The sequence below is a fragment of the Eschrichtius robustus genome, chromosome 2, assembly GCF_028021215.1.
Source record: "Eschrichtius robustus isolate mEscRob2 chromosome 2, mEscRob2.pri, whole genome shotgun sequence".
NCBI classification, from domain to species: domain Eukaryota; kingdom Metazoa; phylum Chordata; class Mammalia; order Artiodactyla; family Eschrichtiidae; genus Eschrichtius; species Eschrichtius robustus.
This window is the reverse complement of record NC_090825.1, coordinates 164,679,826-164,824,004: the sequence shown is the minus strand read 5'-3', so window position 1 is coordinate 164,824,004 and position 144,179 is coordinate 164,679,826. Positions and strand designations below refer to the sequence as shown.

At 38.8% G+C, this 144,179-nt stretch overlaps 2 protein-coding genes across 3 annotated transcripts; one reads left to right on the top strand and one right to left on the bottom strand.

The window, feature by feature from the left end:
• The first annotated feature begins 54,314 nt into the window (after positions 1-54,314).
• On the top strand, positions 54,315-56,033 carry OR2B11 (olfactory receptor family 2 subfamily B member 11). Its single transcript, XM_068534946.1, is given in 4 exon segments — positions 54,315-54,655; positions 54,657-55,147; positions 55,150-55,257; positions 55,960-56,033. Coding segments are annotated over 4 exon segments (1,014 nt in total).
• A 13,501-nt stretch (positions 56,034-69,534) lies between these two features.
• NLRP3 (NLR family pyrin domain containing 3) lies at positions 69,535-123,391 on the bottom strand. Of its 2 annotated transcripts, XM_068534703.1 has the most exons (11): positions 123,315-123,391; positions 121,513-121,574; positions 121,023-121,343; positions 117,284-117,388; positions 114,993-116,769; positions 111,355-111,522; positions 108,174-108,344; positions 106,966-107,136; positions 73,863-74,033; positions 73,188-73,358; positions 69,535-70,050 (listed from the first exon to the last, which is right to left on the bottom strand). In XM_068534703.1, exons 3-11 carry the CDS (start codon positions 121,297-121,299, stop codon positions 69,951-69,953), a joined length of 3,111 nt encoding a protein of 1,036 aa, XP_068390804.1. In that variant the 5' UTR covers positions 121,300-121,343; positions 121,513-121,574; positions 123,315-123,391; the 3' UTR covers positions 69,535-69,950. The 2 variants fall into 2 exon arrangements, with proteins under 2 accessions (XP_068390804.1, XP_068390805.1); XM_068534704.1 differs by lacking the exons at positions 73,188-73,358; positions 73,863-74,033.
• Between the last annotated feature and the right edge of the window lie 20,788 nt (positions 123,392-144,179).

Genomic DNA, 144,179 nt, shown 5'->3' with positions numbered 1-144,179 from the left:
ATTTACTTAATAGTATATATTGTAACTCAGGCAAAATTTAATTTCAGTGTCCCCTGTCTTCTGTTCTTTTTCTGTTTCCCTAGAGTCCAGTTTTCTCATGATTTCATTTTCTTAAACTGGTCAATGAAGAAAGAATCTGCTAAAATAATTCTCCTTGAGGTTATTAACAATTCATTAATTTACGCTTCTAAGGGATGTTTGTATTTTAAAGTTTAAAAAAACAGAGGCATAAAGTTCCTAACTTAGTAGGAACTTAATTGGAATTCCATGTCATTAATATTACTCAACATAAATGGGCATTGAATTCTGTCATACATAAAGTAAAATATTTTGTTTTAATCAAGCAGAATTCAGATAACATCAGGCATTGGTGATATACAAAGATTTTTGACTGAATTAATAACTTATCAATATTCTATCATTTGAAAAGCAGATACTAAGTTAAGCTTAAAAATGTGTGTTGGCCAAAGTACTGAGATAATGGTTGATTTTTCCATATTTTCTGGGCTTTTTCCCTTTCTATTTATTTTTTTTATGTCCCAAATGTTTGACATTAACTTCTTAAGACATCATAGCTCCACAAAAGAAATCTAAATAAATACCAAAATTCAATAATTTGTACAGTATTTCTCCATCCTATTGGGATTTTTCCTTTTCCATAGATTTTTACTTCTTTTCCATTTAGAGAAGACTCTTCAAAATTTATTTTAGGGTAGGTTTGGAATTGATGAATTCTTTTAGTTTTTGCTAGTCTGAGAAGATCTTTATCTCACCTTCTATTCTGATTGATAACCTAGCTGGGTAGAGTGCTGGCCAATATCTTTGCTGAATATAGATGCAAAAATTCTCAACAAAATATTGGCAAACCAAATCCAACAATATGTAAAAAGGATCATATACTGTGATCAAGTTGGATTTATTCAAGGGACACGAGGATGCTTCAACATTTGCAAATCAATCAATGTGATATTCCACATTAACAAAAGGAAGGATAAAAACCACATGATCATCTCAATAGATGAAGAAAATGCATTTTACAAAATTTAACATCCATTCATGATAAAAAATTTTATCAAAGTGTGTATAGAGGGAACATATCTGAACATAACAAAGGCCATTTATGAGAAACCCACAGATAACATCATACTCAGTGGTGAAAAGATGAAAGCCTTTTCTCTAAATTTAGGAACAAGACAAGGATGTTCATTCTTGCCACTTCTATTTAACACAGTATTGGAAGTTCTAGCCAAAGCAATCAGATAAGAAAAAGGAATAAAATGCATCTAGATTGGAAAGGAAGAAATAAAACGGTTCCTATTTACAATATTTTATATAGAAAACCCTAATGTCTCCACCAAGAACTATTAAAATAAATAAATTCATCAAAATTGCAGGATACAAGATTAATATTCAGAAATCTATTGTATTTCTATACACTAGTATCTTTTCTCAGAAAGAGAAAGTTTTAAAAAACTGTCTTGTTTAAAATTACATCAGAAAGAATAAGATATCTTGGAATAAATTTAACCAGGAGGGTGAAAGATCTGTACTATGAAAACTATACAACATTGATGAAGGAAATTGAAGATGATACCAAGAAATGGAAAGAAATCGTGTGCTTTTGGATTGGAAGAATTAATATTGTTAAAATGACCATACTACTCAAAGCAGTCTACAGATTTAATGCAATCTCTATCAACATACCCATGACATTTTTCACAGAACTAGAACAAATAATCCTAAAGTTCATATGGAACCACAAAAGACACAGAATTTCCAAAACAATCTTGAGAAAAAAGAACAAAGCTGGAGGTATCACCCTCCCAGACTTCAGACTCTACTACTTACCTACAGTAATCAAAACCATATGGTACTGGCACAAAAGCAGGCACATAGGTCAATGGAACAGAAAAGAGAACCCAGAAATAAATTCATGCACCTTAGCCAATTGATCACTGACAACAGAGGCAAGAATATACAATGGAGAAAACACAGTCTCTTCAACAAGTTGTGCTAGGCAGCTACATGTAAACAATGAGATTAGAAAATTTTCTCACACTGTATACAAAAGTAAACTCAAAATGATTTAAAGACATAAATGTAAGACTTGTAACCATAAATTCCTAGAAGAGAATATAGGCAAAACACTCTTGGACATAAATTGTACCAATTTTTTTTTTTGGATCAGTCTCCTAAGGCAAAAGAAATAAAAGCAAAAATAAACAAATTGGACCTGATTAAACTTAAACATTTTGCACAGCAAAAGAAAGCATTGACAAAATGTAAAGAAAACATACAGAATGGGATAAAATATTCACAAATGATGTGACCAATAAAAGGTTAATATCCAAAATATATAAAAAGTTCACACAACTCAATATCAAAAAACAAATAACCCAATCCAAAAATGGGCAGAAGACCTGAATAGACATTTCTCCAAAGACATACAGATGGCTAACAGACACATGAAAAGATGCTCAACATCTCTAATTATTAGAGAAATACAAATCAAAACAACAATGAGGTATCACCTCACACCTGTTAGAATGGCTATCATCAAAAAAACTACAAATAAGAAAAGTTGGAGAGGATGCGGAGAAAAGGGAATCCTTGTACACCATTGGTGGAAATGTAAACTGGTACAGTCACTATGAAAAACAGCATGGAGTTTCCTCAAAAAACTACAAATAGAACTACATATGATTCAGCAATTCCACTCCTAGGTATACATCTGGAAAAAACAAAAATATTTATTCAAAAAGACACATGCACTGCAGTGTTCATACAGCATCCCTATTCACAATAGCCAAGATATGGAAACAACCTGCCCATTAACAGATGAATGGATATAGAAGATGTGAGATGTGTGTGTGTGTGTGTGTGTGTGTGTGTATATGTGTATATATATATATATATATATATACACATATACACACACACATATATATGTATAATAACTCAGTCATTAAAAAAGAATGAATTTCTGCCATTTGCTGCAACTTGGATGGACCTAGAGAATATTATGTTTAGTGAAATAAGTCAGACAGAGAAAGACTTATACTATTTGATATCACTTATGTGTGCAATCTAAAAAATAATGCAAATGAATATATATGCAAAATGGAATCAGATTCACAGATATAGAAAACAAACTAGCGTTTCCCAAAGGAGAGAGGAAAGGGAGAAAGGGCATATTAAGAATATGGGATTAAAGAGACAAACTAATATGTATTAAATAAATAAACAAGGAGATGTTGTATAGCACAGGGAATTATAACCATTTTCTTGTAATAACTTTGGAGTATAATCTGTAAAAATACTGAATCATTATGCTGTACACTTGAAATTAATATAATATTGGAAATCAACTATACTTTAATAAAAAAAATAATAAAGCAAAACAACATGAGGAAAAGCACATGACAGTCGAGTAGGTTTTATCCTAGAGAGGATAGGTAATCAATACAAATATCAAAGACATGGAAGCAACATAAATGGTCATCAACAGATGAATGGATAAAAAAGATACTGTAGAGCTTCAAGATGGCAGAAGAGTAAGACGCAGAGATCACCTTCCTCCCCACAAATACATCAGAAATACATCTACATGTTGAACAACTCCTACAGAACACCTACTAAACGCTGGCAGAAGAACTCAGACCTCCCAAAAGGCAAGAAACTCCCCACGTACTTGCATAGGGCAAGAGAAAAAAGAAAAAACAGAGACAAAAGAATAAGGATGGAACCTGCACCAGTGGGAGGGAGCTGTGAAGGAGGAAAGGTTTCCATACACTAGGAAGCCCCATGGCAGGCAGAGACTGAGGGTGGCAGAGGGGGGAAGCTTTGGAACCACAGAGGAGAGCGCAGCAACAGGGAGGGGTGCAGAGGACAAAGCAGAGAGGTTCCCGCACATAGGATCAGTGCCGACCAGCACTCACCAGCCCAAGAGACTTGTCTACTCACCCGCCAGGGCAGGTAGGGGCTGGGAGCTGAGGCTCTGGCTTTGGAGGTCAGATCCCAGGGAGAGGACTGGGGTTGGCGGTGTGAACACAGCCTGAAAGGGGCTAGTGCGCCACTGCTAGCTGGGAGGGAGTCCAGGAAAAAGTCTGAACCTGCCGAAGAGGCAAGAGACTTTTTCTTGCCTCTTTGTTTCCTTGTGCACGAGGAGAGGGGATTAAGAGTGTGGCCTAAACGAGCTCCAGAGACGGGAGGGAGCCACGGCTATCAGAGCGGACCCCAGAGACGAGCATGAGACACTAAGGCTGCTGCTGCTGCTGCCACTAAGAAGCCTGTGTGCAAGCAAAGGTCACTATCCACACCTCCCCTCCTGGGAGCCTGTGCAGCCCGCCACTGCCAGGGTCCCGTGATCCAGGGACAACTTCAACGGGAGAAACACGGCATGCCTCAGGCTGGTGCAAAGTCACGTCAACCTCTGCTGCCGCAGGCCTGCCCCACATTCCGTACCCCTCCCTCCCCCCAGCCTGAGTGAGCCAGAGCCCCCTAATCAGCTGCTCCTTTAACCCTGTATTGTCTGAGCAGGAACAGACACCCTCAGGCGACCTACATGCAGAGGTGGGGCCAAATCCAAAGCTGAACCACAGGAGCTGTGTGAACAAAGAAGAGAAAGGGAAATTTCTCCCAGCAGCCTCAGAAACAGCGGATTAAATCTCCACAATCAACTTGATATAACCTGCATCTGTGGAATACCTGAATAGAAAATGAATCATCCCAAATTGAGGTGGTGGACTTTGGGAGCAAGGATATATATATATTTTTCCTTTTTCTCTTTTTGTGAGTGTGTATGGGTATGCATCTGTGAGTGATTTTGTCTATAAAGCTTTGCATTTACCATTTGTCCTAGGGTTCTGTCTGTCCGTTTTTTGTTGTTGTTGTTTTTTTTTTTTAGTATAGTTTTTAACGCTTGCTATCATTGGTGGATTTGTTTCTTAGTTTGGTTGCTCTCTTCTTTCTTTCGTTCTTTCTTTTTTTTATTACTTTAAAAATTTTTTTTAATTTTTAATAACTATTTTTTATTTTAATAACTTTTTAATTTAATTTAATTTTTTCTTTCTTTCTTTCTTTTTTTCTCCCTTATATTCTGAGCTGTGTGGATGATTGGGCCTTGGCGCTCAGACTGGGCATCAGACTTGTGCCTCTGAGGTGGGAGAGCTGAGTTCAGGACATTGGTCCACCAGAGCCCTCCTAGCTCCACGTAATATCAAATGGCGAAAATCTCCCAGAGATCTCCATATCAATGCCAAGACCCAGCTCCACTCAACGACTAGCAAGCTACAGTGCTGGACATCCTATGCCAAAAAACTAGCAAGACAGGAACACAACCCCACCTATTAGCAGAGAGGCTGCCTAAAATCATAATAAGGTCACAGACACCCCAAAACACACCACAGGACGTGGTATCCCACCAGAAAGACAAGATCCAGCCTCAACCACCAGAACACAGGCACCAGTCCCCTACACCAGGAAGCCTACACAACCCATTGAACCAACCTTACCCACTGGGGGCAGGCTCCAAAAACAACGGGAACTATGAACCTGCAGCCTGTAAAAAGGAGACCCCAAATGCAGTAAGTTAAGCAAAATGAGAAGACAGAGAAACACACAGCAGATGAAGGAGCAAGGTAAAAACCCACCAGACCAAACAAATGAAGAGGAAATAGGCAGTCAACCTGAAAAAGAATTCAGAATAATGACAGTAAAGATGATCCAAAGTCTTGGAAATAGAATGGTGAAAATACAAGAAACGTTTAACAAGCACCAGAAGAATTAAAGAGCAAACAAACAATGAAGAACACACAAAAAATGATATTAAAAATTCTCTAGAAGGAATCAATAGCAGAATAACTGAGGCAGAAGAACGGATAAGTGACCTGGAAGATAAAATAGTGGAAATAACTACCAGAGAGCAGAAAAAAGAAGAAAAAATGGAAAGAATTGAGGACAGTCCCAAAGACCTCTGGGACAACATTAAGCTCACCAACATTCGAATTATAGGGGTCCCGGAAGAAGAAGAGAGAAAGAGAGGGACTGAGAAAATATTTGAAGATTATAGTTGAAAAGTTCCCTAATATGGGAAAGGAAATAGTTAATCAAGTCCAGAAGTACAGAGACTCCCATTCAGGATAAGTCCAAGGAGAAACACGCCAAGACACATGTTAATCAAACTATCAAAAATTAAATACAAAGAAAAAATATTAAAAGCAGCAAGGGAAAAAAAACAAATAACATACAAGGAAATCCCCATAAGGTTAACAACTGATCTTTCAGCAGAAACTCTGCAAGCCAGAAGGGAGTGGCAGGTCATATTTAAAGCGATGAAAGGGAAAAACCTACAACCAAGATTCCTCTACCGAGCAAGGATCTCATTCAGGTTCAAAGGAGAAATTAAAACCTTTACAGACAAGCAAAAGCTAAGAGAATTCAACACCACCAAACCAGCTTTACAACAAATTCTAAAGGAACTTCTCTAGGCAGGAAACACAGGAGAAGGAAAAGACCTACAATAACAAAACCAAAACAATTAAGAAAACGATAATAGGAACATACATATCGATAATTACCTTAAATGTAAATGGATAAAATGATCCAACCAAAAGACACAGACGGACTGAGTGGATACAAAAACAAGACCCGTACATATGCTGTCTACAAGAGACCCACTTCAAACCAAGGGACACATACAGACTGAAAGTGAAGGGTTGGAAAAAGATATTCCATGCAAATGGAAATCAAAAGAAACCTGGGGTAGCAATTCTCATATCAGAAAAAATAGACTTTAAAACAAAGACTATTACAAGAGACAAAGAAGGACACTACATAATAATCAAGGGATCAATCCAAGAAGAAGATATAACAATTGTAAATATGTATGGACCCAACATAGGAGCGCCTAAATACATAAGGCAAAGGCTAACAGCCATAAAAGGGGAAATTGACAGTAACACAAAAATAGTAGGGGACTTTATCACCCCACTTTCACCAATGGACAGACCATCCAAAATGAAAATATATAAGGAAACACAGCTTTAAATGATACATTAAAGAAGATGGACTTAATTGATATTTATAGGACATTCCATCCAAAAACAACAGAATACACTTTTTTCTCAAGTGCCCATGGAACATTCTCCAGGATAGATCATATCTTGGGTCACAAATCAAGCATAGGTAAATTTAAGAAAATTGAAATCATATCAACTATCTTTTCCGATCACAATGCTAAGAGACTAGATATCAATTACAGGAAAAAATCTGTAAAAAATACAAACACATGGAGGCTAAACAATACACTGTTAAATAACCAAGAGATCACTAAATAAATCAAAGAGGAAATCAAAAAATACCTAGAAACAAATGACAATGAAAACACGACAACCCAAAACCTATGGGATGCAGCAAAAGCAGTTCTAAGAGGGAAGTTTATAGCAATACAATCCTACCTTAAGAAACAAGAAACAACTCAAATAAACAACTTAACCTTACACCTATAGCAATTAGAGAAAGAAGAACAAAAAAACCCCAAAGTTAGCAGAAGGAAAGAAATCATAAAGATCAGATCAGAAATAAATGGAAAAGAAATGAAGGAAACAATAACAAAGATCAATAAAACTAAAAGTTGGTTCATTGAGAAGATAAACAAAATTGATAAACCATTAGGCACACTCATCAAGAAAAAAAGAGAGAAGACTCAACTCAATAGAATTAGAAATGAAAAAGGAGAAGTAACAACTGACACTGCAGAAATACAAAGGACCATGAGAGACAACTACAAGCAAATACATGCCAATAAAATGTAAAACCTGGAAGAAATGGACAAATTCTAAAAAAAACACAAACTTCCAAGACTGAACCAGGAAGAAATAGAAAATATAAACAGACCAATCACAAGCACTGAAATTGAAACTGCGATTAAAAATCTTCCAACAAACAAAAACCCCGGACCAGATGGCTTCACAGGTGAATTCTATCAAACATTGAGTGAAGAGTTAACACCTATCCTTCTCAAACTCTTCCAAAATATAGCAGAGAGAGGAACACTCCCAAACTCATTCTACGAGGCCACCATCACCCTAATACCAAAATCAGACCAAGATGTCATAAAGAAAGAAAACTACAGCCCAATATCACTGATGAACATAGATGCAAAAATCCTCAACAAAATACTAGCAAACAGAATCCAACAGCACATTAAAAGAATCATACATCATGATCAAGTTGGGTTACCCCAGGAATGCAAGGGTTCTTCAATATATGCAAATCAATCAATGTGATACACCATATTAACAAACTGAAGGATAAAAACCATATGATCATCTCAATAGATGCAGAAAAAGCTTTCAACAAAATTCAACACCGATCTATGATAAAAACCCTCTAGAAAGTAGGCATAGAGGGAACTCACCTTAACATAATAAAGGCCATATATGACAAACACACAGCCAACATCGTCTTCAATGGTGAAAAACTGAAACCATTTCCACTAAGATCAGGAACAAGACAAGGTTGTCCACTGTCACCACTATTATTCAACACAGTTTTGGAAGTTTTAGCCACAGCAATCAGAGAAGAAAAAGAAATAAAAGGAATCCAAATCAGAAAAGAAGAAGTAAAGCTGTCACTGTTTGCAGATGACATGATCCTATACTTAAAGAATCCTAAAGATGCTACCAGAAAACTACTAGAGCTAATCAATGAATTTGGTAAAGTAGCAGGATACACAATTAATGCACAGAAATCTCTTGCATTCCTATACACTAATGATGAAAAATCTGAAAGAGAAATTAAGGAAACACTCCAAATTACTACTGCAACGAAAAGAATAAAATACCTATTAATAAACCTACCTAAGGAGACAAAAGACCTGTATGCAGAAAACTGTAAGACACTGATGCAAGAAATTAAAGATGATACAAACAGATGGAGAGATACACCATGTTCTTGGATTGGAAGAATCAACATTGTGAAAATGACTATACTACCCAAAGCAATCTACAGATTCAATGCAATCCTTATCAAACTACCAATGGCATTTTTCACAGAACTAGAATGAAAAGTTTCACAATTTGTATGGAAACACAAAAGACCCCGAATAGCCAAATCAATCTTGAGAAAGGAAAACGGAGCTGGAGGAATCAAGCTTGCTGACTTCAGATTATACTGCAAAGCTACAGTAATCAAGACAGTATGGTACTGGCACGGAAACAGAAATACAGATCAATGGAACAGGATAGAAAACCCAGAGATAAACCCACGCACATATGGTCACCTTATTTTTGATAAAGGAGACAAGAATATACAATGGAGAAAAGACAGCCTCTTCAATAAGTGGTGCTGGGAAAACTGGACAGCTACATGTAAAAGAATGAAATTAGAACACTCCCTAACAACATACACAAAAATAAAATCTAAATGAATTAAAGACCTAAATGTAAAGCCAGACACTATAAAACTCATAGAGGAAAACATAGGCAGAACACTCTATGACATAAATCACAGCAAGATCTTTTTTAACCCACCTCTTAGAGAAATGGAAATAAAAATAAAAATAAACAAATGAGACCTAATGAAACTTAAAATCTTTTGCACAACAAAGGAAACCATAAACAAGACAAAAAGACAACCCTCAGAATGGGAGAAAATATTTGCAAATGAAGCAACTGACAAAGGATTAATCTCCAAAATTTACAAGCAGCTCATGCAGCTCAATATCAAAAATACAAACAATCCAATCCAAAAATGGGCAGAAGACCTAAATAAACATTTGTCCAAAGGAGATAAACAGATTGCCAACAAACACATGAAAGAATGCTCAACATCATTAATTATTAGAGATATGCAAATCAAAACTACAATGAGATAACACCTCATACCAGTCAGAATGGCCATCATCAAAAAATCTACAAACAATAAATGCTGGAGAGGGTGTGGAGAAAAGGGAACCCTCTTGCACTGCTGGTGGGAATGTAAATTGATAGAGCCACTATGGAGAACACTATGGAGGTTCCTTAAAAACCTAAAAATAGAACTACCATATGACCCAGCAATCCTACTACTGGGCATATACCCTGAGAAAACCATAATTCAAAAAGAGTCATGTACCACAGTGTTCACTGCAGCTCTATTTACAATAGCCAGGACATGGATCAACCTAAGTGTCCATCGACAGATGAATGAATAAAGAAGATGTGGCACATACATACAATGGAATATTACTCAGCCATAAAAGGAAACGAAATTGAGTTATTTGTAATGAGGTGGGTCGACCTAGAGTCTCTCATACAGAGTGAAGTAAGTCAGAAAGAGAACAAAAAATACCGTATGCTAACACATATATATGGAATCTAAAAAAAAAAAAAAAATATATATATATATATATATACATGGTCATGAAGGACCAGGGGCAGGACGGGAATAAAGATGCAGACCTACTGGAGCATGGACTTGAGGACACGGGGAGGGGGAAGAGTAAGCTGGGACAAAGTGAGAGAGTGGCATGTACATATATACACTCCCAAATGTAAAACTGATAACTAGTGGGATGCAGCCGCATAGCACAGGGAGATCAGCTCGGTGCTTTGTGACCACCTAGAGGGGTGATATATGGAGGGTGGTAGGGAGGGAGCCGCAAGAGGGAAGAGATATGGGGATATATGTATATATATAGCTGATTCACTTTGTTATAAAGCAGAAACTAATACACCATTGTAAAGCAATTATACTCCAATAAAGATGTTAAAAAAAAAAGAATATATGTTACATATGTACAATGGAATATTACTCAGCCATTAAAAAGAATAAAATAATGCCATTTTCAGCAACATGGATGGACATAAAGATTGTCATACTGAGTGAAGTAAGTCAGACAGAGAAAGACAAATATCATATGATATCACTTATATGTGGGATCTAAAAAATAAATGATACAAATGAACTTATTTAGATAACAGAAACAGACTCACAGACTTAGAAAAGAAACTTATGGTTACCAGAGGGGAAGGGCAGGGTAGAAGGGATAGACTAGGATTTGGGGGTTGACTTGTACACACTACTATATTTAAAATGGATAACCAACAAGGACATACTCTATAGCACAGGGAACTCTGCTCAATATTATGTAACAACCTAAATGGGAAAAGAATTTGAAAAAAAAAATAGATACATGTATATGTATAACTGAATCACTTTGCTGTACACCTGAAACTAACACAACATTGTTATTCAACTGTACTCCAATATAAAATAAAAAGTTTGAATAAAAGAACAATATTATCATCTATTACAACTTCAGTGCCATTATCAGGACTTGTGTCATATTTTTCACTTAGCTTGTATTAACCTGCTAACAGAAAAAATATAGCTTAAGCAAACAGATTTTTGTTTGTGTTATTTGTTCATTTTTCCCAAAATAATAAGAGAGAGACATTTACAGGTATTGGGTTGAGACATTCAGGGATGTCATCTGGCACCCAAACATGTTACTTTTGCCATGCCTACGTTGTTGGTGTCACTATCATGCTTGTCATGTCATTATCACAACCTCAGCCATCATGTTCATGTTCAAACTAAATATAAAAGGGAAAGTAGATGCCAGATATTCCTGAACCTATTTACTGGAAAAGAAAATGATTTCACAGGAAACTCCAAATCATCTCATTGAACATCTAATGGTATGCCAACCTGTAAGGGATATTGGAGCTGATTATATTGCTCTAATAAATAAAATCAAGATTATATTAGTAATGAATCTTTGGGAATGGATATGGGCCATGCAACTGACAGTGTTTCCAATTCACTAATGGAGAAATAAGACAAGGAAAAAAGCCTTTTCTAATTGTTTCCTATTACTTTTCAACAATCTCTTTTATCCACAACCCCAGAGTTTACTTGGACTCTGCTAGAACAGGACAATAAAGTGAGTAACTTAATACGGTTGTATGTTGATGATGGATTTTATGTTCATTATTTCATTGCTTTCTCACTGCCATCTCTGTTTATCAAACACTGATTGATATCAGAACTCTAAGCCTCTAATATGAAAGAAAGAAAGAAAGAAAGAGAAAGAAAGAAAGAAGAAGGAGAGAGGGAAGGAGAGAGGGAGGGAAGAAGGAAGAAAGGAAGGAAGGAAGGAAGGAAGGAAGGAAGGAAGGAAGGAAGGAAAGAGAAAGATCTATTAACATTATTTACCACCTTGGAAATCTAAGAAAAAAATTTACAAGGTTATCTCAACAGTTGCAAAAAATCCATTTGATAATAGCCTCATTAACAATAAAAATTCTCATAAACTGTATTATAAGTTGGAACTTCCTTATTTTGATAAAAGCAATATATCAAAAGCATACAGCAAAATTAATGAAAACAAAACAAGAAAAATGTAGGAGTTTCAAAAAATGAAAAGGAAGGGAAAAATCTTTATAGTTTATATGTTAACTATGTATAAAACCCAGTAGCATTAACTTAACAAACCATTAAAATAAATGAGAAAGTTAACAAGGCTGATAAACACAAAATGATCTTACAAAATTCAACAGCATTGCAACAATACTAGGCTAGAGTATAATGTACTTCATAGAGTTGATATTTTAAATGGTATCTGGAAATCAACCTAACAAAGAATAAAAGAAAAACAAAAATTATAACTCTATTAAAATACATTAAAGATTTGAATAAATACAGTTATAAGCAACTGTTTTGATTGTAATAGTGTATTTGCTTTAACATAGCATTTTGCCCTCAAATTAATCTATATAGCCAATGTTATCCCAATCAAAATTTAAGCTGGCACTTTTGATAAACTGAACTAATATAGTTTTCAATGAATGTGGGAGGGAAAATTTCTCAAAAAGCTAAATCAATTTTGAAATGAGGAACAAAGAGGGCATGTTCTGGACACAGTTAATGGGCAATGTCAATATCTATTCCACCTTCTTTCTGGAAAAAAGAAAGCAATGGCTACCCTCCTCAGAATCATTTGCCACCAATATTGAAGCTGCAAATTAGATGCTGTGCAAAGTGTGAAGAGGGCTTTTTGTGGCTCTTCTTCTGAAAATCAGGCTCACAGATAGGAAGCTTCTCTGCATCAACATTCTGGTGTCCATTCTCAAGCCATAGATATTATTGGTGGGGAATTTTTGAATGTCGAATCACTCTAGAAGCCTCTTTGGCAGAGGTAGCTGCCCTTGGCCAATTCTGTAGGGTGAAGGTATGTTTATAAAGAGGCCCAGCCTTAAACCCACAACTTCAGCCTTTCCAGTGATCTTGTAAGCACCAAATTCTTTACATTAAAACCCATATTACTCAAAAAAATCTGCTGTGGTTTATATTCCTTATGTCAAACCTCTATGATGTCATAGAGGATAACATCACTCCAGATACCAAGTCATACTACAAAATCATAATAATAAAAACTGTATGCTGCTAATAAGGAATACAAGACATAGGCCAATATATAAAAAAAATAAGTACAAAGAAACAGATCCAACTAGATGTAGACACTTGATGTATAATAAAGAAGGAATTACAATTCAATGGGAATTGAATGGATTTTCTAGTAAATGAAGTTGCAAAATCTGGCTCACTTTTTGGAGAGAAAAAAAGCAAAATCTCTAGTTTAATTTATATACTAATGGGGATCAAAGATCTAGCTAAGAAATCAGTTGAAGAAAATTCAGAGTAACAGCTTTGTCACATAAAAATAGGGGAAAACTTCTTCAATTTCACTCCTAAGAAATTACCCAAGAGAAAGGAAAACATACATTCACAAAAGCATCTGTACATGAATATTTGTAGTAGCTTTATTCATTATTGCCCCAAATCAGAAGCAACTCAAAGGCTATGAATAGAAGAATGCATAATCATACTCGTGTATTTGCACATAAACAGACTCTAGAATATTCAGCAATGAAAAAGAATGAACTTTCGGCATATGCAACAGTAGGGATGAATCTCTTCATTAATGTGAGTGAAAAACAAACACTAAAAAGTACATATTGTGTGGGTCCATTTACAAAAAGACAAACATGGGAATAGAAATCAGAACAGTATTTTGAGGTGATTGAGAAGAAGAATGAGGAAACTTTCTGGGATGATGAAAAAATTATATGTCATGGTTGGGATATGGGTTAGATAGGTATACACATTTGTAAAACTTAACAAGTGTTACACTTAAAATTTGCTCATTTTGCTATATGCAAATTTTGCTTTAATATAGAAATCAATTAGAGGAAATTTAACTGTCTTACAAGAACCAAACCACAAACAATGAAGCATAAACTTGACAAATTTTATTACATCAACACTTAGGGTTTCTGGTAAATAAAAAATAAAGCAAGTAGATAGATGCCTGGTAAGAATAGATATTTGTAATGTCTAACAAAGATTCTTTGCGTGAGCAAACTTGAGTCAGTCTCCTGAACCTCTTCCTAGTCCCATCTGTGCACTTCCTTGTAAAATCCAGTTTTAGCAAGAATCTTGCTAAGACACTTTAACCAGAACCCCACTGTCGATATCTGACCAAGTTTCTCATCCTCCACCATCCCCCAAGAGATGTCTGATCATCCTGACCTGACTTCAGCAAGAATTCTGTTAGGTCGGTTTAGCCAAAACCTCTTTTACCCATACTTCCTCTTAGTAATTTTGCATCCACTGATCCCTACTCTGTTCCTTGGTTGTAAATTCCCACTTGTCCATGCCATATTTGGAGTTGAGGCTCATCTCTCTCCCCAGCTGTAAAATCAAGTCTTCCTTGCCATCTTTAACGAGTGTCACTGAGTATTTCTTTCTTTAACATGACTAACACTCAAGAGGTGAGTCTACCATTAACATTATATTAGTTTCAGGTGTGCAACGTGATTCGATATTTGTATTTATTGTGAAATGATCACCAGAGTAAGTCTAGTTAACATCCATCACTACACATAGTTACAAATTTTTGGTGGGGGGAGATGAGAACTTTTAAGATCTACTCTCTCAGCAAGGTTCAAATATACAATACAGTATTACTAACTATAGTCACCATGCTACATATTATATCGCCATGAATTTTTATCTTATAACTGGAAGTTTGTACTTTTTGGCCATCTTCAGCCATCTCTCCCCACTCCCTCCAACTCTGGCAACCACCAATCTGTTCTCTGTATCTATGAGTTTGGTTTTTATTATTGTTGCTTTTTTGTTTGTTTTTAAAAAAATTCCACATGTAAGTGAGATCATTTGGTATTTGTCTTTGGCTTATTTCACTGGGGTTCAGTTTTTAATAAAAACAGGAATCATTTAAAAAAAAAAGAGGTGAGTCTACAATATTCAAAAGGTGCTTGCTAATCTACAAGAATGCAAGAAACCAAATGGGGGTGGGGAGGAGATGAGCAAAGGATTTGAATAGTAAACATTTAAAAGAAGCTTCAGGGACTTTCCTGGTGGTCCAGTGGTTAAGAATCCACCTTCCAGTGCAGGAGACGTGGGTTTGATCCCTGGTGGGGGAACTAAGATCCCACATGCTGCGGGACAACTAAGCCTGCACGCCACAACTAGAGAGAACGCTGCACACTGCAACTACTGATCTCACATGCTCTGGAGCCCCTGTGCCAAAACTAGAGAAACCCGCATGCCACAACTAGAGAGAAGCCAGCATGCTGCAACGAAGAGCCCAAGCACCACGATGAAGACTCAGTGCAGCCAAAAATTTTAAAAGATAAATAAAATAAAATAAGCTTCAATGCCTAACGAGCATATGAACAGATACACAATATCACCAACAAACAACCAAGAAATGAAAATTAAAATAACAATTGGATACACATTTACATTAAAAAATGTATGGCAAAATTAGGAAACATGTATATTACAAGTATAGGAACAGATGTGAAGATTCAAAAGTTCCAGAAAGGGGGAGTAGAAGGTGCAGCCTCCTGGGAAAGAAATAGGATATATGCCAGGTTACTCCTTCCAGAGGGATATAAGGGGTGTGTTCTAGATATCCACTGCAGGACTTTGGTTGGAGGGATGGCCCTGAATGAATGGTATGAAGCGAATGCAGATAAGCAGCTATAAGGCAGATGCACACACACTAACAAATCTAGATCTCAAAGATATTGATGAGTAAAGTAGAAAATAGACTAAGTTGACATTATATTATTATTTGTAACTATAAAATAAAATTTCAAACACTCAGATCCAAGCAGTTTAAGACTACAGATGAAATATGTTAAAATGGATACTTATGGGAAGGGAAGTGAGACTGAGAATTAGGGAGGAAGGAGAAAAAATAATGAGAATGGTCTTACATAGGTGAAGGCTGACAATAAGTTAAGAACTGGGGAGTATGGAATGGACCTTGAAAGTAGTATGCTAAGTGAAGCAAGTCAGAGAAAGACAAACATTGTGTGATCCCACTTTCATGTGTAATCTAAAAATAACCAACACATAGATACAGAGAACAGATTGTGAATGGTGAATGGTGAATGGCGAATGGTGGGGAGAGGTGAATGGTGGGGAGTGGGAGAAATATGTCAAGGTGGTCAAAAGGTACAACCTTCCATTATAAAATAAATAAGTCCTGGGGATGTAATGTACACCATGGTGGCTATAGTTAATAATACTGTATTGTAGATTTGAAAGCAGCTAAGAGAGTAAATCTTAAAAGTTCCCATCACACACACAAAAAGATGTAACTATGTGAGGTGATAGATGTTAATGAATTATTTTGTAATTATTTTGCAACATATACAAATATTCAATCATGTTGTATACCCGAAACTAATATAATGTTATATGTCAATTACATCTCAATAAAACTGGAGAAAATAATAAATAATAATAAATAAACAAATAAAAAAGAACTGGGGTGTATGATTAATTCAATAATCTAAAATTTTAAAATAGGCAAAAGAATCTCATGAAAGGGGCTTAAACGCAGACCATCTCATACTTTATACCACTTTATACCACTCTTCAGTTTCCCTCTTAGTGGTGATTTCCTTGTTCCTTTCTCCACTTTTAAAGCACAGGCAACTTTATTAGAAATTGGATGAAAATGGCAATATAAAATACTTTTCAGTGGCCACAAAGAGCAGTTTGTTTTGAAAATCTTTAATGCATTCTTTCTTTCTGTTTTTGGGAAAGTAGAATGGCATCACCAAAAGTCATCAAATTCTACACTAGTGTAATTATTAACTAATGAGAATAAAGAGGATAAAACTATGTGATCATCTACACATGAAAAATTAATCTGCTTTAGCTTCAGATGCTCCAGTCTCTGATGCCTGGCTAAACACTTGACTCTGAACACAATTTTTAAAGTAATGGCAGAATGATGAGATGGTAAATGAATTTCCTCTTAAGACCCATTTTCCTTCTCTTTATTCTGTTTACTATCTCCCCTTTCTGAAGACAGAGGCACACTAAAGCCTTATGCTCTGGGGAATAGCCAAGCTCTTAATTTAATTACTTTAGGCCTGAGCAGGAGTGCAAGTATTCTTTATGAACAATCATGGAGATTCAGTCATAAAGTTTCCTCTAAAAAATAAGTTCTAAATCCATGTTGCCTGAGGAATTTGGATAGGGTCTAATTTCTCCAGAGGCGGTATAGATTTTCTGTTATTGAAACTTCCTTTAAACTATCATCTTTGAGAGGCTGAGTTATACAGAGATCATAAAGTATTTAAGATGATCAAGAACAATAAAACTATTAATCTATAGTTATGAAGTTTGGGGCCAATATTAAGAAATTATCTTATTAATTTTAGTCAATAAGGGCTTGTTTGCATGCTGTGTGCATATATAGATGCACACTTCAGATATATAGATAGATGTTGTATCCTGTAAAGTACCCCCTACTTTCTTTAGGTCTCTGGCTGGGCCTAAAAATTAAACTGGCATAAGAATACAAATTTTATTGAATTAAAAAAAATTTTTTTTATTGACAAAAGCATACAAATTTTATTGAATTTTTACATGTATACGGAAGCCTTCACAAGAGAATGAAGACCAGAAGTGACCAGAGCAGGAAGCTTGTATATCTTTTAGCCAAAGAAACAATAAATTTGTAAAGCATTGACAAGGCGGAGGGGTTTGGGCTAGAAGTAGTAAATGATGAAGATGTAAATAACGAGGTTTGTTTATATAGTTTTCTTAACCCTAAATTCTTTGTCTCTGATGATAAGAATTTCTCCCTTCCTCCTGGTACAGGGAGAGCACCTTTCACATGAGAGATTCATCTCCTGTTTTCAGGGAAGAAAGGCAAGGGTGGGGAGGTCAGAATAACCATCCTGCTTCTGCTGTTTCCTTGAACTCCTTCAGCTTAAGAAAGTCAATATACCAAGGTACCATATTTTAGGGTAGTACATCCTGAACCCTATCACTGTATAGACGGAGAGAAGATTCACGCATTCTAAATATAATGTGTGTCAGCTATAGATTTCCAGAAGAAGGAAACAGTCCTTGTTATCCATTTAATGCTGAACCCAATAGATGAGGAAGGAAGAGGGCTGCATGGCATCCCCTTACTACCCTCTGAGAACCACCAGCAGGCTTTCCAACTTTCCACGTTCCAGAAGGTCCAGAGCACAGCTTGGGTTCACCCTATCTTTAGAAAGAAGTCTTATAGAAGACCTCTCTCAAGTAATCAGACAATGCTTGCGGGCTTTGGAGTGTTGCTGGCTACATGTCTAATGACTTAAACCACCTCTTCTAACCTTGAGACTGAACCCTTGTACCCTAATTTTCAAAACTTGTAAAAATGGGGATAACGATGGCTCCTTCATGGTATCATTATGATGATTTAACCCAACTATAAAATATGTTTGGCACCCTTCAGTTGCTTGATAAATGTTTATTTCCCTTTCCTCTCAACACCATTGGATTAGAGTGTCTGAGAATAAAACCTGGAAAATCTTTGGTACAAGTCTCATGGCTCTTTCAGTGCGTGAATGACGACACAGAGGCACGGGGTAACGGTTGGGTCTGGAGAGAGTAAAAAAATGTTATCATAGAGAAAGAAAAAAGGGTGAGTTAAGTCTGATTCTTATCATTTCTGTTTCCTCTGTCTGGTAGATTTGATGGGGATTTGTTTGACAGTTGCAGGAGGAAGTTGAGAAATACCACCTCTCCTAAGATCCATTGCTGCTCTCTCTGCTTCTGTGTCTCTTCCATCTCCAAATACGTTCAGCATATGCCAAGATTCTCTAATGATGGAGAGGTCTCCAGGAGAGGCCAGGAGCAGACTTATATTTCATTTAGGGGAATAATTTTATCCTTCTCTCACACCACATTTGTGATCTAAATGACTGACAAACACCAAAATGAATCATTGGAATGCATTTACTTTCACCAAACCTCTTTGTTCATTCTGGTTGTTCCTGCTGAATTTCAGCTCTTCATTTCCTCTTAATTGGTGTATTTTAAGAGTTTCTTAACTTTGTTCATTTTTCTCCTTCATTCCATCTTACACGCCAAGGACAGACAATTCTCCTTAAAATATAAGCCACATTATATTTTCTCCTACTCATAAATGTTCACTGCACTATCACTTCCTAAATACCTTTGAAGATTTTTCATCATCCAAAACTAAATCTCATTTTCAATTTCTTCTCCTATTGGATCTATCCTTGAACAATATGCTCCAATTATTGACAATTCTAATTCCTGAACCACCATATACTTCAAACTCATACATTTTCACATGTTGTCCCTTTAGTTTGGAGCCTTTTCCACTTTGTTTAGCCTGCCTAACATTTGAAGCATAATCCAAGCAGCAATTCCTCAAACATGTCTTTCCTTCCAGCCACTCCACATCAGAATCCCATTCATCCCTTCCTGTTTTTACAGCACATTGTTTGTGCGTCTACCTAGAATACATTAACATCTGCCCTATATGAAAAAGAGGCTATTGTTGTAGAAATGACACATGACTTGACATCAGAAATTATATCCTGGTAATCATTTCACAATGCATATATGTATTAAATCATCATGTTGTACACTCTAAAAAAATTACACTGTTGTTTCATCATTTTATAGCAGAAATGACCTTGAAATGTTTTTATCCTCTCTCAGCTATATAATTTCTAATTTTTTTAAAGCTACAGAACAGTTTTTAAGTACAGTGTTTCTTGAAGGGACTTGTCAATCTTTAATCAGCATCCACTGCAGTCTCTCCTCTATCTTAATTTTTTTCTTAAGGCCAAGAGTACTGTCTCGTATAGGCTTCCCATAAAAGAGGGAAGCATTTTTCATTAAGGCACATGTTTGAATTCAACTCTTTGAACATAATTGTGTCATTTTCCCTCCATCACCAAAGAAGACATACAGATGACCAGCAGGTGCATGAAAAGGCTCAACAACACTAATTATCAGGTAAGTGCAGATCAAAATCACATTGAGCTATCACCTCACCCCTGTTGGAATGGCTGTTATCAAAAAAAAAAAATGTACATATGTACAGCAGGTATTGGAAATGGTGTAAAGAAATTAGAACCTTTGTGCACTGTTGGTAGGTAGGCAAATGATGCAGGCACTATGGAAAACAATATGAAGACTCCTCAGAAAAATAAAAACAGAATAATCATATGATCCAGTAATCCTGTTTCGGGGTATATATCCAAAGGAATCAAAATCAGCATCTCAAAGAGATATCTGCCCTCCCATGTTTATTGCAGCATTAGTCACAATAAGCAAGATATTGAAACAACACAAATGTCCATTCACAGATGAATGGATAAAGAAAATGTGGCATATACATATGACCACATATTATTCAGCCATAAAAAAGGTATTCTACCATTTACAACAACGTGGATGAAACTTGAGGATATTATGCTTAAGTGAAATAATCCAGTCACAGAAGGACAAATACTGCATGACTTCACTTATATGTGGAACTGAAAATAGTCAAACTCAAAGAAGCAGAAAGTAGAGTGGTTGTTGCCAATGTCTGGAGAGAAGGAGAAGGGGGGACTTGTTGTTCAATGAATATAAAGTTTCATTTATGCTCCATAAATAAGTTCCAGAAATCTGCAGTACAACATAGTACCTATAGTTAATAATAAGCTATTGTGCATTTTAAAATATGTTAAGAGGATAGATCTCATGTTAAGTGTTGTTAACACAGACACAAAACACACACTCATGCATACACACAGGAAAAACAAAACAAAACAAGGAAACTAGAGGTGATGGATATGATTTAGGACCTTGATTGTGGTGCTGATATCACAGGACTTTACATATGTACCAATTTAACAAAATGCATACTTTATGTATATGTGAATATATGTGTATATGTGAAAATTTTTGCATACCAATTATATCTCAATAAAACTTAGAGAAAAAATGAGCTCAAGACAACCAGTTGTAAAATATGGTGTGGTCAAGTAGTGACCCTAGTCATTTCATTAACCTCATATCCTCTGCCCTCCTCATCCCACTACACAACATGCTCAGTCTCTCCTCAGGGCTTTTTACATATCGTCTCTCTGTCTGGAAGCTAATCCCACAGATTTTTGCCTAATCTGCTTATTCCCAATTATCCAGGTCTCGCCTCAAAGATTAGGTCTCCTCATTCATAGTACTTGTAACTATCTGAATTGCATGATTCGTATAATTGTTTGTAATCCCTTTCTCCTGCTAGAACACGTTCCATGAGGTAGAATTTTTTCCACCTTGTTCTCAATCATATCTGCAGTGAATTAAATGAGGTTCCTTGTGAACCAAATAATTTCTATGAGTAATTCCTTGATACAAAATACACTGTAGCTCAAGAATCTGAAAATCAAGTCGACTTCAGAGCACTAAAGTAATTAAATAATAGCTGTCACTCATTAATCACCTACTATGTTCCTGCTAACATATATGCATTGTTTCATTTTATCTCCACAACTAAATCTAGGATCTGGCAATATCATTACCTCCACAATGGACATGGGGATATGGAATCACAGAAACCAAGGAGCTTATCCAGGATTACAAGAAAAGCAGGACCATTATCAAATATAAGCTTAATCCAGTTTCATGATTTCTCAGGTGAATTATTTATCAGAAACTATCCATTTCTCTTTTGTCTGATTGTATGACCTGCAAGCAATGCTGCCTTCTCAAGTTCACCTATACAAAGAGCACTCTAGACAGAAATTACCCATATTTTACTTACTGGGAATAAAATAATCTCCCTTCACCAATTAAGAAACAAATCCAACTATGTGACCCATTTTTATATTTAATATTGCATTTTTCCAATGAAACAGTACATAAGGATAATAATAACCACTTTGTATGGAAAAATAATGAGATATTCTATGAACTTCTTAACAGTGTGCAAGGCAGAGAGAAAGCCTGAGATAAACTATCAGTCTTTAGTAGCAATGCAAGTTGAATACTTCACTCAGCCCTGTGAGTTCCTTGAGTGCTACGGAATCTGGCTGTCTTGAAGTGTGTGGGCATGCAGGACCTAGAAAAGTCCCTGGACTGTGGAGACATCATTCACAGATGCCAACCATAAGAACTCTTCAAGCAACATCCGCCTATTTCCTCTTCACTTCTGCCCAGACTTTAAAATAGAACTGAAATCCAGCCAATAGGCTTCTCCAGAAAGTGGGCTCAGGATTCTAAACAGAGAGCAATGGCTGAAAAGCAGAATGAGAAGGGGTTTTTGCAACGACAAATGTGAGCAAACCAAGACGCTTCCATCTGTCTGTGTCTAACTGGCTTCATTTACAACATGATTGAATTGAATCAGCATCCTCACAATTCTTTCATGTTTATAAAGTAAGAGAAGTTCATGGCTGTTCTGAAAGAGACCACAAACTGTATCAGAACATGGTAACAGATAGATGTTGGAAATTTTAGAAATCAATGCAGAGAGGGAGACAACTAAAAATGGAAAGCTCCTTTAAGTTTCAGTAATAGGAAGCAGATCATTTAACCCTCTGCTTTTCTCGATTGAGAATCTTCATACCAGCCAGAAAACATTTACTGAGAGCATTCTTTCTGGAGAGCATTAGCAAGAATTTCAGGGATTTTCAAAGAGTTTAGGGGCATTGCCCTCGTGATCAAAGAATCCATTATCTTAAAGTCTTACACACATGTAATCATTATACGAGGCACAATGTGTTAGTGTCATCAATGTATATAAACCATTCACAAGTCATTGAATAGTAAAAGAATAATTTCAGAGATGAAGAATAATTTCATCAGAGATGAGGAAGATGTAGCATTTGGCCAGATCACTGCAGACTGAATATTCTGACAAGTAAAAATGGTTGAAAATGAACTTTGGAGCAAAAGTTCTGACAGCCAAGTCACACAGGCTTGAACTCAAAAGATTAGCAAGAGGCCAGATGGACAAAATCCATACAACATATTTATGACAGAAAGGGCAAAAAAGTATATTTAACTAAACTAAGTACACATTCTTTAGATTCCTATTTTGCTCTAAGTTCTAGGGAATCATAGGAGCTGCAAGGATATAGTCAAAGTAACAACTGCCTTTGAGAGACTCCATGGTAGGTAGAAATTACTTAATTAGAGGCTGTTGCTAAACAAAACAGTGGAGGCAATGCCCAAAGTGAGAAGAGAACAAGGAAGGAGTGATTAAAACAATATACAGGACTTTAAATTCTAAAACAAGTGTCCTATACTTCAGATGTTAGCTAGTGGGAAATGGATAAAACCATTGGAACACGGGAGTAATGTGATTAGAGTGTCACAAGGCCAGATCAGTCTAGTTGTATTAAAGAACACTTCCAGGGACTTCCCTGGTGGCTCAGTGGTTAAGAATCCACCTGCCAATGCAGGGGATCCAGGTTCTATACCTGGTCCAGGAGGATCACACATGTCGCTGAGCAACTAAGCCCATGCACCACAACTACTGAGCCTGCACTCTAGAGCCCACGAGCCACAACTACAGAGCCTGCATACCACAGCTACTGAGCCCGCACACCTAGAGCCTGTGCTCCACAACAAGAGAAGCCGCTGCAATGAGAAGCCCGTGCACCACAGCAAAGAGTAGCCCCCGCTCGCCACAACTAGAGAAAGCCCACACAGCAACAAAGACGCAATGCAGCCCCCCAAAAAAATAAATAAATAATATAAAACAAAATAAATATATAAAAAAATAAAGAACACATCCAAATGGCCAAGTACATGAAAATGTGCTTAACATCACTAATTATCAGGGAAATGAAAATCAATCAAAACCACAATAAGATATTACCTCACACCTATTACCTTGATAGTATAGCTACTATCAAGAAGACAAGAGAAAAAAGAAAAGAAAAGAAGACAATCTTTAACCACTGATCTATTGTTCAACACTTAGATTGTTTCCATATCTTGGCTATTGTGAATAATGCTACACTAAACATAGGAGTGCAGATATCTCTTGAATATCCTGTTTTCATTTCTTTTGCATATACACCAAGAAGCAAGATTCCTGGATCGTATGGTAGTTCTATTTTTAATTTTTAAAATTGTTTTCCATAGTAGATGAACCACAAATGTACAAGTGTTCCTTTTCCTCTACACTTTTGCCGACACTTGATACCTCTTGTTTGGAAACAGGTGAATGGATAAAAAAGATATGTCTATATATGTTGGGTAAAGAGAATATTATTCAGCTATGAGAAAGAGGGAAGCATTTGATGAGGATAGGGATAAAAATCACCCCAAAAAAGGCACTATTTAATTAAAAACATTTGAGTGAATTATTTTGCTTCCATAATTTGCAAGAATATGACTGTTTATTCTCATACGGATCTCATGAAGTTGATGAATGGGAAGATAAGCCCTCTACCCAGATGAGGAAAGAGAGGTGTAGGAAGATTCAAGTGACCATAGGCCAAGGTTGCTGGATAAAATACAGGATGCATAGCTAAATTTGAATTGCAGATGGACAACAATTTTTTTTAGTATAAGTATGACTCATGCAATAATGCTCCAAATATTGCATGGGGGATACTTATACTAAAAAAAAAAAAAGTATTTGTTTATCTGAAATTCACATCTGACTGGCATCTTGAATTTTTATTTTCTAAATCTGGCAACCTACCATGGTTCCAAAATAAGCCAAGAGAAAGTGAATTGGGAGGTCCCTGTGTGATCTTAGAGGATACTGTCTTTAAGTTCAACCTTCTTAAAGCACAACTGCCCCACTATTCCAGATGCATATGCTCAACCTCCTTCTCCCTGTCTCCTTCTCCAAAGAAGGTTGTCCCCAGATTCAGGACTCACCTGATTTCTCTCAGGAGATAATTCCCCATCCTCTCACTGTGACTCTGTTTCTCAGATCCTGAGTTTAACTCCAGTTTGGATGTCTTGACCAAAATAACAATGGCCGCAAAACAAGGCAGGACATTGCATCTGACCACTGGTTTGTGCTTTCACCAATCACGAGCTGCCAGGCGTTGGGCAAGGGCATGGTGGAGAAGGCAGGAACCATTCTGAAGGGGAGGGGAAAAGGAAGGTGTGTGTGTGTGTGTGTGTGTTTGTGTAGAGTGTGGGAAAAAATCAGGCTGAAACATGAGAGAATAAATCTAACGGTCTCAGTTCATTTTGCTTTCAAGGAAATTCCAGGATTTCAGGATCAGACAGCACAGGGACTTTCTTATTTCTCAGAAATCTAAGATTTCAAGACTCTCAATATTTTGTCCTCTTCAAAACACACAAAAAGAAACCCTCTTGTAAGGAAAAGAAAGAAAAGTTAAAAACAAAATGTCTGTTTGTTCTTCCATTCATAAAAGTCAAATCAAATGTAAATGTCTTTCCTTAGTAGTCTGATAGCTCAAAAGACAAGACTGCAAAGAAAGAGTATGAAAAATAGAAGGGTCTGGACATTATTCAAGGTAGGGAAAAGAGAAATTTTTCTTCCTGTTGTTGTTTCAAGGTTAACATTACAAGGGGGAAGGAGAGAGTGCCTAACCTACCCATCTCCACCATCTGTCCCCCACTTCCTCCCCTACACCGCCCATCAGAGCCACAAAGCACAAGCTGGCCACGGCGATACTTTCAAGGCAGGCAATTAGCTGACTGCCGACTTTGAGCTATTGCTTTTGGAGGAGTGAAATAGCTTGTTCGTTATATTTCTCACCCAGTAGAATGCAGAACAAGTAACCGGTTTTCTTCCGTTTTCATCCAGCATGAAACTGATTTGCTGAATTCAGAAACTGTGTGCTCATATGTTCCAATTCTTTTTTTTTTTGAATAAAGATACCAAGGCTGAGGATGTTTAAGTTACTGCTAGCCATTGGCAGAGCTCCAGGGTCTCAAGTGCCTTATAATAATTTCTGAATTTCGTATTACTAGTTTATGTTTCAATCATAAGCGTGAGAAAAATATATTTAAAGGAAGTTTGTCACACACCCCATTCTGGGTTTATGGTTTACCTAATTCATATCTGAAAACCTATGTACTAAAGCCCTGCTTCCCAAACTTTCACAACTATACCCATCATCTTGTGATCTTGTAAATGAAGATTCTGATTCTGTCAAGCTGGTGTTGACATTCTGCCTTTCTAATAAGCTCTCAGGTTGATGCCACTCCTGCTGGTCCTTTAAAGAGCAAGGTGCTAGACCGGGGATTCTCACAGCATGGTCCCAGACCAGCAGCACCAGTGTCACCTGAGAACTTCTTAGGAATACAAATTTTCAGGTCCCAGCTCACACCTGCTAAATCAGAGATGCTGGGGATGTGTTCCTCCTATTGCCTGCTAAGATTTGAGAACCAGTGCAATAAACCATTTATTAATCACAAATAAACTCATCAGTTCCTAAATGCTCTATTAAGTAGGTCCCTGTTGGGATCCAGACACTAAATGACAGAGGTGTGGTAACACCGACATTTCCAGTTTCTTCAATCTATTTAGCTTCCCTTCTGCTCACTCTAGCATGAGTTGATCTGGAAAAGGACAAGGATTTAATTCTACTACCAAAGGCTAACCAATAAAACTCTTGGACCCTGCATTCTTCATCTGTGATATAAGTGAAAGTGAGCTTTAGTGTAAAGTATTCTGCAATGATGGTAGCTGTGACTGTTGACTGAGCATGGCATTCATGATATAAGAAACTTCATTTAGAACTCTCAGTGCTGTGTAGAAGAATAAGAGATACTAGTCCTTTCAAAACCAATGCCTCAACTTACCCACCTGATGCAGGTCAGTTCTGTCCTCTTCAGGAGTCCTTCCTGTCAATATTCTCTACTTGTTTGCTCTCTCTACTTGGTCTCCTGCCTACCAACAAGTTCAGTTTTCATTTATTTGGAAAGGACACAAAATGCTTTCCATTTACTCCTATAGTCAGAATTATCATCTCACTTTGTGCTTTTAAAGTCAGACATTTAATAACATGGGTTTTTATCAATAAATTATTATATGCTTTGGTATAGAAAAATCCAGAAAGTACAAATAAGAAAAAAAAAAACATTTAAATAACCCAGAATCCTACTACCCAGAAATAATTCCCATGTGTATTTTAATGTATATTTATAGTCTTTGTTCTGTGAACACACACGTGCACCCACTGGTTTAAAAAATTTCAAAAAGGCGATCATCTTTTGCACATGTCTTTCTATGCCATTAAATAGATTTTTCAAAGAACATTTCTTTTTTTCCCAGCTTTATTGAGGGATAATTAGTATAAAAATATCCAAATATAATTAACATATACAATTTGGTGAGGTTAGACATATATATACTCAATACCATCACCATAATGAAGGTAATAAAAATATCCATCACCTCCAAAAGTTTCCTTGTGTTCTTTTGGGGGGTGTGTGTGTGTGTGTGTGTGTTAACAAGAGATCTACCCTTTTAACAAATTTTTAAGTGTACAATATCTTTTTGTTAACTATAGGCATTATGTTATAACAATCAACAGAGGGAAAAGGCAAACTACAGAAAGGGAGAAAATATTTGCAAACTATGTATCTGATAAGGGAGTAATTCCGAAATATATAAGGAACTCATACAACTCAATAACAAAAATAACAATAATAATAAAATAAATAACCTGATAAAAAATGGACAAAGTATTTGAGTAGACATTTCTCTGAAGTTGTCTTACAGATAGCCAACAGATATATGAAAAGATGCTCAACATCACTACTCCTCAGGGAAATGCAAATCAGAACCACAATGAGATTTCACCTCATACCAGTTAGGATGGCTGTTATTATATTTTCATAATATCATTACTAATGGATGCAAAGTATCCCATTGTATAATCACGTAGTGATTGTTTTCAGTCTCTTTTTTTTTTTGGTTACTTCAGTTTTTCTATTATAACAATGCTGCAATTAGCATTTTTATGAATAAATCTTAACATCGTATTGCTGATAACATGTAAAATTTCTAATACTAGCTGGAAATTTCCCTCCATGAAAATTGTAAATATTTGTAACATTAAACTACATCAGCCCACGCATGTGGGAGATTTGATCTCAGTTACTTCTGTAAGGCTCGGAGCTAGACCAAGCATGTGAGATGAAACAAGATTCTTATCTGTTAACAGCTAGTCCCTGTTTATTTGCAGATAATTTTGGAACCAAAATGGTTCCTTACCCAAGCACTGCATAGAGAAACTGACTCTCAAATCTGACTTAATTATTTTATGTGGAAGGAAAGACCAATAAGATAAAAATTAACCACTGGAAAAGTCAACATGCCAACAAATCAGATGTTTTCAATGTCGTTGCTTGACTAAATTTAAATTTTGTTATATTTACAATATGGAAAAAAAAGAAATTATCTCCATTTTGAGAAAAGGTAAAATGATGATCATATGAGATCAAAAGATGCCACTTTGGTGTAATGAAGACATTTGATAGTCAATAACTTCAGGAAAAAGCTTTCTTTGAGCTCCCCTTATCTGCTTAAAAACAAATCCTCCAAGGAAAGAAATCATTTGTCATAAATCCCCTCCCTGGGAGTTTCATCACAGGGAAGATTGACTTATCACAGGAAAGGAGATGGCAAGTCAGCACCACATCCAGACAGACTTTGTCACCGTCTATCCTACCTCCCATTATTCTCATAAGGACTTAAAATTCATTTGCTCTCCCGTAAGTAGGCTTTGTTCTCTCCCTTTCTCCCATTAAGACGATATTTAAGCTCTCATATCTCACTGCTCCTTTGGACATTCACTTTCCAAACAATGTCCCCATGGACATAAAATTAAAATTTAATAAATTTGTATGCCTTTTCTTATGTTAATCTATTGTCAGTTTAATTCACAGGGCCCCAGTCACTAAGCTTAAGTAGAGAGAGATAGAAGAAAAGTTTTCCTCCCCTACAACTGCCTGGTTGATGATGATGATGAAGATGATGATGATTTCATGCTAAAGAATGTTATAATTATCTTAGCTGATTCTCATCTGGAACTCGTGGGGAACGTACCTTTGTTGCCACAACATATTTTCAAATGTAGAAGGAAAATTTCCCTTTATGACACCATTTGCCTAAATATGTCACATCTGAGTGTTGTTTCCTACAGTGCTGCTGTCCAGAAATGACCAGAAACTTTGAAGGATACAGAAGTCAAAGCTAATGGTGTTGAAGAACTTGAAGAGGGCTTGTTTACCATCCCTTTTAGGTTCAAGACCTAATTGAAAACATTTTCCTGACCAACAAATGATGCAATTTTGTTTAACTAACTGTGTACAGATCTGTGGCCTCATTCTTTCTATCCAGAATGCAAGTGTTCAACCTCTCGTTCGCATGCTCACCATGAACACCCTTTCTATCACCTACCAGGAACTTTACCCTCAGCAAACTTCATGGTGCATTTTCCCCTGGCATATGATCCTTTACCTAGTACAGTAGTTAATAAACTCAGCTTTATTGAATGACCTGGCAGTCATTGACACTAAGAAATAGCAAGTCTGAAAGGTTCTGATGTTTACAACCTAGTAAGTTAGGGGTTAACTTGCAGAAACTGATGTCATTATGTTTTGATAGCTGGCAGAGAATTAGAAGGTTTCGATGTATTATAAGCAGAAAGTTAAACATATATAGTTGTAATCTTAATTTTAGCATTGTTTCTGGAATAAAATCCATATTATTCAAATGCTCTTTGAACCATGCTCAATAATAACTTTGAACAGTCTGTTCTTTTAATATAGTTCTAAATGAAAGACACACCCTATTGAAGACAATTACCTGGCTTATATGGTTAAATCCCCCATGCATGAGCATTTCTTTCCCGTTTTCTTTCTTGTTTTAAGTAAGTCAGAAGATTTATTAGTTTTTTTTTAATCAAGATATAATTTACACATAATGTGTAAATTTAAGGTGTGTTGATTTGATACATTTATATATTGCAATATGATTCCCACCATAGTTAACATTATTAACACAGTTAATACCTCCATCACATTACATAATTACTATTTCTTTCTTTTTCATTGTGAGAACATTTAAGATCTAGTCTCTTAGCAACTTTCAAGTATATAATGTAATATTGTTAACTATAAACACAACGCTGTGCATTAGGTCCCCAGAACTTCTTCATCTTCCAACTTCAAGTGTATACCCATTGGCTAACATCTCCCCAATTTTCAAGGGTGCTAATTCTAGCCATGAGGCTGAATAAATTCAGCCTGGCACACCCTGCTGGCTCTATTATTGATTAGACCCTGAGATTAGGCAAGCCCAGCACAGACATTTAGCTATAGCAAATGAGCTAAACTACTCTGGTTTGTAACTGTAGTCAGTAATTACCTAGAAAGCAAAAGCAGTTCTTTCTATCCAGTATCTTTTACCTAAGAGGAGTTTATAGTAAATATTTTAATTGCATTAAATTAGGTTTGACTCTCAGTTTTTCAAATATGTGATTTTTTAAAAAATTTATTTTTATTTATTTATTTATTTGGCTGCGTTGGGTCTTCGCTGCTACGCGCGGGCCCTCTCTAGCTGCGGCAAGTGGGGGCAACCCCTTGCCACGGTGCGCAGGCCTCCCACTGCGGTGGCCTCTCCCGTTGTGGAACATGGGCCCTAGGTGTGCGGGCCTCAGCAGTCGCGGCACATGGGCTCAGCAGTTGTAGCTCATAGGCTCCAGAGCGCAGGCTCTGCAGCTGTGGCGCACGGGCCTAGCCACTCCACGGCATGTGGGATCCTCCCGGACCAGGGCTCGAAACTTTGTCCCCTACATTGGCAGGCAGACCCCCAACCACTGCGCCACCAGGGAAGCCCCCTAATATATGATTATTAATAAGGCAAAATAACAGTATAACTCACTGCTGTAAGGCCAAGATGCAACCATCTCTCATTAGAAATTACAAAATTTAGTAAGTGGACATGACATTGTGGACAGAAATCCCTTTAAAATCTGATTAACTAAACTACCATCACCAATTTGGCTCATCTTTGAAAGAGTGGAAAATTCTATTCCAGAACTAGAGGTTGTAATTACTCTGCCTCACACAATCCCACTCTGTAAAATCCACGTGTTTTTTAAAAGAAAAGTGTGCAGAATATTCTTATTTCTGATGCTTCACTCCGCAATCCTACAAAATTATAATTGCAAATGTTTCCCAAGGATCCTTACTCCTTCATTATCTCATGCTCTGGCCTTGAGCAAACATTTAGGAACAATGTGAAAATACCCAGCGGAAGAGATTACCACAATCCCTCTACCCATGGGTACCCAGATCCATTGTTAGAAGTCATGGCCAATGGAGCTCACCCAGATGGGGATCTCAGTTCTGCCTTGTCCTGGGGGAGAAGACTCAAGCCCAGAGGGTCATTATTAAATGTGCTGATTCAAGCATCATGTTCTAGGAGTAGATCCAGGATCCTGGACAGTGAATGTCCTGAGTGTGTGAAGCATATCATGTCTGTCGTGATGGCCATGGGCTATGATTTGTTGGGATGAACATGAAAAGGTTCTCAGGGGGAAAGATGCAGGACTTGTAGCCCCATACATCTCCCTGGACCACATATCAGTATTTTATGTTATTTTATTATTATTATTTATTAATTTATTTTTAGTTAGAATTGACAAAATTGTGTATACCTAAAGGGTTCAGTGTGATGATTTGATATATGTTGTAAAAGGATCACAATGATCAATTTAATTGTCACATCTGTCACCTCACACAGTTACCTTTTTATGTGGTGAAAACACTTAGGATCTACTCTCAGCAAATTTCAAGTATATAATACAGTACTAGTAACAATAGTCACAGTGCTGTACATTGGATCCTCAGAGCTTAATCATCTTATAACTAAAAGTTTGTACTTTTTCATCTCACCATTTCAATTTCCCCCCAGCCCCTGGCAACCAATATTCTGCTCTCTGTTTCTATGAATTTGACTCTTTTTTTTAGATTCTATATATAAGTGGTAGCGTGCAATGTTTGTCTTTTTCTCTATGGTTTATTTCACTTCACACAGCTCCCTTCAGTTTCACCCATGTTGTCATAAATGGCAGAATTTCCTTTTTTTTTTTATAGCTGATTAATATTCTATTGGATATATTTATATGCCACATTTTCTTTATCCATACATCCTCTGACAGACAGTTATGTTGTTTCCATATCTTGGCTATTGTGAATAATGCTGCGTGAACGTGGGAGTATAGATATTGGCCAATAGTACATGAAAACATGCTCAACATCACTAATGAATAGGAAAATAAACATCAAACCCACAATGAGATATCTCATACCTGTTAGGTTGGCTATTATCAAAAAGACAAAAGAAAACAAACGCTGGTGAGGATGTGGAGAAAAGGAACCCTTGTGCATTGTTGGTGGGAATGTGAAGTGGTACAGCCGCTATGGAAAATAGTATGGAAGCTTTTCAGCATTTTTACTTTAAACCTCAACTAGTTCAATAAGAACCTCATTGCTTAAGTAAAGCAATCAAATAATTAACTGAGTCATGTGACATCCTGCTTTTGTTTGTTACAAAGCACCTAGGTGCTCTGATGTGGTTTGTTGCATCAGAAAAGTGTTTCTGGAGTTCTTTAGGCAGGAATTATAATCATATGATATATACTCTGCATTTCAGCAAAGGTCCTGGGCAAACATGGCAAAAGTGTATATGTGTGTGTGCATCTGTGCATCTGTGCACACATATATCATGCATTGGTGTCTACAGTGTGTCTGGAAGGAATGTAAGTGGTGACACGTCAGCCTGAGAGGTGGCTTTTGTGACATCCTCATTTCTGTATTGCTTAATAAATAGGAGACTTAGATCTTGTCAGAAGTAGCTGTACTATAAGGGTACAAGCTTTCAGATGTAAGATGAATAAGTTCTGGGGATGTAATGCACAGCGTGGTGACGATAGTTAACAGTACTGTAATGAATACTTGAAATCTGCCAAAAGAGTAGAACTTGGATTTCCTCACCACACACACACACACACACACACACACACACACACACACACACACACACCCCACACACGAAAGGTAAATATGTGAGGTGATAGATGGGTTAATTACCTTGATTGCATCATTTTACAATGTGTACATATATCAAAACATAACATATATCTTAAATATGTGCAATATTGATGTGTTAATCACTTCTCAACAAGCTGGGGAAGAAGTGGGGAGGAAATAACTAACTTAGGTGAGTGCTTCTCTTTTAAGACACTGAACTCAGTTCTGAGCTTTCAAAATGAAGAATCACAGTGTTACAAACTGAATTGCTTCTCCTAAAAATTTTTATGTTGAAGCCTTAACCCCCAGTAATTCATAATGTGACTGTATTTGGAAATATTGTCTTTAAGGAGGTGATTAATTTAAATGAGGCCATTAGGATAAGCCCTAATCCAACCTGACTAGTGTCCTTATAAAAAGAGGAGATTTGGGCACAGAGAGAAATTCCAGATTTATGCACACACAGAGGAAAGAGCATGTGAGGACACAGAAAAAAGGTTACCATATACAAGCCAAGGAGAGATGTCTCAGGAGAAACCGACCATGATGGCAACTTGATCTTAGCTTTCTTTGTTCCAGAACAATAAGAAATTAATTTCTGCTTTTTAAGCCACCTAGTCTATAGAATTTTGTTATAGTAGCTCTGTTAAAGCAGGCAGGTAGCTAGATATGAGCAGAGAAAGGGGGCACGGGCCAAATGGCAGGAAACCACACATCTTGTAAACAATGGGGTCCTTGGGTAGACAAAGAAAAGCAGGAACCTCCAGACTGACAGGAAACCACATATTTGGGGGTGATAAGGGTCCTGGAAGCAGAAAAAGAAAGGTGGGAAAAGGCAGGAATATCCGCAACTGAATGTAACATTTTGCTCACTATGCCCTCCATACAATAAAATTAGCCTTGCAGATAAGAAGTTCCCATCATGCACTAACACCATGAGACTTACAATCAAGGCTAAATAAGGGCAAAAATCCCTCCTCCCCTCAGGAAGGTGGAGCTGAGATGAAAACCAGGAAATACAACCCCCAAACCATTCCCTCCCCAATGGATATTCCACCCCTTCATTTTGACACCCCACATAACTGGCTTGCCAAAGAAACTCAGCACAGCTACTCACCTGACACTTCCTGCTCTCCCCTTGAGAGCATACTATCACTTAAATAAATCATCACTTTACTTTCTTGACCTCCCTGTCTCATCTCTGAATTCTTTCTGCAACAAGACAAGAACCTACCCTCAAGTATCAGCTCTAGCAAACTAATATACACAGTTTCCACCACAGTTTGCCACATACACATTCACTCACAAGCACAAACACAAGGAAAGAATTGTTAAAAGTATATTTCTTTGACCTGTAGAGGGGAATGAATGGGCCACAAAGAAATAAAAGTTACTTCCTGGGCACTTATAATTTTCACAATGTCAGCGTGCTCAGTGTTGTGAGCAGGAGACAGATTCAGGCTGCAGATGGTGAAGCAGACCTGCAAGCTCTTTATCTTTTCCCAGCTCCAATGCAGCTCAACTAACAAAGAAAAACTACTCCTCTACTGATTATCTGAGACAAATTTCATTTTTAAATTCCCTACATATTGTACTTATTTTTCTCTGTAATTTTCTTTTGAATGCATGCAGTATTTTAATAAATCTAGGCTAGTAGTCATTGAATTAAGTCCTTGTTTGCCAAATTAATGCCATTCTTCATCTGAAGGAGGCTTTGACACCACAAAGTGATAAGAGGCTGAGGTAGAAACACATTTCAGTCTGTAGGTGACATTATTTTGAAATGTTAATCTATCCCTTCATAGAGTATGCAGCAGGTGAAATTTGAGGATTTTATTGATACTGAAAATTTCAGGTTTGCATAAATCACAAACCTAGAAAGCAATTCACCTTTCTCTTTGAGGTGTATGGATTTTCAAAGTACAAATAATAAAAAGAGAAAGTCTAGAAGAAAATATACCTGCCATAACCAAATAATTCACTTGGGGCTTTTCTGTGCAACTTTTTCTCCCATGGAGGAAATGACTTAAGCCAACCTTTCCAACATGCTGTTTCTCAGATCACCAGTATTCTACAAGAAGTCACTTTACACCAAAGATATTAACTAGCATGCATTTTCTTCTAAAACATAAAATTACATGCACTATGGGAAGAAAAGACATATTTACTAGTTATTAGTTTGTCTTCCTATCTTTCTAAAAGCCCATCACCATCCTTAAAAATAGAAATTCTTTCCAGTATTTACCTAAGGATTCCCCACTTTAAGAAGCAGCTAGGTGTCACATCAACACCCACATTTGTAGTGTCTATTGTGTCTTTTTTATTAGTTGGGTCTAATTAGAAACTACCATTTATTTTTAGCATGCACAGTGTCTTAATGCAAGAAGCCTGATTTTCTATTTGGGAACCTCTATTTGGGATCTGTACCTCAGTTTCAGCCTTCTTTGGAGTAGATTGCATACTCCAAATAGGGCATGGTGAGACAGTCTGATATATACCAACATATGATGAATGGCTGAAATACTTCTACCCCACTTAAGGTGATGCACATGACAGGCGAGGCCACACCAATTCTCTGTACCATGATGCACATAGAAACTTAAATTCTGAGAAGCTCAATGGCTGGGCATATGTAATGTATCACTCTAACTCACAAAGTGTATTTCTTTTTGTTTTATTATCTTCAATAGGAAAAAATGTATGAATTGAAATGTTTTTTTGCAAGAAAGAAAAGCAGTATGGTAAAAAATATATATATTTTAAGACAAAACTAAGACCACATAGGTCTTGGAGGAATGCATAAATGAAAAAATAAAAGACTAACATAATGTAATTAGCACTTAATATTTGTGTCATTTGGGAAAAACAAATTCTTCCCTGAAGAATATTAATATTAATAATGTTAATATTCCATAACTCAGGACTTCCCTGGTGGCACCTGCCAATGCAGGGGACAAGAGTTCAATCCCTGGTCTGGAAAGAACACACATGCTGCAGAGCAACTGAGCCACAACTACTGAGCCTGCACTCTAGAGCCTGTGAGCCACAACTACTAAGCTCGTGTGCTGCAACTACTGAAGCCCGAACGCCTAGAGCCTGTGCTCTGCAACAAGAGAAGCCACCACAATGAGAAGCCCGTGCACCACAACGAAGAGTAGCTCCCGCTCACTGTAACTAGAGAAAGTCCATGTGCAGCAATGAAGACCCAATGCAGCCAAAAAGAAATATAAATATATATATTCCATAACTCAATAACTTCTATACAGAAATGGAGAATATATAAGAATAACCTTAAGCAAATAATTATAACTTTCTCAAGGTTCTTGATTTTTTTCTTTCTATAGATGGTGACAACTTAGGAGATATGTGAAGGTAGCATAGTGATTGTAAAATATTATAGGTAAATAGAAAAGAAAAAATGAAACTGCAAAACCCAGTGTGAGACCTTATCTCTTTTTTGTTATTTTTCTCACCTTATTGAGGTATGAGACACAAATAAAAGTTGCATATATTTAAGATGTATGACATGACATTTTGATATATGTATATATTGTGAAACTATCACCACAATCAAGCTAATCATCTTTTCTTATAGGCTAGCTCAGCTCTGGGAGGAACAAGTTGAAAAGAAGACTACTCATTTTCAACAGGGTGAAAATTCATTTTTCCATAAGCTATTTGCATTCCCCAGCTGGCCACTGTCCTGCAGTCTAGATTCCAACATATTTATACACATGGGCATTAAACAGCATGTATGTGACCATGTTCTAAGAACTGGGGATGCAGAAGGGAATGAAGCAAACAACAAGCCATCGCCCTCATGAGCTTACATTCTGAAAGAAAGAGGCACATATGTAAACATAAGGAAATAAGCATATAGAATGTCAGGTGGTGGGAAGTACTCTTGAGAGAAGCAGAGCAGGAATGGAGAAAGGGTGATTCTGCAATTCTGAGTAGCACAGTAGGGAAAGTCACTCCTGAGGTGAAGCTTAAAGACAGACATGAGGAGAAGGTAGCAATTCTAGGCAGAGTTGACAGCAGGGACAAAGGCAACGTGGCAAATAATCACCTGGCAAGTTTCAGGAACAACCTGGAGACTTCTGTGCCTGAAGTCAAAGGAGGAATGGGGAAAGTGGTGGGAAATAGGATCAGAGAAGTAATGGGTATGGAAGGGATGAAGGAACAACTGGTATAGGGCTTTGTGGATTATTATAGCAATGTTGCACATTTACTCAGAGTCAGGTGGAAGACAGTGAAGAGCTTCAAGTAAGATGCATATGATTTGACTTACATTTTAATACAATTATTATTGCTGATGTAAGGTGTGAAAAATAATTGCAATCTGAGTATTTTGAAGGGAGAGCTAATAAGATTTGCTGGTAGATTATATGTGCTGAGTTGGGGGGGAGGAGGTGTAGTGGAAAAGAGAGTGGTCCAAGTTGACACTGAGGTTTCTGACTGAGAAACTAGTAGAATAAGGGTTATCATCAACTGAGATGGGGAGAAGGTCTGGTAAGGAACAGTGTTCATTTTCTGAAGCATTAAGTTTGGGATGTGTATTAGCCATCGTATTTTAGCTTGAATTGCCAAACAAAATGTTACACATTGGGTGGCTTAAACAACAGAAATTTATTTTCTCAAAGGTTGGACATTGGAGGTCCTAGATCAAGACTCAGTCAAGGTTGGTTTCTGGTAAGGTCTCTCTTCCTGGATTGTAGATTCCCTCCCTGTTACTGTGTGTTCACATGGCCTTTCCTTTATGCATGTTCAGGGAGGGAGAGAGGGAGAGAGAGATGCAGGTCTGGTGTTTTTCAGCTTCTTATAAGGACATCAGTCCTATGGGATTAGGGTGTCACTCTTATGACATCCTTCAGATAATCTTAATTATTCCTTAAAGGCCCCATCTCCAAACACAGTCAAAATAGGGGTGAGAGCTTCAACACATAAATTTTGAGGAAAAACAATTCAGTCCACAACACCATACAAATGAAGATACAACATAGACAATAAGCTGTTTGAGTCTGAAGTTTGGCATGGAGGTGCTGGCCAGGGATATAATTTGGAGAGCCTTAAGGATATAGTTAGTACTTGAACCCATTAGACTACATTAGATCACTAAGGGTGTGGGAGATAGGAAACTAATATTATTTATTAGTGCAAACCCATGTGCACTCCTTGCTCCAACACTTAATGGTCACATAACCTTGAGCAAGTCACTTGCCCATTCAAAGCCTCAGTTGCCTAATCTTTAAAGTGGGGTTCATAATAGCTCTTTGCAGAGTTAAATTGAGTAATTTGAATAATTTAGACTCAAAAATAAGATAAAATATTTATTGGTATAAATGACTCAATGACTCATATTGGATCATAGGCAGTAGATTCTGTCAAGCACATATTTCACTGCCTACATTGCTTGGTTGTATCCCATTCACAATAGCATCAAAAACAATAAAATACTTAATAATAAACTTAATCAAGGTGGTGAAATATCTGTATACTCAAAACTGTAGGATTTTGAAGAAAGAAATAAAATAAGACACAAATAAATGGAAAGATAAACCATGTTCATGGATCAGAAGAATTAATGTTGTTAAAATGTCCATACTACCCAAAGACATCTATAGATTCAAAGCAATCCCAATCAAAATACAATGGCATTTTTTACAGAAAATTTTAAAATCCTAATATTTGGATGGAACCATAAAAGATTCCAAATAGCCAAATCAATCTTGAAGAAAGATAACAAAGCTGGAAGTCTCACATTTCCTGATCTCAAAGTATGCTACAAAGCCATAGTACTAATAACAGTATGGTACTGGCATGAAAATATACACACAAACCAATGGAACAGAATCAATAGCCCAGAAATAAAATCTCACATATACAGCCAAAAACTCAATGGGGGAAACTGGATAATCACATGTAGAAGAATAAATTTGGATCCCTATCTTACACCACTCACAAAAATTAACTTGAACTCAATTAAAGGCTTAAAGATCTGAAACTGTAAAATACCTAAAAGAAAACCAAAAGAAATTCCTTGAAATTGGTCTTGACAACAATTTTTTGGATATGTCGACAAAATCACGAGCAACAAAAGCAAAAATTAATGTCAGACCACATCAAATTAAAACACTTCACAGTAAAAGAGACAATAAACAAAATAAAAAAGCAACCTATAGAATGGGAGAAAATATTTGCAAATCATATATCTAATAAGGGGTTAGTATCATACAAGTGAATAGCAAAAACTCAAACAATCCTATTAAAATGGGCAGAGGATCTGAGTAGATAATTATTCAAAGAAGACATACAAATAGCTACAGATATATGAAAAGATATATTTTTAATCATCAGCAAAATGCATATTACAACCACACACAGATATGACCTCACACCTGTCAGAATGGCTATCATCAAAAAGATGAGGGATGACAAGTGTTGATGAGTATGTGGTGAAAAGGGAACACTTCTGCACTGCTGGTAGGAATGTAAGTTGGTACAGCCATTATGGGAAACAGCATGGATACTCCTCAAAAAAGAAAAAAAAAGAAAAATTAAAAATAGAATTACCATATGATCTAGCAATCTCACTTTGGAGTATATATCTAAAGGAATTGAAAACAGGATCTTAAACAGATATGTGCACTCCTATGTTTATTGTAACATTATACCCAATAGCCAAGATATGGAAACAACCTAAGTGTTGAACAACAGATGTATGGGTAAAGAAAATATTATTCAGCTATGAGAAAGAGGGAAATCCTGCCATTGCAACAACATGGGTAAACCTTGAGGGCATTATGTTGTGTGAAATAAGTCAGACAGAGAAAGACAAATTCTGTATGATATCACTTACATGTGGAATTGTTTATACGTGGAATACCTTATACATGGAATCACTTGTATGTGAGACTCATAGAAACAGAGAATAGAATGGCGTGTAAAACAAGGAATGTTGCTCACTATCGGGTTCTACAAAGATTAAGTTACTAACCACTGCAGTCGCTGTCCTACAATACACCCTGAAAGGAATTCAGGATGAAGAGCAGGATGAAGCACTCTGTGCTTTGGGAAAAGAGGCAAAAAATGTCCTTAGATAGTTAGATATATTTCAGGAGAAATTTTTTATGAACCCGAATTCTTGCATCTTCCCATACTTAGAAAAGCACTAAAAGCATTAACTGAGATATCTGTCCCTCATGACTAGAAGTAACTAACCTTCTACCTAGACATATGGTGGATTGCACACATACCTTCCCAAAATCACATATATACTGGCCTCTCCCCCTACCTCTTCAGAGTAGTTCCTCAGAGCTATCTGAGAGGCTGTCTCCCAGGCTATAGGCCTCAGTAAGACACTGAATAAAACTCAACTCACTGCTCTTATGTTGTACATTTTTGTTTGTTGACAGGTGGTTACCAGGGGCTGAGGGTGGGGAAAATGGGGAGATGTTGATCAAAGGGTACAAACTTCCAATTATAATATTAACAAGTTCTGAGGGTCTTATATACTGCATATTGATTATAGTTAATAATACTGTGTTATAGGACCTACTGTATAGCACAGGAAACTATACTCAATATTTTATAATAACCTATAAGGGAAAAGAATCTGAAAAAGAATGCAGATAGATAGATAGATAGTTAGATATGGATATATACATACATGTAACTGAATCACTGTGCTGTATACCTGAAACTAACACAACATCATAAATCAACTATACTTCAATAAAATAAAAAAATAATAATACTGAATTACATTATTGAAAGTTGCTAGGAGAGTAGATCTTAAATGGTCACACCACCAAAAAAAATGGTAACTATGTGACATGATGGAGGTGTTTGCTAATGCTATAGTGGTAATCATTTTGCAATATATAAGTGTATCAAATCAACATGTTATACACTGCAATGTGTTTTATAATAAGAAATATATATTTGGCCTTTGTCCCCATTCCTGGCAGGGAGCTCCTTAAACCTTTGGAATTTCCTAATGGAGGAAAGCCATAAAGATGTCTTTTATTATGTTAATAAAGTGGCTTGTGGAAAGTCCCTAGGTAACTTAAGAATGAGGGCTGCTTGCTAGGGGAATTTTTAGTCCTATCCTTGGACCTCCGGGGAGGGGAAAGCAGCTGGAGACTGAGTTCAATCAAATTGCCAATGCTTTAATAAATCATGCCTATGTAATGGGACCTCCATAAAAAACTCAGAAAAATTGAGTTAGAGCTTCTAGGTTGGTGAACATGTGGAGGTTCTGGGAGAGTGTCATGCTCAGAGAGGGTGTGGAAACTTTGTGCCCTTCCCATATACCTTACCCTATGCATCCCTTCCATCTGGCTATTCTTGAGTTACATTATTTTTTAATAAACTGATAATCTAGTAAGAAAAATGTTTCTCTGAGTATGTGAGCCACTCTAGCAAATTAACCAAACCCAAGGAGGGGGTTGTGGGAACCTCTGATCTAGTCCCATCAGTCAGAATCACAAGTGACAGCTTGGAATTACAATTAGACTCTAAAGTGTATGGGGGAGAGGCAGTTTTGTAGTGTTGAGCCGTTAACCTGTGGGATCTGACACTATCTTCAGATAGTGTCAGAATTGCTTGGATTGACACCCAGCTGGTGTCAGAGTGTCACTTGGTGGTGTTGGGAGAAAACACATGCTGGAACACCTTAAACTTATGCAAGGTTATATGTCAATTATATCTAAATAAAGCTAGAAAAAAATAGCATTTTATACTCTGATTAACAGACTAGCTCCAGAATCATTCATTCATTGACTAACAATAATAACAATTATTATAATAACAAATATGTATTAGATGTTGTCAACATGCCAGGTATCAGGCAAATATATTGGGACAATGGAGAACATAATATTGGGTTGGCCAGACAGTTCATTCTTGTTTTTCTGTAACATCTTACGGAAAACCCCAAATGAACTCATTGGCCAAGCCAATACTAACTATGACAGACACAGACCTTACCTAAAGAATTAGAATAGGAGAGGGGGCAAGATGGCGGAAGAGTAAGATGCGGAGATCACCTTCCTTCCCACAGATACAGTAGAAATACATCTACACGTGGAACTGCTCCTACAGAACACCCACTGAACGCCGGCAGAAGACGTCAGACCTCCCAAAAGGCAAGAAACTCCCCACGTACTTGGGTAGGGCAAAAGAAAAAAGAAATAACAGAGACAAAAGAATAGGGACGGGACCTGCACCAGTGGGAGGGAGCTGTGAAGGAGGAAAGGTTTCCACACACTAGGAAGCCCCTTCGTGGGCAGAGACTGTGGGTAGCAGAGGGGGGAAGCTTTGGAGCCACGGAGGAGAGCGCAGCCACAGGGGTGCAGAGGGCAAAGCAGAGAGATTCCCGCACGGAGGAGCGGTGCTGAGTGGCACTCACCAGCCCGAGAGGCTTCTCTGCCCAGCCGCCGGGGCAGGCGGGGGCTGGGAGCTGAGGCTCGGGCTTCGGTGCTAGCCGGGAGGGAGTCCGGGAAAAAGTCTGCAGCTGCCAAAGAGGCAAGAGACTTTTTCTTGCCTCTTTGTTTCGCAGCGCGCGAGGAGAGGGGATTCAGAGCGCCGCCTAAAAGAACTCCAGAGACGGGCACGAGCCGTGGATATCAGCGCGGACCCCAGAGACGGGCAAGAGACTCTAAGGCTGCTGCTGCCGCCACCAAGAAGCCTGTGTGCGAGCACAGGTCACTCTCCACACCTCCCCTCCTGGGCGCCTGTGCAGCCCGCCACTGCCAGGCTCCTGTGATCCAGGGACAACTTCCCAGGGAGAACGCACGGCACACCTCAGGCTGCTGCAACGTCACGCCGGCCTCTGCCGCCGCAGGCTCGCCCCACCTCCTCTGTACCGCTCCCTCCCCCCGGCCTGAGTGAGCCAGAGCCCCTGAAGCAGCTGCTCCTTTAACCCCGTTCTGTCTGGGCGGGGAACAGACACCCTCAGGCGACCTACATGCAGAGGCGGGTCCACATCCAAAGCTGAACCCTGGGAGCTGTATGAACAAAGAAGGGAAAGGGAAATCTCTCCCAGCAGCCTCAGAAGTAGTGGATTAAAGCTCCACAAAGAACTTGATGTGCCTGCATCTGTTGAATACCTGAATAGACAACGAATAATCCCAAATTCAGGAGGTGGACTTTGGGAGCAGGATATATTAATTTTTCCCCTTTTCCTTTTTTTGTGACTGTATATGTGTATGCTTCTGGGTGAGATTTTGTCTGTATAGCTTTGCTTTCACCATTAGTCCTAGGGTTAGGTCCGTCCGTTTTGTTTTTTTTTTTTTTTTTTACTTAAAACAAATTTTTTTTCCTAATAAATGTTTTCTTAATAATTTTTTCCTTATTTTCTATTTTTTTAGAAATTAAAAAAAATTTTAATAAGTTTTTTCATATTTTTTATTTTAAAAAATTACAAAAATTTTTTTCTTAATAAATTTTTACTTAATAATTTTTTTCTTATTTTTTATTATAAAAAAATAATAAATCTATTTTTAAAAATTAAAAAAAAATTTCTCAATAAATTTATTCTTAATTTTTTTCTCTTATTTTTTATTATAATAGCTTTATTTTATTTTATTTTATCCTTTCTTTCTTTCTTTCTTTCTATTTTTTTCTCCCTTTTATTCTGAGCCGTGTGGATGAAAGGCTCTTGGTACTCCAGCCAGGCATCAGCGCTGTGCCTCTGAAGTGGGAGAGCCAACTTTAAGACACTGGTCCACAAGATACCTCCCAGCTCCACGTAATACCAAACGGCAAAAATCTTTCAGAGATCTCCATCTCAACATCAAGACCCAGCTTCATTCAACGACCAGCAAGTTACAGTGCTGGACACCCTATGCCAAACAACTAGCAAGACAGGAACACAGCCCCATCCATTAGCAGAGAGGCTGCCTAAAATCATAATAAGGGCACAGACACCCCAAAACACACCACCAGACGTGGACGTGCCCACCAGAAAGACAAGATCCAACCTCATCCACCAGAACACAGGCACTAGTCCCCTCCACCAGGAAGCCTACACAACCCACTGAACGAAACTTAGCCACTGGGGACAGATACCAAAAACAATGGGAACTACGAACCTGCAGCCTGTGAAAAGGAGACCCCAAACACAGTAAGATAAGCAAAATGACAAGACAAAAAAACACACAGCAGGTGAAGGAGCAGGGTCAAAATACACCAGACCTAACAAATGAAGAGGAAATAGGCAGTCTACCTGAAAAAGAATTCAGAATAATGATAGGAAAGATGATCCAAAATCTTGGAAATAGAATAGACAAAATGCAAGAAACATTTAACCAGGACGTAGAAGAACTAAAGAGGAACCAAGCAACGATGAAAAACACAATAAATGAAATTAAAAATACTCTAGATGGGATCAATAGCAGAATAACTGAGGCAGAAGAACGGATAAGTGACCTGGAAGATAAAATAGTGGAAATAACTACTGCAGAGCAGAATAAAGAAAAAATAATGAAGAGAACTGAGGACAGTCTCAGAGACCTCTGGGACAACATTAAACACACCAACATTCGAATTATAGGGGTGCCAGAAGAAGAAGAGAAAAAGAAAGGGACTGAGAAAATATTTGAAGAGATTATAGTTGAAAACTTCCCTAATATGGGAAAGGAAATATTTAATCAAGTCCTGGAAGCACAGAGAGTCCCATACAGGATAAATCCAAGGAGAAACATGCCAAGACACATATTAATCAAACTATCAAAAATTAAATATAAAGAAAACATATTAAAAGCAACAAGGGAAAAACAACAAATAACACACAAGGGAATCCCCATAAAGTTAACAGCTGATCTTTCAGCAGAAACTCTGCAAGCCAGAAGGGAGTGGCAGGATATACTTAAAGTGATGAAGGAGAAAAACCTACAACCAAGGTTACTCTACCCAGCAAGGATCTCATTTAGATTTGATGGAGAAATTAAAACCTTTACAGACAAGCAAAAGCTGAGAGAGTTCAGCACCACCAAACCAGCTTTACAACAAATGCTAAAGGAACTTCTCTAGGCAAGAAACACAAGAGAAGGAAAACACCTACAATAACAAACCCAAAATATTTAAGAAAATGGGAATAGGAACATACATATCGATAATTACCTTAAATGTAAATGGATTAAATGCTCCCACCAAAAGACACAGACTGGCTGAATGGATACAAAAACAAGACCCATATATATGCTGTCTACAAGAGACCCACTTCAGACCTAGAGACACATACAGACTGAAAGTGAGGGGATGGAAAAAGATATTCCATGCAAATGGAAATCAAAAGAAAGCTGGAGTAGCAATTCTCATATCAGACAAAATAGACTTTAAAATAAAGACTATTACAAGAGACAAAGAAGGACACTACATAATGATCAAGGGATCGATCCAAGAGGAAGGTATAACAATTGTAAATATTTATGCACCCAACATAGGAGCACCTCAATACATAAGGCAAATACTAACAGCCATAAAAGGGGAAATCGACAGTAACACAATCATAGTAGGGGACTTTAACACCCCACTTTCACCAATGGACAGATCATCAAAAATGAAAATAAATAAGGAAACACAAGCTTTAAATGATACATTAAACAAGATGGACTTAATTGATATTTATAGGACATTCCACCCAAAAGCAACAGAGTACACATTTTTCTCAAGTGCTCATGGAACATTCTCCAGGATAGATCATATCGTGGGTCACAAATCAAGCCTTGGTAAATTTAAGAAAATTGAAATCGTATCAAGTATCTTTTCCGACCACAACGCTATGAGACTAGATATCAATTACAGGAAAATATCTGTAAAAAATACAAACACATGGAGGCTACACAATACACTACTTAATAACGAAGTGATCACTGAAGAAATCAAAGGGGAAATCAAAAAATACCTAGAAACAAATGACAATGGAGACACGACGACCCAAAACCTATGGGATGCAGCAAAAGCAGTTCTAAGAGGGAAGTTTATAGCAATACAAGCCTACATCAAGAAACAGGAAACATCTCGAATAAACAACCTAACCTTGCACCTAAAGCAATTAGAGAAAGAAGAGCAAAAAAACCCCAAAGCTAGCAGAAGGAAAGAAATCATAAAGATCAGATCAGAAATAAATGAAAAAGAAATGAAGGAAACAATAGCAAAAATCAATGAAACTAAAAGCTGGTTCTTCAAGAAGATAAACAAAATTGATAAACCATTAGCCAGACTCATCAAGAGAAAAAGGGAGAAGACTCAAATCAATAGAATTAGAAATGAACAAGGAGAAGTAACCACTGACACTGCAGAAATACAAACGATCATGAGAGATTACTACAAGCAACTCTATGCCAATAAAATGGACAACCTGGAAGAAATGGGCAGATTCTTAGAAATGTACAACCTGCCGAGACTGAACCAGGAAGAAATAGAAAATATGAACAGACCAATCACAGGCACTGAAATTGAAACTGTGATTAAAAATCTTCCAACACACAAAAGCCCAGGACCAGATGGCTTCACAGGCGAATTCTATCAAACATTTAGAGAAGAGCTAACACCTATCCTTCTCAAACTCTTCCAAAATATTGCAGAGGGAGGAACACTCCCCAACTCATTCTACGAGGCCACCATCACCCTGATCCCAAAACCAGACAAAGATGTCACAAAGAAAGAAAACTACAGGCCAATATCACTGATGAACATAGATGCAAAAATCCTCAACAAAATACTAGCAAACAGAATCCAACAGCACATTAAAAGGATTATACACCATGATCAAGTGGGGTTTATTCCAGGAATGCAAGGATTCTTCAATATATGCAAATCAATCAACGTGATACATCATATTAACAAATTGAAGGAGAAAAACCATATGATCATCTCAATAGATGCAGAGAAAGCTTTTGACAAAATTCAACACCCATTTATGATAAAAGCCCTGCAGAAAGTAGGCATAGAGGGAACTTTCCTCAATATAATGAAGGCCATATATGACAAACCCACAGCCAACATTGTCCTCAATGGTGAAAAACTGAAACCATTTCCACTAAGATCAGGAACAAGACAAGGTTGCCCACTCTCACCACTATGATTCAACATAGTTTTGGAAGTGTTAGCCACAGCAATCAGAGAAGAAAAAGAAATAAAAGGAATCCAAATCGGAAAAGAAGAAGTAAAGCTGTCCCTGTTTGCAGATGACATGATACTATACATAGAGAATCCTAAAGATGCTATCAGAAAACTACTAGAGCTAATCAATGAATTTGGTAAAGTAGCAGGATACAAAATTAATGCACAGAAATCTCTTGCATTCCTATATACTAATGATGAAAAATCTGAAAGTGAAATTAAGAAAACACTCCCGTTTACCATTGCAACAAAAAGAATAAAATATCTAGGAATAAACCTACCTAAGGAGACAAAAGACCTGTATGCAGAAAATTATAGGACACTGATGAAAGAAATTAAAGATGATACAAATAGATGGAGAGATATACCATGTTCCTGGATTGGAAGAATCAACATTGTGAAAATGACTCTACTACCCAAAGCAATCTACAGATTCAATGCAATCCCTATCAAACTACCACTGGCATTTTTCACAGAACTAGAACAAAAAATTTCACAATTTGTATGGAGACACAAAAGACCCCGCATAGCCAAAGCAATCTTGAGAACGAAAAATGGAGCTGGAGGAATTAGGCTCCCTGACTTCAGACTATATTACAAAGCTACAGTAATCAAGACAGTTTGGTACTGGCACAAAAACAGAAATATAGATCAATGGAACAGGATAGAAAGCCCAGAGATAAACCCACGCACATATGGTCACCTTATCTTCAATAAAGGAGGCAAGCATATACAGTGGAGAAAAGACAGCCTCTTCAATAAGTGGTGCTGGGAAAATTGGACAGGTACATGTAAAAGTATGAAATTAGAACACTCCCTGACACCATACACAAAAATAAACTCAAAATGGATTAAAGACCTAAGTGTAAGGCCAGACACTATCAAACTCTTAGAGGAAAACATAGGCAGATCACTCTATGACATAAATCACAGCAAGATCCTTTTTGACCCAGCCCCTAGAGAAATGGAAATGAAAACACAAATAAACAAATGGGACCTAATGAAACTTAAAAGCTTTTGCACAGCAAAGGAAACCATAAACAAGGCCAAAAGACAACCCTCAGAATGGGAGAAAATATTTGCAAATGAAGCAACTGACAAAGGATTAATCTCCAAGATTTACAAGCAGCTCATGCAGCTCAATAACAAAAAAACAAACAACCCAATCCAAAAATGGGCAGAAGACCTAAATAGACATTTCTCCAAAGAAGATATACAGATGGCCAACAGACACATGAAAGAATGCTCAACATCATTAATCATTAGAGAAATGCAAATCAAAACTACAATGAGGTACCATCTCACACCGGTCAGAATGGCCATCATCAAAAAATCTACAAACAATAAATGCTGGAGAGGGTGTGGAGGAAAGGGAACACTCTTGCACTGTTGGTGGGAATGTAAATTGATACAGCCACTATGGAGAACAGTATGGAGGTTCCTTAAAAAACTAAAAATAGAACTACCATGCGACCCAGCAATCCCACTACTGGGCATATACCCTGAGAAAACCATAATTCAAAAAGAGTCATGTACCAAAATGTTCATTGCAGCTCTATTTACAATAGCCAGGACATGGAAGCAACCTAAGTGTCCATCATTGGATGAATGGATAAAGAAGATGTGGCACATATATACAATGGACTATTACTCAGCCATAAAAAGAAATGAAATGGAGGTATTTGTAATGAGGTGGATGGAGTTAGAGTCTGTCATACAGAGTGAAGTAAGTCAGAAAGAGAAAAACAAATACAGTATGCTAACACATACATATGGAATCTAAGGAAAAAAAAAAAAGTCATGAAGAACCTAGTGGCAAGATGGGAATAAAGACACAGACCTACTAAAGAATGGACTTGAGGATATGGGGAGGGGGAGGGGTGAGATGTGACAGGATGAGAGAGTGTCATGGACATATATATACTACCAAATGTAAAATAGATAGCTAGTGGGAAGCAGCTGCATAGCACAGGGAGATCAGCACGGTGCTTTGTGACCGCCTGGGGGGGGGTGGGATGGGGAGGGTGGGAGGGAGGGAGATGCGGGAGGGAGGAGATATGGGAACGTGTGTATATGTGTAGCTGATTCACTTTGTTATAAAGCAGAAACTAACACACCATTGTGAAGCAATTATACTTCAATAAAGATGTTTAAAAAAAAAAAAAAAGAACACAGTAATGATGCTCCTTGAGACCTAGGTTCAAGTTTCAGTCTTTCCTTTAACTCACTTTCTGACACTGCTCAGACATAGCCTCTTTGGGCTTCATTTCCCATGTAAAAAAAAAAAAGAAAGAAAGAAAAGGCAACTTACTGAATGGGAGAAAATATTTGCAAATTACAATAACTGATAAGGGGTTAATATCCAAAATATGTATAGAACTCATATAACTTAATAACAAAAAACCAACGATCCCAATTAAAATGGGCAGAGGATCTCAATAGACATTTTTCCAAAGGAGACATACAGACAGCCAGCAAGAAAAGGTGTTCAACATCACTAATCATTAGGGAATTGCAAACCCAAACCACAGTGAGATATCACCTCATACCTGTCAGAATGGCTATTATCAAAAAGACAAAAACAACAATTGTTGGTGAAGATGTGGAGAAAAAGCCACCCTCGTTCACTATTGGTGGAGATGTAAGTTGATGCAACCACTATGGTAAGTGGTATGGGAAAAATTAAAAGTGGAACCATTATATATAATCCAGAAGTTAAACTTCTGGGTGTTTATCTGAAGAAAACAAAACACTCTTGGCATACCTCAGAGATATAGTGGGTTCTATTCCGACCACCACAATAGAGCAGATATCACAATAAAACAAGTGACACAAAATTTTCGGTTCCCCAGTGAATATAAAAGTTATGTTTACACTACATTGTAGTGTATTAAGTGTGTAACAGCATTATGTCTAAAAAATCAATGTACATGCCTTAATTTTAAAATTCTCTATTGCTAAAAAATGCTAACCATTATCTGAGCCTTCCAGGAGTTATAATCTTTTTGCAACAGTAATATCAAAGATTACTGATCACAAGGAATTCCCTGGTGGTCCAGTGGTTAGGAATCTGCACTTTCACTGCCAAGGGCCCAGGTTCAATCCCTGGTCAGGGAACTAAGATCCCACAATCTGTGCAGCAAGGCCAAAAAACAAAAACAACAACAACAACAACAACAAAAACAGGACAAAGATCACTGATCACAGATAACTATAATAAATAAAATAATAATAAAAAAGTTTAAAATATTGTGAGAATTACCAAAATGTGGCACCAAGACGTGAAGTGAGCAAATGCTGTTGAAAAAAATGATGCCAACCGACTTTCTCAATGCAGGGTTTCCATAAACCTTTAACTTGTAAAAAAAAACAAACAAAAAAAAACCCACAATATCTACAAAGGGCAATAAAGTGAACTTCAATAAAATGAGGTATACCCATAATTCAAAAAGACATATACACCCCATATCTGCTGCAGCATTATTTACAATAGCCAAGATATGGAACCAACCTAAATGTCTATCAGTGGATGAATGGATAAAGAAACTGTGGTATATATGCACATGGAATGCTACTGGGCCATAAAAAGAATGAAACCTTGCCATTTGTGAGAACATGGATGGATCTTGAGGCCTTTATGCTAAGTGAACTAAGTAAGAGGAAGAAAAATACCATATGATTGTACTTATATGTAGAATACCAAAAAAAAAAAAAAAAAGCTCATAGACACAGAGAACAGACTTGTAGTTGCCAGAGGTGGGGAGATGGACAAAATGGGCTCACAAGGTCAAAAGGAACGAATTTCCACTTATAAATTAAATAAGTAATGGGGATGTAATGTACAGCATAGCAACTATAGTTAATAATACTGTATTGCATATTTGAAAGTTGCTGAGAGAGTAAATTTTAAAAGTTCCAGTCACAAGAAAAAAAATTGTAACTATGTATGGGAACAGATGTTAACTAGAATTACTGTGGTGATCATTTTGCAATATATACAAATATAGAATCATTATGTTGTACACCTGAAACTAATGTTATATGTCAATTATACCTTAATTTTAAAAAAATCAAAAAAATTTTTAAAAAGCAAAGTGCTAGAGAGAATAATGGCTAAAAGGAAGATCTTAGCTTTCAGTATTGACTGTCAGTTGCTGCTACATAAATAATATAAGGTAGACCAGTTATCCTCCCCAAGACACTGCTTAACAGTAAAACAGGGTTGAAAACTTCTACCTTACTGGGTTGTTAAAGCACTAAGTAAGATAACCATGTACTGTTGTTATCACAGTACCTCACTCACATGAGTGCTTAATAATTGGTATTTATTGTTAAAAATCTCCTATATCTATCCCTCTATCTTTCTTGCTTCCTCCATCCTTTTATCTCTTTTTTCACCATTCCCCAACTTTTCTCTTTCTTGTCTAGTTTAGGTTCTGAGAAGAAACCTTGGAATCAGAAATTAGGAAAGGAAAATGACATAATTACTTTTCATCTTAAAAAAGGAGCAAGCCTGACTTTGCCCTGCTGCAACTCATGTGTCAAAATCTGGGTCTTGTGTTCCCATTAGAGATAAAATAATCAAATTCTCTTATAGAATTATCTTAGAAGTATTTTTGATAGGATGGTGGGTAGAAGTGCAACAATTGGGTGTTCCACAAGAATATTGGGAACTTAATAGGAAATATTATATAGTTTTGAAACAGCAGAGGAAGAAAGGTAATTTGCACTTATTTATCCATTTCAACCCCAGAATTTGAGTTATTTTCAAATAATACATTCCTTAGAATGTAGAGCTGTGGGGAATGGGAGGAAACATGTTTATTACAGCATCTAGGCTGAAGAGATCTCTATGAATTTTAGAGTTATGTATAAAGCACCAAATAAAGAAATAAAAAATGAATCCTTCATAAGTTACCTGCACACAGGACTTAATTCCCTTTCAATATTATCATGGACTGTATCATTCCCACCATGAACTTGAGGGTGTACAGTCCTGAGGGGAGTGTAGGAGGTTGGAGACCAATGCAGCTCAGTAGTAACGCCCCCTGAGTCAGAAGAGGGCAACACAGTTGCTTTATGACAGCAATGGAATCTGGAAATCAGATCAGTTGTGTTTTCCAACTCCAAGAGGAAACAGCTCCTTGGCAAAAAAAGTTGTACAGGGAATTCAAATGTCACTCAAACTGCCTGATAAATGTTACCTCTAGAGGCAATCTTATCCTTCAGTAGACAACTCCAGGGTCTATGTTTCTTACCCTGATCAACACCTTTCTCCCTTTGCTCAAAATTCTATGTTCTGGAGTCTCATTAGGTACCATGACCCAGTCAAATGTGGAAGGGACTTAGCTCCTCCACTCAGGATTTTGGACTGTGTTTTTTTTTTTTTTTTTTTTTTACTGCCGAAGTGAATGATAGTGCTGTCCATGTACGAGCAGTCATGGAGAGAGAGACCAGCATGGAGAGCCAGGGAGGCAATATAAACCTTAGCAGGTGAGTAGGATGTGTTCATATCAATAAACCCCTTAGCTATTTACAAAGCCCTTACTTTTTAAAAAAATTTTTATTGGAGTATATTTGATTTAAAATGTTGTGTTAGTTTCTGCTGTACAGCAAAGTGAATCAGTTGTACATATACATATATCCACTCTTTTTTACATTCTTTTCCCATATAGGTCATTACAGAGTACTGAGAAGAGTTCCCTGTGTTATACAGTAAGTCTTTATTAGTTATCTATTATATATACAGTAGCATATATATGTCAATCCCAATCTCCCAATTTATTCCTCCCCCCAACCCCCCACTTTCCTCCCTGGTACCGTAAGTTTGTTTTCTACATCTGTGACTCTATTTCTGTTTTGTAAATAAGTTCATTTGTATCACTTTTTTAGATTCCACATATAAGCAATATAGTATGATATTTGTCTTTCTCTGTCTGGCTTATTTCACTCAGTATGATAATCTCTAGGTCCATCCATGTTGCTGCAAGTAACATTATTTCATTCTTTTTTATGGCTGAGTAATATTTCATTGTATGTATGCACCACATCTTCTTTATCCATTCATCTGTCGATGGACATTTAGGTTGCTTCCATGTTCTGGCTATTGTAAATAGTGCTGCAATGAACATTGTGGTGCATGTATCTTTTCAAATTGTAGTTTTCTCTGGATAGATGCCCAGGAGTGGGATTGCAGGATCATATGGTAGCTCTATTTTTAGTTTTTTGAGGAACCTCTATACTGTTCTCCACGATGGTTGTACCAATTTACCTTCCCACCAATGCAAAGCCCTTACTCTTGCTTTACGCCACCTTTCACCTCCCTCCCGCCACCACTTCAAAAAGGCCAAACAAGAAAGCCTAAGAAAGTGATCAATGCCTGGTTAATGAGTTTGTAGAGAGAATTCAAACCTTCTAATAGTGATGGGAGCTATGGCAGATTTTGACCAAATTGGAAGAAAATTGCTCTTACAATATGCTTTCACAAACCTAATGGCCCTTTATCATCCCCAAGAATGTAGTTGAAGCAGGTATTTTTTTCCCCATGTTACAGATGCAGAAATTGAAGTTCAGAGAGGGTCACAGAGTAGGAAGGAGAGCAAGACATACATGCAACTGTCTGACTCTTGGTTCTAATTTCCTCCATATTTCAGTGTCTTTACAGAGGTAAGGAAGATCAGACATGGTGGAACCTGTATAAGAAAGCACAGGCACTGGCATGAGAAAGACAGTTAATTTTGCTTCTTAGATTTTATTCATCCCAACTTTCTCAATTGATCACAGGTGCCAGAAAATGCCTCAGCATGAGAAGTGACAACCAAAGCTTTTTGGGGGACCCCCCTAAGGACTTCATCCTTCTGGGTGTTTCTGATAGGCCATGTCTGGAACTTCCTCTCTTTGTGGTCCTCCTGGTGTCCTATGTTCTGTCCATGTTGGGGAACATTTCCATCATCCTGGTGTCCCGGCTGGATCCCCAGCTCCACAGCCCCACGTAAATCTTCCTCAGCCACCTCTCCTTCCTGGACCTCTGCTGTACCACCACCAAGGTCCCTCAGATGCTGGTCAACATGGGAAGCTCCAGCAAGACCATCAACTACAGTGGCTGCACTGTACAGTATGCAATTTTCCACTAGTTGGGATGCACGAGCAGCCATGGCTCTGGACCGCTACGTGGCCATCTGTGAGCCCCTCTGATACACCATTATCATGCACTTCCCTCTCTGCCAGCAGCTTGTGGTTGTGGCCTGGCTCAGTGGCTTTGGCAACTCCCTTGTTTAGGTAGTCCTGAGAGTACAGTTGCCTTTCTGTGGGCAAAAGGTGCTAAACAACTTCTTCTGTGAGGTGCCAGCCAAGATCAAGCTAGCGTGTGCTGACACAGCTGTGAATGACACCACACTGGCTGTGCTGGTGACCTTCTTTGTGCTGGTCCCCCTAGCTCTCATCCTTCTCTCCTATGGCTTCATTGCTCGTGCAGTGCTCATGATCCAGTCCTCCAAGGGATGGCACAAGGCATTTGGGACCTGTTCTTCCCACCTGGTGGTGGTCTCCCTCATCTACCTACCTGCCATCTACTTGTACTTGCAACCTCCTTCCAGCTACTCCCAGGAGCAGGGCGAATTTATCTCCCTCTTCTATTCCAAATCACACCCACCCTCAATCCCTTCATCTGTACCCTGAGGAACAAGGATGTGGAGGGTGATCTTAGAAGACTCCTGGCAAAGGGGGAACCTTCAACATGGTGGAGGAGTAAGACGTGGAGATCACCTTCCTCCCCACAAACACATCAAAAATACATCTACATGTGGAGCAACTCCTGCAGAACACCTACTGAATGCTGGCAGAAGACCTCAGACTTCCCAAAGGCAAGAAAGTCTCCATGTACCTGGGTAGGGCAAAAGAAAAAACAGAGACAAAAGAATAGGGATGGGACCTGCACCTCTGAGAGGGAGCTGTGAAGGAGGAAAAGTTTCCACACACTAAGAAGCCCCTTCACTGGTGGACAGAGGGGATGGGCAGGGGGGAATCTTCAGAGCCACGGAGGAGAGCGCAGCAACAGCAGTGCAGAGGGCAAAGCAGAGAGATTCCCACACAGAGGATTGGTGCCGGCCAGCACTCACCATCCTGAGAGGCTTGTCTGCTCACCTGCCAGGGAGGGTCAGAGCTGGGAGCTGAGGCTCAGGCTTTGGACGTCATACCCCACGGATAGGACTGGGGTTGGCTGCGTGAAGACAGCCTGAGGGGGCTACTGCAACACAGCTAGCCAGGAGGGAGTCCGGGAAAAAGTCTGAAACTACCTACGAGACAAGAGACCATTGTCGCAGGGTGTGTGAGGAGAGGGAATTCAGAGCACCAGCTAAAAGAGCTCCATAGATGGGTGCGAGCCACAGCTATCAGCTCGGACCCCAGAGACGGGCATGAAACTCTAACGCTGCTGCTGCTGTCACCAAGAATCCTATGTGCAAGCGCAGGTCACTATCCACACCTCCCCCTGGGAGCCTATGCAGCCTGCCAGGGTCCTGTGATCCAAGAACAACTTCCCTGGAAGAAAACACAGCACACCTCAGGCTGTTGCAATGTCACGCCGGTCTCTGCCACCCCAGGCTCACTCTTCATTCCAAGTATGATTACAGTACCCCTCCCTCCCCCCAACCTGAGTGAACAAGAGTGCCCTAATCAGCCACTGCTTTAACCTCCTCCTATCTGGAAGGGGAACAGATGCCTAAGGGCCACCTTCATGCAGAGGTGGGGCCAAAACCAAAGCTGAACCCCAGGAGCTGTGCAAACAAAGAAGAGAAAGGGAAATTTCTCCGTGAAGCCTCAAGAGCAGTGGATTAAACCCACACAATCAACTTGATGTACCCTGCACCTGTGGAATAACTGAATAGATAATGAATTATCCCAAAATTGAGATGGTGGACTTTGGGAGCAACTGTAGACTTAGGGTTTGCTGTCTGCAACTAATTTGTTTCTGATTTTTATGTTTATCTTAGTATAGTTTTTAGTGCTTGTTATCATTCGTGGATTTGTTTATTGGTTTGGATGCTCTCTTTTTATTATATTATTATTTTACTTTTTTATAATTATTATCTTTTTTCTTTCTTTTTTCCTCCCTTTTCTTCTGAGCCATGTGGTTCACAGGGTCTTTTCTTTTCTTTTTTACTTTATTTATTTATTTTATTTTTAGCTGCATTGGGTCTTCGTTGCTGTGTGCGGGCTATATCTAGTTGTGGCGAGCAGGGGCTAAACTTCATTGTGGTGCACACGGGCTTCTCATTGTGGTGGTTTCTCCTTGTTGCAGAGCATGGGCTCTAGACGCATGGGCTTCAGTAGTTGTGGCTTGCAGGCTCTAGAGTGCAGGCTCAGTAGTTGTGGCACACGGGCTTAGTTGCTATGTGGCATGTGAGATCTTCACAGACCAGGGATTGAAACTGTGTCCCCTGCAATGGTAGGTGGATTCTTTACCCCTGCACCACCAGGGACGTCTGCTAACAGGGTCTTGGTGCTCCAGCCTGGTGTAAGGCCTGAGCCTCCGAGGTGGGAGAGCTGACTTCAGGACATTGGACCACCGGACACCTTGCAGCCCCAAGTAATATCAATCGTCGAGAGCTCTGCCAGAAATCTCCAGCTAAATGCTAAGACGCAGCTCCACCCAACAGCCAGCAAGCTCCAGTGCTGGACTCTCCATGCCAAACAACTAGCAAGACAGGAACACAACCCCACTCGTTAGCACAGAGGTTGCCTAAAATCATATTAAGTTCACAGACACCGCAAAACACACCACCAGACTCGACCCTTCTCACCAGAAGGACAAGATCCAGCCCCACCCACCAGAACACAGGCACCATTCCCCTCCACCAGGAAGCCTATACATACCACTGTACCATCCTTACCCACTGGGGGCAGATACCATAAACAATGAGAACTATGAACCTGCAGCCTGCGAAAAGGAGACCCCAAACACAGTGAGCTAAACAAAATGAGAAGACAGAGAAATATACAGCAGGTGAAGGAGCAAGGTAAAAACACACCAGACCAAACAAATGAAGCAGGAAATAAACAGTCTACCTGAAAAAGAATTCATAGTAATAATAATAAAGATGATCCAAAGTCTTGGAAATAGGTTGGAGAAAATACAAGAAATGTTTAACAAAGACCTAGAAGAACTGAAGAGCAAACAAACAATGATGAACCACACAATAAATGAAATTGAAAATTCTCTAGAAGGAAGCAATAGCAGAATAACTGAGGCAGAAGAACGGATAAGTGACCTGGAAGATAAAATAGTGGAAATAACTACTGCAGAGCAGAATAAAGAAAAAAGAATGAAAAGAATTAAGGACAGTCTCAGAGACCTCTGGGACAACATTAAATGCACCAACTTTTGAATTATAGGGGTCCCAGATGAAGAAGAGAAAAAGAAAGGGTCTGAGAAAATATTTGAACATTTATAGTTGAAAACTTCCCTAATATGGGAAAGGAAATAGTCAATCACGTCCAGGAAGCACAGAGAGTCCCATACAGGATAAATGCAAGGAGAAACACCACAAGACAGATATTAATCAAATTATCAAAAATTAAATACAAAGAAAGAATATTAAAAGCAGCAAGGGAAAAGCAACAAATAACATACAAGGGAATCCCCATAAGGCTAACAGCTCATCTTCCGGCAGAAACTCTGCAAGCCAGAAGGGAGTGGCAGGACATATTTAAAGTGATGAAAGGGAAAAACCTACAACCGAAATTATTCTACCCAGCAAGGATCCCAGTCAGATATGATGGAGAAATTAAAATCTTTACAGGCAAGCAAAAGCTAAAAGAATTCAGCACCACCAAACCAGCTTTACAACAAATGCTAAAGGAACTTCTCTAGGCAGAAAAGACAAGAGAAGGAAAAGACCTACAAAAACAAACTCAAAACAATTAAGAAAATGGTAATAGGAACATATACAGTGATAATTACCTTAAAAGTAAATGGATTAAATGCTCCAACCAAAAGACACAGGCAGGTTGAATGGATACAGAAACAAGACCTGTATATATGCTGTCTACAAGAGACCCACTTCAGACCTAGGGACACATACAGACTGAAAGTGATGGGATGGAAAAAGATATTCCATACAAATGGAAATCAAAAGAAAGCTGGAGTAGCAATTATCATATCAGACAAAATAGATGTTAAAATAAAGACTGTTATAAGAAACAAAGAAGGACACTGCATAATGATCAAAGGATCAATCCAAGAAGAAGATATTACAGTTGTAAATATTTATGCACCCAACATAGGAGCACCTTCAATACATAAGGCAAATGCTAACAGCCATAGAAAGGGAAATCGACAGTAACACAATAATACTAGGACTTTAACACCCCACTTTCACCAATGGACAGATCATCCAAAATGAAAAGAAATAAGGAAACACAAGCTTTAAATGACACATTAGACAAGATGGATTTAATTAATATTTATAGGACATTCCATCCAAAAACAACAGAATACACTATCTTCTCTAGTGTTCATAGAACATTCTCCAGGATAGATCATATGTTGGGGCACAAATCAAGCCTTGGTGAATTTAAGAAAATTGAAATTGTATCAAGTATCATTTCCGACCACAATGCTATGAGACTAGATATCAATTACAGGAAAAAATCTGTAAAAAATACAAACACATGGAGGCTAAACATATATTACTAAATAACCAAGAGATCACTGAAGAAAATAAAGAGGAAATCAAATAATACCTAGAATCAAATGACAATGAAAACACGACAACCCAAAACCTATGGAATGCAGCAAAAGCAGTTCTAAGAGAGAAGTTTATAGCAATACAATCCTACTGCAAGAAACAAGGAACATCTCAAATAAACAACCTAACATTACACCTAAAGCAATTAGAGAAAGAAGAACAAAAAACCCCCAAAGTTAGCAGAAGGAAAGAAATCATAAAGATCAGAGCAGAAATAAATGAAAAAGAAACGAAGGAAACAATAGCAAAGATCAATAAACTAACAGTTGGTTCTTTGAGAAGATACAGAAAATTGATAAACCATTAGCCAGACTCATCAAGAAAAAAAGGGAGAAGACTCAAATCAATAGAATTAGCACTGAAAAAGGAGAAGTAACAACTGACACTGCAGAAGAACAAAGGATCGTGAGAGATTACTACAAGCAAGTACATGCCAATAAAATGGACAACCTGGAAGAAATGGACAAATTCTTAGAAAAGCTCAACCTTCCGAGGCTAAACAAGGAAGAAATAGAAAATATAAACAGACCAATCACAAGCACTGAAATTGAAACTGTGATAAAAAATCTTCCAACAAATAAAAGCCCAGGACCAGATGGCTTCACAGGCGAATTCTATCAAACATTTAGAGAAGAGCTAATACCTATCCTTCCTAAACTCTTCCAAAATATAACAGAGGGAAGAACACTCCCAAACTCCTTCTACAGGGCCACCATCACCCTGATACCAAAACCAGACAAAGATGTCACAAAAAAAGAAAATTACAGACCAATATCACTGATGAACATAGATGCAAAAATCCTCAACAAAACACTAGCAAACTAATCCAGCAGCACATTAAAAGGATCATACATCATGATCAAGTGGGGTTTATCCCAGGAATGCAAGGATACTTCAATACATGCAAATCAATCAATGTGATACACCATATTAACAAATTGAAGGAGAAACATCATATGATAATCTCAATGGATGCATAAAAATCTTTTGACAAAATTCAACACCCATTTATGATAAAAAACCCTCCAGAAAGTAGGCATAGAGGGAACTTACCTCAACATAATAACGGCCATATATGACAAACCCACAGCCAACATCATTCTCAGTGGTGAAAAACTGAAACCACTTACTCTAAGATCAGGAACAAGACAAGGTTGTCCACTCTCACCACTATTATTCAACATAGTTTTGGAAGTTTTAGTCACAGCAATCAGAGAAGAAACATAAATAAAAGGAATCCAAATTGGAAAAGAAGAAGTAAAGCTGTCACTGTTTGCAGATGACATGACACTATGCACAGAAAATCCTAAAGATGCCACCAGAAAACTACTAGAGCTAATCAATGAATCTGGTAAATGTGCAGGATACAAAATTCATGCACAGAAATCTCTTGCATTCCTATACACTAACAATGAAATATCAGAAAGAGAAATTAAGGAAACAATCCCATTTACCATTGCAACAAAAGAATAAAATACCTAGGAATAAATCTACCTAAGGAGGCAAAAGACCTGTACTCAGAAAACTATAAGATACTGATGAAAGAAATCAAAGATGACAAAAACAGATGGAGAGATACACCATGTTGTTGGATTGGAAGAATCAATATTGTGAAAATGACTATACTGACCAAAGCAATCTGCAGATTCAATGCAATCTCTATAAAATTATGAATGGCATTTTTCACAGAATTAGAACAAAAAATTTCACAATTTGTATGGAAACAAAGAACACCCTGAATCATCCAACAATCTTGAGAAAGAAAAACAGAGCTGCAGGAATCAGGCTCCCTGGCTTCAGACTATATTACAAAACTACAGTAATCAAGACAGTATGGTACTGGCACAAAAACAGAAATATAGATCAATGAAACAGGATAGAAAGCCCAGTGATATACCCACGCACATATGATCACCTTATCTTTGATAAAGGAGGCAAGAATATACAATGGAGAAAAGACAGCCTCTTCAATAAGTGGTACTGGGGAAACTGGACAGCTACATGTAAAAGAATGAAAATAGAACACTCAACACCATACACAAAAATAAATTCAAAATGGATTTAAGACTAAATTTAAGGCCAGACACTATAAAACTCTTAAAGGAGAACTTAGGCAGAACACTCTATGACATAAATCACAGCAAGATCCTTTTTGACATACTTCCTAGAGAAATGGAAATACAAACAAAAATAAACAAATGGGACCTAATGAAACTTAAAAGCTTTTGCACAGCAAAGGAAACCATAAACAAGACAAAAAGACAACCCTCAGAATGGGCGAAAAAAATTGCAAATGAGGCAACTGACAAAAGATTAATCTCCAAAATTTATAAGCAGCTCATGCAGCTCAATATCAAAAAACAAACAACCCAATCCAAAAATGGGCAGAAGACCTAAATAGACATTTCTCCAAAGAAGATAAACAGATTGCCAACAAACACATGAAAGGATGCTCAACATCGCTAATCATCAGGGAAATGCAAATCAAAACTACAATACGATATCATTCCACACCAGTCAGAATGGCCATCATCAAAAAATCTACAAACAATAAATGCTGGAGAGGGTGTGGAGAAAAGGGAACCCTCATACACTGTTGGTGCGAATGTAAATTGATACAGCCACTATGGAGAACAGTATAAAGGTTCCTTCAAAAACTAAAAATAGAACTACCATACGACCCAGCAATCCAACTACTGGGCATATACCCTGAGAAAACCGTAATTCAAAAAGAGTCATGTACCACAATGTTCATTGCAGCTCTATTTACAATAGCCAGGATTTGAAAGCAACCTAAGTGTCCATCGACAGATGAATGGACAAAGAAGATGTAGCACATATGTACAATGGAATATTACTCAGCCATAAAAAGAAACGAAATTGAGTTATTTGTAGTGAGGTGGATGGACCTAGAGTCTGTCATACAGAGTGAAGTTAAGACAGAAAGAGAAAAACAAATACCGTATGCTGACACATATATATGGAATCTAAAAAAAAAAAAAAAACAGGTCATGAAGAACTAGGGGCAAGATGGGAATAAAGGCACAGACCTACTAGAGAATGGACTTGAGGACACAGGGAAGGGATAGGGTAAGTTGGGACAAAGTGAGAGGGTCGTAGTGTATATATGGACATGGTAGAGCGTGGTAGTGTATATATGTACTACCAAATGTACAATAGATAGCTAGTGGGAAGCAGTTGCATAGCACAGGGAGATCAGCTCGGTGCTTTGTGACCAGCTAGAAGGGTGGGATAGGGAGGGTGGGAGGGAGGGAGACACAAGAGGGAAGAGATATGCAGATATATGTATATGTATAACTGATTCACTTTGTTATAAAGCAGAAACTAACACACTATTGTAAAGCCATTATACTCCAATAAAGATGTTAAAAAATAAAATACATAAAATAAATAAAAAATTTTTAAAAATAAAAGAAACCAGGAATTGTGAATCTTAGGTTAATTCTCATTAAATTCGGAGCATAGCAAGGATATTCACTACCACTCCAAGTAGTAAAAACTACATAATGTAACAAACTAGAAAGAAAAATAAGATGTAGGAGAAAGAGAAAAGAAGAATCAGAATTATTATTACTTGAAGGTGATATCTATATAGAAAAAGCAAGCAAATTCATTAGACAAACCACTAGAACACTAAATCTAATTGTTTTGCTATAGATAAATATTTATTTATATACAGCAATTTCACAGTCCAACAATGACATTATAAAATGCAATAGAAATGCAACCCCATTTATAAAGGCCACAAAGATATTAGAGTATATAGGAATAAAGCTAATTTTTAAAACTGAGGGAGATACATATTAAAAAAATAACTAAACATTACTGAAAGATAGAAAAGGAGAATAATGGGGTAGATATACAATGTTTACAGATGGCATGACATATCACAAAACTGTGATTCTTTCCCAATTTAAACTTAAGTTCAACAGAAGTGCATGGATGCTTTCATGCAAGGTGTGTGTGTGTGTGTGTGTGTGTGTGTAGTTTAAGCTACAGGATCAAGAATGTGACTGGACAACTGTTTGCTAAAGGGATTAGGCATGTGACTCATGGATCCAATCAACTATCTCAGTAGAAACCAGGAATAAAGTTGTTGTTGTCCAGGTAAGACCTATAAAGGTCCCTCTTGTTTGATGATTTGGACTCCTATGAATTTCACAGGAGACCAACAAGATTTTTGTGAATGTTCTATCAGCAGAAATACTGACAGATTGGACTAAAGGAGACAGAAACAGAATAAAATAAAGAAGACTGTCAGATTTCTAGGATTCCAGAGGCAAGAAATGGGCCAACAGGGCTATCTGTCTAGGAATACATGTTATCCTTCAAGAAAATGGAAGACTGATCCTATTGGTGGTTCAGAGTTTGACAAGGCTGCCATTGCCACCAGGGTCCAGAAAGCACAGGCCCAGGGGGTGAGGTCATCTACTTTTCTGTGACCAGGAAGGCAGTGCATAATCAGAGCAGATTATTCTCAAGACTTAAAATCTAATGGAATTTGTTCTGTCAGGTTTCATACTTGCTTGGGACCAGTGATTATTTGTTTCCTTCTGATTTTTCTCCTTTTGAATGGGAATGTCTATCCTATGCCTGTCCCACCATTATATTTTGGAAGTACATAACCTGGTGTTTGGTTTCACATGTTCACAGCTGGACAGGAATTTTGCCTCAGGATGAATTATTCTTCAAGTCTCACCCATACCTGATTTAGATGATGTATTTTTTTTGGCCCCACTGCACAGGTTGCAGGATCTTAGCTCCCCAACCAGGGATTGAACCCAGGCCTTTGACAGTGAAAGCCCAGAGTCCTAACCTCTGGACTGCCAGGGAATTCTAGATGATAATTAGATGAGCTTGGATAGTGGAATGGGTGAAGACCTTTAGGGAGGTTGGGATACAGTGAATGAATTTTACATGTGAAAAGAACATGAATTTGGAGAGCCAGAGACAGCACGCTTATGAGTTTGTGTCCCCCAAAATTTATATATTGAAGGTCTATCTCCCAGTACCCCAGAATGTGACCTTATTTGGAAATAGCATTATTGCAGTTGTAATTAGTTAAGATGAGGACATACGGGAGTAGGGTGGGCCTCCTCCATTTCTACAAATGTTCCTATAAAGTTTCGTCACTGGAAAAGCTCCACTGGCTGCTAGTGACACATCAGTTCTGAGAGTGAGTGTTACCATTTTAACCTGACTAAACATTTTGCTATTACAAATTGTATTAGTTTACTAGCACTGCCGTAACGAAGTGCCACAAACTGCGTGGTTTAAATAATAGAAATGCACTGTCTCACAGTTCTGGAGGTTAGACATCTGAGACCGGGATGTCAGCCAGGTTGGTTCCTTCTGAGAGCTATGAGGAAGAATCTGCTCCAAGTCTCTGTCTCTGTCTCTGGTCTGTCTCTCAGGTGGTTTGCTGAAAATCCTTGGCATTCCTCGGTTTGTAGAGTTCTGCCTTCATCTGCACATGATGTTCTCCCTGTGTTTATGTCTGTGTCTAAATTTTACCCTTTTACAAGGATACCAGGCATATTGAATTAGGGCCCATCCTTCTCCAGCATGTTCCCACCTTAACTAATTACATCTATAAAGACCCTGTTTCCAAATAGGGTCACATTCTGAGTTACTGAAGGTTGGGGTTTCAACATATGAATTGAGACAGGTTGTGGGGCGAGGGAACACAATGTAACTGCAAACTAAAGAATGTCACTCGCCACTGGTTCTACAAGAATTAAGTCATTAGCCACTGTAGTCGCTGGCCTTCAGTACAACTTGAAAGCAATTCAGGGCAGAGATCAGGAATGAGGCACTCTGGGAAAACTGGCAGAACAAGCCTTCAGATAGTTAGATTTTTTCAGGAGAAAATTTTATGAACCCTAGTTCTTGCATCTTCCCATACTTAGAAAAACACTAAAACCACTAAGATATTTGTTCTTGGCAACTAGCAGCAATCTTCTACTGAGATGTGTGATTGATTACAAGTACGCTTCAGCAAAATCATATTTATGTGGGCCTCCCCCCTTACCTCTTCAGAACAGTTTCTCAGAGCTATCTTAGAGGCTCTCTCCCAGGCTATAGACCTCAGTAAGACACTGAATAAACTACACTCAACAGTTCTTGCGTTGCGCATTTTCATTCAAGTTGACATAATCCATAACAGAAGGAAAGCAAACACAAGGGAGGTGTAATAAGCTGACCCCTACAGTAAGTTACAGGGCCTCAATCCTAGCAAGGCCTTCTGAAAAGTATGTAGAATGTATCACTCAAAGGAAGAGGAAACCTTCATAGGGGTCCCCACCCCTGTTCTCAAGGGCATTAGCTTTGTTGTATTGGCAGGCTGGGCAGCATGGGGTTGTTCAGCAAATGTCCCATGGAGTATCAGAGAAGCCTCATGGCTGAAAGGCAAAGAAAGATAGGTGATACCTCTGACTTGACATACTATCATATTGCATCTGTGTGCAGCTGGTGAGCACAACAATGGCTGGAGTGAAATGTGAACCAGAACTGGGCACAAGAGGGTTCAAGCTGGGGCTAATATTTTATCTTTACAACAATGCTCAAAAGTTTTACATTTTATAGTTTATCAACCTTTCCTTTATACTTTGTGTATTTTATATTTATTTCAAGAAGCACATTACCTAAACTTGCACGTTTTGCTCCATTTTCTTCTAAAGTGTTTATACTTTTTTCCCTGAAGAAAACAATGTGCTTTTATTGTGACTGCATTCTGTTAATTTAATGATCTGTGTCAATGTGCTTATGTCATGTAATGCACTTTCCTGTCATTCTGTTTCTCCCCCAGCTTCATTGAGTTATAACTGACAAATAAAATTTAGATAGATAGGTAGAACACAATGTGATGTTTTGGTTAAGTATACACTGTGAAACAATCAACTCAATCAAGCTAATTAACATATCTATTGTCTCACATAGTTGCACTTTTCCTTTTGTGTGTGTGCATGGTGAGAACATTTAAGATCTACCCTCTTAGCAAACTTCAATTATACAATACAGTATTGTTAACTATAGTCACGTTGTTGTACATGTAGCTTTACTTTGAAAATGTGTCTTCATTACTTTTGGAATTTATTTGTATGATATAAGGCAGAAATACAATGTTTCCATGTGCATGGCTGTTTGTCCCAGCCAGGTTGACTAGTCCTTCCTTTCCTCAACATTTTCAATGTCACAAATTACAGTTCCATGCATGCCTATGCCTGTGCATGAACTCTATCCTGCCTATACTACATCAATCAGTTTTATAGCTTTTTAATATCTAGTGTGGCAAGTTCTCCTACGTTGTCAAATTTTTTCTGGATATTCTTTGTTCCTTATTTTTCTTATACATTTAAAAAATTATCTTGCTCAGTTCTGTGAAAATCCCTGTCAGTATGTTAATGACAATTGCATCAAATTTTAGTTTGAGGGGAGGAACAGATAACATTGTCATGCCTTTGAAACTTCCCATCCATGAATATGACATATATCTCCATCTCTCCATTCATTCAGGTCCTCTTTTGTATGGTTTTTTACAACTTTTAATTTTTAAGAGATTCACTCCAGGTAAATATTGACTGAAAGAAAAACACACAAGTTACATTTTATTCAGGGTCTTACTGAGGACTATAGCCCAGGAGACAGCCTCTCAGATAGCTCTGAGGAACTGCTCCAAAGAGGTAGGGGAAGAAGCCAGTATATATGTGACTTTTTTTTTTTTTTTGGCTAGGGAATGCATGTAGTCAAGTATACATCTTGGTAAAAGATTACTGCTAGTCATAACGAACAGATATCTCAAGTTAATGATTAACATGCTTTTCTATCTATGAGAAGATGAAAGAAACTGGGTTTATTAAAACTCTTCCTGAGCTGCATCTAACTATCTAAGGAACCTGTTTGTCCAAAACACAGAGCATCCTGTTGTCATCTTTAATTTCCTCTGTCTGAAACACAGAGTGCACTGTTGGTCAGTGACTGTAGTGGGTAAATCTTTGTAGACTTGGATGGTGAGAAAAATGCTCTTTGCTCTTCTTTTGTTTGCATACTTAATAACTTTTATTGCTATGATTAATGGGATTTTTAAAAATAAATTTATTCATTTATTTTTGGCTACGTTGGGTCTTCGTTGTTGTGCACAGGCTTTCTCTAGCTGTGGCGAGCGGGGGCTACTCTTCGTTGCAGTGTGTGAGCTTCTCATTGAGGTGGTTTCTCTTGTTGCAGAGCACGGGCTCTAGGTGCACGGGCTTCAGTAGTTGTGGTGCACGGGCTTCAGTAGTTGTGGTGCACGGGCTTCAGTAGTTGTGGTGCACGGGCTTAGCTGCTCCGCGGCATGTGGGATCTTCCCAGACAAGGGCTTGAAACCATGTCCCCTGCATTAGCAGGTGGATTCTTAACCACTGCACCAGCAGGGAAGTCCCTTTATTAATAGGATTTTATTACATTTTAAATTGCAAGTGCTTAGAAATACTGCTGTTTCGATTATTTATACCTTTTATTTGGAAATATGTCATATGTACATAAAAGATGCAAGAATAAGAACAGTCTAAAGAATAATTCCATAACCCTCCCACCCCAAGACTTACCCATTGTCAACACTGACATTGATATTCTTGAAGAATATAGTCCCCTCCCCCTTTTAATAGAACTTCCTCATTTGGAGTTTGTCTGGTGTTTGCTGATGATTAAATTCCAGGTTCTCAACCAGAAACACACAGTAGTGATATTGGTCCCATCTCAAGTCATCTCACCTGAAAGCAGACATCCATCTGCCCTCACTGATATTTTTTATTAGATGGTCAGGTACTGTCCAATTTCTGCTCTTTATATAGTTACTATTTTTCTTTTGCAACTGATTAGCCAACTGTAAAAAGATAATTTCAGACTACACAAGAATACTGCTTATCATTTAAATTTCCTATTAGGTTTTAGCACCCATTGCTGCTTCATGCCTCACCCAATTTTAATTGTGATGGTTGGAACGAATGATTTCTTTCCAACTGCATGTGTTGATGTTTGTATATTGATTTTCTATCCATCAACTTTACTTATTTTTAAGTTCTACTAGTGTGGAAAACCTCATGGAATTTTCCAAATTAATAGTTATATTGTGGGGTATTTATCTATTCAGATATTCCTCTTGACCACTGAAAGGTAAACTCTTAATCCAATTTTGAGATCTTGATGAACAGAAATTTTTCTTCTGTCTTTCCAGCTTAGCTGTGTTTTTCTAATTATATTTTATCCTGCATGTCAAGGTGTTTGTGGCAGAGAGGCAATCTGCAATATCTCACTTCACTAAGATGCAAAAAAACAAATATCGAGATCAGAGTTACTCAAAAGTGCTAGTCCTAGACTAGAAAAAGACTTTGCACCAGAATATAAATCACATACTTCTTCCCTTATTGAAAAAGTCTTATCATGAAAAAAGTCAGCTCATCTAAAAAGCATACTTAGTAATTCAATTGATTTACATTCTTGCAAAATCTCCTTACATCAACAGTCCATAGACTATAATTTGAAAAGCATACTTAGTAATTCGATTGATTTACATTCTTGCAAAATCTCCTTACATCAACAGTCCATAGGCTATACTTTGAAAAGCAGAGGTCTAGATGACTCATTTGAAAAAGGAAGTGGTATTTCCATCCTGAAAAATTCCATGTGGTTTAAGAGTTGCTCCATGTGTGGAGAAGCAATCATTCAATATACATTAATGATTTAATGCTATGTCAAGTGTGGTAGATGAAATGCTCCTGGAATGTGATAAATCCAAGACAAGTTCTTATAACTGAAGGCAAAATGCATTTTCTACATAATACTTCTATTTATGAATATAGGCTCCCTCTACTCTAAAACTTTCTTTTGCATGATTTCAACCTCCTGTCCTACCAGAGCTGAAATTTCAACCATCAGAGTTAGGATAAGACATTTTTTTTCCCTTATTCATTACAATTGAATCATTTGGCAAAGAGATTTTTTAACACATGAAGCAATTTAATTTATCTTTAGTAGTTTAGATAAATAAGTAAAAAGATTTCTAGGCACACTCTCTTAAAATTAAGGAAAGGAAACAAATTAACTCAATAAATACAATAAAGTTTTTCTATTTTCCAAATTTTCAACCAGCTACAATACAATAAAATGAATTATTTTATTAGAAAATATAACTGTTCAAAGATTAAAAATAAATAAGTTGCTGCCACAAAATTGCAACATAATATACAGTTAACTCATTCTGTTATGGTCAGTTAAGAGAAAGATGGCAGGAGGAATGATACAGTCAAAAGTAAACAAAAAAAGGGGGGGGGGAAGATATGAGGGAAAGGAGAGCTAGAGCAAAAAGAGAAAAAGAAAGAAAAAGTGCTTTATTGAATGAGTTAGTTACATGAGGTCACCAAGAGGAGCACATCCTCTGACTGAGGCACTATGGTGAGACCTGTGTTGTTTGATGATTTTATTGCCCTGGTTTCTTCAACCCAGAGGTAAAGGAGATGCTCACGTTCTCTAGGCAAAGGCACCATCAGCAAGCTTCCACTCTTCCTCACTGGACCAGAAGAATCACAGAGTGGTGGTCTTAACTCTGATGGAGGAGTACTCACTACCACTTATCCACACCTAGATGGCAGAGAAGGCAAAGAACCTTGGCGTCTGGCAGCCCTGCTTCCACCACTACCGAACAGGCTCAAAGACAATGGTCAACTCAGGCTTTTCTTCTTGAAGTGTTTCTAATGCACGTTTTGTATCATAATTGAAATACATTCCACACAACCTGTAAAAGCAAATAGAGAAGCTTTGGATTGTACTCTTCAAATAAACACTTTCAGTTTTTGGCTTTAAAAATCTCATCTCCTCACTTAGCCTCACACTTCTAGGTTTTCCAATGCTGCACTTCATGCCTAAGGTGGTTTCTGTGATATTCAATATTTTTAACCTTCAAGTTTGGAAATGTTTAAACATGTGCAAATATAGAGAGAATAGTATAATGAATCCCATTACCCAGGTTTGACAGTTAACAGCTCATGGCCAATCTTGTTTCATCTATCACCCACCCACTCCTCACATCAGTGGATTATCTTAAACACAGCAGTTCATGTATCTATAAATATTTCAATGTGTGAAACTAAATGCAGACTTTTAAAACATAACTGCAATGCCATTATCACACCCAAAAAAGTTAACAATAATTTCTAAATATCAATATATGTCCAATCAGTGTTTAAACTTCCTCAACTGTCTGATAAAATTTTTATATTATGTTCATTTAATCAGGAGCCATATAAAGTCCACACATTGGGAATTCCCTGGAGGCCCAGTGGTTAAGACTTGGTGCTTTCACTGCCATGGCCCAGGTTCAATTGCTGGTGGGGGAACTAAGATCCTGCAAGCCGCACAATGCAGCAAAAAAAAAAAAGGTCCACACATTGTAATTGCTTGGTATGCCTTTCAACTCTTCTTTGATATCAGTTCTTCCTCCTTCTCTTTTTTTAAATTTCCCTTGCAACTTAACTAAGAAATCATACCATTTGTCCTGAAGCATTTCTAATAATCTTGATTTGGTTGTGTTATGGACTGTTTGTGTTCCTTCAAAATTCATATGTTAAAGCCCTAACCCTCAATGTGATGGTATTTGGATATGAGGTCTTTGGGAGGTAATGAGGGTTAGATGAGGTCATGGGGGTGGGTCCTCATGATGGGATTAGTGCCCTTATAATAAGAGATACCACAGCACACACTCTCTGTCTATCTCTGTCTCTCTCTGTGTATACCACATGAGGACACAACAAGTCCAGAAAAGAGCTCTCACCAGAAACCAAATCAGCCAGTGTCATGATCTTGGATGTTCCAGCTGCCAGAACTGTGAGAAATAAATGTCTATGATTTGTTTAAGGCACCTAGTCTATGCTATTTTGTTATGGCAACCTGAGCTCACAGGACAGGTTGACTGCATCCATGGATTCCCCAGTCTATTTTGAGCCTGTCCCTTATCTCCAGAGTGTCCTTCAGGGCTGGGTCAATTAGCCCACATACAGCAATGTCCCCAGCTTCATCCTGACCAATAATTCCTTTCGTTCCTATTTCTCTTAGCTCTGGAAATGGCTTTTCTTGCAAGAAACATGTTCCACTGTGTCCACACAAGGATACAATGCTGATCTGAACTATTGTTTATTCAAACCTGTATTCCAATTGGTTCTCAGCCTTGAGTCCATGGACAAGGACAGAAATTTCTGGGCTAATAGAATTTATAAACTAGGGGTAAGATATAGATAATAAATAAACAAGAAAATGATATAGCATGTATTATGATGGTCAACACTATGGAGGAAAATAAGCAAAGAAGAGGAAAGGTATGCTGGGCTGCTATTTTCAGTAGGATGGTTACAGTCAGACTCACAGAGAAAACCCTGAGCAGAGAAGTTAATGATGCACAGGAATAAGGCATGTGGATATCAAAGGGGGGAAGTTCCAGGCAGAGGGAACTGCAAGTGCATAGTTTCGGAGGTGACAGTGTTTTTCGAAATAGCAAGGAAACCAGTGTGAGTGGAGCAGAAGGAACTAGGGTTAGAAGATGACTTTGCAAAAATAGCAGGAGCCAGATCACATGGGGCCTTAGACACTGCCATGAGTTTGTGGCTCTTACTTTGTGATAGAAGCATGTTGGTAGGAGTGATATGCTCTGACGCATGTTTTAGCTACACCCTCCATCTGCAATGGTAGATGCAGAGTATCCTGGCAGAATGCTACCAGGACAATCCAGACAAGAGGTGACAGTGATTTGAACTAGGGTAGCAGCCATGAAGCTGGCAAAAAGTGGTCAATGAGTGGGCATGCTGTGAAAGCAGAGTTAACAGGACATACCAATGGATTGGATATGTGCATAAGGAAAAAGATGTGTCAAAGATGACACCAGGATTGTTTTGACCTGAACAATTCAGACTGAGTTACCATTGACTGAGATAGGGAAGAAGCAGATTTTAGACAGAAGGGAACAGCACAGGTTTGGATTTAGACATGTAAAATTTGGGAGGCTTATTAGACATCCAAGTAGAAAGGTGAGACAAGCATTTGAACATGGAATTCATGGAGATATGAACTGGGGGGAGGGGAACAGCACATATATGATGAAACCAGAAGACTAGATGATGTAAACAAGGGAGAAAGTGTAAAGAAGAAAAATTAACCCAGTGATTGAGTCCTGGGGATTCAGTATGTAAAGGTCAGAATGATGAAGGGATACCAGAGGAGACTGAGCAGAAACAGCCAATGTAGTAGGAGAAAATCCAGAGGAGAGTGTGTTGACCCTAAAACCAAGTGAAAGAAATGTCTTTAATGGAGACTGTGATCGTCAGAGCTGACAGAAGTTATGAAACTAATTAGGAAGCTCTTACTAGCGAGGTAATGTGTACCTCAGTGGTATCATTGATGATGGAAAGGAGCCAACGGTCCCAACACCCTGAAGACAGGCCAAAGTTTATGGAATTTCTAATCTTGATGTTTCTGGAGCACTTTCTATTTAGAAATTCTCCGAAACAAGACCAACAACATCCCTACTACGCAAGGACCTTTGCAATAAGGATGACCCATGGACAGGTCTAGTTCTACAAAGTATGATACCTTGCATAGAAATACAATTCTCTTTGGCTATTTTTCATTGGGACTTGTGTTTCTTTCAGGAATATGGGTGAAAGGTCTTTTCACACCCAAATGAACCTTGATTATTCTAAATGTCTGGATGAAATTGAATACATAGTTCATGACTCAATTACTGTATACATTTATAAATCTGCAACTGGCCCAGGCTCAACCTCACCCAGAGTGCAAATGAAGCCAACCTGGATTTTGGAAACTGGCCAACTTTTCCTTAGCACTAGGAGCCCTGCCACACAAATCTCTACAGAGCACACTTACTTCAGGCTTTTCAGGAGGCAGCCCTGCTGTTTCAGCACTTCACAGAGTAGCATGACCCCCAGATCACCCAGGTCATTGTTGCCTAAGCTCAACTTTCTCAGGCTCTGGTTAGAAGTCAGAAGTGTGGAAAGACCCCAGCAGCAGTGTGACGTGAGGCTGCAGTTGTCTAATCTGCAAGAAAGAAGGTGATTTCAAGAAAATGTACCCTTAATTATCCTCCACAGGTCTCCCAGATCTTAGCCTGTAATATTTCAAATGCAGAAAAGGCTCAGGATTAACAAACTTGGAACTGCCTTATGTGCCAAGGGTTATCATTCTCTCCTCTTCAGATGAGAATATTTTTTCCAGTCTACTGGATTTTGCAGTTCAAATGATTAACAGCAGTTTATGAAATGATTTTTCCCAAATTCTGTGTCTCTCCCCCAGATTTTCCTAAAACACTAGTGCCGTACCACCCCCACTCTTTTGTGGTAGAGAGATTTATGGTGAAAGGAACTTCAGTATTTACCTTTACACCATCTAAAAGTACAGCTCCTCCTAGTCCCATAATCCTGTAAGAAGCCAAGCCCTAGGAAGACTCTCAGATATAGATTATCTCATCATCATTCCCCTCAACTGTCCCCTTCCCTGTAGCCACCATGCATTCCCATCACTGTAATAAGCTCAGAGACTTACTCCAACACCTGAAGCTTGCAGTGGGCATGTAAGAGTCCCTTACAGAGTAGCTTGATCCCCACGTCTCCGAGAGCATTGCCCCGTAGGTAAAGGTGTGTGAGATTCTGGTTTGTGCTGAGCACTGAGCATAGAGCTAGACAACCACCTGACGTAATGCCAGAATTCACCAACCTGTAGAAGGAACAGGGAGAAGAATCCTCAATGCCCAGACTTCCTTGAACATTGCACAGCTGTCTCAACACAGGAACTTCATTTTATCTGAAAGGCTTCATGCTTCAACTTAAAGGTCAGTGGCCAGCATTTTGGATATAATCTGAGGAGAGCATGACTCCCTACCTCTGGCCCCATAAAAGAGACAAATGATTTCTTAGCAGATGCTTTCCTGGGATCAGCAGAAGGGACAGAGCAAAAGCAAACTGATCCACATTCCCTCCACATTCTTCCTTCTTACACGTATTCCCTCTGGCCATACATGTTCCTCACTACCACTTCTTCCAGAAAGACATCCCAGATTGTCTCTTACTAATAACTCTCATTATTATTATATTAACACTGCAGAGGCCTACCTTATTTGATTCTTATACCAACCAAGCAGGGTGGCAGTGCAGCTGTAACTATTGAATATTTTCTACAGATTAGAAAGCTGAAGCTCATCAAATCATGTGTTGCTTTTAAGGTCAAAGAGAGAGTATTTGGTAGAGAGCGGACCCAGACTTACACCTTCTAGAGCCATCCCCTTCTCTATTGGCCCTTTTGTCCATTTCACACTACCTTCTGCCTTGTAAATGGCCTCTCAGAGTACAAAGCCCTAGGTTTGCATTATACGCAGTGGAACTAAGATTTTTGATGTACTACTCTTGGTCAAGTTGAGAATATACTATCACCCAACAAGAGCATAAGCGCTCTGAAATAGAGAGCTGTGTCACTCCTGCATAGAAGCTCAAAGAGTAATATACAGCATGCAGAAAGTCACATGTGCTAGGCCTTCAACAAAGCTTTGATTTAAGAATATCTCATGCAGTCACATTTCTTTCTTAACAATGACATGTTTTTAAGTTCCAAGGTGTCTTAGAGTCAGAAAAAATAGAAATACAGAAAGAAGTGATCCAGACAGCATAGCATGAACAGATGACCAAAAGGAAAAAGAAATAATTATCCATCCGCTAGTCTCCATCTTCCCAGTCAAGAATGAATCACGACAAAAAAGACTGAGTAAGCAAGACAAAGAGGGAAATGAAGCCCAAGAGGTATGAACAAAAACAATTGAGTAGTTTATAGTAAGTTCTTCTTTCTAGCTAAGGAGAAATTTATCAGAGGATCTTCAGTGAACATGCAGAAGGGATTTTCAGGATTTCTGGCTATCATAGACTGAATGTTTGTAGTCCCCCCTCCTCCAAATTTCATATGTTGAAATCTTAACTCTCCATGTGATGGTATTATTGGGTTGGCCACAAAGATCATTTGGGTTTTTCTGTAACATCTTAGGGAAAAACCCAAAAGAACTTTTTGGCCAATCCAGTAGAATGTGGGGGCTTTAAGATGTGATTAGATCTTGAGGGTAGAGTCCTCATGATGGGATTAGTGCCCTTTTAAAAGAGACCCCAGAGAGCTGCCTCACCCCTATCACCATGTGAGAACACAGCAAGAGTGGCTGTATGCAAGCCAAGAATAGAGTCCTCACCAGGAACCAGGTGATCTACAGGCACCTTGATCTTGGATTTCCAGCCACCAGAACTGTGAGAAATAAGTGTTTGTTGTTTGAGCCACCTAGTCTATGGTATTTTTGTTACTGCAGCCCAAATACACTAAGACACTGGCAAAGATGAAGACCATTCCAGAAGACTAGAGATGGTCCTCAAAAAGGAAAAGAAAGAATATTTTGAAAGTTACAGAATAGTAAGATTTACTACTATTTCCAGAAAAGGGCTAAAAAGTATTATGCAACAGATGTTTGAGGAGAAGTACACACTGAAGTGGCAGCAATTACAAGTAGATAGGGTGGTTTTGTTAAGAATAAGTCACATCAGGATTATCAGAATGTTGGTAACCACTGAGACTGAGTGATGGGTACATAGAGTACATAATGAAATGTTTAGAAAATCAAACAACCAAGCCCTACCAACCAAACCACTAGATTAGAAGAATGTAACCAACATCATATATCTTGGTTTCACTCAATCCATTCGACTCAGATCTACATTTACTGAACATAGATATCTTTCCATGTACTATATTGTTACTGATTTTTTTAAAAATTTACTAATGATATGCCTTATGTCACAAAAATGTCTCACAAAGAAAATTGAGGAAGAAGATTTAACATTTATTGAGTATCTACTAATTGCTTGGCTGTGTGATGATGACTTTAAATAGGATTATCTCATTGAATTATTAGAAAACCAAGATGCACGTGTTGTTTTTATATCTATTTTTAAATAGAAAAACTGAGGATCAGAGAAATCAGTTGAAGAATAAGAAGGAGCTTTCTAGATGGACAGTAGGAATGGGAGAGTAAGGGTAACCCTCAGGCAAAAAGGAAAATGGTATGCAAGGGTGAGGAAGGGTGAAAGAGTTGGCCAGGTTCTTAGAACTACAACTTCAGTATGACTCAGAAGAGTGAAGGGTGTGGTAGGCAAGAGGGAAGAAGCAGCAATTTAGGGCTTATCAGGGATAGCCTTGTGTGCCAAGCTAAGATATACCAAATTTACCCTGATTTCAAAGAAGAACGTTTGAAGGTTTTTTTGAGCAAAAGCCCAGTATTATCAAATTTGCATTTCAGAAAATTCCCTCTGGTGTTATGTAAAAGAAAGATGAGAGGCAGAGGAAATTGAAAGTAAACACAAGATTAGAATTATCCTCTGTTTACTTGTCAGCTCCCTGGAAAGTCCCACTATTCAACAAGGCAGAATAGAGAGGGCAAGAGGGCAGAATAGAGAGGGCAAGAAAAAGGAGAGGGGTGGGAAAAAAGTTACAAGAAATAAAGAATTTTGCAAATGCTTAGTGTGTGATGCTTGTGTAATATTGTGGAGGGGGCAGGGGCAATATGCAGCCAGAGAGAAAGACCTAAAGTTCAAGAAAAGAAATGTTGGCTATACCTAACAAAATATAAAATGCCTAAAAGTTTTGCCTCATTAATTCCACTTGTAGGTATCTGTCTCAAAACAAATACACACACATAAAGTTGTATATATAAATATGCTTGTTGCAGAGTTATTTGTAATAGTGAAAAAGTAGAAACTCATCCAAAGGTTCATCATTCAATGAGCAGCTAAATATATTACCATAATGCATACTATAGAGCATTATGCCAAAATCTGTAGATCTGTATATACCAGCATGGCAATGTGTCCACAATAAATGAAAAAAGTAAATCATGGAAAAATGGTCTCATAATGATTCCAGTTTGGATAGACAGAGTGTTTGGGGTTGAATCATGTCCCCCAACATTTTATATGTTGAAGTCTTATCCCCCAGTACTTCAGAATATGACCTTATTTAGAAATAGGGTCATTGAAGATGTAATTAGTTAAAATGAGGTCATTAAGGTAAGCCCTAACCCAATATGACTGATATCCTTATAAAAGGGAGATGTTTAAACTCAAAGACAGACACACACCAACACAGTGAGAACACCATGTGCATATGAAGGCTAAGACTGAGGTGATACATCTACAAGCCAAGGAATGTCAAAGATTGCCAGTAAACCACCAGAAGCTGGAAGAGAAGTATGGAACATATTCTTCCTCACAGCTGTCAGAGGAACAAATCCTGCCGACACCTTGATCTTGGACTTTTAGCCTCCATTACTAAGACAAAATAAATTTTGTTTGGAACATTTTAACAATAGCAGAACATTCTTCTGCACATGAAAAATTTTCTGGGATAGATCATATGTTAGGCCACAAAACAAGTCTTAGCAAATTCAAGAAGATTGAAATTATACCAAGTACCGTCTCAGACCACAATGGTATGAAACTAGAAATCAATAACAGGAGGATAATTGAAAAACTCAAAAATACATGAAAATTAAACAATGCTCTTCTGAACAACCGATGAGTCAAAGAAAAATTATAGGGGAAATAAAATATCTTGAGTCAAAAAAAATTAAAAACAACATACCAAAACTTATAAGATGCAGGAAAATCATTTCTAATGGGAAAGTTTCTAGCCATAAATGCATACATCAAGAAAATTGAAAGATCTTAATTAAACAACTAACTCTACACCTCAAATAACTAGAAAAAGAGGAATAAACAAAGGCTAAAGTTAACAAAAGGAAGGAAATAAAAGATTACAGCAGAAATAAGTAAAATAAAAAGTAGAAAAATAATAGAAAAAAATAACAAACTAAGAGTTGGACCTTTGAAAAGATAAACAAAATTTACAAACTTTTAGCTAGAAACCTCCCCCCCCCAAAAAAAGGGAGAGAGAGAAAGAAAACCTAAATCAATAAAATTGTAACCAAAAGAGGAGACATTAAAACTGATATCACAGAAATACAGAAGATCATAAGAACTGCTATAAACAACTATAACAAACTGGGCAACCTAGAAGAAATGGAAAAATTCTTAGAAACATACAAGCTACCAGGACTGAATCAGGAAGAAATAGAAAATCTAACCAGACCAATTACTAGTAAGGAGATTGAATCAGAAATTTAAAAACTCCCAGCAAAAGAAGGCCCAGGACCAGATGGCTTCACTAGTGAATTTTATTAAACATTTAAAGAAGAATTATCACCAATTCTCCACAGACTTTTCCAAAAATCAAAAAGGAGGGAACACTCCCTAACTCATTTTATGAGGCCAACATTACCTTGATACCAGATAGGACACTATAAGAAAAGAAAACCAGAGACCAATTTCCTTGATGAATATAGATGTAAAAATTCTCAACAAAATACTAGTAAACTGAATTCAGCAGCACATTATAAGAATCATGCAGGACTTCCCTGGTGGTCCAGTGGTTAAGAATCTGCCTGCCAATGCAGGGGACATGGGTTCAATCCCTGGTCCGGGAAGATCTCACATGCTGCGGGACAACTAAGCCCATGAACCACGACTACAGAGCCTGTGCTCTACAGCCTGTGAGCTGCAACTACTGAGATGATGAGCCACAACTACTGAAGCCCGTGTGCCTAGAGCCTGTGCTCTGCAATAAGAGAAGCCACTACAATGAGAAGCCCATGCACCACAATGAAGAGTAGCCCCTGCTCACCGCAACTAGAGAAAGCCCATGTGCAGCAATGAAGACCCAGCACAGCCAAAAAAAAGAAGAAAAAAAAAAAGAATCATGCAATATGATCAAGTGGAATTTATCTCTGGGATGCAAGGATAGTTCAACATATGCAAATCCATTAATGTGGTACATCACATTAATAGAATGAAATAAAAAATCACATGACCATCTCAGTAGATGCAGAAAAAGCATTTGACAAAATTCAACATCTGTTCATGATAAAAACTCTTAACAAATTAGGTATAGAAGGAATATACCCCATCATAATAAAGGCCATATATTACAAGCCCACAATTAACATCATACTCAATAGTGAAATGTTGAAATCTTTTCTCTATAATCAGAAACATGACAAAAGTGCCCACCCTCCCCACTCCTATTCAACATAGTACTGAAAGTCCTAGCAAGAGCAATCAGGCCAGAAAAAGAAATAAATGTATCAGAATTGGAAAGGAAGAAGTAAAGTTGACTCTACAGATGACATGATTTTTATATAGAAAATCCTAAAGACTCAACCAAAAAAACTGTTAGATCTAATCAATGAATTCAGTAAAGTTGCAGTATACAAAAATCAACAAACAAATGTCAGTAACATTTCATGTAGCGTTGGTGGTATAGTGGTGAGCATAGCTGCCTTCCGAAAGCCAGTAGCATTTCTATACACTAATAACATTATATAAAAAAGAAATAAAGAAAACTATCCCATTTACAGTAGCATCAAAAACAATAAAATACTTAGGAATAAACTTAATCAAAGAGGTGAAAGATCTCTACACTGAAAACTATAAGACACAGGTGAAAGAAATTTAAGAAGACATAAACAAACGGAAAGATATCCCTTGTTCATGTATTGGAAGAATTAATATCATCAAAATGTCCATACTACTTGAAGACATCTACCAATTCAATGCAATCCTTATCAAGACTTCAGTGGAATTTTTCACAGAAGTAGAAAAAACACTTCTAAAATTTATATGAAACCATAAAAGACCCAGAATAGCCAAAGTAATCCTGATAGAGAAGAACAAAGCTAGAGGCATCATACCTCCTAATTTCAAAGTATATTGTAAAGCTATGGTAATCAAAACAGTATCATAGTGGCATAAAAACAGACAATAGACCAATGGAACAGGATCCAGAGACCAGAAATAAGCCCATGAATATGCCATCAACATATATTTGATGAGGAGCCAAGAATACTCAATGGAGAAGACAATCTCTTCCATAAATGGTGCTGGGGAAATTAGATATTCACATGAAAAGAAATGAAACTAGACCCCTTTCATATATCATTCACAAAAATCAACTTGAATAGGATTAAAGACTTAAAGATAAGACCTGAAACCATAAAATTCCTGGAAGAAAATATAGAAAACAAAGCTCCTTGACATGGGTCTTAGTAATGATTATTTTTTAATATGACTCCTAAAGCATTGGCAACAAAATTAAAAATAAACAAATGGGACTACATAAAACTAAAGTTTCTGCATAGCAAAAGAAATAACAAAATGAAAAGGCAACCTACAGAATGGGAGACAATATTTGCAAATCATGTATCTGATAAAAGGTTAATATACAAAATGTAAAGAACTCATATAACTCAACAGCAAAAAAAGCAAATAATCCAATTTAAAAATGAGCAAACGGCCTGAATAGATATTTTTCCAAAGAAGATATTCGAATAGCCAACAGGTACATGAAAAGATGCTCAACAGGACTACTCACCAGGGAAATGTAAATTAAAAACACAATGAGCTACTACCTCATGTCTGTTAAAATGACCATCATCAAAAAGACAAGTAATAACTATAGATAACACTGCTGTATGGTATATTTGAAAGTTGTTAAGAGAGTAATTCTAAAACATTTTTTGTAACTATATGAAGTGATGGATATTAACAGTGGTAATCATTTTGCAATATATGTATGTCAAGTCATTATGCTATACACCTTTAACTTATACAGTGCTGTACTTTAATTATATGCCAATAAAACTGAAAGAAAAAAAGTAAAAATAAATTTTGCTTAAGCCACTCCTTTTGTGGTACTTTATTACAGTAGCCCTAGGAAACCAATACACAGAGTGTATTAAGATGGGTGGGTAGATGGACAGATTAATGGATGGATGATTGTTCATGTATAACAAAATGTCTAGAAGTTTGCTCATCAGTCTGCTGTAAATTGTTCTCTTGGGAAGTGAGCTGAAAAGGAGCTTTCAATTCTTACTTCATGTATTTGTATTATTTAACATTTTCACACTAAGCATGTATTACTTTTGTAATTAAAAAACTCACAAGCAGGACTTCCAGTTTCCAGGCCAGCATGTAGAAAGCTTAGAAGTTGCCATTCTGTCCTAACAACAAGGTAAAAGCTGAACAAGCTGACGAATCAACAATACTTCTTAAATCCACGAGAAGTGTGGCCACAGCACAATTTGCTGCCCCCAAAATTGGGGAGACACAGAGGCAAATACAAAGAATCATAACTTCCTGGATCAGAAACCAATGAGTTTAAATCTCCATGGGAATCAGTGCCCAGGTAGGAAAACCTGAATTGTAATTGACAAATAACTAAAGGCTAGTTGTGGACAAGTCTGAACAATAAAAACACCGGGGGACCCCATCATAAGGGGACCTGCATACTTTTGTGACTTTTATCTCCAGGAGCTCAACCAAGTTCTCACATTAAATATCAGGGAAAAATCCGTCTGTGCTTCCAGTACAGGGAGGAGTGAAGGAACCATCTTAAAATACAAGCATATGTCAGATATATTGTCAGTTCAGTTCCAGACTACCGTAATGAAACAAATATCGCAACCAAATTAGTCACACGGATTTTTTGGTTTCCCAGTGCATATAAAAGTTATGTTTACACTATACTGTAGTCTATTAAGTGTGCAATAGCAATATGTCTAAAAAAAACAATGTGCATACTTTAATTAAAAAATACTTTATTGCTAAAAAATGCTAACTGTCGTCTGAGCCTTCAGTGAGTCATAATCTTTGCTGGTGGAAGGTCTTGACTCAGTGTTGATGGCTGCTGACTGATCAGAATGGTGGTTGCTGAGGTTTAGGGTGGCTGTGGCGATGTCTTGAAATAAGACAACAGTGAACAACAAGGTCCTACTGTAGAGCACAGGGAGATATATTCAACATTCTGTGATAAACCGTAATGGAAATGAACATGAAAAAGAACGTATACATATGTATAACTGACTCACTTTGCTGTACAGTAGAAACTAACACAACATTGTAAATCAACTACACTTCAATAATTTTTTTTTTAAAAAGACAACCATGAAGTTTGCCAGATTGATTGACTCCTCACTTGAACACTTAGAAGAATTGTAGGGTTATTAATTGGCCTAATTTCAATATTGTTGTGTCTCAGAGAATAGGGAAGCCCACTGAGAGGAAGAGAGATGACACAGGAACAGCCAATCTGTGGAGCAGTCAGAACACACACAACATATATCAGTTAAGTTCACTGACGTATATGGGTGTGGTCTGTGGTGCCCCCAAAACAGTTACAATGGAACCAATAAAAATTGCTGATCACGGATCACCATAACAAATATAATAATAATCAAAAAGTATGAAATATGGCAAGAATTACCAAAATGTGACACAGAGACACAAAGTGAGGAAATGCTGTTGGAAAATGGTGCGAATAGACTTGCTCAACACAGGGTTGCCACAAACCTTCAATTTGTAAAAATTGCAATGTCTGCAAAGCACAATAAAGCAAAGATCAATAAATTAACGTATGCCTATATACCAGAGCACTCTGTTCTTTTCAACAATACTTATCTTCAGGAGAAAGTAGTTGCCCAGGGCCTAACTTGCTGGGATATTATTAGTCTAACTGATCTTAGGGAAGGGAAATACTCAGCTTCAGGCTACTCTAGGCAACCTGTTCTGCTAAGAAGGGAGGGAAAAAACTGAGAAGCAGTTGAAAAGCACTGAGAATTCACAGCCCAGAGGTATAAATTCACTAAAAGGCTGAAACCTAATCATAGGATTCTAGAATGCTTCACCTCTTCCCACACTTCATTACCATATTACTAAAGTTCTATTTAGAGTAGTTCCCTCTACCTAGTACATCATGTCCAGGTTTCAAGAAAAAGTTACAAAACACTTTAAAAGGCAAAGAATAAAGGTTGAAGAAACAGAGAAAACATCAGAACCAGAGTCAGATATGGCAGGAATGTGAAATTCTCAGACCAGGCATTTAAAATAATTATAACTAATACCCTAAGAGCTCTAACGGATTAAGTAAACAGCATGGAAGAACAGACAGGCAAAGTAAGCAGAGAGAGGACCAGTCTCTCCCATCAGAAAACCTGCACAAGCCTCTTAGATAGCCTCATCCACCAGAGGACAGATAGCAGAAGCAAGAAGAACTACAATCCTGCAGTCTGTGGAACAAAAACCACATTCACAGATAGATAGACAAGATGAAAAGGCAGAGGGCTATGTACCAGATGAAGGAACAGGATAAAACCCCAGAAAAACAACTAAATGAACTGGAGATAGGCAACCTTCCAGAAAAAGAATTCAGAATAATGATAGTGAAGATGATCCAGGACCTCGGAAAAACAATGGAGGCAAAGATCGAGAAGATGCAAGAAATGTTTAACAGAGACCTAGAAGAATTAAAGAACAAACAAACAGAGATGAACAATACAATAACTAAAATTAAAACTACACTAGAAGGAATCAATAGCAGAATAACTGAGGCAGAAGAACGGATAAGTGACCTGGAAGACAGAAGGGTGGAATTCACTGCTGCAGAACAGAATAAAGAAAAAAGAATGAAAAGAAATGAAGACAGCCTAAGAGACCTCTGGGACAACATTAAATGCAACAACATTTGCATTATAGGGGTCCCAGAAGGAGAAGAGAGAGAGAAAGGACCAGAGAAAATATTTGAAGAGATTATAGTCAAAAACTTCCCTAACATGGGAAAGGAGATAGCCACCCAAGTCCAGGAAGCGCAGAGAGTCCCATACAGGATAAACCCAAGGAGAAACACACCGATACACATACTAATCAAAATGGCAAAAATTAAAGACACAGAAAAATTATTGAAAGCAGCAAGGGAAAAACGACAGATAACATACAAGGGAACTCCCATAAGGTTAACAGCTGATTTCTCAGCAGAAACTCTATAAGCCAGAAGGGAGTGGCATGATATACTTAAAGTGATGAAAAGGAAGAACCTACAACCAAGATGACTCTACCTGGCAAGGAACTCATTCAGATTCGATGGAGAAATCAAAAGCTTTACAGACAAGCAAAAGCTAAGAGAATTCAGCATCACCAAACCAGCTCTACAACAAATGCTAAAGGAACTTCTCCAAGTGGGAAACACAAGAGAAGAAAAGGATCTACAAAAACAAACCCAAAACAATTAAGAAAATGGTCATAGGAACATACATATCAACAAATACCTTAAACGTGAATGGATTAAATGCTCCAACCAAAAGACACAGGCTTGCTGAATGGATACAAAAACAAGACCCATCTATATGCTGTCTACAAGAGACCCACTTCAGACCTAAGGACACATACAGACTGAAAGTGAGGGGATGGAAAAAGATATTCCATGCAAATGGAAATCAAAAGAAAGCTGGAGTAGCTATATTCATATCAGATAAAATAGACTTTTAAATAAAGAATGTTACAAGAGACAAGAAAGGACACTACATAATGATCAAGGGATCAATCCAAGAAGAAGATATAACAATTCTAAATATATATGCACCCAACATAGGAGCACCTCAATACATAAGGCAACTGCTAACAGCTATAACAGAGGAAATCGACAGTAACACAATAATAGTGGGGGACTTGAACACCTCACTTACACCAATGGACAGATCATCCAAAATGAAAATAAATAAGGAAACAGAAGCTTTAAATGACACAATAGACCAGATAGATTAATTGATATTTATAGGACATTCCATCCCAAAACAGCAGATTACACTTTCTTCTCAAGTGCGCACGGAACATTCTCCAGGATAGATCACATCTTGGGTCACAAATCAAGCCTCAGTAAATTTAAGAAAATTGAAATCATATCAAGCATCTTTTCTGACCACAACGCTATGAGATTAGAAATGAATTACAGGGAAAAAAACGTAAAAAACACAAACACATGGAGGCTAAACAATACGTTACTAAATAACCAAGAGATCACTGAAGAAATCAAAGAGGAAATCAAAAAATACCTAGAGACAAATGACAATGAAAACACAATGATCCAAAACCTATGGGATGCAGCAAAAGCAGTTCTAAGAGAGAAGTTTATAGTTATAAAAGCGTACCTCAATAAACAAGAAAAATCTCAAATAAACAATCTAACCTTACACCTAAAGGAACTAGAGAAAGAAGAACAAACAAAACCCAGAGTTAGCAGAAGGAAAGAAAATCATAAAGATCAGAGCAGAAATAAATGAAATAGAAACAAAGAAAACAATAGCAAAGATCAATAAAACTAAAAGTTGGTTCTTTGAGAAGATAAACAAAATTGATACACCATTAGCCAGACTCATCAAGAAAAAGAGGGAGAGAACTCAGATCAATAAAATTAGAAATGAAAAAGGAGAAGTTACAACAGACACCATAGAAATACAAAGCATCCTAAGAGACTACTACAAGCAAATCTATGCCAATAAAATGGACAACCTGGAAAAAATGGACAAATTCTTAGAAAGGTATAACCTTCCAAGACTGAACTAGGACGAAATAGAAAATATGAACTGACCAGTCACAAGTAATGAAATTGAAACTGTATTAAAAATCTTCCAACAAACAAAAGTCCTGGACCACATGGCTTCACAGGTGAATCTATCAAACATTTAGAGAAGAGCTAACACCCATCCTGCTCAAACTCTTCCAAAAAATTGTGGAGGAAGGAACACTCCCAAATTCATTCTATGAGGCCACCATCACCCTGATACCAAAACCAGACAAAGATACTACAAAAAAAGAAAATTACAGACCAATATCACTGCTGATTACAGATGCAAAAATCCTCAACACAATACTAGCAAACAGAATCCAACAACACATTAAAAGGATCATACACCACGATCAAGTGGGATTTATCCCAGGGATGCAAGGATTCTTCAATATACGCAAATCAATCAATGTGATACACCATATTAACAAATTGAAGAATAAAAACCATATGACCATCTCAATAGATGCAGAAAAAGCTTTTCACAAGATTCAACACTCATTTATGAAAAAAACTCTCCAGAAAGTGGGCATAGAGGGAACCTACCTCAACATAATAGAGGCCATATATGACAAACCCACAGCAAACATCATTCTCAATGGTGAAAAACTGAAAGCATTTCCTCTAAGATCAGGAACAAGACAAGGATGTCCACTCTCACCACTATTATTCAACATAGTTTTGGAAGTCCTAGCCACGGCAATCAGAGAAGAAAAAAAATAATAAAAGCAATACAAATTGGAAAAGAAGAAGTAAAACTGTCACTGTTTGCAGATGATATGATACTGTACATAGATAATCCTGAAGATGCCACCAGAAAACTTCTATAGCTAATCCATGAATTTGGTAAAGTTGCAGGACACAAAATTAATGCACAGAAATCTCTTCCATTCCTATACACTAACAATGAAAAATCAGAAAGAGAAATTAAGGAAACCATCCCATTCACCATTGCAACAAAAACAATAATATACCTAGGAATAAATGTACCTGGGAGACAAAAGACCTATATGCAGAAAACTATAAGACACTGATGAAAGAAATTAAAGGTGATACCAACAGATGGAGAGATATACCATGTTCTTGGATTGGAAGAATCAACATTGTGAAAATGACTATACTACCCAAAGCAATCTACAGATTCAATGCAATCCCTATCAAATTACCAATGGCATTTTTTGCGGAACTAGAACAAAAAATCTTAAAATTTGTATGGAGACACAAAAGACTCCGAATAGCCAAAGCAGTCTTGAGGGAAAAAAGCGGAGGTGGAGGAATCAGACTCCCTGACTTCAGACTATACTACAAAGCTACAGTAATCAAGACAATATGGTACTGGCACAAAAACAGAAACATAGATCAATGGAACAAGATAGAAAGCCCACAGATAAACCCATGCACCTATGGTTAACTAATCTATGACAAAGGAGGCAGGATATACAATGGAGAAAAGACAGTCTCTTCAATAAGTGGTGCTGGGAAAACTGGACAGCTACATGTAAAAGAATGAAATTAGAACACTCCTAACACCATACACAAAAATAAACTCAAAATGGATTAGAGACCTAAATGTAAGACTGGACACTATAAAACTCTCAGAGGAAAACATAGGAAGAACACTCTTTGACACAAATCACAGCAAGATCCTTTTTGATCCACCTCCTAGAGTAATGGAAATAAAAACAAAAATAAACAAATGGGACCTAATGAAGCTTAAAAGCTTTTGCACAGCAAAGGAAACCAAAAACAAGACGAAAAGACAACCCTCAGAATGGGAGAAAATATTTGCAAATGAATCAACGGACAAAGGATTCATCTCCAAGATTTACAAGCAGTTCATGCAGCTCAATAACAAAAAAACAAACAACCCAATCCAAAAATGGGCAGAAGACCTAAATAGACATTTCTCCAAGGAAGACATACAGATGGCCAAGAGCACATAAGCTGCTCAACATCACTAATTATTAGAGAAATGCAAATCAAAACTACAATGAGGTATCACCTCACACCAGTTAGAATGGGTTTCATCAGAAAATCTACAAACAACAAATGCTGGAGAGGGTGTGGAGAAAAGGGAACCCTCTTGCACTGTTGGTGGGAATGTAAATTGATACAGCCACTATGGAGAACAGTATGGAGGTTCCTTAAAAAACTAAAAATAGAATTACCATATGATCCAGCAATCCTACTACTGGCCATATACCCAGAGAAAACCACAATTCAAAAAGACACATGCACCCTAATGTTCATTGCAGCACTATTTACAATAGCCAGGTCATGGAAGCAACCTAAATGCCCATCAACAGACGAATGGATAAAGAAGTTGTGGTACATATATACAATGGGATATTACTCAGCCATAAAAAGGAACGACATTGGGTCATTTGTTGAGACGTGGATGGATCTAGAGACTGTCATACAGAGTGAAGTAAGTCAGAGAGAGAAAAACAAATATTGTACATTAACGCATATATGTGGAACCTAGAAAAATGGTACAGATGAACCTGTTTTCAGGGCAGAAATTGAGACAGGGCAGATGTAGAGAACAAACGTATGGACACCAAGGGGGGAAAGCTGTGGGGTGGTGGGGGTGGTGGTTTGATGAATTGGGCGATTGGGATTGACATGTATACACTGATGAGTATAAAATTGATGACTAATAAGAACCTGCTGTATAAAGAAAAGAAACAAAAACCTGAGCCTAGGGAGTTAGGGGAGGGGTGGAGTGGGAGGTTGGGGTTAGCAGATGTAAGCTATTATACATGGAATGGATAAACCACAAGGTCCTACTGTATAGCACAGGGAACTATATTCAGTATCCTATGATAAACCATAAAAAAAAAAGTGGGCTTCCCTGGTGGCGCAGTGGTTGAGAATCTGCCTGCCAATGCAGGGGACACGGGTTCGAGCCCTGGTCTGGGAAGATCCCACATGCCGCGGAACAGCTGGGCCCATGAGCCACAATTACTGAGCCTGCGCGTCTGGAACCTGTGCTCCGCAACAAGAGAGGCCACGATAGTGAGAGGCCCGCGCACCACGATGAAGAGTGGCCCCCGCTTGCCACAACTAGAGAAAGCCCTTGCACAGAAACGAAGAGCCAACACAGCCATAAATAAATTAATTAATTAAAAAAAAACTAGAAAAAAAAAAAACTCTTAAAAAAAAAGTAAGCAGAGTGATGGAAATTCCAAGAAGGAACCAAAAAGGAAAGCTAGAGATTAAAACAAGAACAACAACAACAACAAAAACCCAAAAAATAATAACAGTGTAACAGAAAAGAAGAATGCCTTTGATGGGATTATTAGTAGACTGGACATAGCTGAGAAAAGAATCTCTGAGCTTGAGGATATCTTAATAGGAAGCTCTAGAACTGAAAAGTAAACAGAAAAAAAGGATGGAAAAAAAACCCCAGAATATCCAAGAACTGTGGAATAACTATAAAAGTTGCCATATGAGTGTAACAGACACACAATGGAAATACCAGAAGGAGAGGAGAATGGAACAGAAGAATTACAGGAAACAAATATGACCAAGAATTTTCACTAAGTTAACGTCAGATGCCAAATCACAGATCCAGAGAACGCCAAGCAATATAGGTACCAAAAAAAATGGAAAAAAAGAAAGAAAAAAAAAAAAACTACGGCTAGGCATATCATTTTCAGAACACAAAAAATCAAAGGTAAAGGAAAAATCCTGAAAGAAGCCAGAGGGGGGAAAATACTTTTTCTGTTTAGGAGCAAAGATAAGAATTACAACTGACTTATTCTCAGAAATCATGCAAACAAGAAAAGAATGGAGTGAAATATTTAGTGTTGAGAGAAAAAAAAATCCTAGAATTCTGAACCCTGTGAAATCAGCCATCAAAACTGAATATTATTCAGCCTTTGTTTCTCAGACAAACAAAAATTGAGGGAATTTGTCACCAATAGAACACCTTGCAAGAAATGAAATGTTACTTTAAAAAGTTCTTTAGAGAGAAGGAAAATAATATATGTCAGATGTGCATAAAGAATGGAAGAGCACCAGAGAAGGAACAAGTGAAGGTTAAATAAGAACTTTTATTTTTCTTATTCTTAATTGATCAAACAGCTAACATCATGTTCAAAATAATAGCAACAATGTATTCAATGATTTATATTTATGTGTATATATATGCTGATATATAAATTGAATGAATGACAGCAATTATACAAGGGACAGAAAGGAGGAATTAGGATTACTTTGTTATTATAAGGTATTCATACTGTGAAGTGGCATAAGGTTATTTGAAAGTAGACAGATTAGTTGTAAATATGTATTCCAAACTCTGGAGCAACCACTAAGAAAAAATTTTTGAAAGTAAAATGGAGGGAATCCTGGCTGTCCAGTGGTTAGGACTCAGCACTTTCATTGCCATGGGCCCAGTTCAATCCCTGGTCAGAAAGCAAAGATCCTGTAAACCGGGCAGCACAGCCAAAAAATAAAGTATGACGGATGTGCTAAGAAAAGAGACAAAATGGAATTATATAAAAGGTCCAGTTAAAGTCACAAAAGGCAGAAAAAGAGATGAAGACAAAAATAAGATAAAAGAACAAGAGTAATAAATGGAAAATGGGAACAAATATGAGATATTAATCCAACAATGTCAATAATTAATTTATCAATGATCTAAATAAATCGATTAAAAGGCAGGTATCAGAGAGTGAACAAAAAATAAGACCCAACTGTTTATTGTCTACAAGAAATCCACTTTAGGACTTCCCTGGTGGTGCAGTGGTTAAGAATCCACCTGCCAACGCAGGGGACATGGGTTCGAGCCCTGGTCCGGGAAGATCCTACATGCTGCGGAGCAACTAAGCCCATGCACCACAACTACTGAGCCTGCACTCTAGAGACCACGAGCCACAACTACTGAGCCCATGTGCCACAGCTACTGAAGCCCATGCACCTAGAGCCCGTGCTCTGCAACAAGAGAAGCCACTGCAATGAGAAGCCCGCACACTGCACCAAAGAGTAGCCCCCACTCACCACAACTAGAGAAAGTCCGTGCATAGCAACGAAGACCCAAGGCGGCCAAAAATAAATAAATAAATAAATAAATAAATAGAAATCCACTTTAAATATAAACACATACAGATTAAAATTACAGGAATGGAAACAATGTTTTAAAAAATAAGTGTAAAGGGATAGAGAAAGATATAGCATGCTAACATTAATCAAAAAAAAGCAGAGGATATGTGGCATAGGTGATAGATGATAGAGAGATAGATAGATAGATAGATAGATAGATAGATATACATATACATATATGCAATGGAATATTATTCATCCTTAAAAAAGAAGGAAATCCTGCCATTTGTGACATGAATGAACCCAGAGGACATTATGCTAAGTGATTTAAGCCAAAGAGAGAAAGACAAATACCATGTAATCTCACCTATATGTGGAATCAAAAACAAAAAACAAAAAAACAAAAAACCCACCAAACTCATAGTTAACAGAGTAGAATGGGGGTTACCAAAGGTTGGGGGGATGGGGGAAAAAGGGAGATACTGATCAAAGATAATCTTTCAATTATAAGTTCTGAAGACTGAATATACAGCTTGGTGACTGTACATTCACCAAGTTAATATGTTGTATATTTGATACTTGCTAAGAGTAGATTCAAGTGCTCTCACCACACACAGACAAAAAAGTAACAATGTGATGGGTATGTTAATTAGCTTGTTTGTGGAAATTAGTTCACAATGTATACATATATTAAAACATCAAGTGGTACATATTAAATATATATTACTTTTATTGGTCAATCATACCTCGATAAAGCTTGAAAATGTTTTTAATTTAAAAAATAAAAAATAAAGCAGGAGTATCTATATTAATTTCAGACAGAGCAGCCTGCAGAGCAATGAAAATTATTAAGGATAAAGAGGGACATTATATGATGTTTATATTGGTCAATTTCCAAGAAGACATAACAATTCTTAACATATGTGTGCCTAAAAAAAGTCAAAATATGTGAGGCAAAAACTGATAGAACTGCAAGGAGAAAAAATATATGTATCTATAACACATTGTTGGAGACTTTAACACCCCTCTATTGGAAACTAACAGATCCAGCAGGCAGAAAATCAGTAAGGACATAGTTGAACTCAGCAACTCTATCAATGAACTGAAAATAATTGACATCTACGTGTGGTTGCCAAGGGGGAGTGGGAGTAGGGGAGGGAGGGATTGGGAGTTTTGGATTAGCAGATGCAAACTATTATATTTAGAATGGATAAACAACAAGGTCCCACTGTATAGCATGGGGAACTATATTCAATATCCTGTGATAAACCATAATGGAAAAGAGTATATATGTATATATCTGAATCACTTTGCTGTACAGCAGAAATTAACACAACACTGTAAATCAACTATACTTCAAAAAAATAAATTTAAAAAAATTGACATCTATGGACTACTTCATCCAACAACAGAGGAATACACATTCTTCTCAGGCTCACATGTAACATTCACCAAGATAGACCACATTCTGTGTCATAAAACATATCTTAACAAGTTTAAAAAACAAATCAGACTGCAATCAAATGAAACTAGAAATAAATAACAGAAAGATAGCTGGAAAATTCTAAAATACATGGACACTAAACAACACACTTCTTTTTTCTTTCCATGTTAATTACTGTGTTTTAATTATGGCATCTTCCCCTTTACCAGAATATTTATGAATTATTCTTTGTGTAATCCCAAGGTACATTATTAATGCAAATCAAAGGACAGGTTAGTTATAAATATTAATGACCCAGGCAAAGTAACTTTTGGCATGGAATTTCATAACACAGTCAATTTTCTAAACAACACACTTCTAAATAAAACATGGATCAAGGAAGAAATCTCAAAAGAAATTTTAAAATATTTTAAACTAAATGAAAATAAAAACAAAACTTAAAATTTGTGGGATGCAGCAAAAGCAGTGCTTAGATGGAAATTTATAGCAAGGGATGCATATATTAGTAAAGAATAAAAATCTAAAATCAATCATCTAAGCTTCCACCTTAGGAAACTAGAAGAAGAAGAGCAAGTTAAATTCAAAGTAAGCAGAAGAAAAGCAATAAAAATTAGAGCAGGAATCAATGAAATTGAAAACAATAAATTCATATCAAGAAAATCAATGAGGGCTTCCCTGGTGGCACAGTGGTTAAGAATCTGCCTGCCAATGCAGGGGACACGGGTTTGAGCCCTGGCCTGGGAAAATCCCACATGCCGCAGAGCAAATAAGCCCATGCACCACAAGTACTGAGCCTCCACTCTGGAGCCTGCAAACCACAACGACTGACGCCATGCCACAACTACTGAAGCCTATGTGCCTAGAGCCCGTGCTCTGCAACAAGGGAAGCCACTGCAATGAAAAGCCCATGCACCACAACGAAGAGTAGCCCCTGCTTGCCTCAACTAGAGAAAGCCCACACACAGCAACAAAGACCCAACACAGCCAAAAATAAATAAATAAATAAATTTTTTTAAAAAAGAAAATCAATGAATCTTGGGCTTTCCTTGTGGTGCAGTGGTTAAGAATCTGCCTGCCAATGCAGGGGACACAGGTTCGAGCCCTGGTCTGGGAAGATCCCACATGCTGTGGAGCAACTAAGTCCGTGTGCCCAAACTTCTGAGCCTGCGCTCTAGAGCCTGTGAGCCACAACTACTGAAGCCCGCGTACCTAGAACTGGTGATCCGCAACAAGAGAAGTCACTGCAATGAGAGGCCCGTGCACCGCAAGGAAGAGCAGCCCCCACTCGCCACAACTAGAGAAAGCCAACGCACAACAACGAAGACCCAATGCAGACAAAAATAATTTTTAAAAAAAAAGGAAAAAAGAAAATCAATGAATACAAAAACTGATCTCCTGAAAAGATCAATAAAATTGATAAATTTCTAGCCAGGCTAATGAAGAAAAACAAAAAGAAAGGACACAAATTACTAATATGAGAAATGAAAGAAGGGAAATCTCTACAGTTCCCCAAAATATTAAAAGGATAAGAAAGGAGTCCTACAAACAATTCTATGTGCACATATTTTATAAGTTAGACAAAATGAACCAATCCTTTAAGGACAAAATTTGCCAAAACGTAAACAAGAAGAAATAGTCTGAATAGAACTTTATCTATTAAAGAAATCGAATCAATAATTAACAAACTTCCAAAAGAGAAAGTACTAGACACAAATGGTTTCACTGATGAATTCTAACAAATGTTTAAGGAAGAAATTTTACCAATCCTCTACAACTTCTTTCAGAAGAGAGAAGCAAAGGGAACATTTCCAAACTCATTCTATGAAGCCAGCATTATAAATATCTCTTATGACCAAAGGTGCAAAAATCCTCAACAGAATATTACCAAATTGAATCCAACAATGTATAAAAATTTATATACCGTGATCACATGGAATTTATCCCAGATATTCAAGACTGAATCAACATTTGAAAATCAATTAATATAATCCATCACATCAACAGAATATAGAAAAATTGCATGATCATATCAATAGATACAGAAAAAGCATTTGACAAAATCCAACACCCATTCATGATAAAAGTACTCAGCAAACTAGGAATGAGGGAAACTTCCTGGACTTGTTTTAAAAAATCTACAAAAAATCCTACTGGTAACAGCATACTTAAAGGTAAGGAACTTGAAGTTTTCCCACTAAGATTAGGAAAAAGACAAGGATGTCCCCTCTCACCACTCCTTTTCTTCATCATAGTAGAAGTCCTAGCTAATGCAATAAGACAGCAAAAGGAAAAAATAATAAAAGGTATACAGATTGGGAAGAAAAAATAAAGCTGTGTTCACAGAGGACATGATCTTCCATATAGAAAATCTGAAAGAACTGAAAAAAACTCTTACAATGAAAAAGCAATTTCAGCATGGTTGCAGGATATAAGGTTATGGGGACACAGGGAGGGGGAAGGGTAAGCTGGGATGAAGTGAGAGAGTAGCACTGACACATATACACTACCAAATGTAAAACAGATAGCTAGTGGGAAGCAGCTGCATAACACAGGGAGATCAGCTTGATACCCTGTGACCATGTAGAGGGGTGGGATAGGGAGGGTGAGAGGGAGGCACAAGAGGAAGGGGATATGGGGATACATGTATACATATAGCTGGTTCAGTTTTGTTATACAGCAGAAACACAACATTGTAAAGCAATTATACTCCAATAAAGATGTTAAAAAATGTGATAGATATATACATATATAATGAAATACAACCCATCCATAAAAATAGAATGAAATAGCGACCTGGTGGTGCAGTGGTTAAGAATCCGCCTGCCAATGTGGGGACATGGGTTCAATCCCTGGTCCAGGTAGATCCAACCTGCCACGGAGCAACTACGCTTGTGGGCCACAACTACTGAGCCTGCACTCTAGAGCACATGGGCCACAACTACGAGCCCACGTGCCACAACTACTGAAGTCCACATGCCTAGAGCCCGTGCTCCACAACAAGAGAAGCCACCGCAATGAGAAACCCATGCACCTCATCAAAGAGTAGCCCCACTCGCCGCAACTAGAGAAAGCCCACATGCAGCAACGAAGACCCAATGCAGCCAAAAATTTAAAAAAATAAAGAATGAAATAATGCCATTTGCAGCAACAGGGATTGAACTAGAGATTGTCATACTAAGTGAAGTAACTCAGAAAGAGAAAGACAAATACCATATGATATCACTTACATGTGGAATCTAAAATATGACACAAATGAACTTATCTATGAAACAGAAATGGACTCACAGACATAGAGGATAGACTTGTGGTTGCCAAGGGGGAGGGGGTTGGGGGATGGAGTGGAAGTTTGGGGTTAGCAGTTGCAAACTGCTATCTATGGAATGGATGGACAATGAGGTCTTACTGTATGGCACAGGGAACTATGGTCAGTATCTTGGGACAAACCATAATGGAAAAGAATATTGCAAAAAGAATGTATATATAAATATATGTATAACTGAATCACTTTGCTGTGCAGCAGAAATAAACACAACATTGTAAATCAAGTATTTTAAAAAACGATGTAGTACATATATACAATGGAATATTACCCAGCCATAAAAAAAGAATGAAACAATGCTATTTGCAGCAACATGGAGGGACATGGAAGTTATCATACTAAATGAAGTAAGTCAGACAGAGAAAGACAAATATCATATGATATCATTTATTTGTGGACTCAAAAGAAAAAAATGATACAAATGAACTTATTCACAAAACAGAAACTGACTCACAGACTTGGGAAACAAACTCATGGTTAACAAAGGGGAAATGTGGGGAGAGGGGAGGGATAAATTAGGATTTGGGGATTAACATATACACACCACTATATATAAAATAGATAATCAACAAGGACCTACTGTATAGCACAGGGAACTCTACTCAATATTCTGTAATAACCTATATGAGAAAAGAATCTGAAAAAGAATGGATATATGAATATGTATAACTGAATCACTTAGCTGAACACCTGAAACTAACACAACATTGTAAATCAACTATACTCTAATATAAAATAAAATTTTAATTAAAAAAAATCCATCCCTTTCCTATACTAGCAACGAACTAGTAGAATTTGAAATAAAACACAATACCATTTATATTAGCACCCAAAAAACTGAAACATTTTAACCGAGCAGGACCCTATGAGGCCTTCCCAGAATAGACCTACACCCATGTCCTCCACCTGCCTTTTGTCTGAAGAAAAACTTTTGTCAAAGAATAAATTTAATCAGAGAAGTGAGAAAATGCAGAAAGAAAGGAAAACAGTCAAGCAAGACAAAATAATAATACTTTAGTCATTAAACAAAGTCAAGGACCTTTAGTTCTTCCTCAAGGACTATAGATAATATTCTGAGCCATGTCCTTTGAGCTGTTTTGCAGAAACTGAAACCCCCACCAGGTGGAAGAAGTTAATTGTATGCTGCCCACAAGTGCGTAGACCCCAGACCATTTGGAAGCAGAAGGTTGATGATGCTGACTCTTGATTACCTCACCACCAACCAATCAGAAGAATGTCCACAAGCTGACCACGCCCTGCTCCTTGAACACTATAAGGCTCCTTACTACACCCTCCAGGGTGGGACTCACAGTTCTGAGGGCATTAGCCCACTGTGGCCCCCTTTGCCTGGCAAAGCAATAAAACTATTCTTTTCTACTTCATCCAAAACTCTGTGTCCACATTTCTATTCGGTGCAGGTGAACAGAGGCCAAATTTCAGCAACAATACTTAGGTATAAATCTAACAAAATATGTATAAGATCTACATAAGGAAAACTACAAAAGCCTGATAAAAGAAATCAAAGAACTACATATATGGACAGATATTTCATGTTCATGGATAGGAAGACTCAATGTTGTCAAGATGTCAGTTCTGCCCAACGTGATCTATAGATTCAATGCAGTCCCAATAAACTTCCCAGTAAGTTTTTGTGTGTGTGTGGATATTGACAAAATGATTCTAAAGTTTATATGTAGAAGCAAAAGACCCAGAATAGCCAACAAAATAGTGAAGGAGAAGAACAAAGTTGGAGGACTGACACTATTCAGCTCAATGACTTACTGTAAAATAACAGTAATGAGGACAAAAGAATAGGCAAATTGATCAATGGAACAGAATAGAGAGCCCAGAAATAGAGGAACATAAATATAGTCAACTGATCTTTGACAAAGGAGCAAGGGCAAAGATAAGTCCTTTCAACAAATGGTGCTGGACAACTAGACATCCACATACAAAAACATGAATCCAGACACTCATACCCTTCACAAAAATAACACAAAAAATTAACTCAAAACAGACCTAAAGGTAAAACACAAAACTATAAAACTCCTAGAAGATAACATAGGAGAAAATCTGGAGGACTTTGGGTTTGGCAATGACTTTAGTTTGGCGATGACCAAACTCACGATCCAAGAAATAAATAATTGATAAGTTGGACTTTATCAAAATTAAAATTTTCTTCTCTGGGAAAGACACTGTCAAGAGAATAAAGAGACAAGCTACACTGGGAGAAAATATTTGCAAAAGATATATCTGATAAAGGACTGTTATCCAAAATATACAGAGAACACTTAAAACCCAACAGTAAGAAAAGAAAAAATCCAGTCAAAAAATGGGCTAAATGCCTTAACAGACACCTTATCAAAGAGGATATACAGATGGCAAATAAACTTATGAAAATATGCTCCACATCATATGTCATCAATGAAATGCAAATTAAAACAACAATGAGATACCACCACATACATATCAGAATAGCCAAAGTCTGGTACACTGAAAACACCAAATACTGACAATGATATGGAGCAATAGGAACTCTCATTCATTGGTGGTGGGAATGCAAAATTTTATATCCACTTTGGAAGACAGTTTTTCAGTTTCTTACAAAACTAAACATTTGTTACTATATGATCCAGCAATATCACTCCTTGGTATTTACCCAAAGGAGCTGAAAACTTATGTCCATGCAAAAGCCTGTACACAGATGTTTATGGAAGCTTTATTCATAATTATCAAAACTTGGAAGCAACCAAGATATCCTTCATTAGGTGAATGGATAAATAAACTGGTACATCCAGACAATGGAATACTAGTCAGTGCTGTAAAGAAATGGCAAAAACTTAAATACATATTACTAAATAAAACAAGCCAATCTGAAAAGGCTACATATTGTATGATTCCAACTGTATGGCATTCTGTTTAAGGCAAAATTATGAAGACAGTAAAAAGATCAGTGGTTACCAGGGATTAGAGGTGAGGGTGGGATGAATAGACCAAGCATGGAGGATTTGGGGGGCAGTAAACCTACTCTCTATGTTACTATAATAGTAGATACATATCATTATACAATTGTCCAAACCCACAGAGCATACCAAATGAAGAGTGAACCTAATGTAAACTATGAACTTTGGGTGATTATGATATGTCAGTGTAGGTTCGTCAGTTGTAACAAATATATGACTCTGGGGGGTGATGGTGATAATGGGGGAGATTATGCATATGTGAGGTAGTGGGCATATGGGAAATCTCTGTATCTTCCTCTCAGTTTTGCTGTGTATCTAATTCCCCTCTAAAAAATGTCTATTTAAAAAGAAAAAAGCACAAGAGCAATATCTAAGTTTAAGATCTGTTTGGGGAGCCACCTGTATACAGGTTGTTTTCAAAGCTGAGGGGCATATGAGAGTTCCCAGAGAGTGTAGAAACATTTAGTGAAAAAGAAAACCAATGGTGAAATCCCCAGACCACAGGAAGAGAAGTCAATGCAGAAGCCAGAGGAGCAGAAGCTATAAAATTAGCAGGAAAAACTGAGCAGTGCCCTAAAAACAAGAAAGAAGGGTTTCAAGGAGGAGATGATGAACAGAATTAAAGGCAACAGATTTCAACTAGGATTAGGACTGAGGAGAATCTACAAGAGTCAGAAACAGGATCACTGAGGGTCAACTGAGAGTTTATGCTCTGAGCCTCTTCACTTCTTTTTGCTTTGTGTGGAGTGTTTTCCCCTGGCTTCTTCATGGCTCTCACCCTCAGTTTATTTAGTACCCAATCCCATGTCATCTGCATGAGAGGCATTTACTGAACACTTGGGCAAGGAAGCAGTCCTCATTGTCACTCCAGTTTTTATTATACCACTTACATCTATTGTACATTGTTTTGCTTGTCTATTGTCTAGTGTTTATCACCCACTATAAGAATGTTTGTGAAACCCGGGTCTTGGTTTGTTTTACTCACTGCTACTATCAACACCCACAACTGAGCCCCCAGAGTACCTGGAAAATAAAGGAGCTAAATCATATCTGTTGAACAAACCAAGAATAGCAGAAGCCAAATTGCTGAGATAGAGTAATGATATAAGGGAAGGAAATGAAGGCATTGAATATAGACTTTTTTTGGTAAAGAGTTTGGCAATATCTGAGGATGGGCCACTGGGACAGGCCCAAGGAGGTAACAGAGCTTTGTGAACATCTATGGGTTTTAATTATGGATTAACAGATTATTCCTCAGTAAAGACACTTCCTGCTGTATTTGGTGCTGATCTGGTTGGTATTTCTGTCAGTAACATTAATGAAGACATTTACAGTTTGCTTGTTATATGTCTAGGTAATACTGACAGGATCATGATTCAAAAATGCCTAGACAGCTCTCTCACCTGCCCGCTTGCATCTCTTACAAGCGTCCTACATTAATAAATCTACTTCTTGCCTATCAATGTGCCTCTCACTGAAGTCCTTCTGTGTTGAGACACAAAGAACCTGAGCCTCAATAAGTCCAGCACAGAGATTTCTTCAAGATGGCAGAGTAGAAGGACGTGCGCTCACTCCCTCTTGCGAGAGCACCAGAATCACAACTAACTGCTGAACAATCACGGACAGGAAGACACTGGAACTCACCAAAAAAGATACCCTACATCCAAAGACAAAGGAGAAGCCGCAATGAGATGGTAGGAGGGGCACAATCACAATAAAATTAAATCCCATAACCACTGGGTGGGTGACTCACAAACTGGAGAACACTTATACCACAGAAGTCCACCCACTGGAGTGAAGGTTCTGAACCCCACATCAGGCTTCCCAACTTGGGGGTCCAGAAATGGGAGGAGGAATTCCCGGGGAATCAGACTTTGAAGGCTAGTGGGATTTGATTGCAGGACTTCAACAGGACTGGGGGAAACAGAGACTCCACTCTTGGAGGGCACACACAAAGTAGTGTGCACATCAGGACCCAAAGGGAAGGACCAGTGACCCCATAGGAGACTGAACCAGACATACCTGCTAGTGTTGGAGGGTCTCCTGCAGAGGCGGGGTGGGGTGGCTGTGGCTCACCGTGAGGATGAGGACACTGGCAGCAGAATTTCTGGGAAGTACTCCTTGGCGTGAGCCCTCCCAGAGTCCACCATTAGCCCCACCAAAGAGCCTGTAGCCTCCAGTGCTGGGTTGCCTCAGGCCAAACAACCAACAGGGAGGGAACACAGCCCCACCCATCAGCAGACAAATGGATTAAAGTTTTACTGAGCTCTGTCCACCAGAGCAACACCCAGCTCTACCCACCACCAGTCCCTCCCATCAGGAAGCTTGCACAAACCTCTTAGATAGCCTCATCCACCAGAGGGCAGACAGCAGAAGCAAGAAGAACTACAATCTTGCAGCCTGTGGAATGAAAACCACATTCACATAAAGACAGACAAAATGAAAAGGCAGAGGACTATGTAGCAGATGAAGGAACAAGATAAAACCCCAGAGAAACAGCTAAATGAAGAGGAGATAGGCAACCTTCCAGAAAAAGAATTCAGAATAATTATAGTGAAGATGATCCAGGACATCGGAAAAAGAATGGAGGCAAAGATCGAGAAGATGCAAGAAATGTTTAACAAAGACCTAGAAGAATTAAAGAACAACGACCTAGAAGGATTAAAGAACAAACAAACAGAGATGAACAATACAATACTGAAATGAAAAACACACTAGAAGGAATCAATAGCAGAATAACTGAGGCAGAAGGATGGATAAGTGACCTGGAAGACAGAATGGTGGAATTCACTGCCATGGAACAGAATAAAGAAAACAGAATAAAAAGAAATGAAGACAGCCTAAGAGACCTCTGGGACAACATTAAATGCAACAAGATTCACATTATAGGGGTCCCAGAAGGAGAGAGAGAGAGATGACCTGAGAAAATATTTGAAGAGATTATAGTCAAAAACTTCCCTAACATGGGAAAGGAAATAGCCACCCAAGTCCAGGAAGTGCAGAGAGTCCCAGGCAGGATAAACCCAAGGAGAAACATGCTGAGACACATAGTAATCAAATTGACAAAAATTAAAGACAAAGAATAATTATTAAAAGCAGTAAGTGAAAAATGACAAATAACAAACAAGGGAACTCCCATAAGGTTAAGAGCTGATTTCTCAGCAGAAACTCTACAAGCCAGAAGGGAGTGGCATGATATATTTAAAGTGATGAAAGGGAAGAATCTACAACCAAGATTACTCTACTGGCAAGGAACTCATTCAGATTTGATGGAGAAATCAAAAGCTTTACAAACAAGAAAAAGCTAAGACGATTCAGCACCACCAAACTAGCTCTACAACAAATGCTAAAGGAACTTCTCCAAGTGGGAAACACAAGAGAAGAAAAGGACCTACAAAAACTAACCCAAAACATTTAGAAAATGGTAATAAGAACATACATATAATTACCTTAAATGTGAATGGATTAAATGCTCCAACCAAAAGACACAAACTCGCTGAATGGATAGAAAAACAAGACCCATATATATGCAGTCGACAAGAGACTAACCTCAGACCTAGGGACACATACAGGCTGAAAGTGAGGGGATGGAAAAAGATATTCCATGCAAATGGAAATCAAAAGAAAGCTGGAGTAGCAATACTCATATCAGATAAAATAGCCTTTAAAATAAAGAATGTTACAAGAGACAAGAAATGATACTACATAATGATCAAGGGATCAATCCCAGAAGAAGATATAACAATTATAAATATATATACACCCAACATAGGAGTACCTCAATACATAAGGCAAATGCAAAAAACAGTTATAAAAGAGGAAATCGACAGTAACACAATAATAGTGGGGGACTTTAACAGCTCACTTACACCAATGGACAGATCATCGAGACAGAAAATTAATAAGGAAACACAAGCCTTAAATGATGCAATAGACCAGATAGATTTAATTGATATTTATAGGACATTCCATCTGAAAAGAGCAGATTACAATTTCTTCTCAAGTGCACACAGAACATTTTCCAGGATAGATCACATCTTGGGTCACAAATCAAGCCTAAGTAAATTTAAGAAAATTGAAATCATATCAAGCATCTTTTCCGACCACAACGCTATGAGATTAGGAATAAATTATATGGAAAAAAACATAAAAAACACATAAACATGGAGGCTAAAGAATACACTACTAAATAACCAAGAGGTCATTGAAGAAATCAAAGAGGAAATCGAAAAATACCTAGAGAAAAATGACAACGAAAACACGACGATCCAAAAGCTATGGGTTGCAGCAAAAGCAGTTCTAAGACGGAAGTTTATAGCAATACAATCCTAACTCAAGAAACAAGAAAAATCTCAAATAAACAATCTAACATTACACCTAAAGGAACTAGAAAAAGAAACCCAAAACCCCAAAATTAGTAGAAGGAAAGAAATCATAAAGATCAGAGCAGAAATAAATGAAATAGAAACAAAGAAAACAGTAGCAAAGATAAATAAAACTAAAAGCTGGTTCTTTGAGAAGATAAGCAAAATTGATAAACTTTTAGTCAGACTCGTCAAGAAAAAGAGGGAGAGGACTCAAATCAATAAAATTAGAAATGAAAAAGGAGAAGTTACAACAGACACCGTAGAAATACAAAGCATCCTAAGAGACTACTACAAGCAACTCTATGCCAATAAAATGGACAACCTGGAAGAAATGGACAAATTCTTAGAAAGGTATAACCTCCAAGACTGAACTAGGAAGAAATGGAAAATATGAACTGACCAGTCACAAGTAATGAAATTGAAACTGTATTAAACATCTTCCAACAAACAAAAGGGAACCTTCTTGCACTGTTGGTGGGAATATAAATTGGTACAGCCACTATGGAGAACAGTATGGAGGTTTCTTAAAAAACTGAAAATAGAATTATCTTATGACCCACTACTGGGCATATACCCAGAGAAAACCATAATTCAAAAAGACATATGCACACTAATGTTCACTGCAGCACTACTTGCAATAGCTAGGTCATGGAAGCAACCTAAATGCCCATCGACAGATATATGGATAAAGAAGATGTGGTACATATATACAATGGAATATTACTGAGCCATAAAAAAGGAATGAAATTGGGTCATTTGTAGAGACGTGAATGGACCTAGAGACTGTCATACAGAGTGAAGTAATTCAGAAAGAGAAAAACAAATATCGTATATTAACGCATATATGTGGAATCTAGAAAAATGATACAGATGAACCGGTTTGCAAGGCAGAAATAGAGACACAGATGTAGAGAACAAATGTATGGACACCAAGGGGGGAAAGCAGGGGGGTGGAGGAGGTGGTGGGATGAAGTGGGAGATTGGGATTGACATATATACACTAATATGTATAAAATAGATTACTAATAAGAACCTGCTGTATATTTTTAAAAATTAAATTTAAAAAAATGCCTAGAAAATGAGTCAAAAGAAAGATATGAAGAAATTTAACAGACCTAAATGTGAGGTGTCACACAGGTTGGAGAGGGCAAGATATATTGTAGAAGCCTTCTAGAGAGTCTACTAGCAACTCATCATGAAGCAGTGTTGTGCTGTTGTTAAGGGGTGGGTGGTGGGTTACACTGGACTATATCTGCATTGGGTTCCACTGCCTTTAAGCTCTTTGAGCCTCACGTTCTCCTCTTTCAATTGGAGACACTGATATCTACTCAGTGTAGTTTTTATGAGGCCAACTGAGATAACCCATGTAAAGAATATGGAAGAGCAGTGATACACGGTTAAGTGCATATATCAGTGGGTATTTTTGTGGTAGGCACATATATACAATGGAATATTACTCAGCCATAAAAAGAAACAAAATTGAATTATTTGTAGTGAGATGGATGGACCTAGAGTCTGTCAGGCAGAGTGAAGTAAGTCAGAAAGAGAAAAACAAATACTGTATGCTAACACATATATAGGGAATCTAAAAAAATAAAATGTTCTGAAGAATCTAGGGGCAGGACAGAAATAAAGACGCAGACGTAGAGAATGGACTTGAGGATGTGGGGAGGGGGAAGGGTAAGCTGGGATGAAGTGAAAAAATGGCATGAACATATATACACTACCAAATGTAAAATGTAAAATAGATAGCTAGTGGGAAGCAGCTGCATAGCACAGGGAGATCAGCTCGGTGCTTTGTGACCACCTAGAGGGGTGGGATAGGGAGGGTGGGACGGAGATGCAAGAGGGAGGAGATATGGGGATATATGTATATGTATAGCTGATTCACTTTGTTATAAAGCAGAAACTAACACACCACTGTAAAGCAATTATACTGCAATAAAGATGTTAAAAAATTTTAAAAAAGAAATATATTTGGTCTTTGTCCACCATTCCCAGCTCAGAGGTCCTAAAACCCTGGGGATTTCCTGAGTAATAAGAGTGTCTCTTGTTATTCAAAGGAGCCCCTTTTGATCACATCTGAGTTTATGCTAATGAGGTAACTTAAGGTCGGGCCCCTAGATAGGCTCACGATGGGCTGATCATCAGAAAGCCCGAGTGATTAGAAAGTTGGAACTTTCAGCCCCATCCACCAACTTTCAGGAAGGAGAGGGGAGGAAGGCTGGAGATTAAGCTCTATAAAATCTCTTGAACAATGAGATTTGGAGACCTTCTGGGTTGGTGAATATATCCACATGCCAGGAGTGTAAAGCACCCCAACTCCATGGGGATAGAAGCCCCTGGGCTCCAGACCCTACTGTACTTCACCCTATGTGTCTCTTCATCTGATTATTTGTACCCTTTATAAAAAATGTAAACGTAAGTAAAGTTTTTCCCTGATTTCTGTGAGTCATTCTAGCAAATTTTCCCACCTGAGTAGGGGATCGTGTGAATCCTCAATTTGTAGCCAAGTCAGAAAGAAGTGTGAGTAATCTGGGGACCCACTACTTGCAATTGATGTCTGACATTGGCAGGGGTTGGTGGAGGCAGTCTTTTTGGACTGAGACCTTAGCTGAAGGGTCTGCAATAACTCTGGGTAGTTAGTGTCAAAATCGAATTGACTTGTAAGACACCCAGTTGGTGTCTGCAGAGAATTGGTTATTGGTGTTAGAAACACCCCCAAAATGTGTATTATTATTGACTGCAGACATCCAGTAGAACTCATGTTCTAATGTGATTGCCAGAAATATAAGGAAATCCCAGGCTTCACCGGTGACATTATAGTGCCCTGCCACAGGAGGTGAAAGTTCCACCAGGCATCTTTAGGAGTATCAGGTTCAGGTCTGGGCATTGCACTTGAAATAGACACATTAACAGACCAACCCTCACCTAGGACAACATAACTAAATAGGTGAAGGTGCTAAGCCACATCCTAGTTAAGGGTTTAGACATCCAGGCAAAAGATGAGAAGACCTAGAGTGTGAGTGTTGTCTCCGAGGAATTGAGATCAGCATCTCTTAGCAGACCCTGGGGAGCAGAACAAAGACCAATGCACAAAAAACAAAGAAGGGGCTGCATAGAAATAAGAACTGCAGGCAGTGTGGCAATGACTAGCATGCCTAGAAATTTTTACGTGTAAAACGGGTGACTACCCACGTGAATGTCTTAGAAGCAAGTGTTTCGCTGCTTCACTGGGCTGCACAATTCCTAAGCTTTCTTTCAACTCTGAGAATCTCCACTTCTATATGTAATAGAGAAGAACAAATCTGACTCCATATTAGATCTGGTTCTTTTACTTTAACCTTTGTGCTCTGTTGCCTGTGCTTAGTCATGCTTTGCACCTTTGTGTAAGAATGTTGCCTGTAGCCTGAAATATACAGAATAGCCTATTCTCAAGGCTCTGACTTTTAAGAGTCATCCATTCGGAGATACAAAGTTGCAGAGCAGAGGGTAACATTTGTCTTGTTGGAGGTTTATGGGAACAGTGTGACCTGACCTACATGGACAGTGCAAGAACAAAGGATTAGGACGCCAAGAAGTCTGCAACAACCACCCACGCCCTTCCCTCAACTTGCCTTTAAAAATGTTTGCTGAAACCCTTAAAGGAGTGCAGGGTTTTGGGGTACGTGAGCCACGCATCTCCTCGCATGGCCCTGCAATAAACCTTTCTCTGCTCCAAACTGCAATGTTTCAGTTTGTTGTGCCTCACTGTGTGCTGGGCACACGAACTTGCATTCAGTAGCATAGACATAACTAACTTACTAGCAGTGGGTAGTATCTAGTGCTTCAAACTACTTCAGATATTGTCTCTTCCATTCTCTACCCTCAACTCCACCTGATTAATCTTTTTGAGAATAACCCCCATTCACATTTTCCAAACAATATATCCCTAAAGATAAGTTGCTTTATTGCTGAGACACTCATGAAGACTTACCCCAGTTTCTGCAGGTTACATTGTGGATTCTTTGCTTTTTCACATAAAATTCCAACTCCTGAGTCTCCCAGAGCATTTTCCCCCAAGTAGAGTCTGGTCAGGGAATGGTTGGTGCTCAGGACAGATGCAAGATCATCACAACACACCGATGTGAGACAGCAACTGACCAACCTTCAGAGATGGCAGAATGTCACAACACTTCTCTCATGCCACTCCCCACTCTCCTGTGACTCAAGAAAGCACTTGTCCTGCCCTTGCCTATAGTCCAGTCCACACATGGAAAGAGTACATCCAAGCTCTTTATTAACTTTTTGCTTCTTTTTCTGGTTGGTATAATAGCACGTAAACACCTTCCAAGCCCATGCAATGTTACAACATCTTCCCAGATCTCTACATGTATTTTTATTGTGGTGAAATATGCATAACATAAAATTTACCATTGTAAACATTTATAAGTGTTCATTTATAAGTGCTACAACTCAGTAGCACTTAAGTACATTCACATAATTGTGCAACACTACCGCTGTTTATCTCCAGAACTCTTTTCATCTTCGCAAACTGAAACTTTGTACCCATTAAACAATAACTCCCAATTCCCCTCCCCCGAGCCCCTGGAAACCACCATTCTACATCTTGTCTCTATGAATTTGACAATTCTAGGGACTTCATATAAGTGAAATCATACAAATATTGCCCTTTTTCTTCTGGCTTATTTTACTGAATATATAGTCTTGTTTTGCTTTGCTTTTTTTATAATAGCCACCCTAATGGGTACCATTTTCAAGTGCTTTCTTGTCTTCTTCAAAATTCAAGTCTCCCAGAAGCATTTAATGAAGAGCTGCATAGAATGTCAAGTGTCTGCATTGCTTTAGCATCGTTTTTCCTATTCTGTGTGGACCAAGGCCCTGTCATCAAGTCCCAAAACTCTTCTAAAGCAATGCAGTACGTCGGTTTTATTTTCTCAGCCAGGTTGTAAATACCTTAAAGGCAAGCATGACATTTTTGCTTTTTTAAGTTCCCCTCCAGGGCTGAGTTATGTGGCTTTTCCTACGACAAACACGAACTGAATTAATTATTGACAAACACCCAGAGATAAACACAGGGGATCCTCTGAGCAGCAAAGGCCATCCTCACACTAAAATTCTAAACCATCGTGACTCCTTGAAGCCACAGCTCATACTTCTTGAAGGGAATTAGTTCAGACTCACCAGAGCTTCTTCAGATTGCAAAATAGATGCCTCAGTCCCACACACAAAAGCCTGATTCCAAAGTCTCCCAGGGCATTGTGGCTCAGATCCAGTTCCACCAGCTTCTGGTTGTTACTCAAGACCGAGGAGATGTTGAAGCAGCACTGATGGGAAAGACAGCACTGCCCCAGCCTTCATGCCAAGCACAGAAACAGAAAACGTCAGAACGTGGGCGGCTTTTCTGTCACGGCTTTCTGGTCTACGTTGGTTTTTAGCACCAGGAAGGGGCACTGTGTTCTCATGTTACAAAGAGAAAGTTATAACTAAATTTTTTTTTTTCTTCCCTCGCCCCGCCACCCCTATATTTTTTAATGAAAGAAAGAGTTATCTTATCAGAACTCCTGACTACAGCTCAAGACGTATTGGGAAGTTAGCTGTTGGGCTCACTGGCTCACGGTCTGAGACCACAGCTGCCAGTGAACGCCTTCCAAAAATAATGGGCATATATAGGAGTATATTATCGGCAAGTTCCAGTTTTGTAAATGAAAACAATGGTGAACCTATGGGTTCCACCTCTTTACCACATGTTCCTAACAGCTGAAACTCCTTCAGGTGGATACTATTCTCTCTAGGGTTGTACCCATCTACCTTTTCTCTTTGCCAACCTTGTCCCTGCTATACTGTTTGATGATTTTTTTAAAATTAATTAATTTATTTATTTTTGGCTGTGTTGGGTCTTCGTTTCTGTGCGAGGGCTTTCTCCAGTTGCGGCAAGCGGGGGCCACTCTTCATCACGGTGCGCGGGCCTCTCACTATCGTGGCCTCTCTTGTTGCGGAGCACAGGCTCCAGACGCTCAGGCTCAGTAGTTGTGGCTCACGGGCCCAGTTGCTCCGCGGCATGTGGGATCTTCCCAGACCAGGGCTCGAACCCGTGTCCCCTGCATTGGCAGGCAGATTCTCAACCACTGCGCCACCAGGGAAGCCCCTATACTGTTTGATGATTTAATCCCAGCCCTTCATCTAAACTGAAGGAGCAAGCAGCTCTGATTCTTGATTTGCTCTACACACACACAAACACACACTCCGTCACCACCATCACCACCAACAACAACAATTAGTCCCTATCAGAGGAGCAAGAACAATATTCCAGCTCATCTCCAGGTGAATAGTTCAAATGTCCTGGAGCTCGTTGGATCATCTTTTCTGCCTCCATTTCCACACCAACTAGAAGCAAATGGATAATAGATCTTATCTGCAAAACATCTCATTCTCACCCATGTCTCCCCATTTGTGTCTCACTTTCTGGAATCACACAGGGGCACCCACAGGGGCGATGGGGAGAGTGGCATGGGATGATGGTGGAGAGGAAGGTTAAATGTCAAAACCAGACAGAGCCTTGAAGGCAAGAAGAACATTTTATACTTTGTCAAAAGAGCAAAGAAAAAGCACTTAAGCATAGAAATGCCACGATCAAAGTATAATTTTCTAAATAACACTCTGTCTTTTGTACAGAGAATGATTGGTGAGTGGCAAAAGTAGATGCAGGGAGACCAAACAGCCAACATTCATTCAATATGTATTTTGGGGCATGAACACATGGTAAGAACAATGTCTCCAGACATTATAGAGACAATTGCAGAACAAACATGAATCCTGTCATGAGAAGTTTATGGTCTTAGAGTCTATTGCACTATCCAGGCAAATCATGGTGGTTGTTGGACCTGGGCTGGTGGAGTTGAGATAGGCTGGGACCTGGGACTCTTTACTGCAGTGATTGCACCTGGACAAATATCTGCTCAAGCAACAGAATACAAAGAAACTATAAGGGACTAAACATAGCTGCATGCATGTGTGCAGTTGGGGCAAATTATGAACAATAAGATACAAAAAAGTCAAAACCCAACTGCCATTTCTGAGGTGCCAGGAGCAAAAGCAGGGTACTGCACATGATCCCTGCACACAGCACCACCAAGGGGGTGGCAGACCACCTAAGCCACGCCTCTGGCCAGACCCCTGGATCTGCCCCTACTCTCACCCCATTTAAGGGACCAGCTCGCCCCCCGCTCAGGGAGCGAGCAAGGGCACCTGTTACTTGTTTTTGCTCCCTTGTGCTGTAGCATGAGCCCCAATAAAGCCTTGCCTGAATTCATCATCTGGCCTCTAATTAATTTCTGTTGATTAAGGAGTCTAAGGACTCTAGTCAGTAATAGAGTGAGGATGAGGAAAAGTGGACAATGGTTTGTGTAATAGGTAAAATAAGACTGGTGATGGCGTGGTTATGACGAGCAAGAGAGGAAGGAATGAAAATGTCCTGGAGTGGTGGGCTTTAACACTGGCTGTGTAGCTCATCAAAAATGCAGATGTGTGATGGAAGAGGGCTGGAGGGATGGCCCATACAGCTGTGTGCTCAACTCAGGGCATGCGAGTCTGATTCACAGTGTGGGCTCACAGTAAGCATTTTATTAATAAATCTACAAGAGATTCCCTGTGACAATTTAATCTATGCAAAATATTTTGATGGGTTCCAGCCCAGGTAGCCATTGCTGTATTTGATGAAACTCTTCAAATCTCATCTGTAAGCATGGCTAATGAAGAAATGGAAGATACTGAAAGTCACGTCCTTTCATAACACCAACAGATGACTTATTTTCAGTTCCCCTTTATTCTTCCCCATCTTAAACTTCCCAAACAACTGTCTTCCAATCAATTTTGCCTTCCCACTTACTATGGGCTGAATTGTGTCCCCCCAAATATTTCATGTTGAAGTCTCAACACTTAGGACCTCAGAATGTGACTATATTTGGAGACAGGGTTTAAAAAGTAATTAAATTAAAATAGGTCATTAAGGTAGGCCCTAATCCAACATGACTTGTGTTCTTGTAAGAAGAAGAAATCAGACACACACAGAGACCATGTGAAGACACAAGGAGAGGACAGCCAACTACAAGCCAAGGAGAGAAGATGCAGAAGAAACCAACCCTCTGACAACTTCATCTTGGACTTCTAGCCCCCAGGACTGTGAGAAAATTAATTTCTGTTGTTTAAGGCTCCCAGTCTGTTGTACTTTGTTATGACAACCTTAGAAAACTAATCACTAATCCGGTCCTTCTTCTCCCTTTCTCTCTCTCTCTCCTTCTCTCTCTCTCTCTCACACACACACACACACACACACACACACACATACACACACACATGTTCTTACCACAATCTGCGAATGTTACATCCAGGTTGATGGAGTGTTTCACATAATACCTTCATCCCTGGGTCTCCCAAGGTATTGCCACTGAGGTTCAATTCAGTGAGGTTCCAGTTATTGCTCAGGACTGAGAAGATGCCCCTGCAAATGCTGGAAGTGAGATAGTTCACCAATCTAGAAATTGGAAGGAAGGAAGGACAGAAAACAAAGTCAATCTCTAAGAATAGCAAACTGAAGCTAGGGGCCAGGAGTGGCTGACACCAGTTCAAAGGCCTCCTGGGAATTAAGAAATGAGTCACAGAACCAAAGACTGTGCACTGAGGAATGAAAAAGGCCAGAGGAGCCTTGGTAAGACTGTTCTACACACCTATGATTCAAAGAGCCTGTGATGAATGGATAAAGAAGATGTGGTGTATACACACACACACACACACACACACGCCACACAATGGAATACTACTCAGCCATAAAAAAATAATGAAATTTTGTCATTTGCAACAACATGGATGGACTTAAGGGTATTACGCTAAGTGAAATAAGTGAAAGACAAATGCTATATGATATCACTTATATGTGGAATCTAAAAAATAATACAAATAAACTTATTTACAAAACAGAAAGAGACTCACAGACATAGAAAACAAAGTTACGGTTACCAAAGTGGGGGGGAGGAATAAATTAGAAGGTTGGGATTAACATATACACACTACTATATATAAAATAGATAACCAACAAGGACCTACTGTATAGCTCAGGGAACTATATTCAATATTTTGTAATAACCTATAAGGGAAAATAATCTGTAAAAGAATCTATATATATATCTATATATATATATCTGAATCACTGTGCTGTACACCTGAAACTAACATGACACTATAAATTAACTATACTTCAATTAAAGAAATAAAAATTAAAAACTAAATTAAAGGGCTTCCCTGGTGGCACTGTGGTTGAGAATCTGCCTGCCAATGCAGGGGACACAGGTTCGAGCCCTGGTCTGGGAAGATCCCACGTGCCGCAGAGCAGCTGGGCCCGTGAGCCACAATTACTGAGCCTGCGTGTCTGGAGCCTGTGCTCCGCAACAAGAGAGGCCGCGATAGTGAGAGGCCTGCGCACCGTGATGAAGAGTGGCCCCTGCTTGCCACAACTAGAGAAAGCCCTCGCACAGAAACGAAGACCCAACACATAAATAAATAAATAAACAAATACAAAAAAAATAATTAAAATTTAAAAAACTAAATTAAATTTAAAAATAATGAAATTTTGTCATAACAACATGGATGAACTTAGAGGGTATTATGCTAAGTGATATAAGTGAAAGACAAATACTGTATGATATCACTTATATGTGGAATCTAAAAAATGAAACAAACTAGTGACTACAATGGAAAAGAAACAAACTCACGGATATAAAGAACAAACTAGTGGTTACCAGTGGGGAGAAGGAAGGGGGAGGAACAAAATAGGGGTAGGGGATTAAGAGGTACAAACTACTGTGTGTAAAATAAATAAACTATAAGAATACGTTGTACAACACAAGGAATATAGCCAATATTTTATAATAGCTATAAATGGAATGTAACCTTTAAAAATTATGAATCACTATGCTATACACCTGAAACTTATATAATATTGTACATCAACTATACCTCAATAAAAAATAATAATAATAAAAGTAAAAGTAAAAAACAATTAAGAAAGAGCCTGTGACTTTGGCTGACTGTGAATACCCTCTGGCCCTTCCCTCAGGCATCCTTCTCCTCCCTCAACAGTCGGCTGTCCTGTCCATGGCCCTGGACACTCTGCTAAGTGACCCAGAGACCAGTTCTCACATTGGCTGCACAATAGCATCAGCAGTGCTCTCGAAAATCCCTAGGCCAGGCCATAGGAATAGAGTCAGAACCTCTGCGGTGGGACCAAGCATATTGATATTTTTATTGATATTTCAGGTGATTTCAAAGTTCAGCTCTTGTTAAAATGCAGATTCTGACTCCATGGATCTAGGATCAGGCCTGCAGTCCTGCACTTCTAACAGGCACCAGGTGGATGCCCATGCTGCTGGCCCTTCGAAGGCTCTAGAACATGCAAAGCAAGCGCCTGCCCTCAGAAGAAGGTAGCTGTCATCTAGCAAGATGGGCATCAGGCTCTTCATCAGGAGTTTTAGTCTGAGTCTCTGCCAGCCTTCCTCACAGCCGTGTGATCTTTGTCAGATGTCTTGTTTACTCAGCTTCAATTTTAGAGCCCTAGAGAGCAGATCTTCTCCTCTTAGTCCCCCTCTCTCTTTCTCTCCCTCTCCCATCTTCTTTCTAGCTATTCTGAACTATTTGCCATTGTCAAAATGTACCCTGCTTTCCCACCTCCCACCCTTTGAGCCCACTATTCCCTCAATCTGGGTTGCCCTTTGCACATCCATGGCTCTCTCATGCCCCATCGTTCAGGGTCCGGCTGTTCAAGGGCTCCACACGTGTGCTTCAGGTGCACTCCACCAGTGTTCTTGCCAAAGCCCATCCTCTCTACCAACTGCCCTTGTTTCCTTCCTGTCCCCACAACCCAACTGTAAGTCGCTGTGAGCAGGACCTTGGTCTTAGCCTCCACTGAAGCCCCAGCGGGTGGTCCTTGATGACCCGACAGTAAATAGAAATGTCATCCTGGTAGTGGTGCTGAGGCAAAGAGAGGGAGCTGAAAATGTATTGCTGCCAGTGAAAGGGTCAGCTCTCTTTCTCCTGAATTTTGTCCTATGTCAAGTGTCTTCTCTAGCGGTTAAACCCAAGCATTCACAGAGCAGCCACCTCCCCACAGCCACTGTAGCTGTGGCAGTTTCTGTGCAAGGACTTAGAAGTCAAGTAACTCAATCCCTTCACTGTGCACACACAGCAACTGGCGTCCAACCCCCTAGCAGGTGGGTGAACAGACCCTGAAGGGGGTGCTGTTGATGAATGCCTGGCTGCAAACACAAGGTGGGGGCCTTGGAGCACTCTCTCCTTTCCAGCTCTATTTCCCTCCATTTCCCCTCATTGGTTGGTCCAGTGAGGCCATGTCCCTCCCCATTTTCTCCAACATAAGTACTCTTCCTCAGATCGTATTCATGCTTTCTTCATACAAGAACCCACTGCACAAATCCCTTTACCTTCTCCTCCACTCATGCACATCCTATCAATCCTTCACGGCAGGCTCAAACTCCACTCCTCCAAGAAACCTCCCCCAAGCATCCAACGCTGAGGGCCCTCTGTCCTCTGTGTCCCTGGGCAGAGTCAAAGGGGTTGTTTTGCCCCTTAGGTACTGATAGGGTATTATGCACTAAAGCCCCAAGTACATTACAAGCAATTTGAGTTTATGAACATTTTTATTCCATTCTTTCTCCCACAGAATGACTTGTGCTAAATTGGCATCCACCGAACATTTGCTTTTTGTTTCATTGGCTTTTTTCTCATGGCGTTTGTCCACCTACCCTTTCTCTACTAGTCAATATCTGCCAATGAAGGGGTCTGGTGGAAATGAGCGGTGGTGGCATTATTATGTAGCTGTGGCAACTGCATTTGCAAGACAGTTGAGAAGGAAGGAGAGAGAGCAGGTGTCAAGAGATAGGTGGTTGGAAAATAGAAGACATATACTACCACCTGCCTGAAGCAGAATCTCCTTACCGCTGAGAATAGGCCACATGAGGATCAGAGAGGACACAATCGTTCACATCAGAGTGTTGAACTTCCTCCTCTTTCTCCTCCTCCTCTTCCTCCTCCTCCTCCTCCTTGGATGAGTTATGGAGCAATCTCAGGGAAAGTGATTCCACGTGGCGACAGTTCTCAATACAAAAAGAAGAAACCACATGGTCCATTCTGGTGGAGAGCTTGATCTCAATTTTGGGGAAATAGCCCATGGCCCTTTGCACAAAGTCCTCCTCCTGCATCTCATACAAACAGTAGAACAATTCCAGCTGGCTGGGCTCAATCTGTAGCATCTTGGCCTCGGCTTTTGCTTCAATCCATTTTAGCAACTCCAGCCTGATTTTCTGAGAGATCTTGCAACTCAGTTTTTTCTCCAAGTAGGAGGTTCTCTCCTGGTTGATAAGGCCAAAGAGAAAACGGACAACGAAAATCAGATACCCTTTCTCAAACTTGCCGTAGTTTTCGAGAAGGACCGTCACATCTCGGTTGGGAAGCTTCAAACTACTCTGCTGCATGCTCCTCATCTCCCCCTGATTCTCCTCTTCCAGCAGATAGTACATGGCAGCAAAGAACTCCTGGAACGTCATGTGGATGAAGCTGTAGAATTTCTCACAGTCCACTTCCTTTTGGAATAGGTTCATCCTCAAGAAAGCAGACACATCTGCCTTCTGCAGGCCATGATTCCTGAGGTCACACTCCTCAAACAGGATTTTCTGGTTCCAGATTCCATCTGCAGCCAACGAACAGAGACCCCAGAGGGTGGCAGAGTTGTGGTGCTCCTGGTTCCCTCCTTGGGACTGCAACAAACTGGAGAGGAAGAAGATATACACGGCAGTGGTGGTCTTGGACGTCCGGGCAAGGCTCTTGCCACTGTCCATCTGCTGTTTCAGCCCAGTGCACACGATCCAGCAGACCAGGGGAATAAAGCACATGGTGAAGAGGATCTCATTCTCCTGAATCAGTCTGAAGGCTTCCCTGGCTTGCTGCTCATCTGAGAAATACTTAAAGAAATATTCCTTCTTTCTGACCTCTGAGAAACCCAGGATCTCCACGTGACGAGCCCGGCCCAGCAAGTGCTGAAGTTTCTCCAGGGCCACGGGTCTTGTGGTGATGAGCAGAGAGGCCTCGGGAAGCAGTCTTTTCCTGATGAGGCTGCTCAGGAGAATGTCTCCCCGCTCCACCTTCTGCCAGTTGGTGCAGAGTGCTTCTGTGTGCTCATCAAAGGCACCTTGCAGCTCATCAAAACCATCCATGAGGAACAGGATCCTGGAAGGCTTGCTCACAATCTTGCCTATGGGTGGGTTTGGGCCAGGGCAGCAGCTGGCGATCAGGTCCCCCAGGCTCCTCTGCATCCCAAGGCTCACCTCCCGACAGTGAATGTAAAACAAATAGTCAAATTTGTCCTGGTAAAGTTCCCCTGACGCCCAGTCCAACATGATCTTCCTGGCCAGTATTGTCTTCCCAATGCCCGCTGCTCCCTGGAATACCACCGTGTGCACAGGCTCAGAGTGTTGGTCCTCAGGATCAAAAAGCAATTCCAAGTTCATGGAACTCACGGGGCCATCCTGCATCTTGGCTGAGGTCCTACCAATGGCCAGGAGCTCATGCTCTCTCTCCTGCTGGCTCCGGTGTTCCTTGATGAGACGCAGCCTGGTGAAGCGTTTGTTGAGGTTCACGCTCTCACCCAGACGGGCATTCCTGTCTTTGATACACTGGAATCTGCTTCTCACATATTTTCTGTACTTCTTACAGTAATCTGTGGCAGAGACAGAAAGTTAGATTTTGGAAGAAGCCTGAGCACATCCACCAGAGATGAGCTATCAGCAGGGGCCGGTGGTCTATAAGGAATGGTAACTGGAATTGAGGAATGGGAGTTGCAGTTTCTCTCCACTGCCTGGGTATGAACAGCCCCAGAAAATCTAGGGTGTCAAAGTCTTCCTAGACACGGTTAAACAAAAGAACAGCAAAGCGCCATATGAACTGGCCCTGGCCAGAAGATCCTTTTTATTCAATCTTACTCCTTTAGGTAGTCTGCAGCTCATGCCTGATAAAACCTGAAACACTCAATTGCCTCCCCTTGGTTCTGGGACTCCAAGGAGCCATGCAAACATGAATCTATTTCTTAAGCTGAAGTGGATTTCCTGAGACGGCCTTTTCACCCTAAGGAGCAGGAACATGTTAGGATCACCAAATTATCCACCTTCCTAGCTTCAAGTACCTACAGAACCAGGTCTCCAAACCCAACTAGAAGTGCCACCCCCATTGCTTACCTTTCTTTTTTTTACAAATAGAGATTCTGGAAAGGTACCCCAGTAAACCCATCCACTCCTCTTCAAGGCTTTCTTCCTGGCTTATCACAGAAACGTTTGCATTGTCTGAGAGTAAAAGGAAGAAAAATTCGAAGCGTCAAAACCCAGGACTCCTGATTAAGATGACGTCATTGAGATCCAATATCTAACACCTGGCATAGGTCAAAGGCACCTGCCCTGAACATCTCCCAAACCAGAATACAGCTCAGTTGAATGTCCAGTTAGGGGCATTCCTGTACTCCTAATTTCAAAGCAATGGATACCACCCAGAATTATGTCCACACTGTATCCAGTCTTGGAATCTGTCTCCCAAGCCTGGAAATCAAACAGTAAACATGTGAGGCATCAAGGTTTCTTATCCTCATTTGTCTTTGGCAGACTCCCTCCCTGGTGCTCTGGTTTTGAGGCCATCCCACACACTTTTCAATATCCCCAAGATGGCTAAAGGCCAGCAATATCATCCTTCCTTGACCCCAAACACCTGAAATTCATCTTACCCATATCCTGAGTCTTAAGAGTAAGAATAACCAATCTGGCTTATGTCTATTTCTCTATTTCAGTATTCAGAATCCTGGCTGACTTTAGATTCACCTAGAAATCTTTAAAAACACTGATTCCAGGATTCCACCTCCGGTGATCCTTTGTCAATTCTCTGAGGTGGAGCCCAGGCACCATTATATTTTAAAAGCTCCAACACGCATCCACAGTTGAGAATCACAGATCTAAACAATCACTGAATAACACATCCCAAAGAAGCATCTTATAGGAGAAATTAGACACAGTAGAATAAGAGCTAAGCACCAAGGGAAACACATGGGACAGATAACTTTAGGTGGGCAGGAACTGAAGAGCTACATAAAGGATTCCTGATAGATGTCTACTTATTCTGAATGGCAAAGCTGTTAATCCAACACACACAAAACCACAAAACAAAATCTAAACATTAACTCAAACCAAGACTAAAATTTAATTCTTACCTAAAACCTAACCCTAGCCAGCACCCCCCATAAAAACAAAAAAATTCTAACCCTAGTTATCATTCTTCCACCCCACAACCCAGATGTAAAAGCCAAATGGCACAGTGGTTAAGAGCCAGGCTTCCACCAAAGACACACTTGGCATTGAATCCCAGTCTTGGCTCTGATTAGAACAGAGTCATGGACAACCAAAACCTTTTCCAGGCTCACTTCACATGGTTGTGCAACCAATCTCCAGAATTATTTTTCATCTTGTAAAAATGAAACTCTATACCCATTAAACAACAATTCTCCATTCCCCATTCCCTGCAGCCCCTGGCAACCACCAGGGGCTGTGACTGGCTTATTTCACTCAGTATAATAAAACTGAAAGTTCATTTGAAAAAGCACAGGCTTCCTGGGGTTCTTGCGAAGAATGAATAAAATCCACAAAAACTGCTTAGTGAACTACTTCTGCCACTATGATTATTATACTTTAAAAGGGTTATTGAGTATGTAAGTACTGACACATTTATAACTGTTATTATATGCAATTTGTTTATAACATCCCACTGGTGTACGCCCTTGCCCTCATGCCCCCATATTATTTTTATCTCCCTCATTAGACCCATATTGCTTCCCCAGTTCACTGTGCTTCTGACCTGATGGTTCATTTTTTTTTTTTTTTTGCCAGTATAAATACGTTTTAATTGACTTTAGACATGTCAATATGGACAATACAGGGTTGGAAGAAAAAACAGGGTAAACAGGGTAAACATTCATTAGAAAACAGAAGTTTAAATATATAAAACTGACTTCAAATGGCATGGATATACTACATATACACCACCATTTTTGTCTGACCATTTCAGAAACGCTGATTCATTTTTATTCCCCATTTCCGCTAGCTCAACATCATCATCCTGTGATTTTCTAGATTCCTCTGAGCCCATCCTTGTACCCTTCCCTTGCTCAGAACCAGAGCCAGAAGGAAGAACCTCACCCTCAGCCTGTCCACAGGGATGAAGAGTATTTCTTTGATCATTCCAATACCCAAAGTAATGGCCATAGGAAAAGCTTTTCCCCAGAAATTACATAGTTCTATAAGGTGAGAGATTGCCCCCTGAGCCATGGGAAGCAGAGATTCAAGTTTGTTGACTATGCAGGCAGACACATGAGGAGCTAGATGGAGACCTGGAGGAAGTTTCAGGCACAGGAGAGATTTGGATAAAGTGTAACTATTCAGAGAAGATTCCTAGTAGTATATGAGCCCTGACTTAGGTTTTTAAAGAAGTTAGAAAAAAGTAAACTGCTTTCCTCCATCTTCTCATAGCACTGTCATGAGAAGAAAAAAGAAGATGAAGCCAAGATAATAAAACAAGTGATTAAAAAACAAACATACTGGGCTTCCCTGGTGGCACAGTTGTTAAGAATCCGCCTGCCAATGCCGGGGTCGCGGGTTCGAGCCCTGGTCCAGGAAGATCCCACATGCCGCAGAGCAACTAAGTCCGTGCACCACAAGTACTGAGCCTCCACTCTAGAGCACACAAGCCACAACTACTGAACCCAAGTGCTACACCTACTGAAGCCCGTGCACCTAGACCCTGTGCTCCGCAACAAGAGAAGCCACCGCAGTGAGAAGCCCGCGCACCGCAACAAAGACCCAACACAGCCAAAAAATAAATACATAAAATAAATTTAAACAAACAAACAAAACAAACAAACATACTAACTTTGATTCGTCAAAGGATACCATTAACAAAGTGAAAAGGCAACCCATAGAATGGGAGAAAACATTTGCAAATCATATATCTGATGAGAGGTTAATATCCAGGATATATGAAGAACTCCTTCAAGTCAACAACAAAAAAGACAAACAACCCAATTAAAACATGGGAAAGGGACTTGAACAGGCATTTCTCCAAAGATAAACAAATGACTAACAAGCACATGAGAAGGTGCTCACGTCACTCGTCAATAGGGAAATGCAAATCAAAACCACAGTGAGATACCATCTCACGCCCATTAGGACTGCTACTATCAAAAATATATAAATATATATATATAATAAGTGTTGGTAAGGATGTGGAGAAATTAGAACAATTGTACACTGCTAGTGGGAGTGTAATATGATGTGGCCATTATGGAAAACATTCCTCAAAAGATTAAACTAGGATTACCATGTAATCCAGTAATTCCACTTCTGGGCATATATCCAAAAGAATTGAAATCAAGGTCTCAAAGAGATTTGTACAGCCATGTTCATAGCAGCATTATTCACAATAATCAAAAGCTAGAAGCAACCAGAAAGTCCACTGAAGGATGAATGGATGAACAAACTGTGGTATATACATACCACAAAATATTGTTCCACCTTAAAACGGAACGAAATCTTGCCATATGTGACAACATGGGTGAAGCTTGAGGATGTTTATGCTGAGTGAAATAAGCCAGATACAAAAAGACAAATACTGTATGATTCCACTTGTAAAAGGTACTGGAATAGTCAAATTCATAGAGACGGAAAGAGGTTGCCAGGGGCTGAGGGGAGGGTAGAATGAGGAATCGTTGTTCAATGGGTACAGAGTTTTGCAAGATGAAAAGATTTCTGGAGATTGATTGCACAAAAGTGTGAATGTGCTTAACACCAATGAATCATACACTTTAAAATGGTTGACAGTAAGTTTTATATTATGTGTATTTTATCACAATTTAAAAAAATATACTGTCTTCCTTCCACTCACCCCATTCTGGCTCATCCCTCTTAGCTTTCTCATAAAGGTCTCTCCTGTTGATTGCAGCAAAAATCCACTTGGCCATGGCCCATGCTTTCTCCTCTCCATTGAAATCAATCATCAGAGTGGCTAGATCCACGTGATCTGCTTTCTCTGTCTGACCCCGAGGAAGTGACGTGCAGCCCTTCTGACTGGGATAGTCTTCTAAGTGCATCTTGAATTTCTTAAAGTCTACGTCTTCCAGATCCTCCAGGTAACGAGCCAGCTTGCAGCGGACACTTGCCATGCTCACCTGAAGCCCTGGTCAGAGTCCTTGGGCATAGGTCCACACTGGGAAATCGGGTGGTGAAAACAGCATATGGATAAGAAGTCTTTTAAGAAGTCTACCCTCAGAGAGAACTAAACTATCAAAAACCTAGAAGATTGAAAGGAAAAAAAGAAATCACCAGACTCTAACGAGTTGCCATCTTTAGTTTTGAAAAGTGAGTCAAATACTTACCAGAGAGCTTTCCTATTGGCTTGACCCAGGAGTGTGTCCTGAGCCATGGAAAAAAGGTGCCCCTGTGGAGAGAAACAATTAAACCCACAAACACAGTCACATTAACATTGCAATGTGTATCTTAAACCACTTCCTGATGCCACCTTGATGTATCACCAGGAGAACTTTGGTCCCACTGATCACTGGTTATGTGTGACCTTGGACAAATTCTTCACTATTCTTCAACTTCAGTTTCCTCGTCTATAAAATGACAGAGTGGAAAATATGTTTTTTACATTCCTTCCAACTGAAAGACTCTGGTTTCTTGTTTCTGTTTTGAACCAAGGAAAGATGAGTAAGGGGCAAAAGAAGAAGGATGCCAGGAGTGAGTAAATATGGCGATAACAGAGCAGCATATGCCTAGAGAGAGAAAAGGAGAGAGAACATAAAAGCATGTAGAGGAGAGGATGGTCTGCAATAGCCCTTTTATCAGTCCACTGATAGATAAAGACTGAAATGGGATGGAACTTGGGCTGATAAGGGAGAATAATAAACACATATATTTCTTTAATGTCTCTTTGCAAAAATCACAATTATAGTAATTACTAGAACTCACATTTATTGAGAGCTTCTCATGGGCTAGGTGCTGCCCTGATGCACAAAGCCCAAAGATTAAATTCCTAGTCCCATGGTATGGAAGTAGAGACTGAGTCTTAGGCTAAGTGACTTGCCCAGGTTTTCACAGCCAGGAGGGACAAAGCCAGGATTTAGACCAGGGTCATTGATTTCTGAGTCATGCCCCTAACGTTGCATTTTTCTCAGCTTAAAAAGTGTGAGACCGTTTCTTCCACCATTTAAGTAGGTATCTCAGTCAGATAGGAGGAAAAATTATCGAAGATGATAAAAATAAATGGTTAAAAGGCAAAGACATTTTCCCAGGTTTTATCACACACAGTCTTTCATTACAGTGTTCAACAACTCAGTTTCCTAACTAGAGTTTGAGTTCCACAAAAACTAGAAATAAGCTGCTATATCTTTTGATCATACACATCTCCTAGATTTTAGATGGATGAACACATTGGCTTTGTTTGGAATTTATCCCTTCATATTACTGAACTTGGAAAAGCACAACATTAGCCCAAAGACATAAATGATGTTAAAGGAAGGGAGAGGCCCTACGAAGCTTTGGAACTCTCCAAAACGGAATTTATAAAGAACACAGTTTAATGTTCAAGCCATCTCAAACATGTTCATCTCTCCTTCTATCTTCATTCTTGCCTCTCCACTCCTGACCTCATGCACCCCACGCCAAATCCATTCCCTATGCATCTGGCAGGTGGCAGGAGGGGAGGGGGCACTCCAGACAGATCCACCAGCGCTGCAGTCCCTCCCAGGTCCCATTCCATTGATCTTTCCATCCACATCAGGACTCTGCCTTTCCTCTGTGCTCCCCTATCCCTAACCCTAGTGCACCCCACCTTGACCTTTACCTTCTCTGTCCCTTGGTTTCTAAAATACTCATTTGCTTTTATGCATCCCATCTATCCTCTCCCTGGGGGAATGATTGGCAAATATGCTGGAGTCATGGGTGTAAGCAGTTGTTGCTGCTCCTGTCCTCACCCCCCGTCCCCCCACATACACATGCACTCGCACTCATAGCATCCAAATAGTGATAACCATAAAAGAACATTCCAGAAGCATTGTTGAAGGACAGACCTGAAGGCTGGCAAAATAAATCTCTAGTCAAGTTCTGGCCCTTGACACAATCTCCCCATGCTTCCCAAGACCATTTCAGCCACCCCGCTCCACAGAGCTGGACTTACCCAGATGTCAGCCTCAGGAACAGCCAGAGAGGAAACGAGATGAATTTTATAGCAGTCACAGCCCAGCAGGAAGGATGTGGTCTCACTATGGAGTGAACAGGCTTGCATCACAGACAAAGGCAGAGACTAACGATTACTCACATCACTGGATTTTCCAAACTGAAGTTCTCAAAGCTGAGACTGGTTGTAGCCAGAGATGTCTGGCCTCTCCTCAGTGGCCACTGGGGTAGAGAATGGGAGGAAATTCAACTGCTACTCAGTGGATGTTCCCTGTAACTCTGACAAGCAGCCACGTGAGTGTTTTGTTGACAGAGAGGGGAGTACGATGGAGAATACCACCGGAGCTGGTAAATAGAGAATTGAGAGCATAACCTGGCCATCAGACTGCAAATCCCATGCACTTTCAAGCCGTCACATGGAGGCAGTCTGCAGACAGTACAATAACAATTGACTGTTATATTTTTAACCACTTTATTAGGGGTAAGTATATACCTGTGAAACCATCACTACCATCAAGGCTATAAACATATTTATCACCTCCCAAAGTTTCTCCCCACCCTATTATGATTATGATTTTGTGTGTGTGGTGAGAACACAATATAAGACCTACCCTTTTACCAAATAATATGTACACAATACAGTATTTTTTTATATAAATTTATTTAGTTATTTATTTATTTTTGGCTGTGTTGGGTCTTCGTTGCTGAGCGCGGGCTTTCTCTAGTTGCAGCAAGGCGGGGGCTACCTTTCGTTGTGGTGCGCTTCTCTTGTTGCGAAGTATGGGCTCTAAGCACGCGGACTTCAGTAGTTGTGGCTCGTGGGCTCTAGATCACAGGCTCAGTTGTTGTGGTACATAGGCTTAGTTGCTCCGCGGCGTGTGGGATCTTCCTGGACCAGGGATCGAACCCATGTCCCCTGCATTGGCAGGTGGATTCTTAACCACTGTGCCACCAGGGAAGTCCACAATACAGTATTATTAGCTACAGGCTCTATGCTGTACAGCAGATCTCTAGGACTTTTTCATCTTGCATAATAGAAACTGCCCACCCTCTGACTAATATTTTCCCTTTTCTTTCTCTCCCTAGCCCCTGGCAACTGTCATTCTACTCTGTTTCAATGAGTTTGACTATTTTAGATTCCACATGAGTGATTTCATTCAGTATTTATCTTTCCTGTCTCATTTATTTCACTGATTTCATTCAGTATTTATCTTTCCTGTCTCATTTATTTATTAATGTCATCAAGATCCATCCATGTTGTTGCAAATGGTAGGATTTCTTTCTTTGTCATGCCTGAATAACATTCCATTGTACATATATACCACATCTTCTTTATTCATTCATCTATTGATGGACGCTTTGTTTGTCTTTATCCATTCTTCTATTTACGGACATTTTATCCATTCTTCTATTAGGGACAAGGTTGTTTCCACATCTTGGCTATTGTGAATAATGCCACAATGAACATGGGAGCAGATATCTCTTCAAGATCCTGATTTAAATTCCTTTGGATGGGCACAAACTCTACTCTCTGACTCACTGACTTACTTGTTCAACTAACACTTATGGAGTACCTAGTGTATGTCAGGCATGAACACAAAGCTGAAAAGCACCTTGCCTTACCCAAGAGGAGCTGGAGGAGAGAGGAACACCCAGACCTGCTTTCCTAGCTCTCACCATGGCTCCAGGACCACAGTCCAACAGTGGCATGAGTTCCATAGAGCATGGTGAGTGAGAAGCACTCAGCACCTCCAGGAGAGTGCAGGAAACTTGGAGCAAGAAGGAAAAGCATCCAAGTCTAACAGAGGGGCACTGGTATGCTACTTCATGCCTCAGTTTCCTCATCTGTGAAATGGGGGTGACAATAGCACCAATAGGAGATGGCTGTCATAAGGATTGAGCAAATGGGTAGATGTGAGGCCTTTGGAACAGAGCCTGAATCAAAGAAGCTGGTATCTGTGGTTAGCTCCTGTTACTACCATTGTTACAGAATTATGTGCAAAATGCTCCGAGAGATGAAAGAGAGGCATCTACTCCCACTGAAGCAAGGGCAAGATAGCAAGACCTGAGTCTAAAGCTCTGCATGTTGTTAAGGGCCAGGGTGCATGCAGGAGCAGTGAGGAATCCAGACGCTGAGGCAAGGGAGAGAGACAGCAGATCAATCAAACAATACCTGAGAGGGAAATGCAAGGTAGAAAGCAGTGTTCAAATGACATTCCAGAATTTTGAAAATATATTCTCATCATGTATAAAAACTAATCAAGAAAAAAAATGACCATGCTTTCCTTGTTATTCTGCCTTCTGAAAACATTGTTTCAGGTATGGGAATATCAAAATCAACACAAATAATAAACAAAGAAGGTCACAAAAATAGAATATAATGATTCTCCTTCCTACCTATTCATGACCCCCCTCCTAAAAACATGGAGAATAACAATTTAATACGGTGCACCAAAGAAAAACAATTACACTCATGAAACAACTGCCGCCCACTTCTATAAAGCAGAGTGAACTGGAGCTCTGGGTATTGGGTTCCAAACCCAAATTTGCCACAAATTCTTTCTAATTGAATAATCTACAGGAAACCAAACCAAAACAAAAGAAAATCCACTAGGAAATCAATGACTGCTGTAAGTTACAAAGAAATAGACTGCCAAAGGCTGAAGGGGAAATAAAGCAAGCCAGGAGATATGTGCTTCCCCCAGCCACCTCCAAGTACATGTGAACAAGCCCTGATTCTATGGGTCGGGGCAGAGTGAGGAAACGTCATAGGGCTTTGCTGAACCGAAAATCCAGACACGAGACACGAAAGTATAGGTGTGGTGACAAAGACCCCAAACATTTAAAGTCAAGATTCTATTGAAAAGTCCAAAGCAAAACAGTAATAGTGTAAGATACCCTAAATCATGCATGTATCTCTGGGCCTGAATGCCTCCAAATCCTCACCCAGCTTCCCCTTCCCTTGACCTCTACACACAGGGTACAACATGACATGCTAATCACCCTCTCTAGGCCTGCGAGGAAGGTGGTTTCACTTCTACACGGGCAGCAAGAAAGCACGTTGCTTTCCTGGAAAAGAGATTCTCTTAGGCTGCAGGCATTGCTGCCACTTTCCACTTGTCAACCCTGCACTGATCAATACAGTAGCCGCTAGCTACACATGGCTACTGAAATGTAAATTAATGAAAATTAACAATTCTTTTCTGGCTGCACTGGTGGCATTTTAAGGGCTCGGTAGCCACATGTGGGGACAGTGCAAAATAAGACAAGTATATCACTACTGAGTTTTATTGGTCAGCCCTGGTCTGACTCCTTTCTTTGCCTGGAAGGGGCTTCCTGGAGCTTAATTCCTCATGTTGGAAATCTTAAAATATTTCCTGCAGAACATTATTCTATCAGACATTAGGTAGGTTGTTGAAGATGTATATATATATATACATACATATATATATATATATATATATATATATGATTACTTATTTTTAAAATACATATATATGCACTTATTAATACATGTGTAGACAAATTTGGAAGAACTGTATTTGAAACTACAAACATGAAGTTAGAACAAACAGAGGATTTTTATTTTCTACATTAACACAGAGGACTTTTATGTTGTACGTTATATATTTCTTCATTGACTGGCTTTTTTCCAAAGCATATATAACTTTGTAATTGAAAAAGATAAAAAGGGAGTTTTACCCAGCACAAGTATCAAGTTGGTAGGTTCTGGTGGCCTTAAAATAGGATGACAGTGACAGTTGGGCTTCCCTGCTTTTCTAGCTTCCATCAGTACACCAGTCCTCTAACTAATAACGCTACTTTTTTTCCTCCTCCTCCACTAGGTGCTAATTCTTTCTCCCATGCCTTCTAATCCATGTCAAGGCATGAACTGCAAAAGGCCAAGCATGTACTCATATTATGGTGAGTGTAGAATTTCACAGAAGTGGAGCAGATACTGTAGGTGGTCAGACCATCATCCAGTGGCCACCTTCTTCCTTGCTAAAAGGACTCCAATTTTGTGCAAGCATTCACTTTTTCCTTACAGGACTCAGGAAAAGTTAATTATTTTCTCCAAATTAAGGGGTATATTCTGGTTTATATAACCCAATAACTGGATCCTGCTCTCCTAATAATGATGGTTTAAGGAGTGGGCTGGTGAGTAAGTTCTAGTTATAAGACCAGGACTTCACATAAAACAGTCTGTGCTCTGAAGAAAGACTTTCCTTAAGGTTTGGTCCTTTGCTGCCAATAGATGTGGTCACATCAGGTTATGATGCCTGGAACTGCTGTGGCCATTTAATGACTATAAGGGAACATGAAAGACACTAAGGATGGCAGAGCCAGAGATGGAAGAAACATGTCCACTGAAGCAACCAGCCCAACAGTGAAATGCTCTGGTGTTTAAGCCAATTAATATGGTTCCTCTATTCCTTAAATCCAAAGGCAACTTATACATAGATGCCTTTGTTGAAGTATGATTGACTATTCTTCTCTGTGAGTTTTGATTTCCCTGAGGTCAACACTGAGCTAATACTCACCAGTACAGGTGTAGTAGCATGGCTATCGACTTGTGCCTGGGCTAACAGGTGGGCATCGGTGTCCCGAGGATTGTTAAATAGTTCTAAAAAAGACCCTAGCTGTCAGCCACTACCATTTCCTCACCATTTGCTCATCATAGTTTTTCCCTGTGGCAACATGGCCACAAAATAAGGAGTTATCAGGCAGCTCTGAATTTCAAGGTAGAACAATGGTCTTGAATGGAAGGCTTTTATGATAGAATGGAGGCTTTTTGAAAGAGAAAAACTTCGTTGAGCTCCAAATAGCATGAGCATTCATGAATTCATAAAATAAATTTTATCTCATAAACTATAGCACAGGGAAGATTGAAAGGTGATATGAGAACAATTTCAAAGAATATGAACATTTCAACAGGAGACTGAATTGGAGAAATGGAGAGTCCCTGCAATGGTTAATTTAATGTGCCAGTTTGGCCAGGCCGTGGTACCCAGACATTTGGCCAAACACCAGTCTGGATGCTGTTGTGAAGGTATTTTTTAGATGAGATTAACTTTTAAATCAGTAGATTTTGAGTAAAACAGATTACCCACCATAATGTGGTTGGGCCTCACATAATCAGTTGAAGGTATTAAGAGAAAAGACTGAGATCCCCCAAGAAAGAAGGAATTCTGCCTGCAGTTTGCCTTCAGACTCAACAATGCAACATCAACTTCTCCCCTGAGTCTCCAGCCTGTCCTGCAGATTTCAGATTTGCCAGCCCACACAATCACATGAGCCAAATACTTAAAATCCCTCAAGATAGGGGCTTCCCTGGTGGCGCAGTGGTTGGGAGTCTGCCTGCCAATGCAGGGCCCACGGGTTCGAGCCCTGGTCTGGGAAGATCCCACATGCTGCGGAGCAACTAGGCCCGTGAGCCACAACTACTGAGCCTGCACGTCTGGAGCCTGTGCTCCGCAACAAGAGAGGCCGCGAGGCCCGCGCACCGCCATGAAGAGTGGCCCCCGCTCGCCACATTTAGAGAAAGCCCTCGCACAGAAACGAAGACCCAACGCAGCCATAAATAAATAAATAAAATTTAAAAAAAAAAAATTGTAAAAAAAAAAAAAAAATCCCTCAAGATAGATAGATAGATATAGATGTTGATATAAATATAGACATAGTTACATATATATAAATGTGATATATATACATATATATATATACACACTATATATATATATATATATACACATATATATTGTCTTAGTGTGTTCAGGCTACTATAACAAGAATACCATACTAAAAAAATGGGTGACTTCAAAAACAAACATTTATTTCTCATAGTTATGAAGGCTGGGAAGTTCAAGATCAAGGTGCCAGCAGATTCAATGAGTAATGAGGGCTGCTTCCTGGTTCATCGAAGGTCATCTTTTTACTCTGTCCTCACATTGCAGGAAGAGTGAGGGACCTCTCTGGATCTTTTATAAGAAGAGCACTAATTGCATTCATAAGGGTTCCCCCCTCAGACATAATCACCTCCCAAAGGCCACACCTCTAAATACTAATCACACTGGGGATTAGGTCTCAACATATGGATTTTGAAGGGACACAAACATTCAGTATATTATACACACACACACACACACACACACACACACACATCTGTTTCTCTGGAGAACCCTGACTAACACAGTCCCTGGGTAAGGACCAAAAGCCCAACAGCATACCTGCAGCCCAAGCCCCAGGATGAGGAGTTACAGAAACTACTAGTGGATGCAGGGGATCTGAGAATAGAGGAAAACATGCCTCACTGTCCCAGATGTAGCCCAGAGAGAGTACACACCTCCCAGAGAAATCTCTCTTCTAAAACAAGGAAATGGTGCCTGAGATGCCAGGTGGGCAGGCCATGACATATTCACAAAACCCTATCTGGCCCAGACCCAAGGAGGGAGCACGCATTCTGGGACAACCAGAAATTCCAAGGGACCTAAGACAGGGATGAGGACGTGGTGCCAGAAGTAGCTGGGAAGGACGCTGGTACCCAGGGGAGATTTCAGAGGGGCCCAGAAAGGACAGAGATCAGCCCAGCAGCCAGACACCCTTCCCCTACTAGGGAGAAGAGAAGAGACAGGAGGTAGAGAGTCCCAAGGCAGCTGAGCTTTCTTAGAAAGAGACTGCATTTTAAACTGAAAGTGACTGTTGGACAAATCACATGGCAGAAACATGATGTGGCAGGAAGGGGCAGTGAGGCACGATTTGAATTTGCACAAAGACAAATTCAATTTTTGAAAATAAAGTTACAATTTAGCATTACTGAGTCTTTGTGATCTCTTGTAGGGAGAAGCCTGGCCTAATCACTTTATGTTGCTACTGTGCTCTTCCCTCTTTCCCACAAGGTGTATTTCCCTGGGGCTTAGAATGCTGGGAACACACCCTTCTCCTGGCAGTCACCATCCCCAGTGGAGATAGGTTTCCATGGGCTTATGAGCCCAAGTGTTTCAAAGACCCCCAATTATTGGACCTCTACACCTTCTGAGTAATGGATTGAAGAAGATTTGGCTGACAATTGTGAAAAAAGTTGTCAAGTCCTGCTTTTTTAAGAGGACTTAAAAAGTCCTCCACACAAACATCCCATGAACCATATTTGGAATCAGTTTCTTTGTTCCCATTTAGCTTTCCCTTTTTCTGTGTTCATAAGCTTTTCTCTAGAATTACTTTTTATAAACAGCATTAGGGTCAGAGACCCTTGTCATGGGGTTCCAACTATGGCTTACTGTCTCATCTACCTTTAAATGACAACCCCCACCCCCGGTCAGTGTTCCCTATTGTGTTTCTGGAAGACACATTCCAAGTTGAAGCAAATCTAGGAGCTTTTACTGCAAACTCGAAACCAGAAGGAAAACAGATAAACATTTTGAGAGGAAAACAGATAAACTACTACTCAGAAGTACAGTTGACCCTTAAACAACTGGCAGGGGTTAAGGGATATTGACCCTCTGCACAGTTGAAAATTTGCCTATAACTTAGAGTCGGCCTTCCTTATCAGCAGTTCCTCAGTATACTACAACATGACCATGATGACATTACGCTAAGTGAAATAAGCCAGTCCCAAAAGAACAAATACTGTTCCACTTATATAAGATTCTTAGAATAGTCACATTCACAGAAACAGAAAGAATGGTGGTTGGCAGGGACCCAGGGGAGGGGGAAATGGGGACTCATTGTTTGATGGGTACAAAGTTTCAGTTTTGCCAGATGAAGAGTTCTTGGGATTCCCTGGCGGTCCAGTGGTTAGGACTCAGTGCTTCCACTGCAGGGGGCATGGGTTTGATCCCTGGTCAGGGAACTGAGGTCCTGCAAGCCACACAGCATGGCCAAAAACAAAAAAAAAAAAGAAGAGTTCTGGAGATGGATGGTGCACAACAATGTGAATGTACATTACACTGCTGGACTATACACTTAGAAATTATTAAAATGGTAAATTGCATGTTATATATATTTTCTACAGTAAAAAAGAAGAAAACCCGTTGTTTTATACATTTCCACCCCTGATTTTCCTTCTCTCTCATTTAACCCAGAAGAGAGTAAAGAAAAACTGTAGTACAAGTGCTACTCCTAGCACTCAGTTAAAAGTAAGAAATTATATTTCACTTCACCAGCTACATCTATGTAAATTGTGGATGGATTGGATACTTTAAATGTTTATATAAATATATAGAAAAGACTGGAAAATAGACACACATCACATTTTTTCTTCTGATATCATCCCTAAAAGAGGTCACTATGTGGGAAGAAGGAGACATTTCCACTACATGCAATTCTGTATTGTCTCTATTATAATGAACTTCAGCAACTTTTTAAAAGTTATGGAAAGAAGCGAAAAAGATTTCCTATTAAAGATAGCAGAAGAGAAACCTCTAACTCTTGTGTCTTCTCTGAAATCAACCCAGAACAACAAAGAGAAACAAAAAAAGAACTTCCACTTCTATGAAGTCACCAATCATGAGAGGGCCCCTATGCTCTTGGGGCCTGGGGCTGGAGTGAGAAGGGACACAATGAGAGAGACCATCTGCAGGAAAATAAAGAGAATCCAAGGTTTCCCAGAGTAGGGAACACACACTAGTGGGACACAGCAATCCCAGCCCCACCCTCCTTTGAATTGTAAGGTCTGGGTATATGGGCAAATCACCAAACATCTTTGAACCCTGTGGACCACAGAAGTGGAAGGATGTTGGGATGAAACAGGGACATATGTTTTCAAGAGTGGGTGGTTATCTGTTACCAGTGTGGGGAGAAACTGTGAGTGAACCAATAGGAGCCTGATACTTTCTGACACTGGTTAGCTAAGGAGAAGTCCAAGCTAAATCACCCAAAATCTGTGACATGCAGGGTTTTGACATGAGTCAAGGAGACTTCCTGTTTTTCGGAAGGGGACCACACCCAGCAGAGAGGAACAGCAGGCACAGGGCAAAAGGCAAGAAGGCTGGACCCACACTGCAGCCTGCTGACGTGCATGGGTCCCTCTCAGAATAATATTTTCAAATGCATAAAATAAAGCACAGAAGATTACAAAGGGAGACATATTGAAATACAGGTACCAAAATATTTTTTTTAAGTTTGTGATATTTATGCCTCAATTAATGAGATCTAGCAGTGGGCCTAATAAATGTTATAATTTGGAAGAAATGATGAGGGTAACTGGTATTTCAGTATATCTGTAAAGTGATATCAAAATATCTTTAGGGACTACCCTGGTAGTGCAGTGGTTAAAAATCCACCTGCCAATGCAGGGGACACAGGTTCAAGCCCTGGTCTGGGAAGATCCCACATGCCACAGAGCAACTAAGCCCACGAGCCACAACTACTGAGCCCACGTGCCACAACTACTGAAGCCCGTGCTCCTAGAGCCCATGCTCCGCAACAAGAGAAGCCTGCGCACCACAACGAAGAGTAGCCCCTGCTAGCTGCAACTGAAGAAAGCCTGTGCACAGCAACAAAGACCCAATGCAACCAGTAAGTAAGTAAGTAAGTAAATAAATAAATTTATTTTTTAAAAAAGAAAATATCTCTAATTTCTACTGGTGACAAATGTATAGGATCTATTAATACTACTGGGTTGTGTTGCCTGCCTTCATTAGAGAAAATCAAGACTAAAATTTTTCCCATCCAAGTTAACAGACCCCCTGAATTATATCCACAGAAGCCTTGGGGATATATGCTACCTTTTCCTCCAACTACTTTTTCAAAAAGAGCTGTCCAGGAAAAACAGCATTACTTCAAAAAAACGTGATAAATTTTTTAAAGGAACTACCATGGAAACTATGCAAAGATAATGCAGGAGGGAAAAACAAAAGAAGAAAAGGCATCTGGCAAATAAAAGATAATGGAAAACACTTAAATACAGTAGCATGGTGGAAGTTAGTAGCATTCCAAAGCAGGTGGAAGTTAGTGGGGCAGGCACAATAGTGCACACCCGCCCCCAGCATGTCTACATGCTAGTTCCCATAAACCATGAATATATAACCTTACATGACAAAAGGGAATTAAGGGAGCACATGAACCAAGTTTGCTAATGAGGTGACAAAACTGGGGAGAGTAGCCTGGATCATCCAGGTGGGACTAATATAATCACAAAGGTCCTTATAAGTGGAAGAGGAAGGTAGAAGAGTTCAGAGTGATTTAATGTGAGGACTCAAGGAAAAGAGACCTCTAGAAGCTGGAAAAGGCAAAGAAACAGGGTCTCCCCTAGAGCCTCCAGAACGGAATGCAGCCTTGCCGACACCATGATTTTAACACCCTGAGACCCATATTTGACTTCAGACCTGCAGAAGTAGAAGATAATCATTTTTTATTGTTTCAAACCAATAAGTTTTTGGCAATCTGTTATGGCACCCATGGAAAACTAATACAATTAAGAAGCCCTAGTCCTCCCAGAATAGAGAGTCCAGAAATAAACCCACACACCTATGGTCAATTAATCTTCGACAAAGGAGGCAAGAATATAAAATGGGAAACAGACAGTCTCTTCAGCAAACTGTGCCGGGAAAGTTGGACAGCTGCATGTAAATCAACGAAGTTAGAACACACCCTCACACCATGCACAAAAATAAACTCAAAATGGCTTAAAGACTTAAATATAAGACATGACACCATAAAACTCCTAGAAAAGAACATAGGCAAAACATTCTCTGACATACATCGTAGCAATATTTTCTTAGGTCAGTCTCCCAAGGAAAAAGAAATAAAAGCAAAAATAAACACATGGGACCTAATCAAACTTATAAGCTTTTGCACAGCAAAGGAAACCATAAACAAAATGAAAAGACAACCTACAGAATGGGAGAAAATATTTGCAAATGATGCAACTGACAAGGGATTAAATTCCAAAATATACAAACAACTCACACAACTCAGTAACAACAAAAACAATCAAAAAATGGTCAGAAGACCCAAACAGACTTTTCTCCAAAGAAGACAACAGATGGCCAGCAAGCACATGAAAAAAATGTTCAACATGGCTAATTATTGGAGAAATGCAAATCAAAACTACAATGAGGTATCATCCCATGCCAGTCAGAATGGCCATCATCAAAAAGTCTAGAAATAATAAATGGTAGAATGGGTGTGGAGAAAAGGGAACCCTCCTACACTGTTGGTGGCAATTTAAATTGATGCAGCCACTTTGGAGAACAGTATGGATGTTCCTTAAAAAACTAAATATAGAGTTACCATATGAACCAGCAATCCTACTCCTGGGCATATATTTGGAAAAGTTGAAAACTCTAAATCGAAAATATACATGCACCCCAATGTTCACAGCAGTACTATTTATAATAGCCAGGACATGGAAGCAACCTAAATGTCCATCAACAGATGAATGGATAAAGATGTGGTACATATATACAATGGAATATTACTCAGCCATTAAAAGGAACGAAATTGGGTCATTTGTAGAGATGTGGATGGACCTAGAGAGTGTCATACAGAGTGAAGCAAGTCAGAAAGAGAAAAACAAATATTGTATATTAACGCCTATACATGGAATCTAGAAAAATGGTATGGATGATCTTATTTGCAAAGCAGAAATAGAGACACAGACATAAAGAACAAATGTATGGATACCAAGGGGGAAGGGGGGGGGGAGGAATTGGGAAATCAGGATTGACACATATACATTATTGATACTATGTATAAAATAGACAAGTAATGAGAACATATTGTATAGCACAGGGAGCTCTATTTAATGCACTGTGGTGACCTAAATGGGAAGGAAACCCAAAAAAGAGGGAATATATGTGTATGTATAGCTGAATCATTTTGCTGTACAGTAGAAACTAACACAACATTGTAAAGCAACTATACTCCAATAAAAATTAATTTTAAAAAAACCTAGGACTTCCCTGGTAGTGCACTGGTTAAGAATACACCTGCCAATGCAAGGGACACAGGTTCGAGCCCTGGTCCAGGAAGATCCCACATACCGCGGAGCAACTAAGCCCATGCGCCACAGCTACAGAGCCTGCGCTCTAGGGCCCATGTGCCGCAACTACTGAGCCTGCATGCTGCAACTACTGAAGCCCACACACCTAGAGCCCATGCTCTGCAACAAGAGAAGCCACCACAATGAGAAGCCTGAGCACTGCAATGAAGAGTAGCCCCCGCTCGCCGCAGCTAGAGAAAGCCCACACGCAGCAACGAAGACCCAACGCAGCCAAATAAATAAATAAATAAATAAAAATAGAGTTACCATATGAAGTAGCAATCCTACTCCTGGGCATATATTTAGAAAAGATGAAAACTCTAAATCGAAAATATACATGCACCCCAATGTTCACAGCAGTACTATTTATAACAGTCAAGGCATGGAAGCAACCTAAGTGTCCATGAACAGAGGAGTGGATAAAGATGTGGTACATATATACAATGGAATATTACTCAGCCATAAAATAAAACGAAATAATGCCATTTGCAGCAACATGGATGGACCTAGAGATTATCATACTAAGTGAAGTAAGTCAGACAGAAAAGACAAATATCATATGATATCATTTATATGTGGAATCTAAAAAATAATACAAGTAAAGTTATTTACATAACAGAAACAGACTCATAGGCAGAGAAAACAAAATTATGGTTACCAAAGGGGAAAGGGGGGAGAGGGATAAATTAAGAGTTTGGGATTAACAGATACACACAACTATGTATAAAATAGATAAACAACAAGGATTTATTGCATAACACAGAGAATTATATCCAATATCTTGTAATAACCTATAATAAAAAGGAATCTGAAAAAGAATATACATATATGTATAAATGAATCACTTTGCTGTACACCTGAAACTAGCACAATATTGTAAATCAACTATAATTCAATAATTTTTTAAAATAAAGAGCCCCTAGTTCTCCATGAAATCATTTGATTTACCAAAAGCAGTATCTATTACACATAAGAGTCTGAAGAACAGGCATAAAGGGTTGGACAATGAGGACAACATGAAGAAAGGGAGATAAAATGATGAGCCCACAAACTCAGGTCAAATGGAAAGGGGAAAGCCTCGCAGAAATGAAGATCACCATAAGAGCAGCAGAAAAGAAAGATAGAATCTGCTAAATCATTCAAGCATGGAGAACATGCTTGAGAAATTGAGAAAAAGAAAGAAGAAAGGACAAAGTGTTTAAGAGAATTTTAAAGCCAAAGGAACGGTATATAAGACAAAGGAGATCCAACATATACATAAATTTTGTCCCTGAAGATAAGAGCAAATGAAATAGGAAAAAATATCAAAGACTTAAAGAAAACTTCCTAAAATAAAGAAGTGCTTGAATTTACCAATTGAAAAGGCACAGTGTGTCACAGGGAAAACTGATTTGGAATGTGCAACATTTGGGCGTACCTTTCAAAGACTGAAAAATAATCCTATGGACAAAAACAAACAGGTAAAAGCATTTATTAAGAATAGCAATTAAGCTGCCCACAAACTTTTCATCAAAATCTCAGCAATGTTTAATCAAAATCTTAAAGCAAAGTTTGGCTTAAGAATTGTATATAGAGCCAACATTCTTTTAAGCAAATAGTCAAGAAAACATATTTTTTTAAAGATTTTTTTGACATGGACCATTTTTTTTGTTTTTTATAAACTTATTTATTTATTTATTTTTAGCTGCATTGGGTCTTTGTTGCTGCGTGTGGGCTTTCTTTAGTGGCATTCAGTGGGGGCTACTCTTCATTGAAGTGCACGGGCTTCTCATTGCTGTGGCTTCTCTTGTTGCTGAGCACGGGCTGTAGGTGCACAAGCTTCAGTAGTTGTGGCACGTGGGCTCAGTAGTTGTGACACAGCAGGCTCTAGAGTGCAGGCTCAGTAGTTGCAGTGCAAGGGCTTAGTTGCTCCGTGGCATGTGGGATCTTCCCGGACCAGGGCTCGACCCATGTCCCCTGCATTGGCAGGCGGATTCTTAACCACTGCACCACCAGGGAAGCCCTGACGTGGACCATTTTTAAAGTCTTTGTTGAATTTGTTACAATATTGCTTCTGTTTTAAGTTTTGGCTTTTTGGCTACAAGGCATGTGGGATCTTAGCTCCCCGATCAGGGATCAAACCCACACCCCCTGCATTGGAAGGTGAAGTCTTAAACACTGGACGGCCAGGGAAGTCCCAAGAGAAACATTTTTAAACAGATAAGAACTTTTAAAGTATCTTTTCCAGGGCTTCCCTGGTGGTGCAATAGTTAAGAATCTGCCTGCCAATGCAAGGGACACGGGTTCAAGCCCTGGCCCGGGAAGATCCCACATGCCACCGAGAAACTAAGCCCGTGCGCCACAGCTACTGAGCCTGCACTCAAGAGTCCACAAGCCACAACTACTGAGCCCATGTGCCACAACTCCTGAAGACCACGCACCTAGAGCCCGTGCTTTGCAACAAGAGAAGCCACCACAATGAGAATCCCACACATCTCAACAAAGAGTAGCCCCCACTCGCCGCAACTAGAGAAAGCCCGTGCACAGCAACAATGACCCAACACAGCCAAAAATAAAAACAAATAAATTAATTTTTTTAATAAAAGTACCATTTCCATGCCTGCTTTTTGGAAAAGAGAAAAAATAAAATAAAAAGCAAACCTACTAGAGTACAAACTTAAGCCAATCATGGAATGAAAAAAGAAGATGTTGTAAATTGATGTTCCTGGGCAGTGAATTTGTTTTCACATTCTAGAAATTAACTTTTATCAAAATAATTTATTTCAAAAACCACATAGTAGTTCAACACTTCTGTGACAATAGCACTGGTTAAACCCATTTTCCACCAGCCCTACATGGGGTGCTTTTGTGTCTAGTTAAGTGGCTTATTCCCAGCCTCCCTCACAGACATGAGTGGCCACTGTCACAACACCAGCCAATGAGATATTAGCAGAAGTCACTGAGTTGCTCTTTTAAGAAAGCTCTTGTATAAGTTCCACTTCTGGAATGGCAATGTGAAGAGCCCTATGGACCCATTCCTAAGCAAAATAACAACAACTGGTGAAAACTGTAAAAATAACAACCATTTAAAGTTTCAGGAAGTTGTCCTAAAGGTAGACAGCAAATGAAGAAGCGTTTACTAAAGAAAATCTACTATATCTCCATAGGAACAGTGAGAATCTGTGGCCCTTGAGCTGCAACCAGCCCCCTCTTTCCCCTCCTATCTGCATCCCCTACCCACTCCCTCAGCAGGAGGAAAGCTTCAATCTGGGTGAGTGAGGCCAAGAAGATAGTGACCCCTTAACCTCATCCGTCAATCAAGGGATATCACCAGAAAGGACAAGAAGCCAATATTTCTCATCCCTTCCAACTCCAAGTTGCAGAGGGTAAAATCCTAGCTTTACCCTTCACCCATGGAAAACTGAGAGTATTTGCCAATGGCCTTTGCACCAACTTACTCATAGGGTAGAGTTTCCATGCCAGTAACTTTTATATAGAGGTTCATAGAAACACTATTTATAATAGCCAAAAAGTAGAAACAACCCAGATGTTCAACTGATGAGTGGACAAACAAAATGTGGCATGTCCACCCAGTGAAATATTATTCAGCAATAAAAAGTAACCAATATCTATCAAAAAGTGGGATTACTGGATTATTGGGATGTGTATGTTCAGTTTTTGTAGATACTGTCCAGCAGTTACCCAAAGTGGTTCCACCACTGTACACTCTCATTAGCAATGTGTGGAAAGTTCTATTTGCTTCACATCATTGCTAACATTTGGCATTGTCTTTTTCATTTTAGTCATTCTGGTTGTTATGCACTGGTATACCATTATGGTTTGTTTTGTGTTTCCCTGGTTACTAAAGAAATTGAGCATCTTTTCATATTTTTGTGGATTATTTGGATATCTCCTTGTATCTATTCAATTTTTTTGCCTATTTTTCATCAGATGCTGGCTTTTCCTTATTGATTTGTGGCAGTTATTTTTATATTCTATTCCTTTGTCAGATATTTGTATTGCAAATGACTTCTCCCATTCTGCGGCTTGCTTCGTCACTCTCTTTAAAAAGTTTTTTGATGAACAGAGGGTTTTAATTTTATTGTAGGCTTATTTATAATCTTTTTCTTTATGTCCTATTTGAGATATCTTTGACTAAATCATGATCATGACAGTGGTCTTTTTTTAAGTTTTATAGCTTTATTTTTCTATTTACATCTATAATTCATCTGGAATTAATTTCTAATATGGTATAAGTTAGGATTCAAGCATATTTTTTCCATATGTAAATCCATTTGATCCACACTATTTATTAAAAATGTCATACTTTCTCTTTATTAAAAATGTCATACTTTCTCTACCTCAAAAAAAAAAAAAAAAAAAAGTAACCAATGACTGATATATGCAATTACATGGATGAACCTTAAACACATATTATGTGAAAGAAGCTACTCACAAAAGACCATATAGTGTATGATTCCATTTATATAAAATGTCTATAATAGGCAAATCTAAACAGACAGAATGTATGTTCATGGTTGCCTAGGGCTGAGGATTTGGGAGGAAATGGAATGTGACTTCAAATGGAAACAAGGTTTCTCTTTGTGCTGATGAAAATGTTCTAAAATTAACTGTGATGGTTGCACAACTATATAAATATACTAAGAAACTTTGAATTGCATACTTTAAATGGTTAGATTGTATAGTATATGAATAATCATATATCAACACAACTATTATTTTTTTAAAAGCTCTTATTTTTTTAAAAAAAGAAGACATTTGGAATGTATCTTTTAGAATTTGTCCTTCCTCTTCTACCTGCCTGGTATGCAGCTGCAGAACCTGAGGTACAAAAGCCATCTTGAATCAATAAGAACAAAAGCCACATGCTAAGAAAGACTGCACAGAAAGAGTAAAAGAATCTGGGACCTCAATGGCATCATGAGCCAGTCCCCTTCCTCTGAATAGAAAGCAAACAACTACAACAAAGTCTTGTTTAAGTCACCATGATTTGGGCTTTGTGTCATATGAATCCAAGTGAAAATCTTAGATAAACAACTACCCTCTCCATCCTATTCCACTCTCAGAAGCACCTACTTTTAACATTTTTGGTTCTTTTTTTATGTTTATGGCTTTACTTTTAAATTTGCTTACACTACTAATTTCTTGATTTTTCAGTTTTGGACATTGTTCACTTCCTTTTATGACAGTTGCAGTTTTAGTCTTTTAACACCTTCTCTTCACTTCCCTTCCATCTGTTCTCCCAATACAGTAAATTCCCTACATATGAATGAGTTCCATTCCAAGAGCATGTTCATAAGTCCAATTTGTTTGTAAGTCCAGCAAAGTTAGCCTAGGTACCCGACTAACACAATCGGCTATATAATATTGTACTGTAATAGGTTTATAATACTTTTCACACAAATAATACATAAAAAACAAACAAACACAAGAAAACAAAGAAAACGTTTTTAATCTACAGTACAGTACCTTGAAAAGTACAGCAGTACAGTACAACAGCTGGCATACAGGGGCTGGCATCGAGTAAACAGACAAGAAGAGTTATTGACTGGTGAAGGGAAAGGAGGTGGGAGATGGTAGAGCTGAAGGATCGTCAGCAATAGGAGATGGAGGGCAAGCTACAATTTCATTCACACCTGACGTTGATGGCACAGGTTCCGGTTCCTTGCCGGATTCAATTATATCTACCCTCTTGAAAAAACAATCCAGTGATGTCTGGGTAGTAGCTCTTTTTTTCTCGTCATAGATGACACGGTAGCCCTGGATTGCATTCTGAACAGCTGCTGCAACCTTCGTGTACCATTCTGCATTTGGATCCTGTGCCCCAAAAACTACCAGTGCCTCCTCAAATAAAGAAAATCCCCTTGCCATTTCCTGTGTCATGAATCTCTTCAGTTCTTCAGTTACGTCTTCCTCTTGTCTCTATTCATCCTTTCTCTGGGCCTCCAATTCTATCAGGTCTTCATTAGTAAGCTCCTTGTGTTGCACAGCAAGGAGTTCAGTGAAGTCATCCTCTTGCAGATCTAGCTCCAGCTTCTCTCTGAGGGTCACTAAGTTGCTGAAGACCTCTTTGGACTCCTCATCCACCTTCTCAAATCCACGAAGATCATGGACAAACTGCAAGCAAACGTTCTTCCAAACCCCATTCACGGTGACAGCTGTAACCTCACGCCAAGCAAAGTCAATGTTTTTTATGGCCTTGTAGATGTTATAGTCCTTTCAAAATTGTCACAAGGTTGTTCCCGATTTGTCACTCACCTTTATGGCCTGACAAAAAGCGTGACATAAATAATATTTCTTGAAAGTCGCTGTAACTCCCTGGTCCATAGTTTAGATGAGCGACGATTCAGGGGCAGATGCACTACTTTGACGTTAGGATGAAAGTTGTCTATGTATGGGGGGTATCGTCAAGCAGCAAAACAATGTTGAATGGGATGTCCTTCTCCAAGCAATATTTCTCTACCTCCTGGATAAAGTGGTAGAAAAACCAGTCCTAGAAAATTGTCTGTGTAACCCAGGCTTTGGGGTTACTCTTCTGTACAACAGGAAGAGAGCCCTTGGCTATGTTTTTAAGGGATTTGGGGTTCTCTGAATGATAAACTTAGAGAGGCTTCAACTTCATATCGCCAGAAGCATTGCCACCAAACAACAGAGTTAGCCTATCCTTTGCTGCCTTTATAGCCTGGCATCAACTTTTCCTCCTTACTGATGTAACTTCTGTGTGGCATCCTCTTCCAGTACAATCGTGTCTCATCCACGTTAAAAACCTGCTTGGGTAAATATGCACCTTCATCAATAATTTCTTGAAGCATTTCAGGAAATTCCCAGGCAGCTACTGTATCTGCACTCGCTGCCTCACCATTTACTTTTACGCTGTGAAGGTTGGCTCTAGCCTTGAACCAATGAAACCAGCCATGGCTGGCATTAAAAGATGGGCCCTCTGATTCTTCACCGTGTTTCTTCTTCAAGTCTTCATAAAGGCTTTTATTTTCTCTTGAATCAGCATTAAGCTGAGTGGGACTTGACACTGATGCTGATACTGCATTTACACACTGAGAAGTTTCTCCATCTCCTCCATCACTTTTCCATGGTTCTTCAATATTACTATCAGCATCATCAGCACAGCAGACTTCACACGTTCCATGAGCTTCTCCTTGTTCTTTAGAATTGTGCCGATGATTGAATGATTCACATTATAGGAAAGAGTGACGTCTACCATCTTTTCGCCTCGCTCCACTCTCTCAATTATTTTCACTTTTGTTTACATTTTTATCTCTTGGCACTTCTTAGCAGTACTAGCTACATCACTGGTGCTTTTGCGCTTGCTTCCGGATATCCTGAGCTTGAAATAAAGATACTGTATTCCTATAATCTATACAGTACTGTACAGTAAAGTACACAAAAGCACAACCACTTGTAGAGGATGCACACATGTGACAATGTATGCCAGACGTGAACTAACTTACGTGATTGCACATGCGAACACACATTCACATCTTTGAAAATTCGCAACTTGAAGGTTCGTATGTAGGGGACTTAGTGTATAGTTTATCACTCGTTTAAGTTAAACCATTCAGTGTTTACAGATTTCTGGCTTTGCTCATGTTCTTCACTGTAAAGCCAAGGACTGAACCAAGAGTATCTCCTTGCACTTTTTTTCTCATAGTTAATAATTGCCTTTATTTTTTCATAATTTTTGCATAAATTTTTGTATATCTGGACACTCCATTACATAATCTATCAAATCATCAATTCTATGAGTCTCCTTTTTTTTTTTTTTCCTAAAGACTGTCCTTCAGGTCCTCAATGCTCCTGACACGGCCTGGACAGGTTCTTCTCTAGGTCTACAAGGTCACCATCTAGAACTTTTCCTTGCCAGTCACCTGAGTTGGAGCCATCATTTCCAGGATCCCATACCTTTCTCTTTCTTGATTTTTTTCCCTTGATTTGCAGAAGAAAGTAGCTTCCTGAGAAAGAAACCATCAGATAAATATTCTGAGCCCTTCATCCTGGACAGTGTTTATGTTTTGTACTCACACTTGACTAATAGTTTATCTGGGTTAAAAATTTAGGTTGATAATGCTTCTGGCACCAAATGTTGCTTTTAAGAAACATAATAACATTTATATTCTTATTGCTTTATATGAGATTTTTTTCCCTTTGTTCATCTTCTTCTTTTCTCTGGATGCTTATAAGATGATTTCTTCCCTGGTTCTAAAATTCCAAAATAATGTGAGTGTTTTATGCATGGATAGCCAAGGAGCAATTTCAATTTGAAACTGAATGCCAACTAGTTCTGGAAAAATCTCTTGTCTTTCTTTGATTATTCCCTCCCTTCTGTTTTCTGTTTTCTTTTTTCTTTTTCTATAAATCCTAATAATTGAATTTTTTTACCTTTCTGGTTGACGACCCAAGCTCTTTCAACTGTTCATTATTTGAATCTATCTTCTAATAGATTCTATTCATTTTAACTTCCAGCCCTTCTATTTTCTTATTAATATTGACTCAAAATTTTAAATTCCAAGAGTTCTAGCTATCAGATTGTTTTACTTTACAATATCTTGTTCTTGTTTATCTATAAGTACATTGTTAAATTTTTTCTTTTAGTTTGATTTTTTCTCTGCATTGTTTCCTCACATATTGTCCTCTCATCTTGCAACTTTTCCTTAAATGTCTCTAGATCCTTCATTATGTGTTATATTTAACAGTGAGGCACTAAAATAATAGATTAAGTGTTTGAAGGCATGGATGAGGCTCATAAACTGGGGATGGAGAACTTCTCTTGTGGAATTGAGTATGGAACTATGAATTTTATTGGGGTTACTCCAAATTTAGGAATGAGGAGATATTTTCTCTAGATGCATCCAGTTTCTCCAGAGAAGAATC

Bases quoted from the DNA above. Each gene is read 5' to 3' on its own strand.
- NLRP3 (XM_068534703.1), bottom strand. From the start codon at position 121,299: ATGGCAAGTGTCCGCTGCAAGCTGGCTCGTTACCTGGAGGATCTGGAA. The intron at 117,389-121,022 runs GTGAGTGGAAGG...TTTTACTCTCAG, and splicing joins GAGGGATGAGCCAGAATGGG to ACAATGCAAACGTTTCTGTG. The intron at 74,034-106,965 runs GTAAGTCTTCAT...TTCCTTCTACAG, and splicing joins TGTAACCTGCAGAAACTGGG to GTTGGTGAATTCTGGCATTA.